Below are 144,179 nucleotides of genomic sequence, written 5' to 3' on the forward strand. Positions count from 1 at the left end.
GTGGCTCCCGTCAAGTATGGGTGTCTGCCGAGAGATTTTGTCTCAGTTCATTCATTTTCTTCTTCAAGACATTCTCGGCCGCCCACTGCAGGGTAATGAAGACGCTCCTCAAGTGTTTTCGATGGGAAGTCTTTGATCACCCACCATACAGCCCGGACGTGTCTCCCTCTACTTATAGTTTCTGCACCCGTCAACCGCTGGCTAAGAAGACAACATTTTGGCACAGACAAAGAGCAGCAGACTAGCGAAGAGAAATGGCGGAAAGCACACACGAGGGTACTGAAAAATTGATATAATGCTGCAAGAAATGTCTATGCCGCAGCGGCGACTATGTAGAGAAGTAACTGAAGATGTTGCTAACTGTTCCAAATAAAAATTTCTAATTTCCACTGTGGTTTACATGTTGCGATCGATCGGCTCGTACTTTCTGAACAACCCTCGTGTTTTAAGAATGCTTGAACATAGCCAGTCGAACGTAATCATAGGGTCATCGTGAAAAACTTTTCAACAGAAGAGGTGCAAAACTGGGTTCGTTGCTGAAAAGAATCTTTCAGATCTCCTGTTATAGACGATGCGCTTCAAAACAATCTTGAATATATGAAAGTATTAGTCACTTTTCCTTGTTTATTTTGCTGCCACCTTTGTACAATGCTGTCTTCATTATCACTGCAATTCGACTACGTTATTAGTTTTTCAACACTGTAAAGCTGTCTCTTACTGCTCAAGCGATAATCTATTAAGCAGTTGTTACCGTACACCGAAGAGCCAAAGAAACTGTTACACCTGCCTAATATCGTGTGGGTTCCCTTGACCACGCAGAAGTGCCGCAACACGACGTGGCGTCGACTCGGCTAATGACTGAAATAGTGCAGGAAGGAACTGACAACATGAATCCTGCAGGGCTGTCCATAAATCCGTAAGAGTACGAGGGCTGGAGATCTCTTCTGAATAGCACGTTGCAGGGGATCCTAGATATGCTCAATAATGTTCATGTCTGGGGGAATTTGGCAGCCAGCGGAAGTGTTTAAACTCAGAATAGTGTTCCTGGAGCCAATCTGTAGCAATTATAGGCATGTGGGATGTCGCATTGTCCTGGTGAAATTGCCCAAGACCGTCTGAATGCACAATGAACATAAATGTATGTAGGTGATCAGACAGGATGCTTATATACATGTCACCTGTCAGAGTCGTATCGAGACGTATCAGGGGTTCCATATCACTTCAACTACAAAAGCTTCACACCATTACAGAGCGTCCACCAACTTGAACAGTTCCCTGCTGACATACTGGGTCCATGGATTCATGAGGATGTCTCCATGCCCGTACAAGTCCATCCCCTCGATACAGTTTGGAACGAGACTCGTTCGACCAGGCAACTTGTTTCCAGTCATCAACAGTCCAATGTGGGTGTTGATGGGAACAGGCGAGGCGTAAATCTTTGTGTCGTGCAGTCGTCAAGGATATCCGAGTGGGCCTTCTGCTCTGAAAGCCCATATCGATGACGTTCGGTTAAATGGTTCGCACGCTGACACTTGCTGATGGCCCAGCATTGAAATCTGTAGCAATATGCGGAAGGGTTGCTCTTCTGTCACGTTGAACGATTCTCTTCAGTCGTCGTTGGCCCCGTTCTTGCAGGATCTTTTTCCGGCCGCAGTGACGTCGGGGATTTGATGTTTTACGGGGTTCCTGATATTCACGGTACATCCGTGAAATGGTCGTGCGGGAAAATCCCCACTTCATAGCTCCCTCGGAGATGCTGTTTCCCATCGCTCGTGCGCCGACTGTAACACCACATTCAAACTCACTTAAATGTTGATAACCTTGCCATTGTAGCAGCAGTAACCCGAAGTAACAGCTGCGCCAGACTCCTGTTGTCTTATATAGGCGTTGTCGAACGCAGCGCCATATTCTGTCTGTTTACATATCTCTGTATTTGAATACGCATGCCTCTATCAGTTTCTCTGCCACTTCAGTGCAGAAACTGGTCTATTTCCGTCTCATTTCCAAAGATACTGAGTAATAATTATCTATGGCATTGTTTACAGAGTTTTTAGTTCTGCGTGGATGACTGTCTTTGAAAGAATTGTTTTTATGGGCTGACTGATTCCAGTTATGACTCTTCGATATCGTGGTCATAGGATACTATGTTTACACGCTTTGTTAGTACTTAATTTAACATTTATGATCACTCGGAATGAGTAGCCCATCTTTGCACCACTTTGAAATCTTGCAAAGAACTGCGTGAATATTTGAGCAATTTTCATCAGATAGTACTTCTTCATAGATAATGGCATCATATGCAAAAATGCTGCGTGTTGTATAGTATTGTTTAACAGGTCCCTAACGTACAGTATAAACAAGAAGGTTCCCAATAACCTGAAGTTATTTCGAAACAAAGGAAAGCAGAGTAGGGTTTATCGGCCCTTCGACAAAGAGGTCATTGGTGATGGAGCAGAAAGCTGGATGGTGTCAGGAACGGGGAAGAGAATCGACAGTGCTCTTTGAAAGGGACCATCTAGGCATCTGCCTGGAACGATTTAGGGAAATCACGGAAAACGTAAATCTGGACGGCCGGGCGCGAATTTGATCCGTCATCGTGTCGAATGCGAGTCCAGTGTGCCAACTACTGCGCCACCTCACTCCGTAACTCTGGCGATGACTCTCCATCCAAGGTAACATGCTGCGTACACCCTATGAAGAAATCATCAGTCCAGTCACAAATTTCGTTTATTACCCTGTATGATCGATCGTACTTTTGTTATTAAACGTTAGGGTGATACTGTGTGAAGAATATGGAGTGTCCAACCAAGTTTGTGAGGGAGTTGAGGATTTCTTGGTAGGTAGAAAGCAGCGATTCATCTTGGAGAGAGATTCATCAAGAATAATATAAGTAACTTCAGGTGTGATCCAGCGAAGCGTGTCGCGACCCTTGTTGTTCATACTGTACATTAAGACCATGTAGATGATACTGGTAGTAACCTCAGACTTTTTACAGATGATGAAGTTATCTATAATGATGTACCATCTGAAAAAAATCTGCACAAGTTGACACTCAGATCTTGATATGACTTCCAGACTATTTATCGTCCATGTTTCACTTCCATACAAGATTGGTAGTTTATTTTAAATATCCAGAAATTCCCACAACGTAGTAAAGTACCATAGTACCCTATCACTGCATTGTCACTGACTCCAAAATAGAATCTCTCGGTTAGAGCAAGTAGATCAGTGTAACTATTTGTAGAGATATGAATTGGAATGATCAGATAGATCAGTCATAAGTAATGAAGGTAGTCGACTTCGGTTCTTTGGAAAAAGAAAATGCAGTCAATAAACAAAGGAGACTGTTTGCAAATATTTGTGCGTTTCACCTTAGGATATCGTTCAAGTGGCACCCATATCGAAGAGGACTGACAACGGATAGCGAACTTGTACAAAAAAGGACGGCACAAATGTCCACAGGTTAGTTTGACTCATCAGAGGGAGTCACGGAAATGTTGAAAAACCTGAGCCGGTAGAACCTTGAAAGAAGACGACATTTATTTTCTTATTTATTTAACCATATCTATAACGAAATAATAAGCAACCAGTTGCATATAAGAAATTTAATTTCTTGACCGGTTTCAGGCACCTAATGCCCTTCTTCAGAATGTTGTGCCTACCGAATTTTTCGCGAGTGTCAATAATGAAGTGCATACAGCACAATGACATGGTCATGTAGTTCACAGTGTTTTATGCAGACATTGTAACCGACTACAGTTGCTGAAGATGGTCGAAATACTAAACTTAACCATATCTGATAAGGGCTATGAGGCCCCCACTTACATCGGCCAGTGTTTTACACGTAGAGTACCTTTTTTTACATCGTAGTTAATTATCGCGAGAGAGGGTATTTACAGAGTTTCAGTAAGCTGAATTATCTGAAGAATATAGAACCGTTCTTCAGTCCCTCATGAGTCTCTTTCGTAGGTATCTTGGAGACAAAATGAGGTATTTTACAGCACGTAAACAGTAATTCTTCCCGAGCTCTATACACGACTGGGAAGGGTAGAAAGCCTAACATGTCAAGTGCCCTCTTCAGAGTACTTCATTCTGGTTTGCAAAGAATGTGTATGTGCTGTATTTTGACAGGATCAAGTAACTAATTTGCTAAAGCTATGTTTTATAAGTAGGTTGTTTCGTTGTTGTCATCCTCAGGGCGATGACTGGTTTGATGCACCTCCCCGTGTTACTCTATCCTCTGCAAATCTCTTCATCTCCGAATAACTAATGCACCTTAAATCTTTCTTAATCTGCTTACTATATTCATTTCTATGTCTGCTTCTGCGTTTTCCAACCCTCTCCCTTCCCCCTTACCTGACACTTCCCTCCAATACGAAACTGTCGAGCACTTGTCATCTCAGAATGTGTCCTATCAACCAATCCCTTCTTATAGTCAGGCTGTACCAACGATTGTTTTTGTCCCAGTTCAGTACCTCCTCTTTATTTACGTGATATACCTATCTAATCTTCAAATTTCTTCCGTAGCACCTCATTTCAGAGGCTTCTATTCTCTTCGTATCTAAACTGTTTATCGTCCATGTTTGTTTTCCAGACATGTTTACAATTCACAAAAATACTTTCAGAAGAGGCTTCCCAAAACTTATATCTATATTCGATGTTAACGAATCTCTCTTCCTTGAAAACGCTTTTCTTGCAGTTGTCAATTTACATTTTACATCCTCTCTACTTCGGCGATCATCAGTTATTTTGCTGCTCAAATAGCGAAATTTATCTATAACTTTAAGTGTCTCGTTACCTAATGTAATTCTCTCAGCGTCAACAGGTTTAATTCGACTAGATTCCATTATTATTGTTTTGCTTCTGTTGATGTTCATTTTGGATCCTTCTTTCAAGACACCACCCATCCATTCAACTGCTCTTCCTAATCCTCTCTTGTCCCTGACTGAATTACAATGTCATCGGCAAGCCTCAAAGGTTTTATTTCTTCTCCCTGGACTTTAATTGCCACTCAATTTTTTTTTGTTTCCTTGACTGCTTGCCCAATATACAGATTGAATAACAACGGGGATAGGCTACAACTCTGTCTTACCCCCTTTCAACCACTGCTCCTCTTTCATGCCCCTCGACTCTCGTAACTACCATCTGATGTCTGTATATGTTGTACGTATTTTGCCCTTGCTACCTTCAGAATCCCCCCCATGAACCATGGACCTTGCCGTTGGTGGGGAGACTTGCGTGCCTCAGCGATACAGATGGCCGTACCGTAGGTACAACCACAACGGAGGGGTATCTGTTGAGAGGCCAGACAAACATGTGGTTCCTGAAGAGGGGCAGCAGCCTTTTCAGTAGTTGCAGGGGCAACAGTCTGGATGATTGACTGATCTGGCCTTGTAACATTAACCAAAACGGCCTTGCTGTGCTGGTACTGCGAACGGCTGAAAGCAGGGGGAAACTGCGGCTGTAATTTTTCCCGAGGACATGCAGCTCTACTGTATGATTAAATGATGACGGCGTCCTCTTGGGTAAAATATTCCGGAGGTAAAATAGTCCCCCATTCGGATCTCCGGGCGGGGACTACTCAGGAGGACGTCGTTATCAGGAGAAAGAAAACTGGCGTTCTACGGATCGGAGCGTGGAATGTCAGATCCCTTAATCGGGCAGGTAGGTTAGAAAATTTAAAAAGGGAAATGGATAGGTTAAAGTTAGATATAGTGGGAATTAGTGAAGTTCGGTGGCAGGAGGAACAAGACTTTTGGTCAGGTGATTACAGGGTTATAAATACAAAATCAAATAGGGGTAATGCAGGAGTAGGTTTAATAATGAATAAAAAAATAGGAGTGCGGGTTAGCTACTACAAACAGCATAGTGAACGCATTATTGTGGCCAAGATAGACACAAAGCCCATGCCTACTACAGTAGTACAAGTTTATATGCCAACTACCTCTGCAGATGATGAAGAAATAGATGAAATGTATGACGAGATAAAAGAAATTATTCAGGTAGTGAAGGGAGACGAAAATTTAATAGTCATGGGTGACTGGAATTCGTCAGTAGGAAAAGGGAGAGAAGGAAACATAGTAGGTGAATATGGATTTGGGGGGAAGGAATGAAAGAGGAAGCCGCCTTGTAGAATTTTGCACAGAGCATAACTTAATCATAGCCAATACTTGGTTCAAGAATCATAAAAGAAGGTTGTATACCTGGAAGAATCCTGGAGATACTAAAAGGTATCAGATAGATTATATAATGGTAAGACAGAGATTTAGGAACCAGGTTTTAAATTGTAAGACATTTCCTGGGGCAGATGTGGATTCTGACCACAATCTATTGGTTATGAACTGCAGATTGAAACTGAAGAAACTGCAAAAAGGTGGGAATTTAAGGAGATGGGACCTGGATAAACTGAAAGAACCAGAGGTTGTAGATAGTTTCAATGAGAGCATAAGGGAACAATTGACAGGAATGGGGGAAAGAAATACAGTAGAAGAAGAATGGGTAGCTCTGAGGGATGAAGTAGTGAAGGCAGCAGAGGATCAAGTAGGTAAAAAGACGAGGGCTAATAGAAATCCTTGGGTAACAGAAGAAATATTGAATTTAACTGATGAAAGGAGAAAATATAAAAATGCAGTAAATGAAGCAGGCAAAAAGAAATACAAACGTCTCAAAAATGATATCGACAGGAAGTGCAAAATGGCTAAGCAGGGATGGCTAGAGGACAAATGTAAGGATGTAGAGGCTTGTCTCACTAGGGGTAAGATAGATACTGCCTACAGGAAAATTAAAGAGACCTTTGGAGAGAAGAGAACCACTTGTATGAATATCAAGAGCTCAGATGGCAACCCAGTTCTAAGCAAAGAAGGGAAGGCAGAAAGGTGGAAGGAGTATATAGAGGGTTTATACAAGGGCGATGTACTTGAGGACAATATTATGGAAATGGAAGAGGATGTAGATGAAGACGAAATGGGAGATAAGATACTGCGTGAAGAGTTTGACAGAGCACTGAAAGACCTGAGTCGAAACAAGGCCCCGGGAGTAGACAACATTCCATTTGAACTACTGACGGCCTCGGGAGAGCCAGTCATGACAAAACTCTACCATCTGGTGAGCACGATGTATGAGACAGGTGAAATACCCTCAGACTTCAAGAAGAATATAATAATTCCAATCCCACAGAAAGCAGGTGTTGACAGATGTGAAAATTACCGAACTATCAGTTTAATAAGTCACAGCTGCAAAATACTAACGCGAATTCTTTACAGACGAATGGAAAAACTGGTAGAAGCCGACCTCGGGGAAGATCAGTTTGGATTCCGTAGAAATGTTGGAACACGTGAGGCAATACTGACCTTACGACTTATCTTAGAAGAAAGATTAAGAAAAGGCAAACCTACATTTCTAGCATTTGTAGACTTAGAGAAAGCTTTTGACAATGTTAACTGGAATACTCTCTTTCAAATTCTGAAGGTGGCAGGGGTAAAATACAGGGAGCGAAAGGCTATTTACAGTTTGTACAGAAACCAGACGGCAGTTATAAGAGTCGAGGGGCATGAAAGGGAAGCAGTGGTTGGGAAAGGAGTAAGACAGGGTTGTAGCCTCTCCCCGATGTTATTCAATCTGTATATTGAGCAAGCAGTAAAGGAAACAAAAGAAAAATTCGGAGTAGGTATTAAAGTTCATGGAGAAGAAGTAAAAACTTTGAGGTTCGCCGATGACATTGTAATTCTGTCAGAGACAGCAAAGGACTTGGAAGAGCAGTTGAACGGAATGGACAGTGTCTGGACTGAAGACCACAACAACAACAACCTTCAGAATTTCAGAGAGAGTATTCCAGCCAGTAGGTTCATTTCACATTTACGTAGTCGCTGGGGCAGTGTAAAAAAATGTTGTCTTCTTTTATTAACAAATTCGTTACGAAGTATTCACATGTAGGTTCCTTGTATGATGGTAGTTCTTGTAACTGATTGCGTACTTACTTTAAAACTTTGTATTCTGATATTACCTAATCGTAATACATGTGCAGCATAAATTTTTGAATGTCTTGCATGTAAACTATGATGATAATATTGCACAAAATAAAACCCCGATGTGTGACACGATCCAATCTAGGTTTTGAGGCATCGTTCGGTACATGACATTAATTAACAAGAAGTTAAATGTCAATACTGGTAAGTCTCAAGCCTTTGCGGTAATGGAAGTTTTAATTAACATCGCCACTGCGTGATCAGTTAACGCTGAGCATTTGAAGGGTATCTTTTAACGCTGCAAGTCAGTCTAAACATTGCGGAACATGAATACCTGCTCTGAAAACTACATTTTCATTGTTTCTGACGGTGGGTCACCTTCAGCTATCCTTTTACTGACAGCTAAGTTGAGAAGCCATAAGATGCCTAAAGCTAAGGAAACCAGCTGGTCTAGGTGGAGTGTTTCCAGAATTTATCATCCACCTTGGCAAAAGCTGAAGGACATGGCTGCTGAGAGTCTTTACAAACTGTTTGTGCAAGAGTCAGGCACCGGCAGATTTTAAGATAGCAACAACCCTTGCAATCCTCAAACCAGGAAAATCGAAAGACCATCTCTCAAGCTATCGCCCAATTGCCCTTCTCATTGTCTGCTACAAACTACCGGAACGGCTAATCTACGGTAGGACCTACCAAACGGTTGACAGTAAAGTGCCTCCCTACCAAGCAGGCTTCAGGCAAAACCTCAGCTGCTGTGAGCAGGGCTGAAAACTTCCGTAGCATTTGTAGATCTAACTGCTGCTTACGACACTATATGGCTGGATGGACTAATGTTTAAGCTAAAGCGAAATGTTCCATGCTTAAGACTATAACCACTGCTGTCTAACATGCTGAAAAACCGATATTTCCAAGTCTGTCTTCATGACAAAACGAGTAAGTAATATAAACTTACGAACAGTCTACCACAAGGATCTGTCCTGGCCCCACTATTTTTTAACCTGTACATAACCGACATGCCAGAAACTATATCTAGGAAGTTCTGCTAGGCTGACGATACCGCTATTGCATATATAATCAAGCACCTAGAGGAGGGAGAAAATGTACTCACACAAGACCTTAGATTACTTGGTGACTATTAGAGAAACTGGAGATTGTGCCATAACCCCACAAAGAGTGAAGTGACAGCTTTCCACTGCAACAACCGATTATCACACCAGCCACTAAATGTCACCTTCTGCAACAAATCAGTTAAAAACAAGCACCGTCATAAGTATCTTGGAATCACACTGGACCGATCACTTACGTACAGGACTCACCTCACATCACATCACTAGCAGAAAAGTTGAAGACCAGGAACAACATTATCCGAAAACTAGCTGGAACTACCTGGGGAGCGCAAGCTGACACTCTCCGTACAGCGGCCTTATCTCACCTATATCCTATGGCTGATTGTTGCGCACCTGTCTGGTACTGGAATATGCATGCCAGTAAGGCTGACGTATAACCCTGGGTTTGGTATGAGGCAGCGGTGGGGTGAGTAAACTGCTGTAGCCTGTAGTGGTGTTGTGAACCACAGAGGGCTACGGGCCGGCCGTTGTGGCCGAGAGATTCTAGGCGCGTCAGTCCGTAACCGCGCTGCTGCTACGGTCACAGGTTCGAATCCTGCCTCGGTCATGGATGTTTGTGCTGTCCTTAGGTTAGTTAGGTTTAAGTAGTTCTAAGTCTAGGGGATTGATGACCTCAGATGTTAAGTCCAATAGTGTTCAGAGCCATTTGAAACATTTTTGAGGGCTACGGCGGGGACGAAGCCTCTCTGTCGTTTCTTGGTCCTCAGTTCCATAGAATAAAATACAATACAAAGGTTGGCGTTCAGCTGAATGATACAATGAGAATTGTAACGGGCACCCTGATATCAACCGCACTACCCTGACTTTCTGCTTTCAGTAGCGTCGCCCCACCACATTTGAGACGTCAAGAGGCAGCGACCCGCGAACGGGAAAAGATTAGTAACGTAAAGCTTTCCCAAAGACTACTCGCCCAGGAAATACTGCTCAATCCACTCTGCAAACGTCTCAAGTCAAGAAAACCATTCTGGACAGCTCGAGAACCCGAACCATTCAAGACTGAAGATGTGTGGGAGGTGACATGGAAAAACGACACCAGCATACTTCGCCGTAGACTCGAAGAGCGTACATGCATACCAGGCTTCCAACTACCTAGAGGAACCTGGCGTGTGCTCGACAGAATTCTGTGTGGGCATGGAAGAACTAAGTTCTTCAAGCACAAATTTGGACTCTCAGACTCCCCGTTGTGTGACTGTGTAGCAGCAGAACAGTCTGTTGAACACACTTTAGAGGAATGTCCCAATAGATGTTTTAATGGAGGCTGGAACGACATAATCGACGCCTAGCCAACAGCACTGGACTGGAGAGACTCTTTGGATGTCATTTTGGGGTATAATTAGTGACCATTAAACTTGAAAATTTCTTTTGTTATGCATAAATATTTCTTTTGTATTGTGTAAATATCGCTGTAAATAGCTTGTGTATTTCCATACAATAAATAAAAAATAAATAAAATTGTTCTTATTTTCACAAAATCATCTCGCGTGGCGTGAAAGACAGTGGCGTCGAAATAATCTTCTCTCATTCCACACATTATAAAGCTTTAGACGATAACATATTTCAGAAACTATAATTTTAATCGCTGGTAATGTGGAAAATATAACTCAATTACTCTTTTGAGCGCAATTTGCCACGAATGTCGTAGCGTCTGTCAGTACTGATATCGAGTATTTTCATTGAAGATTGCATTTGAGGTTTACCTACATGGATCTGCTCCTTTAATTTTGAATAGACATGCGTGCCTACTTGTATGCGCGTGCGTGGGCGCCCTTGTGTATGTGTATGTGTGTGTGTGTATGCGCTTGTGTTACTTTTTTGTTCAGTTGTACATGTCATACTTGCGCGATTAATTACGAAAACTGTCATCCTGCCGTTATATTGCCGGTGGAACTGTATTGCATGACTCGCCCCTCTGCCGTCTATCCTCCAAGGGATCGCCTCCCCCCCCCCCCCCCTATTCTTACCTTATCTGGCCATCAGATTTCGTGGAAGCCTGGACATATGCTGCATAATCAACCTCCTATGTAAAGAAACACTGGTATACCAGTCGATATTTACAGCAGCTCATTAAGGAAGTCATAAACTGATGTCACTTGTTAATAACAGGCAATAATAGGATGACGCTATCGCAGCTCCTCTTCTTTATAAGCTACTGGCTACCCGTGACACATATCAATTTCTGTCTGTGCAGTCACATGCTCAGTTGTGGAAACCTTATGACGTTTCCTCCATATATTCCCAGAAATTGTATTCACTTTCTCAATATTTCCTTTACACCAATCGCCCCGTATGGAAAACGTCAATGCAAATTGTTGCAGTCAGAATCCTGTATAGTTAATGGCTGTCGGTGGTTTACAGCAGTTGTACACTGAGAAAGCCGAACACAGGGGACCGTGTTGATAGGTCACGGCAGACTGCACATCACCGCTGGAACCACCAGGTGACAGCTGCTGGTCTCAATAACTGAAGCATTCTTCTTTCCCACTACGTCTGTCTGACTTCACAAAGCCTCTATATAGAACGGTGAATCCGACTCTGTCTATCTCAGAACTCGCAATTTCATAAAATCTCGTTTTTGTACACAAATAAGTTATTGTAATTTTGCATCTACTATTGTCACTATTGTTACCATTATCATTAGCAGCAATAACAGTACACCTCGTATTACTGCTCTTAGATCTAAGTTAGTATTGCTACTCCAGTTTTTATAAGATAAATTGATGTCATACATTTATAATTTTTAACTCTATTACTACTAACCCATTGCTATGTCTCCTGTTAAAATCATTGTCATTCTTTAACCGTGATGAAAACAGTATTGTATTTGTAAGCGTAGGCTTCCGCGGCCGTTGTCATCTTTAACAAATTCTTCAGGGTATCAGACCGCATCGTCATAATTTAAAATGCGCCAACGTTTCGGCCAGCGTTGCAGCTAGCCTTCATCAGGGCCTTACGTTAAACTGCTAAATGAAACACACTTGGTTCCTTAAATATCTGCACGAGAAAACCGTGTCGTTACTTGATTGGCTGTAAAAGGAGGAGGAGGAGGGGTGAAAGGTATGCTTTATTGGTGTTTCCTTTATTATCTGTCATTGGCTGAAATAGCTGTTTTCTATTGGTCTTTATATTAATCCACCCCATTGGAGGAGACGGACGAATAGCGAACAGGTGATGGCTGTGACGTCACACTGTTTACATGCTGTCCAGAAGCCGGCTGCGGCGTGCCATTGCTTTGTGTGCTCGCGACCACTACTGCGGCTCTCCGCGTGTCTGCATGGGCCGCCACGGCTCTGCCGCCGCTCCGTAGCCCTGCTATTGCAGGCAGCCAAGACCTCGGAAGCTTGTACCCGTCCTCTCTATTCATGTTGGCGGGTCTTTTGGCTATTTCTATCGCCTCTCTAATCTTTCTTTTGAAAGTGAGAGGCTGTTTCGCCAGGACGCGGGCTTCTTGAAAAAATATTGGTTTCCCGCACTCGTCTCGGTGTTCCGCCACTGCTGACTTAGTGTGTTGTTTCAGGCGGATATATCTTTCATGTTCCGAGAGCCTTGTGCTAATCGGACGTCCCGTCTCACCTATGTAGACTAATCCACACGCACAACCAATTTCATACACGCCAGCTGTGTGTACTTTGTCAACTGCATCCTTGGTAGAACCGAGCATGTCTGATGTTTTGTTTCTGCTTCGGAAAATTGGTTTGATGTCGGCTTTTCGTAGAATTTCGCCAATACGTTCGGTGACCCCTTGTACATATGGTAACACAGCAATGCTCTGTGCCTCCTTCTCCTCTTCCCTATTAGTCTTCTCCCTTGTCGACATGGTGCTGTCTATCGTCTGCTTCCCATAGCCATTAGTTCCGAAGATGGACCTGAGGCGTTCAAGCTTGATGTATATTTCTAAGGCCGTGTTGCTAGAAGAGAACACGAGAAGATGGGACAGAGCTGACTAACGTTTCAGGTGTTTACACTAAACAGCTAATTTTGCAGTGTTCATTGAATGTGACTTCTATTACGTCGTACTCAAATGGCATATCGGATTTTCCTGTGAAACGGCAGCCACTGCTTATTTGCCACCTGAAAAGCACCCGTATACCAGTTGCAGGTATGTAAATAGGGACCCACAGTAGCGCTGGTGAGGCACCTGCAATTCAAGTTAGAAATAATTGAGCTGTGTGATCATTCAGTTAACGTATACCAATAACAAGACTACACGATTTCCTAGCTCAAAGGAGGACATTCAAACAGTTCGACTCGCTTTGGGACTGAATAAATGGGATTATGATCTGTAATTGTTAAGGCACAACAGCACGTAGAAGGTTCTTTATACGTGAGAGAGCCAAAGGAATTGACTTGTGAATCAAGTCAACAAAACAGTTTTATAGGGATTGCACACTTTCGGTCGTTCTGAATACTCAATGATCCCATAATTTATCTGCTGTCAATGAGAAGACCACAAAGTTCGTTACAGCTTCAGCTTTGCTCCCGTCAAATCCATCACCACTTTGGTCTGCTAATTTTCTTCTTCCTTCCACCTGATAGTGCAGAGTTATTTTAACTGACATTTGGCTGGGCACCATCTCTACGTGGATTCACCACTTCTTTGAGAAAATCAGTATGCTTAGCTGTTCCCACATACACACGTCTCTCTTTCTCGCCCTTTCTCAGGTACATTACCTATGAAACCAAATTGCCGTAACATGGCTATCAGTTTAACAATTTTCATTTTTACATTATTTTTTTGGTATACTTCCACCCGCAACGTCAGTATTAATAACTCTTTGCAAGTACTAAATTAAGTGTTGCATTCGATGAATATTTCAGGACTTCCCTCTTGTAATTAATATTTAGCTGCAGGTATTGTGTTATGAGGGAAGATTCTACCTCACACTTGCCGTGTGTAGAATTTTCATTTATTTCAAAGTACAGACGTCGAGATACTGGGACAGCGTTGTTAGAGAGGCCATCGAAATTCGCACCAATGACGACCTCATAAACCGGGACTGTGGCTATAATCTTAGCATGGCTTGGGAACCAGCGATCGGGTTAATCAAGAGTAAATCGAGCAGACGTATAGTTGTGACGACCACGGCGGACAGAGCCATCACACCGACGTCATCTCAGACGCCGTCGCAATCTGTTCCACCGCGCGACCGTGGCGCTGGGCGCGGACGGCGGAGGGAGCGCGCCGCGGGCGGAGGGTATTTAAATCGGCCGCCGCCGCGACCGAACCCAGTTCCCTCTGAGCAGCCATAGCGTACGGATCTCCGTGCCGGTACATTCACAGGAGCTCAGTCCGTCAGTTCACCTGATGATGGCGACATGTTTGATCGCCGAAATATTGTGCCCGTTGGACACTATAGACCGGCAGCATACCCGTGGATATTTTGATTATTTCAAAGTACTTTATCATTCCCTCTGCCCCCATATTTACTAGAGGAATTGTTGGTTTTCTTTCTCCTGTGGCGCAATCGCTTTGTTGTTCATTATTTTGGTTAACGCCTCTTTATGAAAAACGCAGGAGTAAACAGCGCAGTGCAACTTTTTGCTGTGGTAATGCCGGCGCTACCTCCAGCGACTGACATCATGCTGGTACCTCCACTGCGTTGATTAACGGGATGGGGCAGCGTAGGGTGCATTAGTCACGTTTTTAGCGCTACCGTTCGAACGAGAAAACACATACGGCAGCGATTCTCTCATGTCGACGGGTAATTCGTTGAGAACACACAGCTGCCAAGTATGTGGCAGCGCGCAGACACGACATGCTCACTGGCTCTCTTATGACGTACAGAGCTTCTTTGCGGCGAATCACGAAGTCTTATTTGTTCTCATATTCTACCAACCTACTCATTATAGTCTGCAATTTCTGTTTCCGATTATACTGCGTAAAATGACTACGATTTGTTGACAGTATTAGTAAAGAATAACTCTGCCAAACAACGGATTGAATCAGTGAAGTAGGGATACTTTGAAATATATTTACTTTTTCTCATTTTGACGACATTTCATGAATTGATAATGTTTTACGGTAATACAATGTACAGATATGCAACATATAATGTCCTTGTGCATTTAAGAATATCCTATGGGAACTATGAGATGAAATTGAAGGTACTGTCGTGAGCGTTACATAAGGCACTGAAATTGAATAGTTTTATCCCAACAGTTAGTGAGAACTGTGCTCAAAACTGCTTTCTGGATTGTGACTCTAGCCGGGACACGTACCTTCACCGTGTGTGATTTTCTCATTGCGCTAATCGGACACGCGTCATATGAGATATTCATTTTTCCTTTGGTTCCTTTACAACTGTATCAAATCCCAAAGCACTATGGATGTAGAGATTGGCAGTACTTGAGACCCAATGGCAAGATGAGTTTGACAAAATGACGTGCTATTATGGTTCAGTTGGCAATCGATTAGCTGCAGACTGCAGCTGACGATTTTGTCACTGAAGTTTTAATGATTATTACGTATTCAGAGTTACGTATTCAAAGTTACAACTTTGAGGCAGTCTGATATTGTCTCTAAATAATAATTAACCGCGGAGCTAAATCGTCATTTCCTGATAACCACTTGTCTAACATTTAATTTTGTATATCAGTTTCAGTTAAGATATGAAATTACTTCTTTCATTCCTGCCTAGACTATAAGTAATGTCTAAAAGTGTTCATTTTGATATTGATCTCACTATCGACGAGGAAGTGCATCAGTGAATCTATTTCAGAGTGCACATACATTACAAGCAGAATCGTTTGTAATACACGCGGTGAGGCAAGCAGTTTTCGCTTTCCATATGTCTTATATATGTGCAGAAGAATGGAAAGAAAATCAAAGATCTATTAGATGACGATCAGTTTGCATTTTGGAACCGTAAGGCACCAGAGAGGCAGTTACGACCCTGCGCTTGATAATGGAAGAAAGACTGAAGACAAATCAAGACACATTGTTCGAAATTCTGAGAAAAATAGAGATAAGCTATAGAGAAATATGGGTAATAGAAAACATGCACGAGAAGCAAGAGGGAACAATAACAGCGAAAGCCGAAGAAAGAAGTGTTCGTATTAAAAACCGTCTGAATTAGGGACTGAGTCTTTCGCCCCTATTGTTCAATTTATACATCAAAAGGCAATGAAGGAGATAAACGAAAGTTTAAAGAGTGGGATTAAATTTCAGGTAGAAACGGTATTAACGCTGCGACTCGCTTATGCTATCCTGAAAGAAAAAATAATTACAGGATCTGTTGAGTGGAATGAACAGTGCAACGAGTATAGAATATTGATTGAAAGTAAATAAAGGAAAGGCGAATTTAATGAAAAGTAGCAGAAATGAGAATAGAAAGAAACTTATCATAGGAAGTGAGGATTACGAAGTAGACAAAGTTAAGGAATCCTGCTACCTAGACAGCAAAGTAATCCATGATGGACGAAGCAAGGAAGACATAGAAAGCAGACGAGCAGTTCAAAAATGGCATTCCTGGCCAAGAGAAGTCTCTTAATATAACAAGTAGGCCTTAATTTTAGGAAGAAATTTCTGAGAATGTACATTTAGAGAACAGCAAGATGTGGTTGTGAAACAAGGTCTGTGACGAAAGCGGAACAGAAGGGAAAAGAAACATCTGCGACGTGGTGCTACAAAAGAATGTTGAAAATTTGGTGGACTGATAAGATAAGGAATGAGAGGATTCTCCCCAGAATCGGCGAGGAAAGGAACTTCTGGAGAACACTGACAAAAAGAAGGAATGGAATGATAGAACATGTGTTAAGACATGAGGGAATAACTTCCATCATACTAGACGGAGCTGTACAGGGTAAATCCTGTGGAGGAAGACAGAAATAATTGCAGACATAAGATGAAGCTGTTACACTTAAGTGAAAAGATTGGCACGGGAGAAGAATTTGAGGCGGGCCGCATCAAAACAGCCAGAAGACTGATGATTCGAAATACATGTTTTACAATGTTCTTGTCTGTATTCGATTTCTGTAGTCACAGACGCTTTCAAGCTATAATAATGAAAGTGATTTTTAGGCTCAGAATAAATGGACATGTCTCCTCCTTAACACACGATACGGAAATTAGAGAGTAAAAAAAAAAAAAAATAATCGATATAAATAATTCATGGTTAAGACATTTTAGGGAAACTTAAATTATTTACTGATGACACTTTGTGAAACCAACAAGCAATAATGACAGTAAATGTGAGGTCGTGGTCCATACTTTAGACTAATGAATTTGTCGTTTGCCTTTTAGTGAAACGAGTACAAGTAACAGCACAAGTGCTAAAAAGCGTCTCGCAATGCAGTGTATAGAGCATCCCAACACCAGAACTTAACCATGACTAGTGATGTAATGATGTTGTGCCATGTGACATCATATGTCCACAAAGAGAGATGGTAAAGAACACTGGCAATAGTGTTTTTTTTTTTTCTTTTTCAAAGATTGTCGGCACAGACTAGCCTGTAGCGTAGCCAGAGCTCTAGGTTAAGCTGGAGGTAACGGTTAGATGGTGCAGTGGCGTTGACAACTAATGTCATATCACAAGGGTAATTTTACTTCTTGTTATTAGACTATTTTAAGCATTTTCAGTTTCGATAAGTAACGGATGGCTGTAATGAAAGTGCAGCTACTCCCGGACATCCATTATCGGTAGTAATTATCGTATGATAGATATGTTAATGCGTTAATGTAGAGCGGACTGACACTGGAAAAAAATTAGTTCCATTTTTCACCAACAGGTACGGATCTTGCGCTGGACAGCATCTAGTAAAAGTCTGTGATGCTCATATTGAATAAATAGTATAAGCGACAGATAATAGTAAAATCGATATTATGCCTTTCTCATTTGGTTGATCTTTTCTGCTACGTCCCTTTCCTAATCTATTACATATGGAAACATTTCTATACGCCTTTTTGCTTTCGCAGCGTCACATTTACACCTGGTGGAACAAATGTTTTTCCCAGCGTAAATCGATTTCGAATTAATGCGTTATTATATCTACCAACTTTCGCTGGCATACACTGGACCTTTGTGAGTAGCTGCACTTTAATTATAGCCACACAGTGCTTTATGCCTGGCATTGTAATGACGTCATGAGTCAGCGCAGATGACTGATGTCGATAGATTCAATACGTCCACTGACGTACGGCCTTACGCATGTAGTAGATACACGATGTTTTTAATCTACACATTTTCATGGGAACGTAATGTAGTTTTGTATCAGTGTTGATATAATTAAATTTGCACGAGGCAGGATAAATTATATTACACAATAATACGACAGATGAATTTACGGCGTCATTAACGTAATAAACCTTGACAGTGGGTAGGTATTTCACCCGGAACACATGAGCTCAAGACCAAGTCAGAAAGACGGAAACTGGTCTAAATAAAAGTTTCGCGATAACGGTATAGTAGATGAAGACTATGTTTTCTTAAAAGTTTAACACAGTGCTAAAGCCTTTGTTGTTAAAAGCTTCTCAAACAACAACGACAGCAAAAAAATTGGTGCCGACAGTATAGAGGTTCACTCAATGTGTCTCTTTATTTGTTCGGAAAGCCACATACACAGGTCTGTTCTATGAATGAAATTAGTTGTGACATCCGTAAGTCCTTAGCTTAAACGACAAATAACACAACTCATGGAACGAAGACATATCGATGACAGGACTGCGGGACTGTTGGAGATTGGGTATTGAGAACACACAGCCTAAGAGGCATGTACTACACCACCTCCACCTTCACATTTATAAACACTACGATTGGAGAAGTTTCGACGCTGCAGTTTATGGCTTGTTTGAATAGAAGAGGAGAAGGCTTTGCTAGCTGAAACATCAAGGCAGGAATAATATTTCACCGCCGTGTCTCACTGAGATCGAAGCGAAGGGCCAGATCAAAGGTCATTCTAAACAAAACCACACAACATATCGCCATGGTTCCCTATATTCAACGAACGGAAACGTCATCATTCATGACATTCACGGTATCTCTATTACATTCATTATCTTCTAATCCTGGAGGACGTAATGTCATCTGTGTTGTTTACTAGCAACCAGCACAAGTATTCTGATTTTCTAAGCGGACTGAAGTTGAACTCTTCGACAGACGTACGAAGGCATCATACAAAGTGCCTGGGTAAAACAAATGATCTCAATAAACACAACAGATCATTTCATATCTCAGTGGTAGGATGCTCTGTGCTTGGGAGGCTTTACCACTAAATGTTATATACACCAATGTTCAAATGTACCGAAAGACTATAATTCAAGGAACACGAATTTCTCAATGTACTCTTAATACTGTTTCACTCACAGAGGAGAGGAGCTCATTAACTACGGTGAATTACGGTCACGACTAAGGTGAGATGGAAGGCTGAGAACTTCATAAATCCATGGACGTACTCCGCCTTTATTATTTTATAGAGGAAAGAAGGTCAGGAGCTTAACACGCCTCTGGTTGACAATAGGGACGGAAATCGCATGCCTTTAATGACTTAAGAAAACCTCAGGAAACCGACTTGTCAATGAGGACCTAACAGTTTCCTTCACGAAAGCGGATTCAGGGACCTTATCACTGCGACACCTGGCTCAGTATTATGGGTTTTAAACTCTTAACAGAATTTCAGATATTAATTCTCATTGCATGAGCGTGTAAAATATATATCTCCAGTATTATAGAAGCAGAGTTTTGGTTGATAATTGTACGCAAATCAAATTTACTTAATTCATGAAATTCAATTGAAACCTTGATTAAAATGGTACTCTGTGTTGTTTGCAAAGTAAAAATACTGTATTTCACACACGATAATGGCTAAAGATTACCAGCAGAGAAAATCTCGTATCGGCGAACAAAGAATGCGAATATGTTCCTGTTTATTTAAAAGACACTGACTGAATAGTGGTGAACCACCTGCCTCATTCTACATTCCTCAGCACCTTTAAAAATTTTCCGAAAAATTTTGCCATGAGAACTTATTCGCGCTTTTATTAACATGCAGCTCACCTCAAACTTCCACAAGCTCCCCTAACTGTAACTCTCTCACACCCACTAGTCCATTGCTGCAAGTCGCTCAGCTGCCCTTTCTCACTCACTCATTCAGCCCAACTCATCGTCATTATGTCTTTGTGTTTCCCTGCCATTGTCTCCTACGTCGCAGCCACAGTCCCCTTCATTCTGTCCTACTGCTACTCTCCCCTCTCACTGTCACTGCCGCCCTCTTGCTCTCTCTTACTGCTGATATCTCATTCCTTCCTTCCTACTGCTGCTGTCTCTTCTCACTGTCACTCTCTCTCTCTCTTTCTCTCATCATTGTCATATATTCTGTCTCTCATTCTTTCTATTCCTCTTTCTTCCTTCCCCATTAGCACATTCTCCACAACACTTTTCCTGCCACTCTTCTGTCGCTATAAACTACACTCCTGGAAATGGAAAAAAGAACACATTGACACCGGTGTGTCAGACCCACCATACTTTCTCCGGACACTGCGAGAGGGCTGTAGAAGCAATGATCACACGCACGGCACAGCGGACACACCAGGAACCGCGGTGTTGGCCGTCGAATGGCGCTTAGCTGCGCAGCATTTGTGCACCGCCGCCGTCAGTGTCAGCCAGTTTGCCGTGGCATACGGAGCTCCATCGCAGTCTTTAACACTGGTAGCATGCCGCGACAGCGTGGACGTGAACCGTATGTGCAGTTGACGGACTTTGAGCGAGGGCGTATAGTGGGCATGCGGGAGGCCGGGTGGACGTACCGCCGAATTGCTCAACACGTGGGGCGTGAGGTCTCCACAGTACATCGATGTTGTCGCCAGTGGTCGGCGGAAGGTGCACGTGCCCGTCGACCTGGGACCGGACCGCAGCGACGCACGGATGCACGCCAAGACCGTAGGATCCTACGCAGTGCCGTAGGGGACCGCACCGCCACTTCCCAGCAAATTAGGGACACTGTTGCTCCTGGGGTATCGGCGAGGATCATTCGCAACCGTCTCCATGAAGCTGGGCTACGGTCCCGCACACCGTTAGGCCGTCTTCCGCTCACGCCCCAACATCGTGCAGCCCGCCTCCAGTGGTGTCGCGACAGGCGTGAATGGAGGGACGAATGGAGACGTGTCGTCTTCAGCGATGAGAGTCGCTTCTGCCTTGGTGCCAATGATGGTCGTATGCGTGTTTGGCGCCGTGCAGGTGAGCGCCACAATCAGGACTGCATACGACCGAGGCACACAGGGCCAACACCCGGCATCATGGTGTGGGGAGCGATCTCCTACACTGGCCGTACACCACTGGTGATCGTCGAGGGGACACTGAATAGTGCACGGTACATCCAAACCGTCATCGAACCCATCGTTCTACCATTCCTAGACCGGCAAGGGAACTTGCTGTTCCAAAAGGACAACGCACGTCCGCATGTATCCCGTGCCACCTAACGTGCTCTAGAAGGTGTAAGTCAACTACCCTGGCCAGCAAGATCTCCGGATCTGTCCCCCATTGAGCATGTTTGGGACTGGATGAAGCGTCGTCTCACGCGGTCTGCACGTCCAGCACGAACGCTGGTCCAACTGAGGCGCCAGGTGGAAATGGCATGGCAAGCCGTTCCACAGGACTACATCCAGCATCTCTACGATCGTCTCCATGGGAGAACAGCAGCCTGCATTGCTGCGAAAGGTGGATATACACTGTACTAGTGCCGACATTGTGCATGCTCTGTTGCCTGTGTCTATGTGCCTGTGGTTCTGTCAGTGTGATCATGTGATGTATCTGACCCCAGGAATGTGTCAATAAAGTTTCCCCTTCCTGGGACAATGAATTCACGGTGTTCTTATTTCAATTTCCAGGAGTGTATAATCAAGCACCTAGAGTAGGGAGAAAATGTACTCACACAAAACCTTAGATTACTTGGTGACTATTAGAGAAACTGGAGATTGTGCCCTAACCCCACAAAGAGTGAAGTGACAGCTTTCCACTGCAACAACCGATTATCACACCAGCCACTAAATGTCACCTTCTGCAACAAATCAGTTAAAAACAAGCATCATCATAAGTATCTTGGAATCACACTGGACCGATCACTTACGTACAGGACTCATCTCACATCACATCACTAGCAGAAAAGTTGAAGACCAGGAACAACATTATCCGAAAACTAACTGGAACTACCTGGGGAGCGCAAGCTGACACTCTCCGTACAGCGGCCTTATCTCACCTATATCCTATGGCTGATTGTTGCGCACCTGTCTGGTACTGGAATATGCATGCCAGTAAGGCTGACGTATAACCCTGGGTTCGGTATGGGGCAGCGTGTACGTTCCACTGTCACTGTGTCCCTCCCTTTGTCTCACACTGCCATTGTCTCCTTCGCTCTTTGTATAACACAACTACTATCTACTACCTTTCATATTTACTACTTTTTCGTCTCCTTGCTATTGCCGCTGTCCTCTCTCAGAATAAAAAATTTATATAGTTTACTTATATGAAACTGACATAACGCAAAACTAATCCCACATCTTAGACTGGATTTTACGCACAAAAAATATTTGCATGTTGTTCAGTACCAGAACGTGGACTTCCCAGATGATAACGGAGACACTTTACAGCATATTTCTCTGTGCTATGTCACTTTATAAACTACGGTACGCTTTCATCTCACACCGAATTTTCGGTTTTTATTTTGCCTGTATCTCGGAAATGGATGAAGATATGAAGAAAATTTTCAATGTTGTTCGATATCAGAATCTTAGGAATACGTCGTAACAATTACATGCATTTGCTTTGCGTAGCCGTCTTGGAATTTTCGCCTGGGTTTTGGTCCGCTGGTGACGGCGAAAATATATTAAAAAATCTCATTTTGTGGGGTTTTCCGAGGACCACCCAGTAACTAACGGTGCCTCCTTAAGTCCCATCTTGCTCGCCGTAGACTACGCCAAATGCAGAAAGAAACAACCGAATATCTCCATTTAACCTGTACTGTAGGACATAGACACTAAGACAATCCTTCTGTTGTGCTAGCAAATGGTCTCTAGCCTAAGGCCTATCCAAAATGCTTCACCCTACCTTTTTATCACAAACAGAGCCCGAGACATAAGCACTGGAAAGTACCTTTTCTAGACGAGGCGTTTTGGAACATATTAGGCATGCATGCAGCCACATGCATACCGGTGCAGGGTAGCGCAAAAGCCAGTTAACGTTTAGCAAAGTAAGAAGTTCGCGGATGTCTGTTTTGGAATTCTTATGGGATTTTTCACTTTTTTATATTCATTACATTTCTCTGTTAAGAGGCTGTCTCGAACATGGAGACAAATATGGACGGCTGTTTAATATTTTCGAGATTTTTTGCCACACATTTTAACTTTGACCACACCCCAGAATAAGAAGTCGAAAGTATGAGACATGTCTTATGCTAGAAGTAGGGACTTCGTCAGAATGTATCACAATTGCTAGCACCACTTCGTTACGCATATTCAAGAGAATCTATCATCAGTACAGAACATTCGAGCTAAAAACATTGTGTTATTGATACTCTTACATTTAGAATTCGTTTATTCAACACTTCCTATAAAACATGCTGATTTCCTGAGAAAAATTAAGAAAAACTATACCAGTTCGCACTTCTCCATAGCTTGAAGGCTTGTCGCCCCGGCTACAGTATTAACAACATGATACTGTCTCGGTTCTGATTAAGCGTTAGTTCACAAAATTGTTTTATTCTGCCCTTTTCACCTTTTAGCGAAACACGCAACTGAAGATGAATGTCTATGCTGTTTGCGTGAGATCCATTTGTTTTTTCAGCGCGAGATATTGGGATTTTATGCATGTATCCGTCTTTTAGATTTATTCGAATTTCGAATTCTAGGGAGAAACATAGACAATTGAACTTGCTTCACAACTGCTGGCCTTCCTCACTTAGTACACTATGTGCCTACGATATTCCTTGTTCTTTGACGTTTTCTTTAAAATACGAAGTCCAGGATGAAAGGCAGGTGACAGGAAACGACTTCCCAGTGCATCTCAAACAGCTGTTCACCTCGGTTAACGGAATGTGGGCATATGGAATGGAATGATTACGCGGACTGAGTTCAAGATAAATAAAATGACAGGATTTGATTTATTGGTGGAATTCTTGCAAAATACGTTTTGTAAAAGACGGGTTGCTTATGAAACCGCTGTACACTGCATTACGGTTTTTTTTCTAAAATCGCCAGCCTTTCGACTAGTTCACCATTTCCTGTCACTTCTTCCGATAGTCGTTTTGTCTCTTTGCAACTAATACATCAAAAACTTCTGTAACCTCTTTGTATATTCTAATATATCTACCACTATTTTTTCCCTATTGCTCCTGCCTGATTGAGCTTAACCTTTACTAATAGCGAATGTCTCAGCGGATACTCTATTAGTCTGTCCATTCTTCTGTTAATGATTTTCCATAAACTTCTTCCTGCCTCCAATATGCAGAACTTATTCATTTCATATTTTACCTGCACACTTAATTTTTGAACGTTCTTACACAGCAGCACACCTGAAATGCTTACAGTTTCCTATTCTCAGGATTTTCCGAAGATCCACTTTTCAGTTCTGTGAAATGTTACTGGGTGTTGTGTGCTGTCCTTAGGTTAGTTGGGTTTAGGTAGTTCTAAGTTCTAGGGGACTGATAACCATAAATGTTAAGTCCCATAGTGCTCAGAGCCATTTGAACCATTTTGTAAAATGTTGAGTTCGAGCATTCATAAATTTCTTCTTGAGTTTCATAACACTATACGGTACCAACAGTGTACCTTATTTTATTTCATTGTATTTCAGTTATTCATTTATTATTGAAGAAGGCCTTCTTTGCCTGTAAAATTTGCTTCTGTTATCTTTCTTACTTTGGCCATTCCTAGCAATTTTGCTTCCTACATAGGAGAATTGTTGCATTTCTTCCGCTACGTATCGTTCCCAATTTTGATGTTAAACAAGTAATTATTCTCCATTCTGATACTCTACAGCCTGCAAAATGTTGAGCTCGAGGCATTCATCAACTTCTTCTTGAGTTTCATATCAATAGTCGATACCAACCGTGATTTTTATTTTATTTTATTTATTATTTATTTTTATAATATTGAAGGCTTTCTTCACCTATGAAATTTGCTTCTGTTATCTTTCTTACTTTGGCCATTCCTCGTAATTCTGCTTCCTAGATAAGGAGAATTGATGCATTTCTTCCGATAATGTATCGCTTCCAATTCTGATGTAAAACAAGTAGTTATTCTCCATTCAGCAACGTTACATCACCCTCGTCTTTATCTTAACCCATTTACAGCGATAGATACATTGTCCACTTCACTCAACTGGTTTTCTAAGTCTCCTGCACATCCAATCAGAAGGGCTGTACAATTTACGATCCATAACATCGTTATTTGTCCCCACTGACCTTTTTCCCTTTTCCGAAATTATCTTTTGCACCATTTTTGGGTTCCCCATTGTACAAGTTGAACAACACTGGTCATGAACCCTGCCTTAAATCCTTCGTGGCACGGATTGTCTTATTTGGCTGCTAGCTTCACTACAACAACTTGTAAATTATTCAGCTTTCTCTGTCTCTGTCTGTCTCTCTCTCTCTCTCTCTCTCTCTCTCTCTCTCTCTCTCTCTCTCTCTCCCTCTGGACTTAAGTGCCAACCTTCTGAGGATTGTGTACATTTTCTTCAGTCTGCTTTCCATTACGAAGAACAACGTTAGATTTAGCACTGTGGTATCTTGGTTGGTGAAACAAAAACTTATCATCGTCTATACAGCGATTCTACATTTCTCATCTGCTCTGTATTATACACTAACAGCCCAACAATTTTCACGTTCATCCGGATGTCCTTCTTCGTTAAACAAACGACAATGCTTTTCTCAAAATATAATGGTATCTTACGCGTTTCGTAGATTTTTGACGCTGTCTCGAAAAGCCTTCTCTTTCCTCACCTCCTCCTAATTTAACTGACTCCTACGCTATGTAATCGACTACAGCTGCTTTGTTTGACCTTACGTTGTTCAGTATCCTGTAAAACTCTGACTGCTTTACTACGGTATGCAAACCATGTTATTGTTGTTGTGGTCTTCAGTCCTGAGAGTGATTTGATGCAGCTCTCCATGCTACTCTATCCTGTGCAAGCTTCTTCATCTCCCAGTACCTACTGCAACCTACATCCTTCTGAATCTGCTTGGTGTATTCATCTCTTGGTCTCCCTCTACGATTTTTACCCTCCACGCTGCCCTCCAATACTAAATTTGTGATCGCTTGATGCCTCAAAACATGTCCTACCAACCGATCCCTTCTTCTAGTCAAGTTGTGCCAGAATCTTCTCTTCTCCGCAATCCTATTGAACACCTCCTCATTAGTTATGTGATCTACCCATCTAATCTTCAGGTAGCACCACATTTCGAAAGCTTCTATTCTCTTCTTGTCTGCCGGCCGCGGTGGTCTCGTGGTTCTAGGCGCACAGTCCGGAACCGCGCGACTGCTACGGTCGCAGGTTCGAATCCTGCCTCGGGCATGGATGTGTGTGATGTCCTTAGGTTAGTTAGGTTTAAGTAGTTCTAAGTTCTAGGGGACTGATGACCACAGCTGTTAAGTCCCATAGTGCTCAGAGCCATTTGAACCATCTTCTTGTCTAAACTATTTATCGTCCATGTTTCACTTCCATACATGGCTACACTCCATACAAATACTTTCAGAAACGACTTCCTGACACTTAAATCTATACTAGATGTTAAAAAATTTCTCTTCTTCAGAAAGGCTTTCCTTGCCATTGCCAGTCTACATTTTATATCCTCTCTACTTCGACCATCATCAGTTATTTTGCTCCCCAAATAGCAAAACTCCTTTACTACTTTAAGTGTCTCATTTCCTAATCTAATACCCTCAGCATCACCCGACTTAATTCGAGTACATTCCATTATCCTCGTTTTGCTTTTGTTGATGTTCATCTTATATCTTCCTTTCAAGACACTATCCATTCCGTTCAACTGCTCTTCCAAGTCCTTTGCTGTCTCTGACAGAAGTACAATGTCATCGGCGAACCTCAATGCTTTTATTTGTTCTCGATGGACTTTAATTCCCACTCCGAATTTTTCTTTTGTTTCCTTCACTGCTTGCTCAATATACAGAATGAATAACATCGGGGAGAGGCTACAACCCTGTCTCACTCCCTTGCAAACCACTGCTTCCCTTTGCTGTCCCTCGACTCTTGTAACTGCCATTTGGTTTCTATACAAATTGTAAATAGCCTTTCGCTCCCTATATTTTACCCCTGCCACCTTCAGAATTTGAAAGAGAGTATTCCAGTCAACATTGTCAAAGGCTTTCTCTAAGTCTACAAATGCTAGAAACGTAGGTTTGCGTTTCCTTAATCTAGCTTCTAAGATAAGTCTTATGGTCAGTATTGCCTCACGTGTTCCAGTATTTCTACGGAATCCAAACTTATCTTCCCCAAGGTCGGCTTCTACTAGTTTTTCCATTCGTCTGTAAAGAATTGCAAACCATACAGGGCTTATATTCATCCATTTCGAGACGACTGGAATGCTAACGGTTTCCCTAAGGCGTAATAGGCATGGTAATATGTGTTTTGTGTTACCATATTGTTGTTGAGTCACAAGAGTCACAGGGCGCGCTCTGTTAGTGTGCTGAAAGGTGAGAGTAGCTGGAAAGGAAGGGTATTACGGTGGGCGAGCCGCGGTGTCCTTGGCAGAGGCCGTAAGTAGAGGCCGCGGCGGCGTGGCGCTTGGCGGCAGGGCAGGGGCTGCGCCCGCGGCGCGGCGCGGCGGGGCCCCTGCAGTCTCTACCTGGCTGCGCACGTGATGGGTCGCCCACGAGCGTCGCTGCTGCTGGCGGCTGCCCTCTGCGTCTGCGCCGCGCTCTGCTCGCAAGGTCAGTCACCCCAACATAGGCCAACCTGTGCGCATGTAACTGACAAGGCGGACACTACACTGAAACTGTGTTCTGTTGCCCAGCAACAGAAAGAGTCTATCGACTCGAACCATCTACATTTACATCTACATCTACATTTATATTCCGGCGGAGGGCTCTTTACGTGCCACTGTCATTACCTCCATTTCCTGTTCCACTCGCGTATGGTTCGCGGGAAGAACGACTGCCGGAAAGCTTCCGTGCGCGCTCGCTCGAATCTCTCTAATTTTACATTCGTGATCTCCTCGGGAGGTATAAGTTGGGGGAAGCAATATATTCGATACCTCATTCAGAAACGCACACACTCGAAACCTGGCCAGCAAGCTACACCGCGATGCAGAGCGCCTCTCTTGCAGAGTCTGACACTTGAGTTTGCCAAACATCTCCTTGACGCTATCACGCCTACTAAATAACCCTGTGACTAAACGCGCAGCTCTTCTTTGGATCTTCTCTATCTCCTCTGTCAACCCGACCTGGTACGAATCCCACACTGATGAGCAATACTCAAGTATAGGTCGAACGAGTGTTTTGTAAGGCACCTCCTTTGTTGATGGACTACATTTTCTAAGGACTCTCGCAATGAATCTCAACCTGGTACCCGCCTTACCAACAATTAATTTTATATGATCATTCCACTTCAAATCGTTCCGCAAGCACACTCCCAGATATTTTACAGAAGTAACTGCTACCAGTGTTTGTTCCGCTATCATATAATCATACAATAAAGGATCCTTCTTTCTATGTATTCGCAATAGATTACATTTGTCTATGTCAAGGGTCAGTTGCCACTCCCTGCACCAAGTGCCTTTCCGCTGCAGATTTTCCTGCATTTCGCTGCAATTTTCTAATGATGCAACTTCTCTGTATACTACAGCATCATCCGCGAAAAGCCGCATGGAACTCCGACACTATCTACAAGGTCATTTATATATATTGTGAAAAACAATGGTCCCACAACACTCCCCTGTGGCACGCCAGAGGTTACTTTAACGTTTGTAGACGTCTCTCCTTTGAGAGCTACATGCTGAGTTCTGTTTGCTAAAAACTCTTCAATGCAGCCACACAGCTGGTCTGATATTCCGTAGGCTCTTACTTTGTTGTCGACTTGTCTCCTTACACAGAGTGAATCACCTATAACTTGCACCATGAAATAGAAAATGATATTGATGTGCGGTTCTCACAGAATCGATTGGTAGTCATGGGCTCGTATTGTTAACCAGTCAACGAATTGTAATAACGCATTTTTTGTGCGAACATACACCTCTTTAAATGGAACGATGCCTATTAACGTTAACAAGCGAAAAGTTGGTTAAATTAGAGTGTCAGTGGTGTTTCTAGCAGGATTCTAGTGGGAGTCGTTTACGAGATATCGTATTTTAGAAAGCACCCACACCGTACGATAACTGTTGTAGCACATATTAAAGAACAACAGAAATGCATACACAAGCCGGCCGGAGTGGCCGTGCGGTTCTAAGCCCTTCAGTCTGGAACCGGGCGACCGCTACGGTCGCAGGTTCGAATCCTGCCTCGGGCATGGATGTGTGTGATGTCCTTAGGTAAGTTAGGTTTAAGTAGTTCTAAGTTCTAGGGGACTGATGACCTCAGCAGTTAATTCCCACAGTGCTCGGAGCCATTTGAACCATTTTTTGCATACACAAGTTAGGTGAAATCTCGCCCGTAACGAGACAATTGACGATCACAGGTTGTGTTCAAAATGACCATCGGCAGCTACTTACAGTCTGGTATGGAGCGACTGCTGGACACGTGCTAGCATTTCAGCGGAGATGTCTGAGCACGCTGCAGTAATACGTCATTGAATATCATCAGGTGTAATTGGCACGTCCTTGTAGACAGCATCTTTCGGCTTCCCATAGAGAAAAAAAATTACAGGCGGCAAATCCGAGTAACGGACCGGCCCAGGTAAATGTCCTCTGTGCACAGTCAAAAAAATGGTTCAAATGTCTCTGAGCACTATGGGACTTAACTTCTGTGGTCATCAGTCCCCTAGAACTTAGAACTACTTAAACCTAACTTACCTAAGGACATCACACACATCCATGCCCGAGGCAGGATTCGAACCTGCGACCGTAGCGGTCGCGCGTTTCCAGACTGTAGCGCCTAGAACCGCTCGGTCACTCTGGCCGGCTGCGTGCAGTCCAACGCTTTGAAAACAATTCTTGAAAACATGATGTAGTCTTTCTTTATTCGTATCAGAGATACACTTAAATGAACACATATACAATACATACAAAGAAAACTATACAGTATTCACACTGAATTGGGCAACTGTGATAGCACTGGGTGCTGCAGACGTTAAGTCCTTCGTGGTACAGCTGGCTGGGCATGAGTTACATTTGAAGAGATGCCGGGTTGTCTGCAATTCACCGCAGTTGGAAATTCCATTTGAGGAGATTGTTCCTCGATCTTCCGACTTCGGTCCGTAGACTATTCAAGGACTTCCAGATGACCCACTTCTCCATGCGTCCAGGCGGCAGGGATTCTTGTGGTGCTGGCATCTTTCTTTCCACTTGGTGAGTCGGTTAACCGCAGCTGATTCTTCTAAGGGCAGTGAAGTTGTTAGGAAACTCTTCCTGGACTTCAGTATTCGCTTGCAAGCTTGATGTCCAAAGAGTGGATGAGAGGTCACAGTATTTGATTTATACCTCTCGATGTTAGCGGCGACCTCTCTTCTGATGTCATATGGAGCAATCCCAGCGAGACACTGAACTTTGTCCATAGGGATTGGCCTTAGGCAGCCTGTAGCAATCCCACAGCTGTCATTTAAGGCTACATCAACCTGCTTTGCATGTACTGAATTGTACCACACTGGGCTAGCGGTTATCTCCTGCAGAATAGGATAAAGCAAGAGCTGTTGTTCCTAATGTTTGTGGATGTGTACCCCAGTTCGATCCCGCCACTTTCCGAAGAAGGCAGTTTCTGGAGGATACTTTCTGCTCCAGCTTCAGACAATGTTCCTTGTCGGTCAGTACATGATGTAGTACTTAGTATGGGGTGCACAGCCATCATATTGATAACACACGTTCCTCGCAGTCTGTAAAGAAACTTCTTGTAGCATTCGTGGAAGATGGTCTGTTATGGGGCTGAGATACTTCTGTGCGTTTAGTGTTCTACCTCTGAAACACGGAACTATGGGCTGATGATTCACTGTCCCACACCACACGTTTACACTCCATCGACGCTCATTTCCTCCTGACGGAGCCAATGGAGAAGCATGTGATATCGATGGAACCTGTGTCGACGGGGAATGCGTGGGACACTTACCTGACTCATGCCACATTCTCATGCGATTTGATTCGAACTAATGTGCGGATTAACTACAACAGCAGCAAGAACATTAATATCCTCTTTCTGTCGTCACTTGGTTGAAGAAGCTGATAAATAATTACCATAATGGTTGAGGTCTATTGGGATATCTCACTGCATACACCGTACAATAGCGAAATGCACTATTCTTATGTCGGCTGTTTCGGCATTGCTAAATACCATCATCCACTCACGACCTACGCTTGTTCTGTCACACACTAACTGCCTAGCAAGTCGCAATGCGCTCAAGGAACACGCAAGCACACTGTAAGCAAATGTAACAATATCATACTAACAACATCATACCTAGCAACTACACAGGTGAATGGAACAACGAAGTGTCTTGTGGGAACTTTGCGCAATACGATATCTCGCAAACGGCTCGCACTAGACTCCTTCAACAAACACCACTGACATTCTATTGTAATTTACCCTATATTTAATTTCCTAGTGTCAATGGGCATTATTCCATTAAAAAGTGTATGTCTGTAAAAAAAAATACATTGTCTAAGTGTTATTACGATATGTGTATTGGGTAAAAATATGAACCTCTGACTGCCAATCCATTGTGTGAAAGCTGCACATCAAGAGCACTTTCCATTTTCACAATATTCGCGTTGCAAGTTTGAGGTGATTCACCCCGTACACCGACAGTCTTTTTATCTCTACGTAACTACTACACAGACATCACCTATAACCCTGTTTTGCATACTCCAGTTTTTTTCCGCTCTACAGTTCCTTCCAGCGCCGAATTATCTACTCCAGCGTGGAGCAGCAGATCTCCGTCTGAGCTGCACGTTGGTCTCGTAAGGGCTTCCGACGAATGTCTTGCCCCGTCTGTTACTTATAACAGATATATCCGTTGCTCACCAATTGTTATTACAGTGAGAAAGCACATTTTTTGGGTCGACTGTCTGATTTGCCAGTATGTGATAACGAAACTACAACCTCTATTGGTAGCTGCTGACCGTTAGCGGCCACCTCCAAGACTTTGTAATATTTTTTTTCCGCCTATTATGGCTTTGTAATTCCCGCTGCAGCTTATAAACACCGTGTGCTCTGCTGTCTATAATATGTTTCTTGTTTGATGACTACAATGTTCAAAGAACATCTGGGTTTATTTATGTCAGGTGTTGTTGCCCCTTAAGAACTACGTGTTTTGCGCCGAAAGTCACTACTGCGCTTCAGCCTTCGTACTAAACAAGAGAATCAACAGTGTTTTCAGTCTGTAAGGACTGGCATATAAAGGTCCAGTTATCTCCTCTAATGAGTTACGGAATCATGGTATCTGCTGGTCGTTGAAGTGACTAGAGACGTGCAATATAAGCGACTGGATGAATTATGAAGTGATCAGAAGTCAGTAACAACCAACAGCGTTAATGAAATGAATCTGTAATCAATAAGTCTGTAATCAATGGCAGTAAACTATTTAGTGAAATTAATGCAAGGAATTTAGAATTTCTGTCATTGCAGAACTTACGGGGACAGCAACGTGTGCAGAGCATCAGTTGCCGTAATTCCTACGTTCCACGAGTAAATGAAGTTTCAGGTACTAACTACAGTATCGAATGAATGAGCGAGACATTTCATATTGAACTCTGCACGGTGGCTGATAAGATGTGTTTCCCAGGGTACCAGTAAAGGTGAATAATCTCAGGTTCACCAGTGATTTCATTCTGAAACCACATATAACAAAAATGCTATATAACACATTTTATGGAAATACTTGTACATATGTTAATTTGACAAGTATACGAAGGTACCTACACTATCTGATCAAAACCATCGGAACACCTATCAGTGGACCCTCTTACGGGGTGTGTCCTCTCCTTCGCCTTCATGACAGTTTTAACTCTACTGGGGACACTTTCTGTGACGTGTCTGAATGCCTGTGAAGGAATGGCAGCCTACTCTTCGTCAGGAACCGAGCCAGAGAAGGCGGTGGTTGCACGCTGGTGTCTGGAGCGAAGTCGACGTTACGACCGATCCCATATGTGTTCCATTGGGTTCGGGTCGCGACCCTGAACAAGGAAGCCCATTTCAGGAATATGACTGTCCATAAACTATTGCCTTACAGGTGCTACTTGATAAGAGGGTGCGTTGTCGTTCTGATACAATGTCAACGTCTCCAGAATGTTGTTCTACTGTACGTAGTATGCAATGTTGTAAAATGATTTCATGTCCTTCGGCCTTTAGCGTTTACTTAAGCGCAGTAAGGTGACTACACCCTAATACGGGAAACATCACCATCCCACAACACACCTCCTACACACATTATTGTTGGTATTACACGAGGTGGCGGGTAAGATTCTCTATGCAATCGTCAAACTTGAACGCTTATATCCGATTTCCACGGGTTACAGCGTGATTCATCACTCCAAATCACTTTTTTCCAGTCATCCACTGTCCAGTGGCATAGCTCTTCACACCACGCTTAGTGTTGACTACAGAAATGTGTGTCTTATGAGGAGCTGTTCCATCACAGTAACCTATCTTTTTTAACTTCCTACGCACAGTCGCTGGTAGTAATTTGAAACTCACAAGTGATTCCTTCTGCAGATTTCATCTTATTTCCTACAACAAGCCTCCGCAAAGTTCGACGGTCACTGACCGTCAGTTCATGAGATCTATGCTTTTTTTTGTTTTGTTTTTGTTTATATGTAGCTGTTCCTTCGCGTTTCTACTGCACAATCACCCACGATGGATCTGACACTCAGTTGTCATCCAATGACTACTCCACGTTCGAATTTACTGGCCGGTCTGAGTGACCGAGCGGTTCTAGGCGCTACAGCCAGGAACCACGCGACCGCTACGGTCGCAGGTTCGAATCCTGCCACGGGCATGGATGTGTGTGATGTCCTTAGGTTAGTTAGGTATAAGTAGTTATAAGTTATAGGGGACTGATTGATGACCTGAGAAGTTAAGTCCCGTAGAGCTCAGAGCCATTTGAACCATTTTGAAGTTACTAACCTCTCCTGACCAACCTCTTCCGGTGTTATTGTTTGGAAATTTGTGGTAAGGTCTTGTGGGACCAAACTGCTGAGGTCATCAGTCCCTAAGCTTACACGCTACTTAATCTAACTTAAACTAACTTACGCTAAGGACAACACACACGCCCATGCCCGAGGGAGGACTCGAACCTCCGACGGGGGGAGCCGCGCGGACCGTGACAAGGCGCCCTAGGCCGCTCGGCTACCACTGTTATTCTTTCTCTAAAAAATACTGCACGACTGGCAGGTACTCCTGTTGTGAAATACAGTGGTCGACTCTAGAAACGCAAGATGTCACGCAAGAAGGGATACAGGTGATTGGCAATAACTATCACACAGGTCCCACGGACGCAGAGGTTAAAGTCACCTAGAACGTAATATTGCCTCCATCGACCTGCTTCCATGGTGCGGTGCGTGTGTCGAATAGCCGTTCTCTTGGATGACAGCATATCCGAACACGAACGTCGAACTAATGTAACGTGAAATATCATTCATCCGACCAGGCAACACTTACCACTGGTACGCAGTTCAATCTCGATAATTCCATGCTCACATATTGACACTGCCGTTGGGCCAATATCGGAATACGTGCAAGTCGTCAGCTGCGAAGACACATGTTCATCAATGTACACTGAAGGGTAAGCTTCGAAACACTTGTGCCCGAACCGACACTGTACTCTGCCGTCGGTTCAATTTCAGATATCCGCTGCTTTGCAGAACGGCCTACCTCAACATTCTATGATAAGTCGTTGACGTCCAACATCCTGTCAGCTACGTGTTATTATCTCAGCTTTCTGTAGTTGCTCACGTCAGTAGTCGTTGAACAGCCGACCAGCTTCGCCGTGTCCGAGGGGTTCGCTCCTAGGCGCTGGGCCACATAAATCTCCTTTTCATGAGAGTCGCTCTTGTCACTTGATGCCCCCATTTGCTGTCTGTATCGTCGCTAGAATAATTCCATATTCATCTCTGCGCCGCTTATATATTTATATATCACTACGTCAATTCACTGCAACGTCATGAGGCGTTATTCAATCCTACTGTGGGCGTTGATCACTAACCCTTGGCCCATCGGTGTATTGTGGATGCTACATGCCACTGTGCGGAGTTTAGCGGAGGGTGCACTGTGCACTAGTATCATTTCATCACTTTCTTATTTCCTCCACAAGTAGTGCACTACGAGATTTACTTTCGGGAAACCCTGAATTAAGCTCGAATATTCCTTTCCATCATCAGTTTGATCAAAAATGAGTCGCCGGTTGACAGGACTACCCTGAGGTCTCAAGGAATCGTCAATTTTCTGTTGGAAGGAAATGACAGAGGTGAACGTTGTAGCATGACACCAATGCTTGACTACAGTAAGCCGGTTCAGATGCATACAAGTTGTAGTAGTTATGCATAAAGGAGGAGGCTTGCACGGGATAGACTTGCACGGAGGGCTGCATCAAGTCAAACTAAAGGCAAAACCACAAAACATGATCATTACGTGCTTTATCTCAGAGAAAATAATATGGAGGGCTGCATCAAGCCAATCTTCAAACTGAAGGCAAAACCACAACACATGGTTATTACGTGTTTTGTCTCAGAGAAAGTAACATATCGTTTTATTCGTTCTCTAATGTATGTTCCAGGGAATTTAGTCATAAGGCTTTGTGTTTTTTTTTCTATCACATTATATCTTCTATTTCAGAGTCCGCCCCGATAGCGGTATACAGCTGCCACGGTAGCTCAGCGTGTTCGGTCAGAGGGTTATATGCCCTCTGTAGTAAAAGAAACTGAGTGAATGGACCAACGCTGAACTTCAATGGGTTTCATGGCATGTCCGCCCCGAACAAACGCAACGAACAAAATCGAATAAAATGGGGGTTTAAAAAAATGGTCAGCGTGACGGACTGCCGTTCTAGGAGGCCCGGGTTCGTTTTCCGGCTGGGTCGGTGATTTTATCCACCAAGGGACAGGGTGTTGTGTTATATTCATCATTATTTCATCTCAATCTGGCACGCAGGTCGACCAGTGTGGCGTCGAATGTAATAAGACCTGCACCAAGGCGGCCGTACCTGCCCCGTAGGGGACCTCCCGGTCAATGACGCCAACCGCTCATTTCCACTTTTTTTTCTACTGCAGATTGTTAAAAACTCCTGCAACACTTGTCATGACCGAACAAACACTCACGAATCACATCGCTGAATTCTGTTTATTTTTTCCGTTAGTCCATCTTGGTGGACGTCGTATGGTGATAAAATAATGAAACCGTTAAGAGCATGTGTTTCGTAGGCGACCTCATTCATTAATTATTCACACCTGGTCTCGGCAGCTGATGGTAGATGCAAATAAAGTAAAGTATTTTCACATATTAAAGGACATGAGTACGTAACATTACACTGAAGTAGTTGTCCGGCATTATGTTTTCCGTATCTTTGCTTATTTCCTGAAATAGACCACGACTGTTTCCCTCGCCATTGTTTCTACAAACTGTGCGCCGTCTCAAACGACTACGCTCTCGACGATAGGTTAACGTCTAACTTTCCTTCCCTGCCTTCCCTGCAAGTAGTCCGTTTCTAGAGATCACATTCCGGTATATCTGCCAAATTCCTAAATTACACCAACGCCTGTACTTGTTAAAACTTTTTATAAACAATTTTTCATTGTCACGGGATCCTTCTGTGACCACGAGCCTTTAATATTTTGTTTGAAAAAAAAAAGATATATCTTTAATCAAGATGAGTGAGAATTCTCTATGTCTCTGTGAAATGTGGTTCTGCATTCTGCACTCGCTGTTCTCGTTGTTTCCGTGTTCTAGGGGGGTTCAGCGAACATTCTCCACAATACTTTACGAAAAGATTTGAATTTTCATTACGTAGTATTAATAATAGTGACTAGTTTTAATTTCTTCTATTATCAATAAAAAGACAATAACCTCCTTATACGTCTCAATTTTAAGTGGGAAATCTTATTTTAAATTTCATATAATACTTACACACAATGCCGAGCTCATTTTCAAATAATACAAAACTCCAAATAAAACTTATTGTTAAAATGTGCTCACTAAAAATAATAATTGATAGCTAATTGGGGTATGCGTGCGATCTAATTTCGCAGGGAATGTTAGTTTTCCAATAAAGGACACATAAAATACTTGTGAGTAACATATTATGTATGCGTTGCAAATGAAGCTATTGATAGTTTTCGTTAGTCAGTTATCGGATTCAAGCAAAACATGTGAAAGCACCCACAAATGGCACAAACATATAAATATAGCTGCATTAGGAATGACCTGCTATTACTTCTATCAAAAATCTCTAGCCAGATCCTGTAAGACAAAATAAATGCAGGTAACGTCCAATTTCATTACAACTTACAGGTAACTTTAATGAATAGTTTTTTTTTTCATTCCATCGTGAGACTACGATGGCGTCTTTCCCATAGGAGACATATTTTGGACTAGATGTCTGAATCTGTCAGACGTTAGATATAAAACGTTCACACAAATTCTGTTTTATAATATTGCCATGGAACAGTAATTTTGTGTTTAGTTTCTGGGCTGTAATTACATGACAGAAGATGACCTCAGTGATGTGCCAACACGACAAACTGACATGCATTTATGTATTAAGCAAGTTTTTAGAGTTGGTGGCATCGATTCTTTTTAAATAGTCGAGTTTTTTATAAACGAATTTGCACATAAAACACGTAAATACGTTTGAGTAAAATAATTTTTGCTATTGTATCTAGGGGACGAACATCACCACAGTCCAGAAGTTAGTCGCCTTGAAGAGATCCGCAGCAAAGATGGTCGAAACCTCGGTACTTTTGTTGTTTTTAGTAGTTTCAAAATTAGACCGATTAATCTGCAGAGCAATTTTATTTAAATTTACACTTACCGTGGAAGCCTACGAACTTATGGAAATACGTTATCCGTATTTTCCATAGACTCAATGCTAATATCCAAGACGGTAAACTAAACTAGTACAGTTTATACGCAAACTAGCTACACAGGTGATTAAGAGATTGAAAGAATCTATGATGAGATGAATATCGAGAGCTCCGATGGCAAACTGACGAGACAAGGCTTAAGGTGGAAGGGATATATAGAGTGTCTATAGACAGGAGTTATGCTTGAAGACAGTGATATTGAAAGATTGGAGGAAACTGATGACGATGAGATGTGAGATATAATATTGCGCTAAATGTTTGACAGAGTGCTAAAAGATCTAACTGGAAACGAAGTACTGCACTGGACGACTGACCCAAAAAATTGAGATTCTTGGTGCAACTACCCAGAACAAAACTGTTCCACCTGTTGTGTATGATACATGAAACAGCCTGCTTCCAAGAAGACTGTAATAATTCTAATTCCAAAGGAGGCAATTGCTGGCAGGTGTGAAGATTACCGGACCATATGTTTAATAACTCGTGGTAGCAAAATATTGACTCGAATTTTTTTACAGACGAGTGGGAAAACTGCAAGACGTCGATCTCGGGGAATATCAGTTTGGGTTCTGGAAAGATGTAGGCAAACATGAGACAAGCCCGACACTATGACCACCCTAAAAGATAGGTTGGAGGAAGGCAAACATATATTTATAGTACGTGTAAATTTAGAAAAAGCCGTTGACAGTGTTGACTGTAATGCAATCTTTGAAATTCTGAAGGCAGTAGAGAGAGCGAACGCAAAGCTATCTACAATTTGTACAGAAACCACACTGCAGTTATGAGAGCCGAATGTTGAGGAGTGAGAGACGTTGTAGCCTATCTCTGATGTTATTCAGTCCGTACAATGAGCAAGCTGAGAAAGAAGGGGAGTTAATGTCCAGAGAGAATAGACAAAATGTTTTAAGTTACCCGATTACACTGTAATTCTGTAAGTGACAGTAGAGGGATTGGAAGAGCAGCTGGACGGAATGGGTAGTGTCTTGAAGACACGTTGTGGGATGAACATAAAATAAAAGTAAGACAAGGGTATCGGAATTTGTCAAATTAAATCAGGAATAGCTGAGGGAGTTACATTAGGAAATGAGACACTAGAATTAGAAGATGAGTTTTGCTACCTGGACAGCAAGATACCTGATGATGGCCGAAGTAGAGAGAACGAAAATGCTTAATGGGCACAGCAAGGATATCATTTCTAAAATAGAGAAATTTATTAACATCAAATTTAAATTTAAGTTTTAGGAATTCTATTCTAAAAGCATTTTCTTGGACCATAGCCTTGTACAGAAATCAAACGTGGACGAAAGCAGTTCAGACAGAAAGGTAGCTGAAGCTTTGGAAATGCAGTGCTATAGAAGACTACAGAAAATTAGATGGATAGCCCGACTAACAAATGAGGAGATATTGAATCGAACTTAGAGAGAGAAAAAAAATAGAAAGAAACAGCCGTCATAGCTCTGTGTCTTGCAGAGATGAACGGGCTTACACAGGTTGGACTAGCAGGGAAAGGTGCATAAAACCAGCCTTCGGACAGGAGAACACAAAAATAACAAAATCATTTTCGATTGACATACGAAGTATGTTTTTTCTGTTAGAGGACACAGCTCAGAATTTCAGTACCTCCTACAAACCTAAAGATTCTTGTTTAGTTACTCAGGGAGTTAATGAGTAGAGGGTTCAAATGGTTCAAATGGCTCTGAGCACTATGGGACTCAACTGCTGTGGTCATAGGTCCCCTAGAACTTAGAACTACTTAAACCTAACTAACCTAAAGACATCACACACAGGATTCGAACCTGCGACCGTAGCGGTCTTGCGGTTCCAGACTGTAGCGCCTTTAACCGCTCGGCCACTCCGGCCGGCTTGAGTAGAGGGAAGCTGTCCTTTGCTACAGTTATTGTCCGCACTATCACGATATGTATAACTTAGTAACATCTTGATTAACATGAAGTTGGCACACTTATTATTAAATACACGTCACGGCTTCTCATTTCTATGGTCATATCAGTCAGGTAATGATAAGAACGCTGTGTAACCCGTGCCCAAATCTAGAGGATTTACTGACTTCAGTATCAAGCTCCGAAAATATTACTAACTTTATAACTTGCACATAGACCGTTGACTACGCATTCCGATGTGAACACGTACATGCTAAAATTTCTGTGTATCTGCTCATAGGACTTACATAAACTGTGAATATACTCCATGTAAAGTGCCGGCGAAGAAGCAGAAAAGGCTGTGGAAAGAAAAAGATTCGGTGAAATGTACGTTGATTTACTTAACGTAATTTCGCTATGCTAAATCTAGTTGCGTTGTTGCATTTAAATAAGCGATGCACTGCGTCTCTGACTTGCTAACTGTCGAAGTACATTTGCGGACTGCAGAGATATCGTTAATTAATATCTCATCTGTGTGCACTATAGCGGAATTTACTCAAGCCGTTAGCTTACGTGTTAACATCTGTTAGGATGTTTAGTGGACCAAGTGCACACTATGCGTAGGTCATGCGAAATGTCCGCCCTATTCAAGGCTATTGGCAACGTATTGAGTGTGGAAACGTAACGCTCATTTCACCTCTTGTATATGATAGGTCTGGTGGGTTCCCAACGCAAGCAGATACGTTGCGTAACAGATATTTAATACGTTCTCTAACTCAGGAAGTACCTTACAGTCATGGAACAAGTTACAGTAATCGAGTAGAGCAAACAAAGTCACGAGTGCTGCCTCAGAATCTGTTCCAGCGTGTGACCAACTTTTAGCTATTTTTCCGTTAGTAATTTTTTTTTTCATCTCTATTTATCTGTCGCAGCAAATGTCGTCCAAACTTATTTTAAATGTTCCGATTTATCTGTTCTGTTCCAACTTCAACTATCACGTTTTCTCTTCTCGGGTGGCTTAGCAGATTCCCAGCTTAACCTTTCCCATCTTCTAGTGAGGAGATCCGTAGACTTATCTTACCCTCTATTATGGTCTAAAACGCTAAGCCACAAACGTACAATGTTAGTAACGTCTTCTACAACCCCATACCAATATTTAATACCTGCAAGACCCTTTTGAGCACAGAATATACCTATCACCTTATCACATGTTTTACGTGCTGTTGCAAGTCGGAGAAATACACGAATCATAGATTCTGTTGTAAAGGGCTGTCAGACATTTCCGCAGAATATCTCTATTTTTAAAATTCTTACTTATGGGAAATATTGCAGCCGCCGTCCTTGGTGGGATACAAATCAGTGGGATTAAGCCGTTTTTTTTCTCTTTCAATCACCTCATAATTATGAAGTCGTGCTTAAAAGTTATACCTCAGATTTTTTATGTGAAAATACTTAACACGTTCTAAATAAAACGAAAGTTATCAACTTTCTAAATCTTCATTCTTCGTGTCTACACATTTATAGCCCTCTGCAGCTAGAGGGCTACGATGTAGCGTATGAAGTGGAGATATATAACGTAACTATGTCGATGCGTGAGAAACAGCGTGCTGTAATCGAATTCCGAATTCGAAAAGTTCGTCCAGACATGGAGCACCCCCTCTCATTCCGGCCACACACGAGCGCTGCGACATCTGCAACAGTCCGACGTCTTCGATCATCCTCCGTACAGTCTCGACTTGGTCCCATCCGATTTCCACCCGTTTCCAAATCTTAAAGAACAGCTTCGAGAACTTCACTTTTATAGTGATGAAGCAGTGCAAGCAGAGATCTGATTGTGGCTCCATTAACAAAATCAAACATTATACAGTGACGGTGGCAACACACTGGACTCTCATTGGCAGAAATGTGTTCGTCGCCGGGGTGACTATGATGAGAAATAAATATCTAGACATGAAGAATGAAGATGTTCAATATTAATGACGTATGTTTTATTTAAAAAACCTTTTTTTGAGGTCATCTGTCTTCTGACTGGTTTAATGCGGCCCTCCACGAATTCCTTCCCTGTGCCAAACTCTTCAATTCAGAGTAACACTTGCAGCCTACGTCTCAATTATTTGCTGGATGTATTCCAATCTCCGTCTTCCTCTACAGTTTTTGCCCTCTATAGCTCACTGTAATACCATGGAAGTCATTCCCTCATTTCTTAACAGATGTTCTATCATCCTGTCACTTCTCCTTACCAGTGTTTTCCACATGTTCCTTTCCTATCCGATTATGCGCGGAACCTCCTTACTCCTTACCTTATCAGTCCACCTATTATTCAACATTCTTCTATAGCACCACATCTCAAATGCTTCAATTCTCTTCTGTTCTGGTTTTCCCACAATCCGTATTTCACTACCACACAATGCTGTGCTCCAGACGTACATTCTCAGAAATTTCTTCCTCAAATTAAGGCTTATCTTTGATACTAGTAGACTTCTCTTGGTCTCCGTCCGTCATTGGTTATTTTACTGCATTGGTAGCAGGATTCCTTAACTTCTACTACTTCGTGACCATCAATCCTGATGTTAAGTTTCTCACTGTTCTCATTTCTGCTACTTCTCATTACTTTCGTCTTTCCTCCATTTACTCTCACTCCATATTCTGTACTCATTAGATTGTTCATTACATTCAACAAACCACGTAATTCTTCTTCACTTTCACTCAGGATTGTAATCTCATCAGCGTATCGTATCACTGATATACTTTCACCTTGAGTTTTAGCTCCACTCCTAAACCTTCTTTTATTTCCAACATTGCTTCTTCGATGTACAGATTGAACAGTAGAGTGAAAGAATACATCCCTGTTTTACACCCTTTTTAATACGAGCACTTCGTTCTTGGTCGTCCACTCTGATTATTCCCTCTTGGCTCTTGTACATACTGTATCATACCCGTCTCTCCCTATAGCGTGACCCTATTTTCTCAGAATGTCGAACATCTTGCACGATTTTATATTGTCGAACGCTTTTTCCGGGTTGACAGATCCTATGAACACGTCTTGATTATTCTTTAGTCTTGCTTCCATTATCAACCGCAACTTCAGAATTGCCTCTCTGATGCCTTTACCTTTTCTAAAGCCAAACTGATCGTCATCTAGCACATCCTCAATTTTCTTTTCCATTCTTCTCTGTATTAGTCTTGCCAGCAACTTGGATTAATGAGCTGTTAAGCTGACTGTGCAATAATTCTCGCAGTCTTCGGAATTGTATGGATGAGGTTTTTCCGAAAGTCAGATGCTTTTAAGCCGGACTCATAAATTTTGCACACCAATGTGAGTTGTCGTTTTGCTGCCATTTCTCCCAATGATTTCAAAAATTCTGATGGAATGTTATCTATCCCTCCTGCCTTATTTGACCTTAAGTCCTCCAAAGCTCTCTTAAATTCTGAGTCTAATACTGGATCCCAATCTCTTCTAAATCGACTCCAGTTTCTTCTTCTATCACATAAGACAAATCTTCCGCCTTATAGAGGCTCTCAACGTATTCTTTCCACCTTTCTGCTTTCTCGTCTGCATTTAACAGTGGAATTCCCGTTGCACCCTTAATGTTGACACCCTTGCTTTTAATTTCACTGAAGGTTGTTTTGACTTTGCTGTATGTTGAGTCTGTCCTTCCGATAATCATTTCTTTTTCCATTTCTTTATATTTTTCATGCAGCCATTTCGTCTTAGCTTCCCTGCACTTCCTATTTATTTCATTCCTCAGCGACTTGCACTTCTGAATTTCTGAGTTTCTCGGAACACTTTTGTACTTCCTCCTTTCATCGATCAACAAAAGTATTTCTTCTACATCCCATGGTTTCTTCGTAATTATCTTCTTTGTACCTATGTTTTTCTTTCCAAATTCTGTGATGACCCTTTTTAGAGGTGGTCATTCCTCTTCAATTGTACTGCCTACTGAGTTATTCCTTATTTCTGAATCTATAGCCTTAAAAAAATTCAAGCGTATCTCATCATTCCTTAGTACTTCCGTATCTCACTTCTTTGCGTATTGGTTTTTCCTGACTAATCTCTTAAACTTCAGCCTACTCTCCATCACTACTGTAGTGTGATCTGAGTCTGTATCTGCTCCTGGGTATGCCGTACAATTCAGTATCTGATTTCGTGATCTCTTTTTGACCATGATGTAATCTAGCTGAAATCTTCCCGTATCACCCAGCCTTTTCCAAGTATACCTCCTCCTTTTGTGATTCGTGAACAGAGTGTTCGCTTTTACTAGCTGAATTTTTTTAAAGAACTCTATTAGTCTTTCTCCTGTCTCATTCCTTGTTCCAGGCCCATATTCTCCTGTAACATTTTCTTCTACTCCTTCCCCTATAACTGAATTCCCGTCCCCTATGACATCTACCTTTGCGTATTGTATTACCCTTTCAATATCCTCATATACTAGCTCTGTTTCTTCATCTTGAGCTTGCGATGTCGACATGTATACCTGAACTATCGCTGTCGGTGTTGGTTTGGTGCTGAATCTGATAAGAGTAACCCGATCACTGAACTGTTCCCAAAAAAATGGTTCAAATGGCTCTGAGCACTATGGGACTCAACTGCTGAGGTCATTAGTCCCCTAGAACTTAGAACTAGTTAAACCTAACTAACCTAAGGACATCACAAACATCCATGCCCGAGGCAGGATTCGAACCTGCGACCGGAGCGGTCTTGCGGTTCCAGACTGCAGCGCCTTTAACCGCACGGCCACTTCGGCCGGCAACTGTTCCCAGGAACACATTCTTTGTCCCACCTTCCTATTCATAGCGAATCCTACTAGCGTTATAGCATTTTCTACTGCTGTTGATATTACCCTATACTCATCTGACCAGAAATCCTTGTCTTCTTTCACTGAGGTTTACTGTATCTAGATAGAGCCTTTGCTTTCCCCTTTTCAGATTTTCTAGTTTCTGTACCTCGTTCAAGTTTCTGACATTCCACGCCCCGACCCGTCGAACATTATACTTTAGCTGATTATTCAGACTTTTCTTAATGCTCACCTCCCTCTTGGCAGTCCCATCCCGGAGGTCCGAATTGCGGAATATTCCGGAATCTTTTGCCAATGGAGAGATCAACATGACACTTTTTCAATTACAGGCCAAATGTCCTGTGGATACCCGTTACGTGTCCTTAATGCAGTGGTTTTCATTGCCTTCTGCATCCTCATGCCGTTGATCATTGCTGATTCTTTCGCCTTTAGGGGCGGTTTCCAACCCCAAGGACAAGAGATTGCCCTGTCCGCTCCTCCACCCTCTTTGGCAAGGCCGTTGGCAGAATGGGGTGACTTCTTATGCCGGAAGTCTTCGGCCGTCAATGCTGATTATTAATCAAAATTTAAGCAGTGGCGAGATTCGAACCCGGGAGCGAGGGTGTTTTGATTACTATCCAAAGACGCTGTCTCTTGAAAATTCTTACGAGTTTTAAAATAAAAAAGTTCTGAAGCATAACATTTCAGCACGCCCTTGTACAAGTAAACAAGATATCGCTGATAGATCTCAGTAACCAGATAGTGATTGAAAAATTGTTCAAATGGCTCTGAGCACTATGGAACTTAACTTCTGAGGTCATCAGTCCCCTAGAACTTAGAACTACTTAAACCTAACTAACCTAAGGACAACACGCACATCCATGCCCGAGGCAGGATTCGAACCTGCGACCGTAGGGGTTGCGCGTTTCCAGACTGTAGCGCCTAGAACCGCTTGGCCACTCCGGCCGGCGATAGTGATTGAACCAGAAGAAAATATTTCCCATACGGTCGTGAAATTATCAGATCTTTCTGTGTTTAATTATGATTTACTATAATTAAAGTGAACTGAGATGTTTAAGCTTTCTTCAAAACAGTGTGAAGGCACCCTACGGAGGACGATGATTGTGTGCACTGTTTGCAAAGCCTGATGAGAGTGATAGAAGTGTTAGAAAGATGTTAGTTAGAATTTTACTGCATCGCCAATGTTGTTTGAACTGGTAGTCTGAAAATAATTAATAAACTGAAAGTGGCCGAGCGGTTCTAGGCGCTACAGTCTGGAGCCGCGCGACCGCTACGGTCGCAGGTTCGAATCCTGCCTCGGGTTTGGATGTGTGTGATGTCCTTAGGTTAGTTAGGTTTAAGTAGTTCTAAGTCCTAGGGGACTGATGACCTTAGCAGTTAAGTCCCATAGTGCTCAGAGCCAATAAATTGAAAGAAAATTTTGAAAATCTTCTAAAAGTGTAATGGAGAACAAAATAAAAAAAACTGATAAAAGAAGCTGGAAAACTGTAGAATATCGATCTGGTACACATCGTAACTGTTTAGTTCTGTAAGAAGTGAATTACAAATTATGTGTTTAAACGTAATACGAGATGGACAGGTGCTGGGAAAGAAAGTGATATAGATAAAGAGATATCAGCTAAATCTCTCAGGATTAATTAGTTTGACTCTAGAAGGCGCAATAGAGTGGCGAAACTAAAAAGATACAGACTGGGTTATGTAAAACATATATCGATAATGTCGGATGCAATGCTGAAATGATTAGTTCGAAACAGGAATAAATGGGCGATGGTGTCAAGGGTACAGAAGTAAGGGTGGCTACGAAGAAAGTAAGTTGTATGTTGTTCTTATAAAGGGGTCAGTCCACAAATGAACAGTCTGTTGAAGGGGGGGGGGGGATAACTCTATTCTAGCATTTTTGTTTCAGGAGAGACATAAAACATATTAACGTATTTGATATGGCTTGAATAGTTCGGAGAGATATATTCTCGGAGCGCCTACTTTAAGACGGTAATGGGTGGGTACAATATGAAAGTTCAGACCGATTTGTATTATTAACATTAATATATATTGAAACGGGGTTACGTCTGTCATTCACTAAAATTAAAAAAAAACTTAATATTTGAGAATTTTTCTTTATTTAAATCATTAGCGTGGAAGATGACAAAGCCAATACAGAATAAAGAGTTGTGCTCTATGAATCGAAATATACAAAGAAAATAAAAGAAAAATATTCACTACAGCAAGTGGAATGGTTGATGTTTAAGCGTTGTCTTCGTCTTCTGTATGAGAGTCAGCACAGCTTTCACTTCCCTCACGTAAGGTACACTTCAGTGCTTCGTAGTGCCACATGTCATTATGTGGTGCGTACCGCTCTGCGAATGCCGTTGTGTCTTTTACTTTCGTGAGTTTTAATGGCAGCTTTCCTTGGTATGCACATGGAGCAGTGAGGATAATACTCTGCGATTGCTTCAGCAGCCTGAAGTTGCAGAAGACAAGCACACTTGCTGATCACTACATTCTACCACATCGCTATTGTGAATGTAATGAAATACTCGATAAACAGACATTAGAAAACTATCTTTGGTATCAATTGTAAAGGTTTTTAGGAAGTAAGTTTTGGATGACTCACAAAGTCTCTTATCACAGCAGTGTTCACACTGATTACATTAAACTTCGATGGTGACGTCTATTTCACTGTTTTCTCACATTTCTGTGGCAATAAAATCCCCTCTTCGCTACGCGTGTTCTTCTCGATTAGACCGAAACACCTATCGCGGTGCATAAAACTATAGCGCTGGGCCTGGTTTCATGTTTTCCTTTCTTGTCCTATGGAGGTGTAATGTTTGCTACTGTGTAATTTACAGTGTGCTCTACACGCTTAGCCTGCCTCTGTCGCCGAGCGGTTCTAGACACTTCAGTCAGGAACCGCGTTGCTGCTACAGTCGCAGGTTCGAATCCTGCCTCGGGCATGGATGTGTGTGATTTCCTTAGATTAGATAGGTTGAAGTAGTTCTAAGACAAGGTGACTGATGACCTCAGATGTTAAGTCCCATAGTGCTTAGAGCCATCTGAACCATCTACACGCTTATCGCTGATCCCATACATTAGACTTAATCCTCTCTTGAATAGCTTAAATTCATTTGGTCCATCGTAACGTGAAAAGAAACACTGTAGTATGGACCTCCACTATTGTACGTAGCAACATACTTGCATAAACAGAAATGTATTTCTGAAAGTTTTGCATTTCACATGCACCTTATTCTAGAAACTTCAATTTCGACAAGTCCTTGTCCACGCTGCTGCTCTGCGTCTCACGACGCTACGAACTATTTTTAAACCACTTAAGTATGAACCTTGTTGTTCTCGATTTTCTATTTCAAAGAAATATGTCAAGATATCACATTTCTCATCATCTGTATCAACAAGCAGTTTCCCTTGCATTTGCAGTCTTTAGCAGGCTTTCTGCTTGGTACAACTTTTCCAGTAACAACTGTATATCTTTGCCCCTAACACGTTTCAACTTCCTCAGATTCTTTTTCCACTTAACTGGATATCTAAATCGCTTTCGACTACTTTGACGACTTACATTTATACCCACATTCCCGTGAAGATTCACTTCCTGTATCATTACTGATGTTAACATACACTGCCTGAATCTGCATCGTTCGCCATCTCTCCGACTAATAGCTGGAGAAAGCAAAAAAAAAAATGTGTGTAAAATCTTATGGGACTTAACTGCTAAGGTCATCAGTCCCTAAGCGTACACACTACTTAACCTAAATTATCCTAAGGACATACACACACACCCATACCCGAGGGAGGACTGGAACCTCCATCTGGACCAGCCGCCCAGTCAACGCAAGAGAGAGATATATCCTGGTCATGCCTCTCTCTTTCCCCAGATGCAGGAGGAACCATATGTATTACCGTCAGTTTCCAGCGGATCTACCTCATTCTTGCATCAAAGATGAAACTAATTTTACATGATGGAAGGATGAGGTTGATCCACTGGAAACTGACGGTAATACATATGGTTAAGATTTAACTCCCTCCTGCATCTGGAGAAAGAGAGAGGCATCACCAGAATATATCTCTCTCTTGCGCCAAAATGTTTCATCAGTAGCTCGGTAGGGAGATGAACAATTTTTCGTGAATTTTGGAGTTACCCCCTGTTGCGCCAAACCCTCCAGTTGTAGGGTAAGGTTTATGGAAAAATAAGTCACCCAGAATTAAATGCACCAATACCAGGGGACGAAAAATAGTATAAATGGTTAAAATTGCCCAGACAAAACGTAGACGGAGGTCTAGCTCTCCTTTCTTCCGAGAAAGATCAGTGTTACGTAAAGATAATTCTGAAAAATAACTTTCAATCTTAATGTAAGTATACAGTACCGTCATCAAGAGGTACAATATTAAAACATGAGGTCAAACAGGATAAAATCATTGTTCTCCATCCATTGCTTGTCTTCTGTGTTCCAATGAGATTTCATCTGTGCTATAATATTAAAACATGAGATCAAACAGGATAAAATAATTGTTCTCCATCCATTGCTTGTCTTCTGTGTTCCAATGAGATTTCATCTGTGCTATAGCTTTGTATCTAATACTTCCACCCTGAAGTCATGCCACTGCATCTAACTGCATCAAGCGACATCCATGAGAACATTTTTATTGCAATATCAAACACAGTGACTGAAGACGTTCGACCAATATCACTATGGGCACAAGTCTGTGCGGATAAGAGAAATGCCGTTGGCATCTGCAAGCTTCTTATGCGCATACACGTCCAAGTCTCTTTTATCCACATCCGTGGATAATAATCTTTTTGTACAGGTAAAACCTATTATATGCACCGAAGCTATGACAGGTTTGCACTTGCCGTGAATTTTTGTTGTCAACGTTTACAATGCTTTCCTCATACCGGTCTATTTCTGTTTACTTTTCTTCTTGTTGCCTGTTAACCTTCCCTTATTATCTCTTGCTCCTCTCTGGACGTAAACTTTTTGCAACAGATTCGATTCCATCTATACTGTTACCATAAATTTCTGTTACAAATTACATTCAACAAAAACGCAATGAAGAAAAGAGGGCCATGTACAGCGGCAAACGAGTGACGGATGGCGCAATGTCATCATAGCAGTGTGGCCATCCACATTGTCTCCTCAGTTGTATCGAACTGTACCGCGTCGTACGCACCGTTGGTTCAACAATGGAATACTGCAAAGGGTGTTATGCCGTCTGCAGTGACAGAATACTGTCCGTTAGTACATGTTGGCCTGGCAGCACACGTGCTGAGTTGGCTATCATTGTGGCGAAACCATAAAGTTTCACACTGTAATCGACGTATGAATACTGCAGCTGGCATTCTTTAGTGGGAAGGATGTAATGTTTTCCAGTGCAAAGTGGGTCAGTGGGTCAGTGCTTGAGGTGGCACCAGATGCAACATGCGATTTCAAATGCGATGTATTGATCCTAATGCGTGTAACAACCACCACATGTGAGAAGATTCCAAGGCCAAGGAACTGGGCGTTTTCCAGGTATCTCCATACTCTATATTTCAGGAGGACAATGTCAGGCAGCAAATAGCGATTAATGTACAATACCTCTTCACAGAATGATGGGTAGCTCTGAGCAGTGTAACTACAATGGCTACAATGGTGCCACCCCACTGACATCATCCAAAATGGAGGCTGTGACATCAGCTGATGATGCGAGTACCATTATCCAAGATGGCGGCCATGGCGTCAGCTGATGACACGAGTATCGCTATCCAAGATGGCGGCCGTGATGTCAGCTGATGACGCGAGTACCATTATCCAAGATGGTGGCCGTGACGTCAGCTGATGATGCGAGTACTGTTATCCGAGTTGGCAGCTTTTGGTGGGAAAGTGCCACACCCCCTCTGCTACTCTTTGCTGGCGGGAAGTTTGAATTTTGGCGGTAAATTGAATTATGTGCTTCTATGAGTCACCCACCCCAACTTTTCGACTTTTTTGCGATATGGTGCGTCATCCTGTTGGAAAATGGGAGGGAATTACGAATTTTCGAGGGAAGTCTGCTCTAAGAGCTTACTCCTGCAGCTGTGGTGAGTCAGTATGGCGGGAATTTCGAATTTTGGAGGGAATTTTGCTGCAGGAGCTTACTCCTGCAGCTGACAGGAGTTAGTATGGTAGGAATTTCGAACTTTGAAGACCTTACTCCTGCATCTGAGGGGAGTTAATACGGTGTTGCCGCCACTAGAGACTGTTCATTATGTCATTCAATTCGAATATAATTTGTTTAAATTTGTATAAATTTCTGTAAATTTATTATCTAGCTACAGTATTACTGGCTTAGTTTGTCGTTACCACCACAAGAGGCTGAGATATCAGTGCTTGTTGAGCTGTCGGCGTGGAAGGAGCATGAGGAAATGCTGATGGCAGATAGAGCGAGTTTTAATAGCTGTATTACATGCACTTATTCAGCTGAGGAGTGCATCCAGAATGGAAGACTGGAATCGAACATTAATGCTAGAACATATGAAGAGGAAGAGTACAGTCCTGCAAATAAATGCTTTGAATTAAAGATGCAATTCACAACGCATAGAAAAATCTGCCCCTGCTGGAATTGTCCACCATTTCTTAAACCTATGTATAAGCACCCCCCACACGAGAGACAACTGCCTCCGATTCACCTGACTAAAGAACTGACCTAGTTACCGAGTTCACCACTAGAGGGCGCCACGATAGGACACATGATTGTGCAGTTCAGTCCATAGGAACACAGCATTATGATGCAGTCTGGAGAGGGAAATTGGTGGAAAAAGGAATCAGCCTGTTCTGGGCTTCTGGAGACAGGAAGTGGTGTACTTTATATATTTTTGCAACAATTTATTTAGGGACGGATTTCACGAAGTTTATTTATTACGCTGATACAAAACCCTCACCCTGACGTGCTTGAGATCACAACATACAGTTTACAGACCTGGAAACTACTCGTAAATAATGCAGTACACTTATGTACAGAGACGGAGACGACTCATAAATTACCAGAATAATGCAGTACACAGCATACAGACGTGCAAACTACCCTTAGATCACCGAAATAATGCATGCAAACACGTTCACCAGGCTTAAACACCCGAAAATAATGCAGTGCACAAACTCTCAAGCAAGTACACCTAAATAAAGAACGCAACTTATCAGCGACTCGAACCCTGATTCTACTGGATGGAAAGCCTAAGTGCACCCACTAATACATGGAAACCGTCCAGATGCAGGATAGGAATTTTAACTTAGTGTACACTATTTCTTTTTGTCGGGAAACTGACTCAAATAGCGATCCTAATTATGTAATTAATCACAAAGATCAGTCCTTATTATACAATTATACATAGCGCTGCACAAGGACGGCTTAAAGTCGCAGAAACTAACAATACCATACAATTGGTCCTACCCTGCTTGGAAACTATTTCCCAATACCACTCGAAACTGACGCAAATACCGATCCTAATTACTTAATTAATCACAAAGATCAGTCCTAATTACACAGCTACCCAAGGACGGCTAAAAATCGCAATATAGCGCAAAAACTGACCATACCATACAACTGGTCTTAACCTCCTGCGAAAAAATTTCGCAATATCACTCAAAACCAGTAACAGAAGCACTCAAACTCTACCCCACACCTATAAGTTATGGGGGAAAAGGTCTGGGGCGTAAGGTGCAATCTTTATTCTTTTTGGTGGGAAATACATTCAACTGACTAGATGCTGGTGTTGGACAGAGAGGAGTTTAAAAAGTATATTACCTGCAAGCATACAGCATCTATCGCTGTTTTACGTCAGAGTTCACTACACACCCCCACTAAAAAATCACCCTACAGCCCAGCTAACATAAGCCAAGACATGCTGTCACAGCTGATCGAAAGAATACGTCACAGTTCTAATTACACCTCGAAATTGTTGTGAAAATGGAAAAAAAACCTGACATTGTATTGAATGGGTCATAATAAAATACATGTGTTGGGGAAAATCGCCGTCCTAAAAGACTGCAGTAGAACTTGCGTTCTCCTTAATGTACAGTCACAAACTGCCGAAAATTCACCTACGGGATGGAAGACCGAGGGAGCTACTGCACCAGTAGCCTTGTGGGACGTGCCAGGGGGTGGGTGACCTGTAGAAGCGCGTAATTCAATTTCCCGCAAAAATTCGAACTTCCCGGCAGGTGGGCATGGCAAGGGCGTGGCACTTTCCCTCCAATTGCCGCCGTCTTAGATAACGGTACTCGCGTCATCAGGTGACGTCACGGCCGCCATCTTGGATGATGCTAGTGGGGTGGTACCATTGTAGTTACACTACTGTTCTGCTTCTATGACCTGTACATTTTGCACATATGTCGCCGTCAGTCACATTTGGGATATGGCTGATAGGCAACATCTTCGTCACGGTCTTCTACCCTCCATTGTTGATGTTTTGTGGTTTTATACACAGACTGTGCGGATGGGAGATCCCAAGCAACATACCTAGGTTTTCTTCTTTCTATGCTATGGATTTCGGTTCTCTGAATGAGGCACGTGAGGCATGATACTTAACTGAGTCCTTAGAGTATGTGCGGCTGTACAGTTATATAACCCTAACTATTGTCGGATACTCCCTAATCTCTGACGTAGGGTCAGTCGTTTTAAGTTTCAGCACAGTGTTTGTTAGATCAGATTGCTTTCACTTCACACCTGTTCTTTCGTTTTCCACCTATTGCACTGTAGACCCTTATGACGCCACATAATGTAATTGTGGCAGTAAAATGGTGCTCAGGGAATAGCAGCACGGTTTTCTCAAAGTCCATCGACGCTTTTGCACTGATATGAATATGCTGCATGACTCCCTCCACTCCCCCTCCTTTCCTCCCCCCCCCCCCCGGGCTAAGGGCCAATACCATGTCATGAAACTGTCCGTACGTGCAGAGATGATCCCGGGTTTGCTGCCGATGGCTATGGGGCTACGGTCGCACGCTACTATATGACAGCTTCAGTGCTGTCATCCATTACCGAAATGGTGCCTCACGACCCTCGTGTCCTTTGTCTCTTATCGCTGAGAAGTTGTGGTGGAGCGACGAGCTCAGGGGCCCCAGTGCTTTACTTCCTAAACCTGTCCTCTCGAGATCTGAAAAACAGTATTTCTGCCGAGAAAAAGTCAACCCATTTACAAAATAAATACATTGAACAAAGACTGCTTCTGCTCAATTATGCTTTTGGTTTGTGCAAATTTGGAAACAGAAATTAAGGTAAATGCTGGTAATACTTCCGAGAAGCGCCAAGTAGCTATAATTCCATAGTCCTACAAACTGAAGGGATGATAGTAAAGTCGTCCTTAACGGAATTCTATTACTGCATTATATTATGTTAAATTTTTCGCCTGTAAACTAATATTGTTGTAATATCGAATGCTATTATTTATGCTCTATGCGGGTTCATTCAGAGGAGTTTCTCTATGTATGTGGACTTTATTACAGTAATGATCGCTGGACGTAAACTGAGGGGAAGGTCAGTGGACTTTGGAGTATCGAAACGCATAATATTTCAAGAACTGATTTGATCTTAGTATGTATATGATTAATAACATAGAGAACGCTCCAAATTAAAATGAAGATCTTGAATTATGTATACTCATGACAGAACGAAAATTTTACATGGTGCAGAATTACCAGTTAAGGAAACATAATTAAGTGTATTATTAGATCCATGAACCTGTGAAAGATGGTTACTGACCTGTAATTTGCGCGATTTAAAATGATTTTTCTTGTATCGTCGGGGAAGGTACAAGAACAAATTTCCTTTTGAATGAACTTCATGTAATGCAGGAATAAAGAATCTCGCCTTTTCGTGTTATTAATTGCTGATTTGGGTAGAAATCCATAGTACTAAATTATATTTTAGTGGAGAAAGATGTAAATGTAAATACAAATTACAACAGTAAGTCAATATCATATTCTGTATGAAAATACAAAACTGTAGTTGCCAACCAAGACATAGTTTGCGTGTCAATTTCCTTTAAATCATATAGACAATATCACTGTAGTACCACCATACGCATCAGTAACTTTTGCCAGAGTGAAACCTATATCTCTTACAAAGGCAGATAACGCTACATTTTAGCATTATCGAGAAGTATGTGAAAACACGGATTCTAGCAACTGGTATGGATGGTTTTATACGGAATGTTTAATTTATTAGAATACTTAATGGTTCCTGAATCTAAAGAATGACAAGTTACCTAAAGTTCATTATCGACAGCAATAATTTGAGTACAAAGCAATAGGTACGCAATTTCAGTGACATCAAATATTAAAACATTCTTGTAGTTGAACAATAACTCCTACATTTTACTGAAAATGTTGATTTTTTCCCCACCAGAAGCAAACATAGTGAAAAGCAGTTTTAATGAAGACCTTACCCATCACTTTATTTTCTGTGTTGGGCACCTGTTCCATGTTCTCAGGAAACATTAGCATTTTCTCTGGATACTGAAAACTGTAACATTCACATTGTTTTGTAGAGGTACCTAACGAAAAATCCTCTTTCTCACTTATCGACTTGTAACTCAGTTCAGACTTTTACAGACCAAGCTACTACAAAGATTGTTACGGTACACTGCCGCTACTGACAAAGGAACTTCACAAATGGTACCCAACACTTCTAACAGCTGTTGGTATGCCTCTGCCGCATGCAACCTATTCTAGCCTCGCACGCGTGACTCCTCAGGTGTCTGCACGGCAGCTGGCGAGCAGCTGTCGCTAACTTTCAGACCGCGGCCTAAATCTCTTCCCGTAGGAAAACAGCGTCTCTCAACGGTGTTTCTTTTTTTCCTCGAAGACGATTAGGTCTCTCATGTGAAACGGGCAGAGAAGACAAGGCAGGATAACTATTCACTTTAAAGCTCCTAAAAATCCTAACGGTCACCACTGTCATCAGAATCATGAACTTGCTTATGTGATTCACTTTTACATGTTACTCTATCTTTTTCTTGGTCTGCTACGTTTCTTATCGTATTGGTTGGATCACTTTAGGCAGTCTCTTTTTCTCTAAATTTTTGCGCACATTAAAGTCAACAAGGCTCGAATCGTCAGACATAGTTAAGCACTGACTTAATTTTTGATCCCTCCTTACATTGTTGTTTGAGATATAATGGGACAGAACATTATAGGTTTTTAGGTACTAGGATTTTTGTTCTCTTTAACTTTCGGAATGCTTTTGGGAAGCAACTTGTAATGTCCCCTCACATTCCGGTCAAATCACTTCAACGTGTGACCGTGTACTAGCGGATTTCGGAAGCATGGCTATCTGCTCTGAATAATGCCGAATCGAAATGAAAAACGCATACAGCTCACTGCCGAGAATAGCTTAACTACAATATTTTGAATACGGATTTACTAACCAATAAAAGGATTGAAGTTGGTGCTGATCTTTTTCGGAAATAAATGTTTACACAGGGTGAATAATTCAGTTGCCTGAACATCGATAATTCTGAAATAAAACGATTGTCAGTCGAACTGGACAAAGCTCACAGCTAAATGAATTGGTTAAGCAGTAGGATATGTAATCATGTAATATACGATTACATGTACAACGCTATTACTTCATTTAGTATCATGTCTGCTGATGCAAATATTCCCTGTGGTTACTGTTTGTCATCTTGAGAGAACATTCTTCATACGGTAAAACGTACTGAGATCACCGTAACTTTGAAATGACTGTGAAGACGACTACACAGAAACGTCGCACAACACTAGCACTTACCTTCACAAATTTATTTTTAGATGAATTCATCAGATCATAAAATTAAATCTATCAAAATCCTGTAACTCATTAAGAAATAGCGACAATCGATACAACTCTGGAATAATGGGCACAAGCAATCAACACCGTAATGATACGGAAATAGAAGCAAATTTCTTTCAATATTTCCTTAGTGACATCTTTCAAGTTAAATAGAATAAAATAATTACTTTAAAATAAATGAATACTAGGCTGAAGGCCTGTTATTATGAAAACTGGCAGTTACTTATTTTAAATTAGGTCGACAATTTTTTTGAAGCTACAGAGTTTGATATGACTATTAAACTCTGTTATAAGCTTATGATACTCGGGCATGCAAATCGGAATCTTGGAATGAGGAACATATCCCAAGTAATAATGACGTAGGCCAATAATGCCACACATAATCTATACTGATAACAAATACTATAACAGTTTTTAAAAGGGTCACTGAGATTTACAGTTTAAGTCACTGTTACAGTCTCGTGATGCTGACGTCGTCGAACGTCATCTGTTGGTTGGCAGCGAAATTGGAGGAGAACAGATCCACATCCGAAGTCTGCAACAACTCATTAATATTGCCCAATAACATAAATTATCGAAGCTCTCTTCCCTGCCCACTGTAATCCACAGACCAATGGGCAACCAATACCAGAATCCAAACCTAACTTGACAGGATGCAAGAGCAGAACAATAATCTCATCCAACAGGTGAATAAGTTCCTGTCAGAACACAGCTTTAAACAAAAATGCAAATATGAGACTCTGTCTAACTATAAATTTCAATTAGAACAACTCGCTAGTTAAGAGAACAGTATCGTCACTTATTGGCAGCAAAATTTCAGCAACATAGAAAAAAAAAAACACTAAGAAAAAGGCTAAACATATTTGGCATAAAATTTCCTACACATAATTCAGTCTCACTTGCACTACTCATCAATCGGTTAAAACGCTCACTTATGATCTAAAAGTTCCAGAACCATGAAAGCGAAAGTCATCATCCTGTATCATCTCACTACACTACAGTGTTCAAATAACTCAGTAGTACTGCAATAATAATATTAGTCAAAAAATGTAGCAGATAATCCAGCCTCATATATTCAACATCTATCTAGAGAAGAATCATACAAAACCATGAATATTTTTTCACCAAGGTAAAAGAAATGTCATTATACATAAAATATGTATAAATCTTTCATGTGAAATATGCAATACGCGTAGAAGGAAAATTACATAAAACTTATGTAAAATGTCCCGTCAACAAAGTAAATCCTGACACAAGGGCAATTATCCCAAAGACAATATACAGTAACTGCCAGGCTACACAAGACATGTCAACTAATCCACAGACAAGAACAATAAACACTACACACTGAATACAGCAAGAGGGCGGTACCACATTTTCTCCTACTGAGATATTCGCTTACCTCATAAATGAAACATATACAGCCCTCTTCCAATTAGGCTCTACGTTTTGGAACTGAAACATCCTATCAAGTTAATCAAAACGCATTGTCTGTAAAATAACACACTTACAACTCGACAACATCCAAATGTATTGCAACATCACTCTGAATCTGGGCCGGCCCTAGAAAACCGGTATTTGTCCCTTCAACCAAGCTTTTTCTTTGAAACTTTTATTTCTTGGGTAACGTCAGAAAAGTATAGTAAAGAAAATGAAACAGCACCATTTTTTAAAGATTTTCTTAAATTCTTGCAGTTTACATGAATTGCATCTTTTTATTACACTTTCATTCTAGCACTTTTAGAGACAAACTTTTATAAACCTCGTATAAAGTAATGAGCGGGCCAACTGTGACTTATTGCAGTCATAAGTAATCTAACAAGCCGCTCTTGTCACATTGTAGTTCTCAAACATTACTTAACTTTTGGAAGAAGGCTGGATGACGGCTCTGCTTTTGAGACCAAAGTGCAGAAAAAGCTATAGAACTGCCATCATATTTGGAAATATGTTATTAAAATTGCACTTATGAAGAGCATTGATAATATACGGAGGAAGGCAGTGGCTCAGACCATTAATTAGATGCAAGGATCTTTTTAATTGCAAAATTTCTTCCATGTTTTGTACGCGTTCTGATAGTGTAGAATCGTATACGCTCATGTAGTTTCCTAAGAAATCAAATGTGTCTGTGTTATCTATGGCACCACAAATTATATACTAATGAAAAAAAAAACGCATCGTCACCAAGAATGTGATGTGCGTGATAAGCGGAAGATGGTAGACGTCTATCTGTATCTAAAGCTAATGTGTATTCAGATATTTCGGGCCAGTCGCATAAGAGAGATAGGCGCTAGTATCGTCGCTATGAGGATGCAAATCAGGTTTGCTTTAGATACACTCTGTAACGGTCGTGATCCTTAGTTACCTTTGAGATTGGACATGGTGAATTCATGTTAGTCAACAATGCCTTTAAGGCAACAATGACGACATTATCTACACCTCACTGGGTTTGAACGAGGTCGTTTAATGTGGCTACAAGAAGCTGGATGTTCCTTCTGCAATACCGGAGCCACTGTAAATGATTGCTGGAGGCTGTGGTCACGAGAATATGCAGTTGCGAAAAGACCGTACTCTGAATGATCACGTGACACTACCGAGAGAGAAGATCACTGAATTATGGTCCTGGCGCAACTTACTGCATCTGCAGCAGCAACCTGAGCAGCAGTTTGGGCCATAGTGACGACAAACTGTTGCGAACTGGTTACTTCGAGGACAGTCCCGCGACAGATGTCCTGTAGCGAGCATTCCACTGAGGCCGGTATTACACTATCAAATTTCTTTGTCAAAGATTTGATCAAAGATGTGATCCAATATTCCGTCCAATATATTTGACAAAGATCTTTGGCGTAGCACTAGAAGGGGTATTACACTGTCATCAAATTTTTCGTCAAAGTTCAAGATGGCTGACAACAACTTGTTATTAACCGCAGCAGTTGTACGTACCCCAATTGCATTGTGTGCACATGCGGAAAAGAAGTGGGGGAAAAATGGAACCATACATACGAGGTTGACAGTCTTAAAGTCCCGGGATTACAACTTGATAATAAATTCAGTTGGGAGGAGCACACCACAGAACTGCAGAAAGGCCTTAACAAATCTGTATTTGCAATTCGAGTGTTAGCAGACATAGGCAACATAAAAATGAAAAAGCTTGCATACTTTTCCTATTTTGATTCCATAATGTCATATGGGATATTATTTTGGGGTAAATCTTGAAGTCAAACAAAAGTTTTCAGAGTCCAAAAGCGTGTAATACGTATTATTTGTAGAGTAAATTCACGGACGTCCTACAGAAACCTCTTCAAAGAACTGGATATACTAACTACTGCCTCTCAGTATATTTACTTCTTAATGAAATTTGTCGTAAATAATATATCTCTTTTTCCAACAAACAACTCAGTTCAAACATGATCTGTACAAGGACTTAAAAGCACTTACTATAGTTCAAAAAGGGGTCCACTACTCAGGAACACTCATCTTCAATAATTTGCCAGGAAACATAAAAAATTTAGTTAGAAATAAAGATCAGTTTAAAAGGAGCCTGAAAAACTTACTACTAGCCAACTCCTTCTACTCCATTGGCGAAATTTTTAATAGAAACAAATGGTGTATTGTATTTATTCATACTATTAGTATTGTTATTTCAGCTAAAAAAATATCGACATGTTCCACATCCACGAGGATCTCCTCAGCACGGATCTATGGAACGAAAAACTAATCTAATCTGGGTGAAGCCGTGGGTTTTACGACGACACGATAAAAGCATTCAACAAAACTTGTTACGTGAGCTTACAGTGGAAGACGTCAAGTCGTACATCAATTACTTAAGAATGGATGAGCATACATTTCTGTATGTGCTCAATAAAGTGTATCCTCATATCACAAAGCACAATATTCACTTAAGAACTGCTACATCTTCAGAACACAGGCACGCTGTAACACTCCGATTCCTTGCTACAGGAGAGGGTTATGTTATGTTATGTTAGGTTAGGTTAGGTTAGGTCAGGTCAGGTCTCCAATCTTCTTAATCTATTTTTGTATTCAGGGTGTCTCACGTTGTAAAGCGCCTCATCAGCTTCAGACATCTTTATTAATTTTGTAGTTGTCAGCACACACCAATTGTATTTACCGGCAATGGTTATAAAAAACACTACAGACGACAGAACGCTGCAGCGATGCTAGTGCTCAATATGGTAACATGTCACATTCCAGTGAACAGAAGACAAGCGGTTTCTTTGATCAAATATACAGCGAGGCCCTAGATTTGATCAAATATTGGACGACATTTGACAAAGTCCCTATTACACTATCAAATATCTTTGACAAAGATATTGGACAAAGATATTGGACAAAGAAATTTGATAGTGTAATACCGGCCTGACCACAGACACCGCCATTTGTGATTTCAGTGGCGTCAAGCGAGAGCTCGTTAGAAGGGAGGATGGATGCTTATTACGTTTTATGAAGAAAGCTGGCTCTGCTTCGGTGCCAATGATGTCCGTGTGTTGGTTAGAAGGAGGACAGTTGAGGTCTTGCAACTAACGTCTCTGTGTGGTAGATACACTGACCTACACCTGGAGTTATGGTCTGGGGCTCTATTTTCCACGACGACAGGTCACGCTCGTGACTACAAATTAAATGTATCTAAATTTGTTTCAATTTTAATCTCATAATTATATATATATTTCTAGAATTGGTGTTCTCAGTTTGGCACACAGGAAAGACGAAAGCGGTCGAAGACGTCCGTCTTCTGGTCGGCTCCTGATCGTTGTCAGAAGGAGGCTAGTTTTTGACTACGCAAAGGATTCTATTATTGGGAAAAGAACAACTCGGATTCCTTTACGTAATCAGTCTGAATTTTATAATTACCTAAGGGAACTTTAACAATGAACAATAAAAATTGCATTTGCAGATGAAATCATTAATAAATGGGGCAGTTTTGAGTTGTACAGAAGACGAGGAGCGACCTTCTGTCTACGACCAGGCTGCCGCAGTATTCTCTGCTGTAGTAAAGGCTGTTTGACATTTATGAAAATAATATGACATGGAGGTAAAAAATAAAGGGAAAGAAATATAATAAGAAATCTGGTAAACACTACATTTATTCAAATAATTCACACAAGCAATTAGGGCTTATTTATAAACAGTATAACTTACATAAGTAATTTTCTGACTGTATGGTGCGGCCAGATTTCAGCCTGTCCTTCTTGGTTCACGTTTTTGTCACAAATTACTGTCATCACTTTTCTCCTGTCTTCGAGACAATTATTGCACTGTTCAACACCTTCATCACAATAACTTGCCGATTTACAGTATCGAACATAAATTACTTGAATTTTAGTATTTTAAACATAGCTGCACAACAGCAACGGTTCCACGTAATAAAATTATAAACAGCCGACCAGTTGCAATGGATAAAGAAATCTTTACCTAGGTTTCAACAAATTTAAATTTGTCTTCTTCAGAAGGTGGCAATTTTACATTAGTATGGACTGATGTATCATCGTCATTTTTACAAATATCTGCATAGATCCATTTGTCCAAATTAAAATATAGCCCTGAAAATAGGGTTTGTCATGTAAATGTAAATTAGTACATGGATGTTGCAGAGCTCACAAGTCGTCGGCTGTTTATAATTTTATTAATTGAATTTTATTAATTAATAACTGTTGTCTGCACGCTGGCAAGACCGCTCACTTTTATGGCTTAAGGACGACCTTCTTTACGCTTTAACATTACAAGCAGAAGTACGGTAAAATCTGAAGATTTACAAAGGTGTTTTTTTATATAGATCGAATCGGTACAGTTCAGCTTCTATTAAAATGTTTCTTTGACTGCGCAATCGATGTATTAGCGTTCGCGCTAGATTCGCGTCTTTACAGTAAGGTAAATTATGTAACACAAATCTCTTTCAAAGAATAGGTCTCTCATCTCATATGTTGATCATTTAAAACACAGCTAGGTGAATGCCTTTCCAAGGGTACTCGCAGCTTTCATACGACGGAAAGCCCAATAATCTTGCAACTAACGTGTCTGCGTGGTAGATGCACTGATGTACGCCTGGAGTTGTGGTTTGGGGTTCCATTTTGCACGACGGCAGGGGCACTCTCGCGATTATTCCACGCAACCCGAGTGCAAATTTGTACCTCAATCTGGTGTTTCGACCTGTTGCACTACCTTTCATGAACAGCTTTCAAGGGGGTGTTTTCCGACAGGATAATGCTCGCCCACATAACGCTGTTGGAATCCAACGTGCTCTACAGAGTGTCGACATGTTGCCTTCCTATGCTTGGTCACGAGTCTGTCTCCAGTTGAGCACATATGGGACATTATCGGACGACAGTTCCAGAGTCATCCACGAACAGCATTAACCGTCCCTGTATTGACCAACGAAGTGCAACTGGCATGGAATTCCATCCTACAAACTGACATCCGGCACTTGTACGACAAAATGCATGCACGTTTTCATGCTTGCATGCAACATTCTGTCAGTCACACCAGGTATCAATGAACCAGCATTTCACATTTGCAATAGCTTATCTCACGCCTACATAAATCTGTGATCTTACAATGTAATCACTTAAATATGTTACCTAAGAAAAAGTATTCACGAAATTTCATTGCTCTACAACACTTGTTTTTTGGTGTTCCAATTCCTTTCCGTCAGTGCAGTTGAGTTTTATACAACTGTATCTAGGCTCACATTGAGAACATTTAGTTTCAAACTGTCCTTTGCGTGCAGGGTCAAATCTTCTGTTGCAAAACGTTTTCTTTTGTCTTTCGGTTCGCCTGTGCCGCCAATCGTTACCTTCAAGTGAGGTGTTATTCCAATATTTTCTGTTGGTTCGCAACTGTTTGCCTAAGTAGTATCCGAACCATTTCTCAATTTATTTAGTTCTTCCAGTGGAATCTTAATATTGGCATTTTAAACTTTTACTGTGGCTTTCCTCGCTTGAAGCCCAATGTAATGTGTGTTTATTGCAGCTAATACGTACGGTAAATTGAAGACATAAAGACACAATGAAATGATTTCAAATACCTCTGAATGTCCATTAGTTGAATAGAAGCCTCCGCAGTCAAAGCCAAAAGCCTTTTGTAATACAGGCAAATACTTAAAAATGGACGTCAGCATCTGTCCACGCAGACTATCCCTTTTTCCGATAGCCCTTCAAGGCACGATCCACTATTTTGTTTTCGAACATCTCTCTTTGGGGTCTAGAATTAAAACAAATTGAACAATAGCAATAATTTTTGAACAAGCGGGTCGTTATTAAGTACCTACACCACAACAGCCTTAATCAGTTAACGACGTATCTCGTCTCTGTGACTCCTGATCCTTCTATCAATTAGGGATCCTCAGCGTCATCTCCAAGTCCATCTGAGAACCCCGACACTACTGGTTTCGCGAGTAACGCAGAGGGAACAATATACACTCCTGGAAATTGAAATAAGAACACCGTGAATTCATTGTCCCAGGAAGGGGAAACTTTATTGACACATTCCTGGGGTCAGATACATCACATGATCACACTGACAGAACCACAGGCACATAGACACAGGCAACAGAGCATGCACAATGTCGGCACTAGTACAGTGTATATCCACCTTTCGCAGCAATGCAGGCTGCTATTCTTCCATGGAGACGATCGTAGAGATGCTGGATGTAGTCCTGTGGAACGGCTTGCCATGCCATTTCCACCTGGCGCCTCAGTTGGACCAGCGTCCGTGCTGGACGTGCAGACCGCGTGAGACGACGCTTCATCCAGTCCCAAACATGCTCAATGGGGGACAGATCCGGAGATCTTGCTGGCCAGGGTAGTTGACTTACACCTTCTAGAGCACGTTGGGTGGCACGGGATACATGCGGACGTGCATTGTTCTGTTGGAACAGCAAGTTCTCTTGCCGGTCTAGGAATGGTAGAACGAGGGGTTCGATGACGGTTTGGATGTACCGTGCACTATTCAGTGTCCCCTCGACGATCAGCAGTGGTGTACGGCCAGTGTAGAAGATCGCTCCCCACACCATGATGCCGGGTGTTGGCCCTGTGTGCCTCGGTCGTATGCAGTCCTGATTGTGGCGCTCACCTGCACGGCGCCAAACACGCATACGACCATCATTGGCACCAAGGCAGAAGCGACTCTCATCGCTGAAGACGACACGTCTCCATTCGTCCCTCCATTCACGCCTGTCGCGACACCACTGGAGGCGGGCTGCACGATGTTGGGGCGTGAGCGGAAGACGGCCTAACGGTGTGCGGGACCGTAGCCCAGCTTCATGGAGACGGTTGCGAATGGTCCTCGCCGATACCCCAGGAGCAACAGTGTCCCTAATTTGCTGGGAAGTGGCGGTGCGGTCCCCTACGGCACTGCGTAGGATCCTACGGTCTTGGCGTGCATCCGTGCGTCGCTGCGGTCCGGTCCCAGGTCGACGGGCACGTGCACCTTCCGCCGACCACTGGCGACAACATCGATGTACTGTGGAGACCTCACGCCCCACGTGTTGAGCAATTCGGCGGTACGTCCACCCGGCCTCCCGCATGCCCACTATACGCCCTCGCTCAAAGTCCGTCAACTGCACATACGGTTCACGTCCACGCTGTCGCGGCATGCTACCAGCGTTAAAGACTGCGATGGAGCCCCGTATGCCACGGCAAACTGGCTGACACTGACGGCGGCGGTGCACAAATGCTGCGCAGCTAGCGCCATTCGACGGCCAACACCGCGGTTCCTGGTGTGTCCGCTGTGCCGTGCGTGTGATCATTGCTTGTACAGCCCTCTCGCAGTGTCCGGAGCAAGTATGGTGGGTCAGACACACCAGTGTCAATGTGTTCTTTTTTCCATTTCCAGGAGTGTATGTCCCTTTTTCGCAGTACTGACTTTTTCGGTCGTATCTTATCGTTTTTGATAACCTGATGAAGCAGTGTAACGCTTTTTTTCCATACGGGTAATTTGTTTCCCTTATAAGAAACTCTTAAAACTGTGTGATGCAGCGATATAAAGACGTAATGTGCTACACAACCACAGAATAACGGAGAGCGTGCAGCAGGCTGTTCAGCTCCACTGACTTCTGAGTACTTCTTATGACTAACGAGTAATGATAAACCGCAATACAAAAGAAAATAGAAAAATAAGTTTTGCATGTAAACTTTTCCACGAAGACGGCAAATTCATTGCTGTAATCTCAGCTTCACAAAACTTGTGGCTCATAACAGACGCCGACCGAAAGTAGCTCAAGTGGCCGACCACCTTTTCAAGTAAATGAACGTGAGTGCATAAACCGTTTTAAAATGAACGAAAACTAAATATTTTTGTCTACGATGTGGTCCTAATTCAGTAAAAGGCGAACACCGTTTTGAAATTAAAAGAAGAAGATATGAAATAGAAAAACTGTAGATGTCAATTAATTAAATTTTTATACGTTTAACACTTTTACCCGGAAGTAAACCGAAAGCTAAAACGAACCTAAATTCCGTCGGAACAGGCCCTGAAGACCCAACGACACCGACCGACCACTCATTCCACAGGCGCCACCGGATGCGCTGCTTCCTCATCTAGTAGCTCCTCAATTGGCCTCACAAAGGTTGAGTGCACCCCGCTTGCCAGGAGCGCTCGGCTGCCCGGACGGTCAATCGTGCAAGTGCTAGCCAAGCCCGACAGCCCTTAACACCGGTGATTTGACGGGAACCGCTGTTACCATTGCGGAGAGTACCCGACTCAAAATTCGGTTTAAGACACTTAACTGTTTCACTAATGAATCTGCTTTAATACTTACATTATTCTAATATGAAAGTAGTCAAAAAAGTTTTAGACTTTTCAAAACAAGCACCTTAGATAAGTCACTATGCGAAACCAGAACTTGGCGAGGGGCGTGGTTTTTAAGATCCGTAAATGAATACTTGAAAATATTATATAACACACATGTTCGATACGGCTAGAAATAAACTTCTTTGATAATTATAACATTTTACTTACTTTGAATTTAAAAAACTCTTATAATCCGACTAAAATCTGATATCAGTTACGGAAATTAAAATTCGATCATAAATATTACAACACTTGCGTATATTTAAATATAATATTTTTTGCTCTAGGGTGTCTGATCGATTGGTCGTGACATACATGCATAGCCGTAGTATTTTGCATTAATTTAATCGCTAGTTACATATCCCGTGGATTCAGAGTGGGACTGCAACGCTCACGCCTTTTGTTCAAAATCATACGTGCAGAGTTTGAAACTTGCTTTTGATTTCTATTTACACTGAAGAGCCACAGAAACTGGCACACCTGTATAACATGGTGTAGGACTCCGTGAGCACGCAGAAGTGCCACAACACGACGTTGTATGGACTCGCCTAACGTCTGAAGTAGTGCTGAAGGGAATTGACACCATGAATCCTTCAGGTCTGTCCATAAATCCATAAGAGTACGAGGGGTGGAGATCTCTTCTAAACAGCACGTTGCAAGCCATCCCAGATATGCTCGTTAATATTCATGTCTCGGGAATTTCTGTAGGTAGTGGAAGTGTTTAAACTCATAAGAGTGTACCTGGAGGGACACTGTGGCAATTCTACACGTATAGGGTGTCGCATTGTCCTGCTGGAATTGCCCAGGTCCGTCGGGAAGCACAATGGAGATGAATGGATTCAGGTGATCAGCCAGGACCCTTACGTACGTGTCACCTGTCAGAGTCGTATCTAGACGTATCAGGGGTTCCCATATCACTCCAACTGCACACGCCCCACACATTTAAAGAGCCTCCACCAGCTTGAACAGTCCCCTGCTGACATGAAGGGTCCATGGATTCATGAGGTTGTCTCCATACCCGTGAGCGTCCATCCGCTCTACTGAATTTGAAACGAGACTCCTCCGACCAGGCAACATGTTTCCAGTCGTCAACAGTCCAATGGTGATGACGGGTCCAGGCAAGGCGTAAAGCTTCGTGTTGTGCAGCCGGCAAGGGTACACTAGTCGGCCTTAGGCCCCGAAAGCCCATATCGATTATGTTTCGTTGAATGGATCGCACCCTGACAGTTTTTGATGGCTCAGCACTGAAATCTGTAGCAATTTGCGGAAGGGTTGCACTTCTGTCAAGTTGTAAGATTGTTGTCAGTCGTCGTTGGTCCCGTTCTTGCAGGATCTTTTTCCAGCTGCTGCGATGTAGGATATTTGATATTTTACCGGATTCGTGATATTCATGGTACAGTCGTGAAACCATTGTGCAGGAAAATACCCACTTCTTCGCTCCTTCGTAGATTCTGTGTCCCATCGCCGATTATAACACCACATTCAAACTCACTTAAATCTTGAAAACCTGCCATTACAGCAGCAGTAACCGACGTAACAACTGTGCCAGACACTTGTTGTCTTATATAGGCGCCGGCAGCGGTGGCCATGCGGTTCTAGGCGCTTCAGTCCGGAACCGCGCGACTGCTACGGTCGCAGGTTCGAATCCAGCCTCGGGCATGGATGTGTGTGATGTCCTTAGGTTAGTTAGGTTTAAGTAGTTCTACGCTCTAGGGGACTGATGACTGAGATGTTGAGTCCCATAGTGCTCAGAGCCATTTGAACCATTCTTATATAGGCGTTGTCGACCGCAGCGCCATATTCTGCATGTTTACGTATCTCTGTGTTTGAATAAGCATACCTATACCAGTTTCCTTGGCGCTTCAGTGTAGTAGGCACGCTCCAGCCCAGCGCACTTGCACCCGGCTTAGCCACCACTAACGCCAGCCCTGCACTAAAACTTAACATTCATTGAGAAAGACACATGGACAGCTGAACTGTTGCAAATCTTCCTCGAACACCGGCTCTCGAGATTTAGTCAATAATGTTTCGTAAGAAAAATGTCATCTGTTTTTCATTATAATGTCAAGACAGGAATTTAGTGGTTAGTTTCGGCTGTTGCCATCAGCAGATCAATCTTTATGTACGTTTCTTCGAACACTTTGTATTGTTTAAATTTACGTATGGTGTACCAGGGTGTTCCTATGAGTAAAATCCGATTGGTCGCGAAATGGAAACCAGAAATGCTTTGTTTGCAACAGATAGGTACACTTTCCAGAAACCACTCGACATAGTCGCCACTCCAGTTTACGCATTCGTCATAGCGTTCTACCAGAGCTCCAATACCCTCGGCATACCAAGCGAGATGGCGCAATGGTTAGCACACTGGACTCACATTCGGGAGGAGGACGGTTCAAAGCCGCTTCCGGCCATCCTGAAGTAGGTTTTCCATGATTTCCGTAAATCGCTTCAGGCAAATTCCGGGATGGTGCCTTTGAAATGGTACAGCCTACTTCCTTTCCCATCCTTCCCTAATGCAACGGGACCAATGATCTCGCTGTTTCGTCAACTCCCCCGAATTAACCTATCAGTCCTCGGCTTAAAAGGCTGCGGCTTGTGCTTTCTTCCAATTCTCTACGCTGACCTGCATCTCGCTGACTGGGCAGTCTTCATAGCCAGCGGTTCATGTGATGAAAGAGGAAAATCAAAGGGAGCCACGTCCGGAATGTATGGAGGGTGATAAAACGGTTCCCATTGGAAACGCTGCAGGAGCATTTTTATTGCCGCTTCAGAGTGCGGCCAAGAATTGTCACGAGGCAGTAAATGCATGCCGTTTACTCGTAAGTTATGTGGGCTGCATTAAATAGGTGAAACGACTCAGCAGGCACTCGTAGTTGGTGGGAGACAATTCTTTCTAGGCATCCTTACGTCCTTGCTGTGGGCTCAGAACTGAAAAGAGCGAGATGAAGCGGTCGATGGACGTAGTAGAGACACTGTCGAACACAAATGTGCAAAGCGTCATCGAATTTTCACCGCGGTTTCCAATTAGCGACCGATCGGACCTTAATAAACGAATAGCCTTCGTACTTCGGTCGCAAGGTACTACGGCCGCAAATAGAGCTTTAATAAGATGATGATTTAATTACACAAATACGCTAACACACAGAAAAAAATTCACGATTTATAGACAGATGGCGCACTGAACTTACCTCCGTTATGTTAGCTGATGACCGTGGCTGCCTCAATGACACTAATCCCACAGTAGGTGGAAGAGCCTACATGGAATTTGGAAGCGATAAAAAGGAAATAATGGCAAGCTGAAGGTAAAATAGGAAGTAACGTGATGAAAATGTAAAACGTGTATAGACTTAATCAGATTAGAGAAGAACTATGTTTTAGTTCTCTTTATTTTAAAATTCTTACGCCTAGACCATCGCAAAAATGAAACCAGTTCTTACTGGTTCGTAGAAATACAAAATAAATAGCTATCTGTTTAATAAGACCTAACGAAGCTTCACAATATCAGGTTATTACCTGCAGAATAAATGATTGTTGTATTGTCTGTCGTAGTCTGCCTCCGTAGCTGCATGCACACACAGATGGCTAATTCGCAAGCTCGATTCCAGCATCTGACAAGAATTTTTACTTGTATCTGTGGATGGTACGAAGTGCAGTCTACCTTGTGAGGTCAAATGAGGGACTGCTTCGTAGATCAGTAGCAGCTCCATGGTCTGGAAAGTCGGGAAAACGGCCGGAAGTGCGGTGTGCTGACCACATCCGCAAGGCGGAAGTAGAAGTGAAGTAGAGAACGACACAGAAGCCGGTCGACATCCCATGGCCTTAACAGCCTGGAAGAGGAACTCTTTTAATACTGTAGATTGTCTGACGTGATCAACTTCGTCTGCCGGTCGTAAATGGGTCGCCACAGAGTTCTCAGGCCGTAGCAAATGAATCAGCCTCTTGGGGCGAAAATTTGCAAATTGCCAGGAATTTAATGGAGATATAACTCAGTCCCGACCATGGAACGCAACCTACATCATTACAGGTTTCAGGGGACCCCAGTTAATAAGGAGACTGGGATAACTGGACAGGGTAAACAACTATAATTAAAACAGATTAATGTTTAGTGTGATATATCATACGAGCTCTCTCCCAGAATTTGCAATCATACAGGCGAGACCAGACTTCACTGGAAAGGTAAGCTACAGACATACACACCCAGTAATCAGTGAATGCACAAGTCAGCACATAAAATTATCCAAAGACCTTAAACAAACCATTGATTTTAAAGTGCTGCAGAGTGCTGAATTATTGTGAGGAGAAGCATAACACATTACAGCGAGAGCTGAACCCATGAGACAGGGGCTTAGGCAACAAAACGGGGTGGTTTCGATGAAGGCTTACCACAGGGGGAACGCTGTCATCTCACTGCAAACAGCAGAGGCGTTCGCCGTTTCCAAGCGGTGATGCCTATGATCGACCGATATTTCTGTCTCAAATTTCTGTCTCTTACTCAAAATAATAAACAGACGAACTTTCACCTGACAGAAGTGGTAAATGCGGAGAGAATATAGCGTGCTCGTCGGAGTCGTCTTGCTATAACCTTTGGTCCCAAAAGCAACTGACAAACTGAGGCTGGAGTGGCTGTACTCTGAATTCTTATGAGTAGTACTCCACGCGTAAACCAAGTTGACACTCGGCACGGTCGCTGTTGGGAGCGACTGTGAATGGTAAATATATTTACGGTCGCTCCCAGCAGCCACCGCGCCGAGTGGCAACTTAGTTTGCGAGTATAGTGCCATCTTTAGTGGGGGACTGAAAGAGGTGGCAATAGTCAAGGTTTTCTTGGCGGGATTTTCAGCGCATACAACATATTTCGTCCACAGAAGTTCCTCATTCTGCCTTACCTCCAACGGTGTTTGTAGCAGAGGTAAACCCGTTTGATTTTCTTACTTAATTTAACAGTCGTTGCCGTCTTAAGCAAACAGTCACTGTTTCAGGAGTCTGTTACGGCCCCTGCTATCTGAGTTTTTAATCAGTGGCAAATTTACATTTGATGTTTGGAGAACTTGAAATAAACTTGGTAACGCAGTAAGAAGTTCTCCAATCATTACAATTTTTTAACTGTCTAGTGTCTTTTTTTTTTTTTTTTTTTTTTTTTTTTTTTGTGACCTCTCGCGAACAAACATACACTCCTGGAAATTGAAATAAGAACACCGTGAATTCATTGTCCCAGGAAGGGGAAACTTTATTGACACATTCCTGGGGTCAGATACATCACATGATCACACTGACAGAACCACAGGCACATAGACACAGGCAACAAAGCATGCACAATGTCGGCACTAGTACAGTGTATATCCACCTTTCGCAGCAATGCAGGCTGCTATTCTCCCATGGAGACGATCGTAGAGATGCTGGATGTAGTCCTGTGGAACGGCTTGCCACGCCATTTCCACCTGGCGCCTCAGTTGGACCAGCGTTCGTGCTGGACGTGCAGACCGCGTGAGACGACGCTTCATCCAGTCTCAAACATGCTCAATGGGGGACAGATCCGGAGATCTTGCTGGCCAGGGTAGTTGACTTACACCTTCTAGAGCACGTTGGGTGGCACGGGATACATGCGGACGTGCATTGTCCTGTTGGAACAGCAAGTTCCCTTGCCGGTCTAGGAATGGTAGAACGATGGGTTCGATGACGGTTTGGATGTACCGTGCACTATTCAGTGTCCCCTCGACGATCACCAGTGGTGTACGGCCAGTGTAGGAGATCGCTCCCCACACCATGATGCCGGGTGTTGGCCCTGTGTGCCTCGGTCGTATGCAGTCCTGATTGTGGCGCTCACCTGCACGGCGCCAAACACGCATACGACCATCATTGGCACCAAGGCAGAAGCGACTCTCATCGCTGAAGACGACACGTCTCCATTCGTCCCTCCATTCACGCCTGTCGCGACACCACTGGAGGCGGGCTGCACGATGTTGGGGCGTGAGCGGAAGACGGCCTAACGGTGCGCGGGACCGTAGCCCAGCTTCATGGAGACGGTTGCGAATGGTCCTCGCCGATACCCCAGGAGCAACAGTGTCCCTAATTTGCTGGGAAGTGGCGGTGCGGTCCCCTACGGCACTGCGTAGGATCCTACGGTCTTGGCGTGCATCCGTGCGTCGCTGCGGTCCGGTCCCAGGTAGACGGGCACGTGCACCTTCCGCCGACCACTGGCGACAACATCGATGTACTGTGGAGACCTCACGCCCCACGTGTTGAGCAATTCGGCGGTACGTCCACCCGGCCTCCCGCATGCCCACTATACGCCCTCGCTCAAAGTCCGTCAACTGCACATACGGTTCACGTCCACGCTGTCGCGGCATGCTACCAGTGTTAAAGACTGCGATGGAGCTCCGTATGCCACGGCAAACTGGCTGACACTGACGGCGGCGGTGCACAAATGCTGCGCAGCTAGCGCCATTCGACGGCCAACACCGCGGTTCCTGGTGTGTCCGCTGTGCCGTGCGTGTGATCATTGCTTGTACAGCCCTCTCGCAGTGTCCGGAGCAAGTATGGTGGGACTGACACACCGGTGTCAATGTGTTCTTTTTTCCATTTCCAGGAGTGTATGTGCATTTCGATGCGTGACTAGTCTTGCTAAGATTGTGGCGATACAAGACGCATTACAGCACTACCTTACAAATCCTGCAGTGCCAGGATATTCATTTTGCCAGTTTTCAATTAGAAACGAAAACAAAAACTGAACTTTGCTTGTAGTGAAGACTTGAAAAAATTTCATTCCAATGTGTTTGTGGGAACACCTTTTGAAGTTACGAAACATTTGTGGAAAGAAATATGCATAATGTACAACTGTCTAAGCACAGTGTCCCAATTAAGATACATGACTTCAGGCAGTGTCTGTACGCTGGGTGAAGCGATTTTGTAAACGTCACTAAGGCAAGGCCTCTCCATAGTTCTATAGACGGCTACTGCTTTCGCCTACAGCTGTTTGCACTTGGCAGTTCTAAGCTGTCAAAAGCACTACAAAGTGTCAGTGATTTTCTTAATTTGACTCGTCTGTACGAGTTTCTTAGGAGAAAAGAGTAGATAAATTAATACGGCATGCAATTTTTGACGCATCATGGTGTTTATGACGTTACATCTCATTAATTATGTGTTGTACAGTGATCTATTGGAGTAGGTATATTCAGCGGTATATGTGGATATTACCTGCGAAATGCGTTGAAAACAGAATTGGTAGAAAAGAAGTAATAAATTTAAGCATAAAATATGATGCGTCAGTTTTTACGTCAAATATCTTGATCCGTGCGGCAGTTTTTCACGCCTCTGAGCGTTTAGGACGTAATATCTCCTGAAGTAAGTTAGTTAGGCGATTCTTACCCCAACAATGGTTGAATCGCTCCAGTGGTTTAGGAGGAGATGTGGAACACACACAGACACACACACACACACACACACACACACACACACATCTATATTAATAGCACGTATGGATTACTGGGGCTAGAGGGAAGGCACTGAAGATGAGTGCCTATTGCTGTAGCCATTTTAATTGAAATTGCTGGTTGCGAGCTGCTTTAAAACGTGTCAAACTGAGTGTCCGGTGGTTGTTAGCCACAAGCTGTCGTTGCGGTGTTGCAGGATGGGCGCTGCGCTGCTACTACTGCAACTCCAAGGGTAACGCCAGCTGCGGGGACCCGTTCTCTCATGAGCTGGCCTATCTCGTCAACTGCTCTCGGCCTGAACAGCTCTGCGGCAAGATCACACACGTCGGTGAGTCTACATGCCAGCTTTTCAGCTTACACGTATCTTTACGCCAAAATTCAATGTTAGAGTTAATGTAGGAGTGTTGCTCCACCTTCTCCACGTGCTCCTTCGTTGATGTCAGGATTGTTGAAAGCTAATTTCAAGCAATTCCGTTAATGATAGACTCATATGAGCACATCGGCCAAAAGGATTAATAACGGCTGTAACTCGACGAGACAGTCCACAAATTACTTCAGGTATGCCACATCCTTCTGACGCCACACACTGATGATTGTTCCCTGTAGAGATACCAAATTGCGGAGATGTCGACTGATACGCTTCACCGATGTTCCTAACAGCTCCAGCCTTTTCTTATGTGGTAAAGATTGGATAATGTAGCGGTCCAGTTGGGGTGCGACACAGTCTTCGCCTCGCTACCAACGAATACGTGTAGCCTTGTGGACATGGCTGTTTCCATCTTAAAAGGCAGGACTGTCCAAATCGTATTCTCCATGAATATGATGGAAACAGCGTCACTTGGTCACCGAGAATGTTGAAATAAATATCCTGCCTGATGTTCGTAGTAATCTGAATGACCGGACGCAAGTCATATTAAGAAAAACCTACTCAAAAACATCAGAAAACCATCCCCGGCCTGTTCACGCTGCAGTTCAAACGTCTAATTACGGTGTAGGTGAAATGGAGGCCTTTGCAGCAACTGAAAAGATGTAAGATCGCAGTTCTTCGGTCTCACTGCATGCCTCCAGTGTACTACTGTGCGGTTTGTGTGTTGGTTACCGCAATGGAGATGTGAAGCTTAATACGCTGCTGTGAACAGTGGCCTTTTGCTTGGTCCCCGACCCCAAATGTTCCTTGCATGCGGTTCCCTTTTCTCGGAAACTGTTTGATATGGGCATGTATTCAAAGACAACAGCAATTTCTGTCGCTTTTGAAACCGATTGTCATTGACAAGGAGCGATACTTGTCTCTGGTCCCTATCGGTTAGGGTTTTTGTACGATCACTGCTCTTACACGGCTGCGGGTGGTGCACCATTCCTTGCAGACACGATGGACAGACCGAGCTGGTGAGTACATGGGGAAACTTCTTTACCGCTGATGTCATACGCCCGTCATTACACGATAGCGCCACTCTCTCACGCCTCTTTGTCGGCGCTGCTTCCACAGAACCGACTCGCACAATAACAACACGACCCTTCCATGAAATACGTCAGAGGTGGAAGGGCACAGGACAGTCTGGTTGAAATTCTACACCACCTACAGCGCTTAAAACCGAGCAGTATGTTCTTGAAGGTTCCAGTGAGTATTCATCTGCCGGCCGAAGTGGCCGCGCGGTTCTGGCGCTGCAGTCTGGAACCGCGAGACCGCTACGGTCGCAGGTTCAAATCCTGCCTCGGGCATGGATGTTTGTGATGTCCTTAGGTTAGTTAGGTTTAACTAGTTCTAAGTTCTAGGCGACTAATGACCTCAGCAGTTGAGTCCCATAGTGCTCAGAGCCATTTGAACCATTTTTTGAGTATTCATCTACGGAAGACTCATATTTTCAGGTGAAACAAATCTTATACCATCATTAATTGATGAATGGAAATGCTTCGATCACTAGTAATTTTTCATGGCAAAGTACTCCTCCTTCTGTTCAGAAACATACTAGTTGCTACAAGAATTCCAATTTACTTACGAATGAACGCACTTTTTTTCTGCAATTGAAAATGACGAAGACAACTGAAACGCATCCTGTAGGAAATACATGGGATAATACACAGCTTGATTGTCCAATTCCACTTTTTCTGTCACAACTCGTTTAATAACAGAAGTCTTACGTTTACAAGTTTTAGGGGATTGGTTTGTTTGCAAAGATATATTTGCTATTCATTATAAGTCAGTAGGTCTTCTTCTAAATTCTCTCACTCCGAACTGTACAGTGAATAGAAGTAAGGGAAATGATCTGTCCAGCAGACCACGAGAAATCGTACGATATCCAGAGTTCCTGTCGGGGCTTGCTCTAGTGTCACAGTTTGGTAGTGGTGCGGAAGTTTTTTTTTATTCTACTCCACTGTATGTTGTTTTCACGATGCATCCGCTACTACCACACGTGTGTGTTACTCTGGACTCTGATTCGGACTGTACTTTGGATTACGATACTGATTGCCTATCTCGTCACGGTTACACATATGGATTCGGCTGCATACATTTCTAGCACTGTGTGCAGTGCTTAAACAGCATAACTCTGCTGCCATTGTGGACTGAACTCTGGGACGGAGCATTGGTGGGATCACTACGGATCTCCACTACGACGCCATAGTCTTAACATTGAGAACTGTCGTCGGAGATACGAAAGTCCGTGATTTTGTCCTTCAAGTAAAAGGGGTTTTTGGATACGTAAAACACATAAAAGGCTACATTAGTTGAGGATACTGTAAAATTAGGTCTCTCGTTAACAAAGTCCAAATGAACGCCGACGATGTAGAATGTGTGCATGACAAGTATGCCTATAATACGTAAACTGTTGTGTCATGCTCTTTATTTGTAGCATCTTTCTAAAATGGCTGAGACTGATAGTTTTCGTAGATGCATGAGATGGTGTGGCAGGATTTTAGTTCCCTAGTCACACAGCGTGTCGTTATCATAAACTCGTTTTTGCAGTCCAGTACATTCGTCAGATTTCATTCTTTATTAATTTTCCTTACTTTTGTGTTTGGTGTGACATTTGTCCATATAAACCTATGACAATACCGTTTAGAGGGAAAATTCGTATAAGATTTACATTCAGCAGGAGAGGTACTGGTAACCTGTTTCGCGAAGAATAGACTGACAATCAGAATATCAGAATGTCAGAAATGACACTCTTTCATAATATGTTGTTTTATGAGATGTTCTTCCAGCCTCATTACTTTAGTGTGGAATTGCGTTTTTTTTACTATTATTGCTATATTTGTGTAGTACAAGTCTCTGATACTTCTCGTTTCATTTGTATACGATGATATTATTTATGTTTTCTTAATTAATTTTTTTATACTCCTCTGCTTAATATGTATTTGTTGTTTTCTTAGAAAATACTGTAATAGAACGTTTTCTAAAGTGTCCTTGGAGCTGTAAATTAGAGTGGCCTTCAATAGAGGATACCGGGAAGCAGACGATACACCACTTGGTTTCCGTCTTGGGACTTTTCACTGACGTCTGTTCAAAGATTTTCATGTTGTTTTCATGTTTTCATGATGTTTACTAGTATTGTTAAAGATTCATCCTTCAGTGCTGTTGACGAAAAATATGTGACAATGCCAGCAACTAATGTTGAAGAAATGTCAAAAATTATTAAAAAAACGTCCGCTGAAGACCCGCAAGTGATACGACAACAAGTGGTCACGAAAGTCTAAATAATTTTGTGGTAGACGTTGTCTTTTCATCTTCTCACCAATAGCGCTCATTAAATATATGAACTATTCCTTACAAAAGAAACACCACAATTATTCTAAGTTGCTGTGTAAAATTTTCAACTGTATCATCTGTGAATTTACATAGATCACATTAATTCCCACGTTTCCGTGAGTTCGCCAATTACATACCATCTTGAATTCCGAGCTACTTGATGTTTCCACATACATATTTTCTTCCAGCTTGGCGGCTCTTCTGTACTGTTCCACAGCGATCAATACTGTTCTGCTATATAAAAGATATTTCACTGCAGCTAAATGTATTGTAGATTTCCTTTTCTTTAATTAAGGGGTCCTCACGAAATAAACGATTGTTTCATAGTCTTTTTGTATTTCACACAGTCAGGAGAAGCTTGGAAGATATCAAGGACTGTGTTTTGAGACTGAGAACGCTGTAATTTTTTGTGTAGGGTCAGGAAGAAGCCAGAAACTTCTCGGAAACGATTGCTTCATTGCTTATTTCTATAATCTGCAGATAGACGATGTCCTGACCTATCAACTAATATTTTGTGTGTGGTAGAGCCTTTGGTAGACAGTGACGAAGTGGATGTATTGCACTGTTCTATACACAAAAGTCTGGCACGTTTGTTGGAAGTGAATGGAGAAAATATGGTGCTGGTTCATGAGGGTAATTTCAGCACCAGTGAGGCGGTTTTGGCAAAAGGGTTATTAATTGCGAATTTGGAATTTCTCAACACAAACAAATTTGAAAGGGGTGAAGTGTTTTGAGGTGACGGGCGAATTGTGGCGCCCTGAAAATATTCTAAGTTCAGAGTTGGCGTGGCCACACGGGCCGCTTGGCAGGTGCGGGCCACTCGGCAGGCCGACCACGTGGTGCCGGACATTGGCCAAAGCAAGAAGGGTACAGCTGCAGCCAAGCGGCTGCGAATTCGATGGTGACGCTGAGTCGATGAGGGAGACACGCCGGGAGTGCTAAAGATGGCGGACTTTGTGAAACCTTAATGGCAGACATTTCACAGTTCATATAGAAATTAATAGTAGCCAGATGAATCATGATACCTCAAAAAGAAACATCTATATTACCATTATTTACACGATGGTTCTGATGGTGTAATCAGATTTTCAATATCTTTATTAGTTTAAAGTTTAGTATCTGACGGTAAATTATGCAAGTAACACCCAGCAACTAATTTTCATAATCTAAACGTTTCATCCGATTTTGTAGATCGTCATGTCTTTAGAAAGGTATTAGTGCAAAATTTAATTGATATAAATTACAGGCATGTAATGTATACGAGTTATTGGAGATCAAAGTGGCCTATTACTATCGATCGCTGCAGGCCATAAGTACTCCACAGTTACACGAAAAAACGGTAGCAGCGTACTTAGAAATATATTTCTTCATCTATGTCTTTGTTTATATCCGATATATACCGTTCATGAAGAAATTGGTTAAATATTTACTGTGTTTTAGAAAGCACAGATACATTAGGCTACTGGCCTACCTTTTGTTGCTATTCCTTTGATAAATGTTTATTTAATTTGTTTATGTATTTAATCACGTGTGTTAGAGCGTGTTTATGGTCCAGCCATAGGAATATTTATTTAATTTCAAGTTATTTAAATGTAAACCCAGTATTTCGAATGTGTTTCATTATGTTTGTGTGGGTGCGTTGGCTTGAAGACATGGTGCGAGTGATCTAGCCCATCACAGCGCTCATGAATAGGAGTTCTGAGCAGTGCAGCGCAGGGGGTAGGATGGCACAGGACATGGAGAGTGCTAGACGTGACGGCAGCCGGTCGTGAGAGTCGCGACAGAAACTTGGGGCCTGTGGAGCGGTTCGTGAGTGGTCGTGGCAAATAGAAATACTTTGGGGTGCCGACTACTGCACTTTTAAGATTTCTGTGGCTTCTACAGTGAAGACGTGTGCGTTTAGAAGTGAATATCTTGTGAGCTATGTTGTTGTTCATAGCTAATTACATGCAGTAGGAATTTATTGTTTCCCTGTTATTCAACTTATATTTTATTTAATTGCTGGATCATCGACACCAATAAGTGTTTTGCAGAAATATACTGCATTCTCAAAAGTACTTCTACTATCATATTCTCCATTTAAAGTCGTTAAGATTGTACCTGCAGATTTTATTTAATTACAATCTTTCATTTATAAATTTCTACGTTACATGCGCAATTGCCGAGTGATAGGAACTTTGACCATTCGATTCATGTGTCTATTTATATTGTATACTGTTGATTCAGCAGTATTTGGCTTATTATGCGGCAACTACGTATCCCAGCCCCTAGACAACGAAACCACCCAAAACTTTTAATATTACAACTCGGAGTTGTATGGTACGTAGTTCAGGGCCATATCACCATCACATTTCATTTGTTATTTGAAAGCCCGCGGTGTGGAACCCTACTATATACAAAATGGCAGTACATCTGCATTATGTGAGAAATAACTGCATTTCAAGCGAGAAGATAGAGTAGTTGTGGAGAAGCTACTCACAAGTGTCAAATATTTGTTCAATGCTAGTAGATTATTGCCAGTGACATCCAAAACATGACACAGAATCATTATGTGGGACAAGTCTGTTTTTTATAGGAAACAATACACAATAGTTCACCATTCAGAGTCAATAATGGACGAATTGTTCATTCAGCAGTTGAATGATGGCATTATTGAAGAGAGTAATAATCGTTGGGGAGTAGTAGTTGTCTTTTTACTCAAAATATCGTCAGATGGGACGAAAAAATACGGTCCGTGTTGCAGTTACCGTTATTTAAATGCTAGAACGGTTTTGGATGCATATACTATTCTTAATATGGCAGAAACAATAGCTTGGGTCAATGCAAATGTATTTTCACACTGCATTTGAAATGTGGTTACCGGAATTTGGAAATAGTATTGGAGGGCTGAAGGAAGACTGCATTTACCATTCTCTGTGGACACTAAAAATATCAACAGATTTCACATGTACTTAAGAATGTGCTGGCAACATTTCAAAAATTGTTCCATAGAGTACTGAAAGTGTTGAAGGTATAGAAGTGTATGGTCAGCTTAGATAACTTGATTTTTTTTCCAAACATCTGGAAGAGATTGTGCAATGGGTATATGAAGTGTTTAACATGCAGCCTATGATAGACGTTACGTTGATTATCAGGTAGTGTCTTTTTCCCAATATGGATACGTGCACTGTGTGATCTTCGGCCACTGTAGACTATAAAACGATTACAGGCAGCCTTACGATTATTGAATTATTATTGAAACTTGGTGAGGCATTTGTTGACTTCCCAGACCATTGACGCATTAAGGAAATGTGTAAAATTCCAGTAGACAGCTGCCTGTCGACCCACATTCGAGAAGTAGGTGACACTGACCCCTAGTCCTTTAATATTCCCAAATTACAATGAAGAATTTATTCTGTCCTGTGGCATGAGAAACCAGATTATAAGCTGCATTTAGACCAGGAAGTAGATGAGAAGGAATTCCCAATAGCTTATTCATCTTGACAGTTAAGTAAGCTGACTGAAGTTACTCGACCACAGGGAATAAAATGTTGAGTGTAATATATGGTGTTCCTTACTTTCATTCTTACATGTATTACAGAAACTTCAGAGTTGTAAATGATCATGTGGCATTAAAATGCATATTAGAGTTGAAGGATCCTTTGAGTAGGTTCTCTTGACAGGCAATGAAATTAAGCAGATTCGATTTTGGGGTAATTTGCAAACCAGGCAAGAAGTATGACAATGCAGATGGTTTAAGCAGGAAGAGTGGTGCTATACAAGCACTGAGATGATGCTTTACAGATCAAGCTGCTGACAGGGACTGACAGCTATTCAAAACACAGCCGTAGTTAATTATGTATAATGGGCAACTATGTGAGAATCTTGATGTAAGGACGTTGAGTTGTAGTACCTGCAGTACTAAAAGCAGAATCATTAGGAGAAGCACACAATCTGGTCTTTTAGGAGACAGAAGATGAAGGATAACAGATCATAGGATAACTGAATGATGGAAGTGCAAGGTGCGGAAATGAGATGATGACTCATATGTGAAGAACTGAATGCCATGTGCACCATGTGCCAATTCGAGCCATCAACGAATACCACTTCAGACATTACCAGAGGCAGCCAAGACATCTGAAATGGTGGGGATGGACCTCTTGGGTCTATTGGACCAAGCACTGGTGGATAACCATTACATGTTAAATATCATAGACCATTCCTTTTTGTGACATAATGATAATTGCCATAAATAAGCAAGGAAGAACAGTACTGCAAGCGATGGTGAATACCTGGTTGCTGTAGTTTGGTGTCCTCTGTGCACTAATTATGGATCAAGGTACCAACTTTATGTCCAGGTCAATGGAGGACCCTGTTGCAGATTTGGAAGCAGAGAACTAGTTATCAGCACCCACAAGCGAATGGGACAACTACGTACATTCACATTACCATTGGTAAACTGTTAAGACGTTATATAATTAGTACCCATAACGACTGAGACATTTATCTGCCCAGTTTCGTGGTTGCATATAATTCAGAACTATATGACAGCAGTGGGCTATTACCATACAAGGTTGTGTATGGAAGGAACATGCTGTCACTGTCCACAGTTATAGTACGTAAAATGGGAGAAAGAGAGAGCCAAATAAAACTTTGTGAAAACTTTAAGAGATGTACGAGAAATTTCTTATGCATTTTCAGGTGCCATACCAAGGAGTAGAGACGAAATGAGCACTGTTCTCCAGGCAGGAGCGCGTCGTACTAAACAGTCAGCAATAAACGCTGAAGTTGATTCACAGTGGATGGGAAGTAAGGAATGAGGTACTAAAGCTCGAGCAGATGTTCACTGGGTTGCATATGGAGGGTACAAGGAAGGAAATGAAGTTCGAGCTCCGAGGTAGCGGTTTAATTGTTAGTTGTACAGTCTGTGATATAGCAGTAACTACTTCCTGTCTTGCAGCTACTATCACCGGGATCGCAATAATGGGTCTGACACAGCCCTCATTGTACTGAACATAAAAACCACTGGACATATTGCCAATCTAGAACCTAACCTATACAAAGAACACCTTCAAACCTTCTCGATTCACTGGATGAACCTATAGCCATGCAGAATGGCCATATTAGCGCTGCGCACATGCTTCAACATGTGAGGCAGTACCATGATAATCGGCGTAGTAAAATTATAGCCATGAGTGTTTCATTTTTGGTACCACTGTGATTCTGCCTCTACTTAATGTAACCCGTATCTGCTTTAAACGTAGAACTACTCGACCTACGGGGTTTCCAGCACACCAGCTGCCAACGGAATGGGTTAACCTTAGAATTTACGTTAATAGACAGCCAATGAACCATGTGTTTTACGCTAAATTACAATAAGCAGACGTGGTGAATGTTGTATTTTGTATGTCAAACGATGAAACTTGTGATGAGACCTCTTTTGTCCAGAACTCTAAAAAACCTCTATAATGTCTAGTTAGTTTACCTCACAATCAGAATCTGGGTAAAGGTAAGCATCAAAGGTTGGCCAAACATGGTAACCAGACGCTTTTATAAACTATCTGTATGGAGAGCCATTGTGGCAGAGCGCTTCAGAGAAGGAAAACAGAGCGAGTTATTTTCCCAACCATGTCACTGTAATAGGGGAAGACTGCAATTTGCGGGAAAACGGCAGTGTTATGTGATTAGAACTTGTACTTGAGAGAGAGATTTGTGTGAGTTTGTTTTGTACGTTTTATCTGAGAAGTACTTCGAGCAGACAGAGAACCGTTTCGTGAAACTAATGCCTAGGACCTTCTAGTAACAGACTTGAGATTTCCGAACCAGCTTATGTAGAGGCGGGCATTGGTAATGGTGAGGCTGCTACAGCATAATTGTCTGCAGGAGTTACAAGGAATATGAAGAAAGGTAGGAAGATAGTTTTACTTAACAAGGAAAAGAACGGCAAAGTATTTTAGAAGGTAACACCAAAAGGACGAACATGAGGAGCAAAAACGGACGAAATGCAGAAGCATTTTACAATACACGTTAGCCGAGCAAGGTTGTGAGGTTTTACACTCGCCGTGGTAAAATAGCCTTGTTAGAAAGCTGCTAGGAAAACAAAGAGAGCTTCATCGAAGATTGAAGGGAATAAGTTCAGGCTAGGTCACAAAGTCGAAAGAAGAGAAAGTGAGCGTAAGAAAAGCAATATGTGATGTGTTCAATGAATCTGGAAGTAAAATTTTGTCAACGAAGCTGCTCATAAATCAAAAGACACTTTGGCCTTACTTGAAGTAAGCGGATCTAAATATATTCAGTCGCTCAGTGATCATAATGCCACCGAAACGGAAGACGATAGAGAGAACCGAAGTACTGAGTACAGCATTCTGAAATCGTTCAAAAAAATTGTTCAAATGGCTCTGAGCACTATGGGACTTAACATCTATGGTCATCAGTCCCCTAGAACTTAGAACTACTTAAACCTAACTAACCTATGGACATCACACAACACCCAGTCATCACGAGGCAGAGAAAATCCCGGATCCCGCCGGGACTCGAACCCGGGAACCCGGGCGTGGGAAGCGAGAACGCCACCGCACGACCACGAGCTGCGGACTCTGAAATCGTTCGACCATGTAAAATCGTGACATGGTTCTTTCTTTCAACTATCGCTCGAATAGCAAAACGGCTAATATTGAGATTGATTATCATGGAATAGCAAATCGACTGAAAACGGCCAATACTGAAATCTGCACCGGATGAGGCCCCTTGCCATGGACATTTTGCAAAAGAACTTTCCGCCCATCTGTCAGCAGCATTATGTAGGTAGCTGGAACAAAGAAGCGTGTTTCAGTCAGTCAATGAACTGACATCACTTAGTTCTAGTAAGATGGACGTAGAGGAATTACGGCCAAAGTTCAAGCAGATTGCAAATCATGGTCTGCGAAACTATGTGCCCAGTAAATAGACTAAGGTCAGAAAAGACCCACCATCGTTTAACAAAGAAAATCGGAAAATGCTGAGGAAGCATAGACTGTTCCACTATCGGTTCAAAAGAGAACGCGCAAATAATGACAAGCAAAGATTAACAGAGATTCGTGCGTCTCTGGAAAGATCTGCGCGCAAAGCACACAACAACTAGCACCGTCATACCTTAGATAAGGCAGACAACCCGAGGAAATTATGGTGCTAGTAATATCGCTAAGCGGGTCTTAGGCTTCCATCCAGAGACACATTGACCAGTCTGATGTGGCAGTCAAAGACAGCAAAAAGAAAGCCCAAGTTGTTAATTTCACGGTTAACTAATCATTCACGCAGAAAGATAGTAAAAACGTGCCATCCTTTGACCATCGAATACACTTCCGTATGGACGACATAGTAATTGGCATCCCTAGCATAGAAAAACAACTGAATGAGCTGAAAAATTAGTGATCAGCTCGGGATGGGTTCCCAAGTTGGTTTTACAGAGAGGCACTGGCCACTTACCTAGCTTGAATTTATCGCGAATCTCTCGCCCAGGGCAAAGTTCCAAGCAAGTGGAGAAAAGCGCAGGTGATTCCTGCATATTAAAATGGCAAATGAACGGATCGACTAAATTACTGACCAATGTCCCTAGCATGGGTCTGCTGCAATATCCTTGAACGTATTCTCAGTTCGAATACAATAAATTTCCTTGGGATCGTCGAGCTCAAGGCCCCGAAACAGCATACTTTTAGAAGGCTTCTCTCTTGTGAAACTCGGCTTGTCCTTTTCTAACGTGATATACTGCGACCTATGGATGTAGGGCAACAGGCAGATTCCATATTTCTAGATTTCCGGATAGCATTTGACACGGTGCCCCATTGCAGACTATTAATGAAGGTACAACCATATGAAAGAGGTTCCTAGGCTCCAAGACTTCTTCAATAATAGAAACCTGTGTGTTATCATCTAAGGCGAGCGTTCATTAGACAGGGTCATCATCAGGAAGGAGTACCCCTTAGAGGTGTGACAAGACCACTTTTATTTACTGCATACATAAATTATCTGGAGGACACGGTGGGCTGCAACGTTCTAGTGCAACCTACTCTAGGGTACTTCTCGAGTGTTTGGTATCCGTATCAGGTGGGATTAAAGAAAGATATAGAAGTAATTCAGAGGTGGGCTGCAAGATTCGTTACTGGTAGATTTGAACAATACGCAAGTATTACGGAGATCCTTCGGAAACTCAAGTGGCAATTCCTAGAGAGGAACACTACTGAGAAGATTTAGAGTATCGGCGTTTGAAGCTGATTGCCGTACGATTCTACTGCTGCCAACAAGCATTTTGCACAAGTACCGCAGACATAAGATACCAGAAATTAGGGCTAATACGAAGGTACGTAGATAGTCGTTTTCTCTCGCTCTTTTTGTGAGTGGAACAGGAAAGGAAATTATTAGTTGTGGTACGTAACGTGCCACGTAAAGTATGTTGCCTTGAGGAATATACACTCCTGGAAATGGAAAAAAGAACACATTGACACCGGTGTGTCAGACCCACCATACTTGCTCCGGACACTGCGAGAGGGCTGTACAAGCAATGATCACACGCACGGCACAGCGGACACACCAGGAACCGCGGTGTTGGCCGTCGAATGGCGCTAGCTGCGCAGCATTTGTGCACCGCCGCCGTCAGTGTCAGCCAGTTTGCCGTGGCATACGGAGCTCCATCGCAGTCTTTAACACTGGTAGCATGCCGCGACAGCGTGGACGTGAACCGTATGTGCAGTTGACGGACTTTGAGCGAGGGCGTATAGTGGGCATGCGGGAGGCCGGGTGGACGTACCGCCGAATTGCTCAACACGTGGGGCGTGAGGTCTCCACAGTACATCGATGTTGTCGCCAGTGGTCGGCGGAAGGTGCACGTGCCCGTCGACCTGGGACCGGACCGCAGCGACGCACGGATGCACGCCAAGACCGTAGGATCCTACGCGGTGCCGTAGGGGACCGCACCACCACTTCCCAGCAAATTATGGACACTGTTGCTCCTGGGGTATCGGCGAGGACCATTCGCAACCGTCTCCATGAAGCTGGGCTACGGTCCCGCACACCGTTAGGCCGTCTTCCGCTCACGCCCCAACATCGTGCAGCCCGCCTCCAGTGGTGTCGCGACAGGCGTGATTGGAGGGACGAATGGAGACGTGTCGTCTTCAGCGATGAGAGTCGCTTCTGCCTTGGTGCCAATGATGGTCGTATGCGTGTTTTTCGCGCCGTGCAGGTGAGCGCCACAATCAGGACTGCATACGACCGAGGCACACATGGCCAACACCCGGCATCATGGTGTGGGGAGCGATCTCCTACACTGGCCGTACACCACTGGTGATCGTCGAGGGGACACTGAATAGTGCACGGTACATCCAAACCGTCATCGAACCCATCGTTCTACCATTCCTAGACCGGCAAGGGAACTTGCTGTTCCAACAGGACAATGCACGTCCGCATGTATCCCGTGCCACCCAACGTGCTCTAGAAGGTGTAAGTCAACTACCCTGGCCTGCAAGATCTCCGGATCTGTCCCCCATTGAGCATGTTTGGGACTGGATGAAGCGTTGTCTCACGCGGTCTGCACGTCCAGCACGAACGCTGGTCCAACTGAGGCGCCAGGTGGAAATGGCATGGCAAGCCGTTCCACAGGACTACATCCAGCATCTCTACGATCGTCTCCACGGGAGAATAGCAGCCTGCATTGCTGCGAAAGGTGGATATACACTGTACTAGTGCCGACATTGTGCATACTCTGTTGCCTGTGTCTATGTGCCTGTGGTTCTGTCAGTGTGATCATGTGATGTATCTGACCCCAGGAAGGTGTCAATAAAGTTTCCCCTTCCTGGGACAATGAATTCACGGTGTTCTTATTTCAATTTCCAGGAGTGTATATGCAGATGAAGATGTACCAAGCAATTGGAAAAAAAAAAGAATACAAAAGAACACTGGCCATCACCGCTTTAGAAAAGTCGTCGAACTCATGCACGTAATTATGCAAGGTGCGCCTGAAGAGTTCGGTGATTGGTCTATGAAAATAAAGGAAACAACAGTTACAAACAAAATATCCTTACTGGAGCATCAGATACAACAAACTTCTGACATCAGTCGTTCAGCTGTTGGAAAACGCTCACTGTGGGACTGCTGGAAGCATCGTTGTCACCAGCAGTGTCTGCGAAGCGTGAGCATTTCAGACGGGAAGACAGGAAGTAGTCTGCCGGCGATAAATCGTGAGAGTAAGGAGCGTGCTAAGCGTCAGTCAACTTGTGCTGAACGAGGAAGCCGAGCACACAGACCTTGCGGATACCGAATAAGGGGTGCGTGACCACTGTTATTCTAGCGATTCAGCAATCAATTTTTCCAACAGTTTTACCAGTGTCAGAAGTGTGTTCTAGCTAATGGGAATACTTTGAAGGCTAGTAATGGTATTGTAATTCTTATTTCCTTTATTTTATGGGACTACTGACCAAGCATTACAGACGCACCTTGAAAGTCAATATCGCTGTTGTAGAATTACGGAGCATGTTCCATGCTCACGCATCATGACGTTCCTGGAGAACGAAACCTACTCCATAACAACCAAAATAGATTCCCTAACGAGAAATATCAGTGTGGGATCATTACCAAGTAGGATTAGCAGGAGAGAGAGAAAAGAACCCCCGAAGAGCGGCACATATTCGGCAGCGGTCTGTACAGCAAACATTTCAGAGTTATGGGAGACTCAAGATACTCCAATTGTAGTCGCTACAAAGGAGGCGATGCGCATCGCGGAATGGTTACTGTCGAAATTCCGGGAGGATGTGTTTTAAAAAGACTTGGAATGTCTATTATTTCATCCCACGTATGTCTCCCAAAATTACCACTGTGAAAAAGAATTAGAGAAATCGGAGCTCATAAGGAATTTTAGCGCCATTCGTTCTTCCTGCACATCACTGACAAGGGGGGAGAGAATGGTGAAAGTAATAAAGCTAATAGAAGTGCCCTCCACCATACACCATACTGGGGCTTCCGCAGATTAAATACATACTGAAGCGCCAAAGAAACTGGTATAGGCATGCGTATTCAAATACAGCGTTATGTAAACCGGCAGAATACGGCGTAGCCGTTGGCAGCGCTTACTTTAGACAACAAGTGTCTGGCACAGTTGTTAGATCGGTTACTGCTGCTACAAAGGCAGATTATCAAGATTTAAGCGGGTTTGAACGTGGTGTTATAGTCGGCGCACGTGCGATGGAACACAGCATCTCCAGGGCAGCAACGAAATGGGGATTTTCCCGTACGACCCCTTCACGGGTGTACCGTGAATATCAGGAATCCGGTAAAACATGAAATCTCACATATCGCTGCGGCCGGACAAACATCCTGCAAGAACGGGACCAACGACGACTGAAGAGAATTGTTCAACGTGACAAAAGTGCAACCCTTCCCCAAATTACTGCAGATTTCAGAGCTCGGGGATCTCTAAGCGTGAGCGTGCGAACCAATAAACGAAACATCATCGATATGGGCTTCCGGAGACGAAGGTCCAAACGTGTACCATTTATCATTCACGACAAAAAGTTTTACGCCTCGTCTGGGCCCGTTAGCACCGACATTTGACTGTTGATGACTGGAAACATGTTGCCTGGTCGGAGGAGTCTCGTTTGAGCGGATGGGCGAGTAAGGGTATGAAGACAACCTCATGAATCCATGGACCCTGCAGGCTAGCAGGGGACTGTTCAAGTTTTTGGAGGCTCTATAATGGTGTGGAGCGTGTGCAGTTTAATTATATGGGATCCATGATACGTACAGATACGACTTTGGCATCCATTCATATCCACTGGGCATTCTGACGGACTTGGACAATTCCAGCAGGACAATGCGACACCACACACGTAGTCCAGGAACACTCTTCTGGGTTTAAACACTTCCGCTAGCCACCAAACTCCCCAGACGTGAGCATTATTGAGAACATCTGGGATGCCTTGCAACGTGCTGTTCAGAAGAGATCTCCACCCCGTCGTACTCTTACGTATTTATGGACAGCCCTGCAGGATTCATCGTGTCAATTGCCTCCAGCACTACTTCAGACATTAGTCGAGTCTATGCCACGACGTGTTGCGGCACTCTGCGTGCTCGTGAGGGCCATACACGATATTAGGCAGGTGTTACAGTTTTTTTTTGCTCTTCAGTTCAGAGCTGCCCACTAATCTGTCTGACGTCTCCTATTTGTGTGTTACTGACTAAACAAGATATGGTGCATAGGACATCCGCAACTGAAAGGCATGAGAATTAATTTAAGGAGAGCCTCTTCAACTGTACTAATATTAATTCAAACCTCGACAGGTTTCGAGATATTAAAATACCGTTTTAGTAGGTGTATGAAATTATTGTATTTGGTAACACATAACAGGCGGTCGGTTCACTCACTGCAAGAGCTCCAGTCCGCCGCCGGGCAGCCGCATGTTAGGAACGCCAGCCACTACCACATACAATCATTTCATACACCTGAAGATGGGATTTGAATATCCCGAAACTGGCCATGGTTTGAATAAATATTAGTACAAACTGTGGTGTCACCGCCAGACACCACACTTGCTAGGTGGTAGCTTTAAATCGGCCGCGGTCCATTAGTACATGTCGGACCCGCGTGTCGCCACTGTCAGTAATTGCAGACAGAGCGCCACCACACGGCAGGTCTAGAGAGACGTACTAGCACTCGCCCCAGTTGTACGACGACTTTGCTAGCGACTACACTGACGAAGCCTTTCTCTCATTAGCCGAGAGACAGTTAGAATAACCTTCAGCTAAGTCCATGGCTACGACCTAGCAAGGCGCCATTAACCATATCTTAAAGACTCTCACTTGTATTATCAAGAGCGATGTACCACAAGGATGAATTAAAGTTAAGTATTCTAGCAGCTACGTACTTTTCTTTATAGCATTCATTCCGTATCCTGTTTCAGACTTAAGCAAGCCTGCGTGAATTAAACGCGTGCCTTTCGGTTACCCGTCACTGTGGACTGGCTGTCTTATCAGTCCACAACACAAACTGAAGCGGATCTCTGTAAATTAATTGACTGGCTAGAACAGTTTTTTTAAAAAGTAAAAGAAATAAGACTAGGAGAAACAGAATAACAATAACATTGATTTTGGTTGGATAAATGTACAGTAGGAACAACGCTGGCCTTAGTGCTGGAGGGAACAACTTAGGAAAATTTGAATACCAATGTAGCATTTGTTGACCTAGATGAATCTTTCGACAGCGTAGCGCAAAACGTCTGGTAGGGATAAAGAACGAGGATGAACTATTAAATTAGGTAATGAAGAGCAGTGTCTAAGGGAGATATGGGAGAAATTTTAGGTTTTAACGTCCTGTCGACGACAACCTCATTAGACATGGAACAGAAACTCAGATAGAACAACTATGTGGAACATAACAGATTTCAGTGTTCCTCAACTGATAAGGAAAACCTAAACCACGGTACCTGTATGTGTATGTGAGTGCCCTCATTCCGAATACCAGTCCGATGTCTATTTCTTTTAAGAGGCAGAGAGAGAGAGAGAGAGAGAGAGAGAGAGAGAGAGAGAAAGAGAATAAGATGAAAGAGTAATAAGAAAGAACGAAGGAGGCTTAGGATTTAATGTGCCGTCGACGCCGAGGCATTAAAGATGGAGCACAAGCTCAGATTCTTTAAAGAGTGGGGACGGTCGGCCGTATCCTTTCATAGAAATCATGTCGACATTTCCATGGAGCAATTTAAGAGACTCAGAGGAAACATGAACCTGGAAACACAGACGTGGATTTGAATTGTTGTACTCTCGAATGCGAGTCCATTGCACTAACCATTGCGCCACCTCGATCGAAAGTAATAATAATAATTATAATTTAAAAGAGAGAGAGAGAGAGAGAGAGAGAGAGAGAGAGAGAGAGAGAGAGAGAAACAAGTTAAGAGACGTGTAAAGTAGCGGTGTAGGTTATGGACGACGTTATTTGTTTTTCACTCTGAAGAAGCACAATAGGAGGTCAAAACAACATCGGAACGGGAATAAAAATGTGAGTGTAGGAGAACATACTACTAAATTTTTCAGACGAAGTACTCTTTATCAGTAAAAGTTAGGAAGACATAGAGAATTTGTTGAATAACTGGGAAGTATTTTGGGAAAAAGAATAACCAACGAATATACGAAAGTGACGAGAAGCAACAAGGAGAAAAAAATTTACTTTCTAGTAACCAATACAGATGAAGTTAAGATCTTCTGGATTATTAGGCCGCGTCATGTTTCTTCTAAAATGTTCGACGTTTCGACCCCTCTGCTGGGATTTTCGTCAGGGTCTTTTGGTGTCCACTACTGCTAGAACACTGTCAGAGACGAGTGTCACGTCCACTTATAAAGCGATCCGACGAACAGAATCGTTCGGAAAGTGAAAAACCTGATACCAGACTCCAGACTGGACAGCTCTATTACAAAGAGTCTAACACCTCGAATATCTGTCTCACCCAGAATGCACGGACTACCAAAAAAACATAAAGAATCGGTTCCTTTGAGGCCTATAGTCAGTGGAATTAACTCGTCGACGTATTTTTTAGCACGTCATTTATCTGGCAAACAAATATGTAGTTGGTAAAACAAATACTTTCATACAGAATTCAAAACATTTCTTAGAATTTGTACGCACACTGAGGATATCTGCAGGTGACATTCTTGTGTGACATTCTTGTTAGCTTCGATGTGACATAGTTATTTACTAACGTCCCGGTATCAGATACAATGGAGATCATAAGAGAGAATGTTGCTCCAGATGTTTGTGACTTAATTGAACTATGTCTTCGTTCGAGCTATTTTAAATACAATGGTGAATTCTATGAACAGGCTAACGGCCTTGCTAAGGAGTCACCCATTTCGCCAGTTGCAGCTGACGTTTTTATGGAACATTTTGAGCAACAGGAGTTAAGTAGTGCTCTTTTGAAGCCTTCTTGCTGGTTCCGCTATGTGGACGATACATTTGTTATATGGCCACACGGCGAAGAACTTCATGCGTTCCACAATTTCTTAAATGGAATTCACCCCAAAATAAAATTCACCTTGGAGATTGAGAGTGAGGTCGGTCTCCCGTTCCTAGATGTGTTGGTATACAGAAGATCTGATAACATTCTAGGTCACAGAGTGTACAGAAAGCCGACTAACACAAACAGGTATTTAGATGCCGACAGGGCTTTTAGGCGGAATATTTATACCGCTAATAAGAATAACGAGGAACTGCCTCTCACTCCGTCAGGTTACCGTCGTTTCTGGGGTCACTGACCACATAAGCAGAATTTTAAAGAAAAATGGTATTCAGAAATCTTTCTTTAGTCAAAATAATAAAAGAATTTTTCCGACGGAAACCGGATGCACCTCATTACCTACACAATGCAGGCGTTTATCAAGTGTCATGTGGCTGCGGCAGAGTGTATATAGGTGAAACGGGAAGAACTGTTAAAGAACGTATTAAGGAACACGAATGACACATGCGGCTAAAACAAAGTGAAAAATCGGTAGTAGCGGAACATCACGAGAACTGTGGCTCTGACATCGATTTTAATAACGTACGTGCACTGGTTAAAGAAACAAACATCTGTAGAAGAAAGGTCCGAGAAGTGGTTGAAATTTCTAAGAATGCATCTAATTTCAATAGAGAGGACGGCTATAGGCTTCCGGCATCGTGGCTCCCCGCCATGAAGGAAGTAAATACGCGGTCGCGGTGTATACAACGAGCTGCAAGTTACCTCGGCGGACAATAATATTTTGGATAAACATTCCTCCTCTCTTGCTCTGTCCGTTTCAAATCTAGCCACTGATGACGACCAGCCAATAGCGGTAGCAGGCATTCCAACCAATAACTCTTCTCCAGCATAAGTGTGGAATAGTGCCTTTCTGTCCACTGACGATGACCGCCAATGGTATCCACAGAAGACGAGCTACCAACGCCCCTTCTTCTGCATTAGCCAATGACTATGCCCCACCAATGGTAGCCATATGAATTTTAGCCAATACTATCTCTACTCCAGCACGAACGCCAGAAAACTTCCCTTTATAAGTGGACACGACACTCGTCTCTGACAGTGTTCTAGCAGTAGTGGACACCCTGACGAAAATCCCAGCTGAGGGGTCGAAACGTCGAACATTTTAGAAGATTTTACCTTCAGTGTCAACGGCCTCGAAAGACTGGAGACTTACATAACCAATACAGATAATAAACACAGGAAGGAGGATTGCGCGGGATAGTTTAGGAAAGAAACATATGGGAGCATACTGTTGAGGCTGCGAATAGCTTTAGTGAATCATCCTACTTGTATTAGTATTGGCATGGAACGTAGGAGGAAGTTTCTGAAATTTTGCCTTTAGAGGATAGCATTCTGCCGAAATGAAAGATGATCTAGTGGAAAACTAGCGAAAAATGAACTTGAAACATTTGAAATGCGGTGAGAAACAATGATGTAGTTCATAACATTTATGTGGAGATATAATATATCGTTTAGAAGTATGGAGATACTGAGAATATTAGTTTAAGAGAGCGGAAAGAGATTTCCAGACTAAGGCATTGATTAGCTGGGTGAAGAGCACAGCATCAGTGTTCAGTTAATGTGCTTACCGAAAGTGGGAGATGACGAACGGAATGTATAAAACAGGTTTTGAGGTCACTGAGTGTAGTAGACGTAGTTGAGAAGCATTAACACATAAGAAAATAAGATCAAAGCAGGTGATCGACTCATTAATACCCGCATAACAAAGATGGATTCATTAAAAAAAGATCATGCCAGTACACAAGGCTCCAAGATACACATTGTGGATAAAGTCTGTCTTTGTTGCAACTACGCATTGTAACATCGCACAATCCGAATTCTGACCACGGAGATGAGCCTCTGTCTTTGCAGTGCTGTAGGTTTGCTCTGCTTTCCGTGTGATTGACGTCTGTTTGCCGAGCGGAATGGATACTGCGTAGGCGGCTGTCTATGGAGACATCTGCCGGTGCCCGAGAGAACAACATGGCGAATAGGAACACGCTGTCGGTGTGACGTCAGCATGGCCTTCTCGCACCACTTAGCGCCTCACAGCCGACGCTCCACGGCAGCGTCGTAAACACTGCAGACGTCCAGCTGGGGATCTGTTTTGCACAGCACGAAAACTTCGTTGGACGCTGGTGTTTTTGCACCCACTGAATTCTGCGTTACTTGTAGTTCGATAGTAAAGTTCAACACCAAGGCCGCTGTTTGTTCACAGTATTCTCGCTGCTATAGGGGTGCGTACGGCATGATAGCATCAGGTCAGGCGACGAAATTCGCTTATCGTAGCCACAGAATGCATCGTCGACTATTAGCTATTGGATGATGCAAGGACGTGGCCACCGTCACAGTTCTTAGAATTCGTTTTAATACCCTCTTTTGAGAATCACTTGTGGCATAGAGATTGAGAAACGGCATTCGCTTTTCAACAGAGCGGAAAATACTCCATTTGGTTGTTCTGTTTTACTGCGCTTTTCCTAACTAGTAAAGGTGAATTGTGGGACAGTATGATTCAAATTTCTTTCCCACCGTCTCAAATTATTTTGACGACGTTAAGTAGTAATGTGTCTTCCGTCATCGCTTGATTTACCTGTCACCTGCACTTTTTTTGTTTTTTTTTGTATTTTTTTTTGTACTACAGACTTATAGCAACGTTTTTCGGTGTTCATGTAATTCTTTCTCTATATGTTGATTTTTGTGTCATTGGAATGTATCTACGATACTGGCCCAAATTTTTGACCCATGTTCTGAATAATAACGATGATGGCAACGGCTACGACTATAGTATTGATGGTGTTTGTGTTGTTATTGGTGGTTGTGGTGGTGGTGGTCGTGGTGACATATTCTGCCTATTAGGTAGGTCCATCACCGCAAGTTACCCATCCTCCAACACACTTAGTTTTCGGCGATTCCTTTCCTAGCTGCAGATGATACTTTCTACATCTACATGATTACTCTGCAATTCACATTAAAGTGCTTGGCAGAGGGTTCATCTAACCACAATCATACTATCTCTCTACCATTCCACTCCCGAACAGCGCGCGGGCAAAACGAACACCTAAACCTTTCTGTTCGAGCTCTGATTTCATTTTATTTTGATGATCATTCCTATCTATGTAGGTTGGGCTCAACAAAATATTTTCGCATTCGGAAGAGAAAGTTGGTGACTGAAATTTCGTAAATAGATCTCGCCGCGACGAAAAACTTCTTTGCTTTAATGACTTCCATCCCAGCTCGCGTATCATATCTGCCACACTCTCTCCCCTATTACGTGATAATACAAAACGAGCTGCCCTTTTTTGCACCCTTTCGATGTCCTCCGTCAATCCCACCTGGTAAGGATCCCACACCGCGCAGCAATATTCTAACAGAGGACGAACGAGTGTAGTGTAAGCTGTCTCTTTAGTGGACTTGTTGCATCTTCCAAGTGTCCTGCCAATGAAATGCAACCTTTGGCTCGCCTTCCCCACAATATTATCTATGTGGTCTTTCCAACTGAAGTTGTTCGTAATTTTAACACCCAGGTACTTAGTTGAATTGACGGCCTTGAGAATTGTACTATTTATCGAGTAATCGAATTCCAACGGATTTCTTTTGGAACTCATGTGGATCACCTCACACTTTTCGTTATTTAGCGTCAACTGCCACCTGCCACACTATACACCAATCTTTTCTAAATCGCTTTGCAACTGATACTGGTCTTTGGATGACCTTACTAGATGGTAAATTACAGCATCATCTGCGAACAACCTAAGAGAACTGCTCAGATTGTCACCCAGGTAATTTATATAGATCAGGAACAGCAGAGGTCCCAGGACGCTTCCCTGGGAAACACCTGATATCTCTTCAATTTTACTCGATGATTTGCCGTCTATTACTACGAACTGCGACCTTCCTGACAGGAAATCACGAATCCAGTCGCAAAACTGAGACGATACCCCATAGGCCCGCAGCTTGATTAGAAGTCGCTTGCGAGGAACGGTGTCAAAAGCTTTCCGGAAATCTAGAAATACGGAATCAACTTGAGATCCCCTGTCGATAGCGGCCATTACTTCGTGCGAATAAAGAGCTAGCTGCGTTGCACAAGAACGATGTTTTCTGAAGCCATGCTGATAACGTATCAATAGATCGTTCCATTCGAGGTGATTCATAATGTTTGAATACAGTATATGCTCCAAAACCCTCCTGCAAACCGACGTCAATGATATAGGTCTGTAGTTCGATGGATTACTCCTACTACCCTTCTTAAACACTGGTGCGACCTGCGCAATTTTCCAATCTGTAGGTACAGATCTATCGGTGAGCGAGTGGATGTATATGATAGCTCAGTAGGGAGCTATTGTATCAGCGTAATCTGAAAGGAACCTAATCGGTATACAATCTGGACCTGAAGACTTGCCCGTATCAAGCGATTTGATTTGCTTCGCAACCCCTAAGGTGTCTACTTCTAAGAAACTCATGCTAGCAGCTGTTTGTGTTTCAAATTCTGGAATATTCCATTCGTCTTCCCTGGTGAAGGTATTTCGGAAAACTGCGTTCAATAACTCCGCTTTAGCGGCACAGTCGCCGGTAACAGTGCCATCGGCACTGCGCAGCGAAGGTATTGACTGCGTCTTGCCGCTTGTGTACTTTACATACGACCAGAATTTCTTCGGATTTTCTACCAAATTTCGAGACAATGTTTCGTTGTGGAACCTATTAAAGGTATCTCGCATTGAAGTCCGTGCCAAATTTCGCGCGTCTCTAAATTTTAGCCAATCTTCGGGATTTTCCGTCCTTCTGAACTTCGCCTGCTTTTTCCGTTGCCTCTGCAACAACGTTCGGATCTGTTTTGTGTACCATGGGGGATCAATTCCATCTCTTACCAGTTTATGATGTATGGATCTCTCAATTGCTGTTGCTACTATATCTTTGAATTTGAGCCACATCTCGTCTATATTTGCATAGTCAGTTCTGAAGGAATGGAGATTGTCTCTTAGGAAGGCTTCTAGTGACACTTTATCCGCTTTTTTAAATAAAATTATTTTGCGTTTGTGTCTGGTGGATTTGGAAGAAACGGTATTGAGCCTAGCTACAACGACCTTGTGATCACTAATCCCTGTATCAGTCATGATGCTCTTTATTAGCTCTGGATTTTTTGTGGCTAAGAGGTCAAGTGTGTTTTCGCAACCATTTACAATTCGTGTGGGTTCGTGGACTAACTGCTCGAAATAATTTTCGGAGAAAGCATTTAGGACAATCTCGGAAGATGTATTCTGCCTACCACCGGTTTTGAACAAGTATTTTTGCCAGCATATCGATGGAAGGTTGATATCCCCACCAACTATAACCGTATGAGTGGGGTATTTATTTGTTACGAGACTCAAATTTTCTCTGAACTGTTCAGCAACTGTATCATCGGAGTCTAGGGGTCGACAGAAGGAGCCAATTATTAACTTAGTTCGGCTGTTAAGTATAACCTCCACCCATACCAATTCGCACGGAGTATCTACTTCGACTTCAATACAAGATAAACCACTACTGACAGACACAAACACTCCACCATCAATTCTGCCTAATCTATCTTTCCTGAACACCGTGTGAGACTTCGTAAAAATTTCTGCAGAACTTATTTCAGGCTTTAGCCAGCTTTCTGTACCTATAACGATTTCAGCTTCTGTGCTTTCTATTAGCGCTTGAAGCTCAGGGACTTTCCCAGCACAACTACAACAATTTACAACTACAGTTCCGACTGTTCCTTGATCCAAGCACGTCCTGTATTTGCCATGCACCCTTTGAGATTGCAGCCCACCCCGTACTTCCCCGAGGACTTCTAACATAAAAAACCACCCAGTCCACGCCACACAGCCTCCGCTACCCGTGTAGCTGCCAGCTGAGTGTAGTGAACTCCTGACCTATTCAGCGGAACCCGAAACCCCACCACCCTATGGCGCAAGTCAAGGAATCTGCAGCCAACACGGTCTGAGCCTCTGATTCAGACCCTCCACCCGGCTCTGCGCCAAAGGTCCGCAGTCGGTTGTGTCAACGATGCTGCAGATGGTGAGCTCTGCCTTCATGTCGTAAGCAAGACCGGCAGCCTTCACCAAATCAGATAGCTGCTGGAATCCAGAGAGAATTTCCTCAAATCCAAAGCGACACACTTCATTAGTGCCGACATGTGCCACCACCTGCAGCTGACTGCACCCTGTGCTCTTCATGGCATCCAGAAGGACCCTTTACACATCAGGAATGGCTCCACCCGGAATGCACACGGAGTGCACACTGGATTTCTTCCCGTCCTTAGCCGCCATATCCCTAAGGGGCCCCATTACACACCTAACATTGGAGCTCCCAACTACCAATAAGCCCACCCTCTGTGATTTCCCTGACCTTGAAGGCTGTGAATCATCCTCTGAAACAGGACAGGCAGCTGCATGTGGCTCAGCCAGAGACTGTACCTGAAATCTGTTTGTCAGACGCACTGGGGAAGCTTTCTGATCAGCCTCTGGAGACGCCTTTCGCTGCCTGCCACGCCTTGGAACGACTTCCCAATCAACTACAGGCGAAGGCTCAGCCGCACTGCAGGGAGCAACCGGGGCAACCACAGCGGCAGACCGATCTGGGGACAGACGGGACGAGGTTGACATCCCCGTGATACCCAAGTCCGGCTCCCCACAGTGGTACCCATTAGCAACAGCCTCAAGCTGCGCGACCGAAGTCAGCGCCGTCTGCAGCTGTGAGCGAAGGGATGCCAACTCGCCCTCTTCCAAACACAGCAGTCACAGTCCCTGTCCATTCTAATCGATGTTGAACAACAGTTACTGAAAGATGAGTGCCTAGATAAGGCAAGGGAAACACGCAAACAATGTATGAACTAACCTGTACAAATGCCTAACGACTGCGCTACAATCTACCTGAATTTAAGATTACAGTAACTAAAACTCGAAATTACATCTCCTATACGAAACTCACACGCAATTTAAGTAAGAATCGACGAAGTAAACGCAGAAAACAAGCTATATACGTATCTTTCTGCGCTGTCGATGTGCACCAACTGGGAGCTCAGGTGGCAGGGAGCACACCGGCTGTGACCAACCGACACTGGCCGTTCAAAACAAAAACAGAAGACAGACGACTACGCGAATTTACACTATTCAGGTACTAAAGCGCGATGCTACAACTCTCAAATACTATAATACGCCCGAAATTTATGAATTAAACAATGCAAGTACCCAAAAACACGCAAAGAAAATAAGAATTAAACTATGTAACAAAGAAGTAAGCTAGGAGTATACGACTTGCTGCTGGCAGCTGCTTATCCAGCGGCGGCAGGGAGCACACATAGTGTCGTGTTGATCCCGTTAATTAGTTGGTACCTTCTTTTCCTCTGGGCCTGTTCCCAGTGGCCAGTCCTTCTAGTGCATCCTCTTCTCAGAGAGTATTCTAGCTAATTCCCTTTCCTCATCTTGTCTCTAGTATTTATTCTTTCCGATTCACCTTGTGTAACGCAACCTAATTACTTATTATATATGTCCATTTACGTCTTACACTCTCTCTCTAACCATACTTTGTAAGTAGGCTGTTTAGATTTTTATATTGGTAATGCCACGTAGCGCTCTGTATGAAAATCACTGGCTGTGCTGTGTGCAGTATGTGGCTAGTTTGCATTGTTGTCTGCCATTGTAGTGTTGGGCAGCGGCAGCTGGATGTGAACAGCGCGTAGCGTTGCGCAGTTGGAGGTGAGCCGCCAGCAGTGGTGGTTGTGGGGAGAGAGATGGCGGAAGTTTTGAAATTGAACTGCTATATATATTATGATTATTAAGGTAAATACAGTGTTTGTTCTCTATTAAAATCTTTCATTTGCTAACTATCCCTATCAGTAGTTAGTGCCTTCCGTAGTTTGAATCTTTTATTTAGCTGGCAGTAGTGGCGCTCGCTATATTGCAGTAGTTCGAGTAATGAAGATTTTTGTGAGGTAAGTTATTTGTGAAAGGTATAGTTTAATGTTACTCAGGGCCATTCTTTTGCAGGGATCTTTGATAGTCAGATTGAGTTGCGCTAAAAAATATTGTGTCAGTTTAACCACAGTCATATACAATTGTTCTAAGGGGACGTTTCAACTTCCTCTCTCTATCACGGTTCCCATGTTACACCGCCATATAGGACAGCACTCCATCCCAAGCACTACATTGATTTGCTCATAAATTGTTTATTTTATGGGCCACAGAAGAAACTCCTCGTTTTGTAAAATATTTTTCAGTAGCTTTCCTTGCACTGTCTTCGTATCGGAACTGCTTGTGTCTTCTGCAATCCTTATAGGTCATCTATGGGTGAAGACCAGAATACTTTTTTTTTTTTTGAGCGAAACTCAGCTGTTCTGTTACAGTTACTTCTGCACTCTTCGTAAGTTAATGCAATAACCTAATTTCTCTTGGATGTTTTCTTTCTTAGTAACCTACAGTCGATGAATGAATGACAAACACAGAATTAAAGCTGCACTTCTACTTTTCCATTTTCTATACAAACACCATGATGGTGTGTGTGTGCGAAATATTACGGGACTTAACTGCTAAGGTCATCAGTCCCTAAGCTTACACACTACTTAACCTAAATTATCCTAAGGACAAACTCACACACACCCATGCCCAAGGCAGGACTCGAACCTCCGCCCGGAACCAGCACCACAGTTTATGACCTCAGCGTCTGAGACCGCTCGGCTAATCCCGCGCGGCTCACCATGGTGGTGCATCATATACTTTCCTCCTTGTCTATCGTGGAGTATTTCTTATTTGAATATGAAATCATAAATTTTATCAGAAGATGGCTACTGGTTTGGTGTTCAAAACAGATAAACCCTGACTTTTAAATAATGTAATTTTACTCGAATCTGCTTTCGGTTTTTGGTGTGTGGAACCTACTTCAGTTCCTGACTTTCAGATACACTATTGATACCACTTACGGCGACATCGATTCTAACGACGTATTGCCTCTAATTGCGAAATCTTACGGTCCCGTCTAAATCCCACATAACGCTGTATTTTAAAAAAGAAATCGCGTAGCACGACATCGCATATAGCGACTTACCATATGAAACGACTTTTTTTATGTTTTCGGAGAAATATGTGGGCTATACTCCCAATGTTGATTACACATTTGGGTATTACTAACAACAATCTTACGCTTATTTTCAAGCTCTTGTTTTCTTCGGATTGTTGGTTTCAAATCAGGCGTTAAAACGAATATGTCGTCAAATGCAAGATGCGTACGCATATCTTAGATGCTAAAAACAGACAAATGTAACTGATTATCGTAAATGGGACAGAACTACTGTGTGTTACAGCATTGAATTTTAAAGTTAAAGAACAGTTTAGAAAGTAAACAACAGTGTCTTTGCTGAGACTGTAGGAAAGTAGAAAATTAAATGCCAATATGTTGTTTTTTGAAATAACGGAAGTGGAATGACAGAGCATTCGTTCCTGATGTTTTGTGGTTATGTGTGTTGGATATCATCAATGTGTTAGGTACAGTACATCACGTTTGTACAACATTTTAAAGAGAGGTATAAGAGAAAGTGTAAACTTTCCTATGATTTACGCATAGAAAACTGTGTTCTCATTTGCTGCTGTTGATTAATTTTTGTAATACATAACTGGAACGAAGTTGTATCATTGATGACTATTATGCTGCACAGCACTTACAGTAAGTTTTACACAGGCTCAACATTTCATCTGGTTCATTATCCAAAAGAGTGTTTGAAATTACTGAACAATTTACGTGGTTGCTACTTCTTTCTTCACTTATTAAAGGTTTGTACATCCTGCTGGCATTTTATTGCTGAACATACTACATAAACAAACAAAATTTCCCTTCATTCCTTCTCCACAAACACTATATTGCAGGAGTAGGAGTACTGTATTTCTACTACTTTTGAAGAGCTAACTTCATGGCAGCCTAAAATTTACAGATACAAAATTTTTATCAAAAGTGAAAGGAAAAATTCGCAAAATTTTTATCAAAAACTGATGGAAAAATTCAGTTTGTGCGACTATTGGCAATAACGGCCGTACACCGTCGGTCCCTCTGACATCACTATACCCGATTTCGACTGCTTATTGATACAACAGAAATCACTATACTTATATTTGATAAAGCTAAATTGTTACCCGTATCACTGTAATTAATGTAGCTCTGAAAAGACACACTATGCCCATCAGTGGATAGTTGTTTGCCGAAATTTACGATATGTTTGTGTGGCAATAACTGAAGAGTTTATCTCAATCACCCTGTGGACCAGCCAGCGTTGTTCTCCACAGTTCGACAACAGGCTGCAGGGCGAACCGCCCAAGCGGTGTTTGGCAAGATTAACTGCACTGTGGGGTGAGCCGCCTGATACTCCTGGCTTCGGGGTACTGGGAAGGTTAATTGCGCAACAAGTCCGCCTGTTACGGGTATGCGTTTTCATTTTTTATTCGTGAACTTAAAACTTCATAAAGTCGGGATTGAGCATGATATTTCTACATCACTGTTGTGAAAACTATAATAAAACATGAGTAACACCTGGCGCAGTACTACTGTTTACGCTCTGTCATAACATTGTCTCCAAGACATGTTGCCAGCTGATGATGAATGAAAGATACATATGACGTTTAAAGTTCATTGGCATTTCTTCCCGCCGCAAATATATAAGTGTGGACTGTCCATGTTATACTGCTCTGATCGGCCACCGAACTCTGGCACAGAATTTAGCCTCATGCAGCAAAGATATGGTGGACACAGTTAATGCCAGCTACCGAACTGGGGAAACATTCCTTTACTTCCCGTGTGTGGACAATATTTAATGACACACATAAAATATGGGAGGCGTTCATTCATTTGCCGGCCGTTGGTGGCCGAGCGGTTCTAGGCGCTTCAGTCTGTAACCGCGCGACCGCTACGGTCGCAGGTTCGAATCCTGCCTCGGGCATGGATGTGTGTGATGTCCTTAGGTTAGTTAGGTTTAAGTAGTTCTAAGTTCTAGGGGACTGATGACCTGAGATATTAAGTCCCATAGTGCTCAGAGTCATTTGAACCATTTCGTTCATTCATTTAAGAGTGAAAGACTCGGTGATGACAGATAACGAAGATGTGTTTTGTTTTGATAACGGCTGAACAGAACGGTGTAGAATTTGAACGTCTACCACGTACAGACGAGCTACTGTATATTGCATGGCGGCACGACCTCGCAGGTAAGAGTCTGCACGCGAGTGGGAGGGGGGGGAGGGGGCAGAAAGAATGGGGCATAGTGTTCAGACAAATAGATAACGAACAACGAAGATAATACGAGGTGTAATTGCTGACATTTATTTTTGATCATAAGGCCGTGATCCAATTCATAATTCTTTGCCGTACGTTTCGTCTTCCGATGTTGAAGTCACCATCAGATGCTTAAACGACTCGGAAAGTAGTTCAGGCTCTAACAAGTTCAGCAAGTCGAACGTTTGACAGCTGCCTATGATAGCGGTGTTACGCCGGTATATGCTATGGACCTCAAGCAACGGTCTGATGACGTCGCGAACTGACTTGCGCGGTTACTTGTAAACAGTTCGACTTGCTGAACTTGTTCGAGTCTGCTACTGCCTTCTGAGTCGCCGAAACCTCTGATTATGTCTCCAGCGTTGGAGGACGAAACGTTTGGCAGAGAATTTTTGTTTTGCACCACACCCTTACACACATAAAATTATAGAATGACACAGTTATCGGCTCTTTTGCAAATACCGTTCGTGAAAGCCTGCATTCTACGGTTAACACGAAGTGTGTTAGGAAACTAATCGGACCGGCTACACGAGTGATGAAAGCGTTTGAAATGAGTTGTGTTAGGCAAATGCGTCTGATGCTTGGCGAGTTTACTACTCTGACTTACAAAACGTTACACAGGATTTATGGAGAACACTTGTAACACGCCCGGGAGTACGAATGAGTGAGGTGGTACCTTTAAACTGATTGTCTCTTCTGCTTTTCTTGACGGTGCGCCCTGTCCGCACCACGTACCTGGTAATCCCGCGGCGGTCGTACTGTTCTGCTCCACACTGCTGCTGGCTTGACTGAAATTATCTATCTAAATACGCAAGCGGGTTTAGGGGAGCCACTCAACATCAAACACAACACTCTCCTACGTCTGGTATGAACATCTATATTCTGAGACGATATGGAAATCACGGGTTGCACTGTTTACACTATAAGTCGTAAATGTTTATCTCAACTGACAGTCTCGATGACTATATGTCAACTTGGACGAGTGTACGCATACCGAACACGGCGCGGATGATTGTTGATGCGGAAGCCGAATGGTCGCACGAAAGATCTTACGCTCGTCACGCATACACAGATATTTGGTACCAGTCCTCCTTGACACTAGTAATAAATTTTATCACTGTTCACAAGGTTAAATTTACAGTTCACAGTTCTTCAGTTGTATGAGCGTGCGCGTAACCGTCGCGGCGCGGCTGATTGTTGATGCGGAACGCGATGATCGAACGCATGTTCTCATGCTTGCTACAAGACATTGGCACTTAAATGCTCTTTGTTGTAAAAAATAGTATTACTGATTCACATTAGTTCACTCTGGGAGACCGAACATGGCGCAGATGATTGACACTGTACGTTACGACACGCAACGAGAGGATACACAAATACGTTATCAGCAGCACTGCTCATTTTTAGCCGGCCGCGGTGGTCTAGCGGTTCTAGGCGCTCAGTCCGGAGCCGCGCGACTGCTTCGGTCGCAGGTTCGAATCCTGCCTCGGGCATTGATGTGTGTGATGTCCTTAGGTTAGTTAGGTTTAAGTAGTTCTAAGTTCTCGGGGACTGATGACCATAGATGTTAAGTCCCATAGTGCTCAGAGCCATTTTTTTTTTTTTTTTTGCTCATTTTTAAATTACTTCTTGACGCACTTTCCTCTGAATAATTTACTTAGTTTATCAATTTACTGTAATAACACTTGTAGCAAAACTTCAACTTCAATGCTAACAATGCCCCTCACATGCAGAGATACACACTACACAACGTAACAGTTCCGTGTCCCGCGCTCGACTCTTTCCAGACGCGGCTGCCCGCAAAGATACCCCACAGCTAATCCAGCGATATGACAATACGCTTACACATTCCCTAAACAAGGCACGTGTGGTCGGAAAGTACAAGATATTTTTTAGCAGTGCGAGACGAAACGAAAAGCGAAGCTTGTGAGAAAATATCTTCTACCACAAGGGGGGTGACAATGTGGAAAATGTTAAATGTGTCACGGGGTCAAATCGACGATTAACGGTGAAGATTATCAGTTGCGTGCTAAATTTCAACATCTTTAGAGTGCCTCACATTTTAACAAAGCGTTTGGACAAGCGACAAGAGTGCACATAGGCGGTTCGAAAGAACCTCAAGACCGAGCAGTACAACAATCGGAAGTATGACGCTGCGTAGTATTCCGTGGCCAGAATCAGTTGGCATTAACGTTTTCTAGCTGTGGTACTACGTCACACTGTAAAAAAAAAAACTGTTACTTGTGAAACCAATGTTTCGGCAACGGTTACACTGACCTGCATCTGGATCTGCTGGTATATTCTCAAGTTCAGAGTATTTTGTCATAACTGCTCTGCTGAGCATGACGTTACATCATAATCTTAACAGATGCCGAAACGTTGGTTTTATCATTAACAGTTATTTACAATATGACGCAGTACCATACCCAAAAATATTTCATATTAATCGGAAGAACATTTGTCTGATTTCTAGACCACCTTCAGAGGGAACCAGAATTGGAGGTGAAGAATCATGGACATTCGCAAATGACCCCGAAAAAAAAAAATATTAAAGTCGTGAGTGGCATAATGCAAACTCTCGTCGCTCCAAGAAAGCGAGCATGAGCAAACCCAATATTAATCTTTTTCGCTAATCGGGAGAATCATCCACTTAGTATGTGTGCTTCCAAAGCAGAATGTCAGTCAAAGGTCCCTTGACTCACAAGAAAGGATGCCTGCACCACGAGAAAGCGTATTGCCACACGAGCGTATTGCCACACGGCAATCCGCATCAATGAATTTTTGGCAAGAAATGGCATTCCTGGGGCTTTGCAGATCCCGTTTTCAGCGGATCGCAGTCCATGTAAATCCTGTATGTTCGCGCGGCTCTGAAACCATTTGAAAGGCTTTAACTTCGGTACTTTGTGTAAGTGGACATCAAATAGAAACGAGACAGTTGGAAGAAAATAAGTAACCTGGTTATTTCAAAAGTAACTGTCATAGCTGGCCGGCCGGAGTAGCCGAGCGGTTCTAGGCGCTACAGTCTGGAACCGCGCGACCGCTACGGTCTCAGGTTCGGATCCTGCCTCGGGCATGGATGTGTGTGATGTCATTAGGTTAGTTAGGTTTAAGAAGTTCTAAGTTCTAGGGGACTGATGACCTAAGCTGTTAAGTCCTATAGTGCTCAGAGCCACTGGAACCACTTGTCATAGTTGTTAATATATTCATGTCATTGTGACGGTCAATGCCTTCATAAAAAAATGTTTTATGTTGCCTAAGGAACCATGAATACACCCAGGCGTGGATCTCTTCGTCCAGAGTAAACCGACGGCCACGAATGTCTTCAGAACTACACAAATGTGGAAATCGCATGAGGAAGGGGTATGTGTAAGAGCTTCCCAGAGTAATTTCTGTAGCGAATCTATCTTGGCAACATGTGGGCGAGCCCACAGACCCGATCTCTCACCTTACGATTTCCATATTTTAGGCACCCTAAAGCAAGACATTCGTGGCTGTCGAGTTGCTTTGGATGGAGACGTGCACGCCTGGGTACATCATGTTTGCTTAGACAACGGCAAATATTTTTCATGAAGGCATTGACCGTCTTGCCTCGCAGTGGGATATGTATTAACAGTTACACCGATTAGTTTCGAAAAGATAAATAGTTTACTTACTTTTCCCCCATCTGTCTCGTTTCCATTTCACTGTCTCTTATACATAATATATCTGTAAGAGCGTAACCGAGCACGTAACAGACATTCCAGCCTTCCTGAACTTCTACGAAGACACCTTTTTTGGTGTGTATCTGTCAATTATGAAGAAGATAACTTTGATCTCTAAAAAGAATGAAATTCTTCGTTACGAAAATAAAAAAAAAGTCAGTCTCATTACCTTTGGAAGACATTCTCTATAGCGATACAGAAAAGTGATTCATTCGTGACGAAACCGTAATGAGAGTTCATTCCATTGCCCATAACGTTTCTTGAACTTCAAATACAGTATTGTGTCATTTAGGTTTAATTAATTAGCGAATTCCAAACAACAGACATGTTGCTCGTTATCTGTGTATGAGCGTGACATGTGTGACAGACGTTCGTGGTTTGTACAGACAGAAAAGCCGTCTAGAAGGAAATAATCCACGGGTGTCAGCACATCGGACATAGTCGCAAATGACATTACACGAATAGTGATACTGCGTAAGGGAGTTGAATGGGAAAGATATCCGAATGAAGGTCACCAGTGTAATATTGACGTTGAAAAGAGGACGATGAACAAATTACTAAAATGAAACCACGTAATACAAATAAATAAAGGACGTAAAGAACTTAGTACTTTCCTGAAGAAAAATTATAAGAAATTGCTTGGCACAACGATTGTGTTGGTAAGAGATTTTGGGAGCAGTATAAATGCAACAGTACTGTTTAATAAAAATATATACGTAGCCTTTTTCTATACGGAAACGTGCGGCGAACGGTCTTGTGAGGCAATGGTGTGAGCAAGACCCGGAGTAAATTCGTGCTCCAGATTTACGACCGCGCCGGCCGGTGTGGCCGAGCGGTTCTAGGCGCTTCAGTGCGGAACCGCATGACTGCTACGGTCGCAGGTTCGAATCCTGCCTCGAACATGGATGTGTGTCATGTCCCTAGGTTAGTTATCATCCTCAGCTGAGGACGCGGATAGGAGGGGCGTGTGGTCAGCACATCGCTCTCCTGGTTGTTATGATGGTTTTCTTTGACCGGAGTCTCTACTAATCGGTCGAGTAGCTTCTCAATTGGCATCACGAGGATGGGTGCACGCCGAAAGATGGCAACAGCGCATGGCAGCCCGGGGGTCACCCATCTAAGTACCGGCCACGCCCGACAGCGCTTAACTTCGGTAATCAGACGGAAACCGGTGTATCCGCTACGGCAAGGCCGTTGCCTGATTATTATTGAAACAACACACAAATTAACTGGTCCATGCCAATGCACATTATGTAACTGAATGAATGAAGTCTGTGAAGCAGTGGCGAAGATTAGTGGCAGACGAAATGACGGATAACTGTACTCACGGCTCTTGATATGTGAATGCTCTATAAAATATCTTCTTGGCATCGGATTTTCAACATATTAGAGCCATTCCATTATTCCTTGAATACCAAATAATATCCAGATCCACATCCGAGGCAAATCCCTTCTAATGCAGCTTGGAGTTGCCTCTCTTAGCACCGTCGAGGTGTACTGTGCTAAGGCTAGCCACAGACTGCGTGCCATTCACATAAAGGAGCCGCTCAGTCCGACCGCCAAACCCACATTTTACATCGCTCCACGCCACTTTCGTTGCGAAGGGACTTACCTACAGCGTTTACATGTTACGAATACAAGAGCCCTAAGCATGAACCATCTTTTAACAAACATAACAAGAAAAAGTGACCAGTAAACATTTGCTCTAAATTGCATATCTTAAAAGTTATGAGCAATTGTTCATCAGAAGAGTTGTGTTTCCAAATGGCGAAGATGAGCATATATTATGAGCATATTCATATTATAATAATTTAGAATTTCGGATAATTTAGAATATTCTTTTGCTGTTTTGATATGTATATTGTTGTTGTTGTTGTTGTGGTCCTCAGTCTTGAGACTGGTTTGATGCAGCTCTCCATGCTACTCTATCCTGTGCAAGCTCCTTCATCTCCCAGTACCTACTGCAACCTATATCCTTCTGAATCTGCTTAGTGTTTTCGTCTCTTGGTCTCCCTCTACGATTTTTACCCTCCACACTGCCCTCCAACACTAAACTGGTGACCCCTTGATGCCTCAGAACATGTCCTACCAACCGATCCCTTCTTCTAGTCAGGTTGTGCCACAAACTTCTCTTCTCCCCAATCCTATTCAACACTTCCTCATTAGTTATGTGATCTATCCATCTAATCTTCAGCATTCTTCTGTAGCACCACATTTCGAAAGATTCTATTCTCTTCTTGTCCAAAATATTTATCGTCCATGTTTCACTTCCATACATGGCTACACTCCATACAAATACTTTCAGAAACGACTTCCTGATACTTAAATCTATACTCGATGTTAACAAATTTCTCTTCTTCAGAAATGCTTTCCTTGCCATTTCCAGTCTACATTTTATATCCCCCTACTTCGACCATCATCAGTTATTTTGCTCCCCAAATAGCAAAACTCCTTTACTACTTTAAGTGTCTCATTTCCTAATTTAATTCCCTCAGCATCACCTGACTTAATTAGACTACATTCCATTATCCTGGATTTGCCTTTGTTGATGTTCACCTTATATCCTCTTCTGCTTCTCTTTGATGTCCCTCGACGCTTATAACTGCCATCTGGTTTCTGTACAAATTGTGAATAGCTTTTCGCTCCCTGTATTTTACCCCTGCCACCTTCAGAATTTGAAAGAGAGTATTCCAGTCAACATTGTCAAAACCTTTCTCTAAGTCTACAAATGCTAGAAACTTAGGTTTGCCTTTCCTTAATTTGGCTTCTAAGATAAGTAGTAGGGTCAGTATTGCCTCACGTGTTCCGATATTTCTACGCATTCCAAACTGATCTTCCCCGAGGTCGGCTTCTACTAGTTTTTCCATTCGTCTGTAAAGAATTCGTGTTAGTATTTTGCAGCTGTGGCTTATTAAACTGATAGTTCGGTAATTTTCACATCTGTCAACACCTGCTTTCTTTGGGATTGGAATTACTATATTCTTCTTTAAGTCTGAGGGTATTTCGCCTGTCTCATACATTTTGCTCACCAGATGGTAGAGATTTGTCAGGGCCGGTTCTCCCATGGCTGTCAGTAGTTCTAATGGGATGTTGTCTACTCCCTGGGCTTTGTTTCGACTCAGGTCTTTCAGTGCTCTGTCGAACTCTTCACGCAGTATCATATCTCCCATTTCATCTTCATCTACATCCTCTTCCATTCCCAAACATCGCCCTTGTATAACCCTCTATATACTCCTTCCACCTTTCTGCTTTCCCTTCTTTGCTTAGAACTGGGTTTCCATCTGAGCTCTTGATATTCATACAAGTGGTTCTCATTTCTCCAAAGGTCTCTTTAATTTTCCTGTAGGCAGTATCTGTCTGACCCCTAGTGAGATAAGCCTCTACATCCTTACATTTGTCCTTTAGCCTTCCCTGCTTAGCCATTTTGCACTTCCTATCGAACTCATTTTTGAGACGTTTGTATTCCTTTTTGCCTGCTTCATTTACTGCATTTTTATATTTTCTCCTTTCATCAATTAAATTCAATATTTCTTCTGTTACCCAAGGATTTCTACTAGTTCTCGTCTTTTTTCCTACTTGATCCTCTGCTGCCTTCACTATCCCTCAAAGCTACCCATTCTTCTTCTACTGTATTTCTTTCCCCCATTCCTGTCAATTGTTCCCTTATGCTCTCCCTGAAACTCTGTACAACCTCTGGCTCTTTAAGTTTATCCAGGTCCCATCTCCTTAAATTCCCAGCTTTTTGCAGTTTCTTCAGTTTTAATCTACAGGTCATAACCAATAGATTGTGGTCAGAGTCCATATCTGCCCCTGGAAATGTCTTACAATTTGAAACCTGGTTCCTAAATCTCTGTCTTACCGTTATACACTCCTGGAAATGGAAAAAAGAACACATTGACACCGGTGTGTCAGACCCACCATACTTGCTCCGGACACTGCGAGAGGGCTGTACAAGCAATGATCACACGCACGGCACAGCGGACACACCAGGAACCGCGGTGTTGGCCGTCGAATGGCGCTAGCTGCGCAGCATTTGTGCACCGCCGCCGTCAGTGTCAGCCAGTTTGCCGTGGCATACGGAGCTCCATCGCACTCTTTAACACTGGTAGCATGCCGCGACAGCGTGGACGTGAACCGTATGTGCACTTGACGGACTTTGAGCGAGGGCGTATAGTGGGCATGCGGGAGGCCGGGTGGACGTACCGCCGAATTGCTCAACACGTGGGGCGTGAGGTCTCCATAGTACATCGATGTTGTCGCCAGTGGTCGGCGGAAGGTGCACGTGCCCGTCGACCTGGGACCGGACCGCAGCGACGCACGGATGCACGCCAACACCGTAGGATCCTACGCAGTGCCGTAGGGGACCGCACCGCCACTTCCCAGCAAATTAGGGACACTGTTGCTCCTGGGGTATCGGCGAGGACCATTCGCAACCGTCTCCATGAAGCTGGGCTACGGTCCCGCACACCGTTAGGCCGTCTTCCGCTCACGCCCCAACATCGTGCAGCCCGCCTCCAGTGGTGTCGCGACAGGCGTGAATGGAGGGACAAATGGAGACGTGTCGTCTTCAGCGATGAGAGTCGCTTCTGCCTTGGTGCCAATGATGGTCGTATGCGTGTTTGGCGCCGTGCAGGTGAGCGCCACAATCAGGACTGCGTACGACCGAGGCACACAGGGCCAACACCCGGCATCATGGTGTGGGGAGCGATCTCCTACACTGGCCGTACACCACTGGTGATCGTCGAGGGGACACTGAATATTGCACGGTACATCCAAACCGTCATCGAACCCATCGTTCTACCATTCCTAGACCGGCAAGGGAACTTGCTGTTCCAACAGGACAATGCACGTCCGCATGTATCCCGTGCCACCCAACGTGCTCTAGAAGGTGTAAGTCAACTACCCTGGCCAGCAAGATCTCCGGATCTGTCCCCCATTGAGCATGTTTGGGACTGGATGAAGCGTCGTCTCACGCGGTCTGCACGTCCAGCACGAACGCTGGTCCAGCTGAGACGCCAGGTGGAAATGGCATGGCAAGCCGTTCCACAGGACTACATCCAGCATCTCTACGATCGTCTCCATGGGAGAATAGCAGCCTGCATTGCTGCGAAAGGTGGATATACACTGTACTAGTGCCGACATTGTGCATGCTCTGTTGCCTGTGTCTATGTGCCTGTGGTTCTGTCAGTGTGATCATGTGATGTATCTGACCCCAGGAATGTGTCAATAAAGTTTCCCCTTCCTGGGACAATGAATTCACGGTGTTCTTATTTCAATTTCCAGGAGTGTATAATATATCTGATACCTTTTAGTATCTCCAGGGTTCTTCCATGTATACAACCTTCTATCATGATTCTTAAACCAAGTGTTAGCTATGATTAAGTTGTGCTCTGTGCAAAATTCTACCAGGCGGCTTCCTCTTTCATTTCTTAGCCCCAATCCATATTCACCTACTACGTTTCCTTCTCTCCCTTTTCCTACACTCGAATTCCAGTCACCCATGACTATTAAATTTTCATCTCCCTTCACTATCTGAATAATTTCTTTTATTTCATCATACATTTCTTCAATTTCTTCATCATCTGCAGAGCTAGTCGGCATACATACTTGTATTACTGTGGTAGGCGTGGGCTTCGTATCTATCTTGGCCACAATAATGCGTTCACTATGCTGTTTGTAGTAGCTTACCCGCATTCCTATTTTCCTATTCATTATTAAACCTACTCCTGCATTACCCCTATTTGACTTTGTGTTTATAACCCTGTAGTCACCTGACCAGAAGTCTTGTTCCTCCTGCCACCGAACTTTACTAATTCCCACTATATCTAACTTTAACCTAGCCATTTCCCTTTTTAAATTTTCTAACCTACCTGCCCGATTAAGGGATCTGACATTCCGCGCTCTGATTCGTAGAACGCCAGTTTTCTTTCTCCTGATAACGGCATCCTCTTGAGTAGTCCCCGCCCTGAGATCCGAATGGGGGACTATTTTACCTCCAGAATATTTTACCCAAGAGGACGCCATCATCATTTAACCATACAGTAAAGCTGCATGCACTCGGGAAAAATTACGGCTGTAGTTTCCCCTTGCTTTCAGCCGTTCGCAGTACCAGCACAGCAAGGCCATTTTGGTTAGTGTTGCAAGGCCAGATCAGTCAATCATCCAGATTGCTGCCCCTGCAATTACTGAAAAGGCTGCTGGCCCTCTTCAGGAACCACACGTTTGTCTGGCCTCTCAACAGATACCCCTCCGTTGTGGTTGCACCTACGGTACGGCTATCTGTATCGCTGAGGCACGCAAGCCTCCCCACCAACGGCAAGGTCAATGGTTAATGGGGTGGGGGGGGGGCATATGTACATTACAAAACTCCAATTTTCTTGCCATACATCAAGGAGTTCAAACAACATAGAATGCGCACTTTATAAATTGCAGATACACAGTTACTTAAAATAAACCTACTCCTATTGGATATACGGGGTTCCAAAATGATAAAAAACAGTGTACTGTCTTGTTTTCTTCGTCACAGTCAGTTTTGTCAGAGAGTAGGAATGTTGTATTTTGGCTTATGGGCCTATGATTAAAGCGCTACTACGGAATCTGAATCGTCCGAAACTTTTAAAGCTTCACGTTCGCAGATTAAAATTATGCGAAATACTGTTGCTGAAGGTTCTGTTGTCACAGATCCAGAAGTTGGAGAGGTCTCTCTCAAAATCTGTATACCAATGATCCTAGAACATGTATCCATTAATTTTCAGCGATTTCAAATCAATCTTTCGTTTGCAATACCTATAAATAATGTTCAAGTTTAGAGAGAGGAGGGAAGAGGGATGGGCAGACGGAAGATGAAGGGAATGGAAATAGAGAGGGTGAATGACGAGATGGACACACAGAGGGGTACGAGGAGATGGAGAGAGAGAGAGGGGGTGTCACGAGGTGATGGGCAGAGAAAGGTGGTAGGGGGAGATGGACAGAGGGGCGAGAAGGAGATTAGGATACACAGGGTGTATTATAATTGATGACGTGAAAGCATACAGTTGAAAGTACACGAACCAGAAGCACAAAAGTCTCAGTAAACATAGGGGCGAAAATGTATACCTTAAGAGCTATGAGCAATTTTTCATCTTCGGTAATGTGAAGCAAATCTCTTGTACTGCAAGCTCTTTGCTTTCCACATTTTGGGAAGTAGTAGTATGGACCAAAACAAGAAAAAATTTCCAGTAAACATGTACTCAAATGGATACCTTAAGAACTATGAGCACGTGCTCATCTTCGCTACTTGGGAACACAACTCTTCTGATGAACAACTGCTCATAACTTTTAAGATATGCATTTTAAAGCAAATGTTTACGGGACATTTTTTCTTGTTTTGGTCTATACTATTACTTTCCAAAATATGGAAAGTAAAGAGCTTCCAGTAGAACAGATTTGCTTCGCAGTATCGAAGATGAAAAATTGCTCGTAGCTCTTCAGGTATGCATTTTCGTCCCTATGCTTACTGATACATTTTTGCTTCTAGTATCGTGTACCTTCAACTGTAGGTGTTAACGTCATTAATTATGATACACCCTGTACATCCAATTCGCAAACATATTTAGTAATTGCAAATCATTGCCTGGTGCACTAGTCTTTTTTAAAAGCCATAATGTGATAAAAGTACTACAGTACCCTGTCAAATGTCAAATATTCTACAAAACGTCTTTCATAAAAAGCCTTTGACAAATGTTATTTTAGTGTATAATACGGGCGTAACAGAGATAAACGTGTTTCTGGTGCCAAAACGTTTCCTACTTGAGGAATAATTGTACTGGCACGGTATCTTTGCTTCAGCAGATACTTCCAATGCTGAAGACAGACGAAGCACTAGAAGTGTTATGAAAGTTAGAATCTTTTTAATATACATACTGGCAACAAGAGCAACCATGAGAGCTATTTACTAATTTTCAGGAAAAAGCTTTGAGGAATCTAGAAATACGCTGCTACCACTCTACCCAGCCCGTCTGTTTAGCCGTACACGGCTTTCCGGAGTGGGAAGGAGCGCCTGGTCCCAGGCAAGAACCCGCCCGGCGGACTTCTGTCGATGTCCGATGAGCCGGCCAGTCTGTGGATGGCTTTTAGGCGATTTTCCATCAGCCTCGGCGAATGCGGGCTGCTTCCCCTTATTCCGCCTCAGCTACACTATGTCGGCGATCCCTGCGCAAACAAGTTTTCCACGTACGCGTACACCACCATTACTCTACCACGCAAACATTGGGGTTACACTCGTCTGGAGTGAGACGTTCCCTGGGGTGTCCACCGGGAGCCTAACCCCACAATAACCCTGACAGAGTGGGTGGGTGTTGGGCGGCGGAGGGGTGAAGTAGACTGCGGTAGTCGTCGTGGGGTTGTGAACCACTGCCGCTGCGGCGGGGTCGGAGCCTCTGCGTCGTTTCTAGGCCCCCGGTTAACATACGATACAATTCCCCTCAACCTAAGGCTTCTACTGCGATTGCGATGACAAGATAAAACGAACTACAGGCCGCACAGAGGCGTTTAAGCAGTCATTCTTCCCGCGCCCCACACTCGATTGGAACCGGAAGGAAGCGTAACACTTGGTAACACGCTATTTAGCCTCTGCCACGCACTTGCAGAGTTTGCATGTAATTTTAGGTCTAGCTGTAGAAGTAACACATTTATTAATCTGAGTCTCTTAGTGTATAGTGAGTGGATCTGACAGCTAACTAAATTTCAGTGAGTGGGTGACTAGGTGTAGGGATGTACGTCGTGACAACTTGTACATCTGTTTCACAATTTGTACATGTTGCTCTTGCATTGGCCGTACTCTTAGATACAATTATAGTTCACATGTTATGAAAAACATATACAGCGTGTCCCAGAAATGTTGTGACGAACTACGAGGGGTCGTAGACGATGTTTTAAAGGGACAAATCGAAAATAGGAATCTGTGTCCGGAAACTTCATCTAACGACGCTCAGAGCCGCAAATTTATATGCGCCGGCCCCTACCACTACGATACCCTTTTGGCAGCGAACGAGAATTTGCACGCTGATTCACGGAAAGCGGAACGTCTCGAAATGTGGTTTATTATCCAGTGATAGCTGCTGATTGCCAGAGTCAGCAGCGGAGAAGCCTGAGGTACCTGCTGCGTACAAAGGCCTTGTCTCCCATGAACGTGACGCTCTGTTGCCTCGGTGGATGACGCTTTCGGACATGGGTTTTCATCTGTACTTTATTTTTCTCCTGGAACTCTCTCAAAACTCCGATGTTCTCTAGTATACAGGAGAAAAATGAACTGCAGATGGAAACCCGTGCCCGAAACCGTCATCCATCGAGGCAAAAGAGCATTGCACTGATAGGAGACAAGGCCGGTCTACGCAGCAGCTAGTTCTAGTTTCTCCGCTGGCGATCGTGGCAAGAGTCGCGATCACTGAATAACGAGAGACATGACTAGACGTTCCGTTAGCATGCAAAGTCACGTTTGCTGCCGAAGGGGCAGCCTAGCGGCAAGCGCCAACGAATGTAAATTCTAGCATCTGTTGCGTCGTTGGATGATGTGTCCAAACACGAGGTCTTATCCTTGATTTGTTCGTCAAGACACCCTCCACAACGTCTAGAGGCTCGTCCCAACTTCTCTGAGACATACTTTATAGGTCTGAATGTGTTTCGGCTGCCTCCGAGGATGGTACAAAGACGTTTAAACATACCGGGTGATCAAAAAGTCAGTATAAATTTGAATACTTAATAAACCAAGGAATAATGTAGATAGAGAGGCAAAAATTGACACACATGCTTGGAATGACACGGGGTTTTATTAGAGCAAAAAAAAATTACAATATGCCCGACAGACAAAATGTCAGTGACTGCGCATGACATTCGTGTATAAAAGGAGCTGTAATAGAGAGAGATACGATCTCATTCCGTTCCCCCACCTCCTCCTTTTCCTTGAAAGGATACGGATCCTGTACACCTCCGGTAAACTCGATCCTCCTCACCCGCTTGTCTCGCCCATCCTCTCCCACCCCCACCCGCTGCCGCGCCTGTATTCCCACGTCCCACCCGGTCTCCATCTCTCCACCCTCCTTACCCTCTCCCAAGGTGGCTTCCGCCATCTCCCCCTGCCTGATGATGCCCTCCTCCCCTCCATCTACCGCTCCTATCAACTTTGATCCTCCCCCCCCCACTTCCTGTGTCTTTTCCTTTAGGCACCCTCCCTCCTTTCTCTCTCATTTTCCCCCCATCCCCCTTCCTCCACCCCTCTTCCCCCGGGCTTCCCCTCCCCCTTCCTCCCTTCCTTCTATATCCCCTGCCCGTGGTATCTCTGATCTCCCTTCTCCCTCTCCCCCCCCCTCCTCCTCTCTTGACAGGTCCCCGGACTAGCACACGCACAGTGAACATTGGCGCGCTGGAGATCATCGCCATCAGTGTCTCGTGTGTGTGCTTTCGTTTTGTGTTTAGTGTTCTTTCGCCGTCATGCCACCACTGTTCACGTGTGCCGTCGCAGTCATCCGTGTTATGTGCGCCGTGTCAACAAGTGTTAGTGTTTTTCCTCGTCCAGCGTGAACGGCTTCATGTTTATTGTTTTTCGTATCTTCAGTTTTTTGCCCTCCGTTTTTATTGTATTATCTGTGCCACCTGTATGTCATGTTATTGTACCACTCACAGCTGAAGAGCAGCGTAATATGATGCTGACAGCCCGCCTTGTATAAGGTGCTTAAAATAACAATAAAGAAAAAAAGAGAGAGAGAGAGAGAATCAGATGCGCCAGCAGTCGCACCATGCTGACGTTACCTGAAAATGGTCAAATGGCTCTGAGCACTATGGGACTTAACATCTGAGGTCATCAGTCCGCTAGAGCTTAGAACTAATTAAACCTAACTAACCTAAGGACATTACACACATCCATGCCCGAGTCAGCATTCGAACCTGCGACCGTAGCGGTCGCGCGGTTCCAGACTGAACCGCTCGACCACCACGGCCAGCGACGTTACCTGAAAAGGCGCTTTTAGTGAAGCTGGATTATCAGATTGGGGAATGTGCTAGTTCATCATTACGATCCTGTCGCCATAGGAAGGGGATTCGAACGGGTAAAGGTCCGTTGACAAATGCAGCTGTGGCGAGAATGATTTCGAAGTTCAATGCCACGGGTTTTTTAGGCGATAGACCCCGTAGTGGCCGACAGAGCACAAGGCGTAATGCTGATGAGACAGTTCAGGAACAAATGAAGACTGTAGCGGGTTCGTCTATGCACGGGGAAGTCAGCGCTCGTGCAGTCGCACGTCACACCGGCATTCCATACACTACTGTTTGGTTGGCACTGAGGTGTACCCTCCGATGCTATCCGTACAAAATCCATCAGTATCATGAACTGTTACCTTGCGATTTAGTGAAGCGGAGGGTATTTGCGGTGTGGGCGTGTCAAAAGATGGCGATTGGTTGAGTAACGTGCTGTGGACCGACGAAGCTCATTTCACGCTCCGAGGCTCTGTCAACGCCCACAACTGCAGAATTTGGGCTACCGAAAGTCCTAGAACTGTCGTGGAAACTCCATTGTACGACGTGAAAGTCACGGTATGGGTTGGACTTGCCACATCTACCGTTATCCGGACTTTTTTCTTCGAGGAAATGCGTGATTCTGGTTTTGTAATTGCTACCGTGACGGGTGAGAGGTACGCCGATATGTTACAGAATCGTATCATCCCCAGCCTGGCTGATAAACACCTGTTGGAACGTACGATGTTTATGCAGGATGGCGCTCCACCCCATATTGCTAGACGCGTAAAAGATCTCTTGCGCACGTCGTTTGGTGATGATCGTGTGCTCAGCCGCCACTTTCGTCATGCTTGGCCTTCCAGGTATCCAGACCTCAGTCCGTGAGATTATTGGCTTTGGGGTTACCTGAAGTCGCAAGAGTATCGTGATCGACTGCCATCTGTGGGAATGCTGAAAGACAACATCCGACGCCAATGCCGCACCATAACTCCGGACATGCTTCACAGTGCTGTTTACAACATTATTCCTCGAATACAGCTATTGTTGAGGAATGATCGTGGACATATTGAGTATTTCCTGTAAAGAACGTCGTCTTTACTTTGTCTTACTTTGTTATGCTTATTATTGCTATTCTGATCAGATAAAGCGCCATCTGTCGGACGTTTTTTGAACTTTTGTATTTTTTTGGTTCTAATAAAACCCCATGTCATTCCAAGCACGTGTGTCAATTTTTACCTCTCTATCTACATTATTCGGTGATTTATTAAGTTTTAAAATTTATACTGACTTTTTGATCACCCGGTATTTGGGTCTGTATGGAAAAACAGTATTCTGCGTAAAATGTGGCCCTCATGTCTACTAATAACAGGCCTATATTTTTTGTTTGGGCGTAATGAAGAGCAGTGCATGGACCACGTGTGGGTTTCAGCTGACCTCGGGGCCGACGTGGAGCGGCGCTGCGTTTCCGGAGGCGGCTCTGCATCGTGGGCCAGCGGCCACGTGTACACGTGCGGGCACGACGCCTGCAACGGGGCGGGCCGCCTCCGCCTCCGCCCGGCTGCTGCGGGCGCCCACGCCGTGCTGTCGCTGGCTGCCTGCGCCGCCGTGGGCCGCGCCTTGTGACTGCTCCGCGCCCGCCAGCCGGCTGCTGATAGGCAGTGGAAACCGCCGTAGTGGGCAGCAGCCAGCCAAACTGATGGCGGTTCAGTTTCGGGTTGCAGTGCTACACATCTGGCAGGAGTGCCACTGAAGTCTCAGCCTAGACAGTTATCTCGGACATAGGCCTAAAAAGCGCCATCGAAATGATTTCCACAATATGCCTACTTACTTTAGAAACGACGAATTGGAAGGTTGAGTTACGAATCAGTCATAAGTAAGCTAAATACCTACACGAGGTGCATCACAAATGAGACAATGCAGATGCACAATCTCGTTTCAGTAAGTACGCCCACCCGCAGTTTAAATAGGAGAGAGTACTTACAAAACTATCCGATGTACGAGGATGAACTAGACAAGATAGACTGCGGGATTGTCAAAAGAAGGAAAAGGGACGTTTTGACATAAACAGTTAAAAATGACGAAACAATACAATTCACGTCCTACTCTCCGGCCTGGTGGTGTTTACAGCTTCGTTTCTGTCCGTAACCAGTCTGCCCTCCATTTGCCCAGTTACACACTTACTAATGCTGACGTGGCAGCACATACTGTTCTAATGACATCCGAAGAATATTGGGAGAAACAGCATCCCCATACGACTTCGTACAGTTCGCTCGTTCCTTGTGTCTTGCATGAAAGTTGCAACTTCTCTGTGGGGCTGCTCTCTAATGAAAGTTCATTAACAGGAAGGAAAAACCACTTTTTTCAATATTGTTAATACACTGTTGTAGATAAATTGGATATAATCTGAGAACGTTTCTCTCATTCGCGACTGCCAAGTCCTTTATAAGCACGGCACCTGTCTCAGAATTCGATTGTTTCACCGTTTACATAACACTGAAAGTTGCCTTGTAAACTGCCATCGGTCGAGTTCAATCATTATTCCTTGTCCTAAAGTGGTCTTTCGTCTTATGTCACAATAATCTAACCCAGTATTTCACATGTAAATAGCTCCACTTTTCATGCAGTATCCAAAAGGGACGGTATTACGAAAAACGGTTAATTTGCACGACTGTTACTAAATCATTCTGAAAGTGCAATCCAGTACTGATCAGAATGAAATTTTAAGAAACGCTTACCCACCAAAGGCCGCGGAGAGATGTCGAGACTCTCTCTTGCCATACACCCGTCTTCCTCATTAGTGGTTCACAGGAGTATATTTCGTTCAGGAGCGCGCACGGCATGGGGAAGCTCTGGACGCACAGTGCTTGCATCTGCATGTAATAACCATACTCATTATCAAACCGATAACTGCTTTCCTTTTGCGTACTTTGCAGTAACCCAACAGTTTTCAACTGAAAAGGAGAACTTACTGTGAGTAAAACACAGCAAAAATTATCACCCTATCTCGCAATGAAGGTTGAACAGAAAATTTTAAAGACGTAACCCCACCGCCTGAGAGTCGTGAAAGGATTCTTCAACTGTTTATTGCCCCTGAAATATTTGCGATAGAATAATCAAAAGTACACCACATCTCCTATGCCCTAGAATTTATTAATATCTTAAAATAATGTGACAAAACCTGAAGTAGAAAAAGTACACGCTTTCTACATAATTTTCAGTAGCATTAGTTTTTACGGAAACTGTTCATAAGTATTGTAGATATAGAATAACGAATCTATTGAAGACATATCGTGTGTACGATTACGGGTTTATGTCAAATTGGAACTTCCTGTCTCTGCTTCTTGCCATTCATAAAAAAAATATCGGTAAACGTGCAATAGCTTGAAAAATATTTTACTTCACCTTTTCGAAAATTTATCAAATGTCATTGTTCTTCATATAATATAAAGTAATGATAGTGAAGTTATTATATAAACAATTATTATTCCTTTCGAATGACTGAGCAGTGACTGTGACGTCGTGTGGCTGTGCTGGGTACGGTCAGTACGAGGGAGTGCTGGCTCTCACAATGAGCATCACCTAATGATTTATTGCCAACTATTTGTAATATGTCCTCGGAAGACAGCTTTCGGAAGGTATTAGGAAGAACGTATTTTAAACATACCTGTGCCTTTTCCAATTCAAATAAAAGTTAAATTAATTGTATAACTCCATCACTTCCGTTTGACTTAAAGTATATATCAAAACTGTACCCTGATAATGATGCAACACAGATTACAACGGACACTTTGTTAATTCGGTAGAACTATTTTGAGCAGGTTCTCGTCGATGTGGAATATATCAGATAAATATTTCAAACAAGATTAGGCACACTTAAATTTAATGTTAACTGCATAAACTATAAGATAGATAACCCTCAACAATATGAAACAATTTTAACATTAATTAATATATTCAGTCATGGACATTCAAATGTGTATGTAATATAGATGATACCAGGAAAGCGTAATGAAAAGGAGGGTTTACAAAGGTTAATTATGTTGATAATGTTACTATAAGTCCGTAAGAATACGAATATTACTTACAACTTATTTTGTCTGATGTTTTGAATATTACATTCTATAAATACTTCAGGTTCGTCTTAACCTCAATTTCACTAATGCTTGAACTTTTCACACTTCTAGCAAATGAGTACCTCTTTGCGTCATTGCGTGTTACATGAATTATTCTTACTCTCAGTATTCATTCTGTCAGCTCAGCAGAAAATGGGTAGAAAAACTGTTATATAATTTATAATAAATTTGGTTATAGCATAAATATACTGTCAAGCACACAGTACCCCATTATTTGTAACAAGCACATGCAAATACTCTTGTATTCACATATGAAATCAGTCGCGCGCACGCTTCTGGTCTCGAAAACATTACGGTGACGTCCAGCGCTACCCCAAAATAAAAGGTGTTATCGTATGACATATTTGAATCCAAGCGTTCCACAGTTTTTTGGCATGTAGTAATTCCATGGAAACGTCTTGATAGCTAAAAAATTTATTTATGACGCGTTTCGAGTAGTCGTCATCATAACAGTGGAAACATTTACACAAAATACAAAGTAGGAAATCTGATATACATAAATACTACAGACTGAAGGCAGCAGACTCGAGGACCAGACTTGGCACCAGATGCTCCAAGACAGAAACAAATTGTAATATACAAAACGACGTAAACATTCCTTACTAAATTACTTCTTTTTATGTTTTTTTTTTATCTTATCACACCCCCCCAATGAACCATGGACCTTGCCGTTGGTGGGGAGGCTTGCGTGCCTCAGCGATACAGATGGCCGTACCGTAGGTGCAACCACAACGGAGGGGTATCTGTTGAGAGGCCAGACAAACATGTGGTTCCTGAAGAGGGGCAGCAGCCTTTTCAGTAGTTGCAGGGGCAACAGTCTGGATGATTGACTGATCTGGCCTCGTAACATTAACCAAAACGGCCTTGCTGTGCTGGTACTGCGAACGGCTGAAAGCAAGGGGAAACTACAGCCGTAATTTTTCCCGAGGACATGCAGCTCTACTGTATGATTAAATGATGATGGCGTCCTCTTGGGTAAAATATTCCGGAGGTAAAATAGTCCCCCATTCGGATCTCCGGGCGGGGACTACTCAGGAGGACGTCGTTATCAGGAGAAAGAAAACTGGCGTTCTACGGATCGGAGCGTGGAATGTCAGATCCCTTAATCGGGCAGGTAGGTTAGAAAATTTAAAAAGGGAAATGGATAGGTTAATGTTAGATATTGTGGGAATTAGTGAAGTTCGGTGGCAGGAGGAACAAGACTTTTGGTCAGGTGATTACAGGGTTATAAATACAAAATCAAATAGGGGTAATGCAGGAGTAGGTTTAATAATGAATAATAAATTGGAGTGCGGGTTAGCTACTACAAACAGCATAGTGAACGCATTATTGTGGCCAAGATAGACACAAAGCCCATGCCTACTACAGTAGTACAAGTTTATATGCCAACTACCTCTGCAGATGATGAAGAAATAGATGAAATGTATGACGAGATAAAAGAAATTATTCAGGTACTGAAGGGAGACGAAAATTTAATAGTCATGGGTGACTGGAATTCGTCAGTAGGAAAAGGGAGAGAAGGAAACATAGTAGGTGAATATGGATTGGGGGGAAGGAATGAAAGAGGAAGCCGCCTAGTAGAATTTTGCACAGAGCAGACCTTAATCATAGCCAACACTTGGTTCAAGAATCATAAAAAAAGGTTGTATACCTGGAAGAATCCTGGAGATACTAAAAGGTATCAGATAGATTATATAATGGTAAGACAGAGATTTAGGAACCAGGTTTTAAATTGTAAGACATTTCCTGGGGCAGATGTGGATTCTGACCACAATCTATTGGTTATGAACTGCAGATTGAAACTGAAGAAACTGCAAAAAGGTGGGAATTTAAGGAGATGGGACCTGGATAAACCGAAAGAACCAGAGGTTGTAGAAAGTTTCAGGGAGAGCATCAGGGAAAAATTGACAGGAATGGGGGAAAGAAATACAGTAGAAGAAGAATGGGTAGCTCTGAGGGATGAAGTAGTGAAGGCAGCAGAGGATCAAGTAGGTAAAAAGACGAGGGCTAATAGAAATCCTTGGGTAACAGAAGAAATATTGAATTTAATTGATGAAAGGAGAAAATATAAAAATGCAGTAAATGAAGCAGGCAAAAAGGAATACAAACGTCTCAAAAATGAAATCGACAGGAAGTGCAAAATGGCTAAGCAGGGATGGCTAGAGGACAAATGTAAGGATGTAGAGGCTTGTCTCACAAGGGGTAAGATAGATACTGCCTACAGGAAAATTAAAGAGACCTTTGGAGAGAAGAGAACCACTTGTATGAATATCAAGAGCTCAGATGGCAACCCAGTTCTAAGCAAAGAAGGGAAGGCAGAAAGGTGGAAGGAGTATATAGAGGGTTTATACAAGGGCGATGTACTTGAGGACAATATTATGGAAATGGAAGAGGATGTAGATGAAGACGAAATGGGAGATAAGTTACTGCGTGAAGAGTTTGACAGAGCACTGAAAGACCTGAGTCGAAACAAGGCCCCGGGAGTAGACAACATTCCATTTGAACTACTGATGGCCTCGGGAGAGCCAGTCATGACAAAACGCTACCATCTGGTGAGCACGATGTATGAGACAGGCGAAATACCCTCAGACTTCAAGAAGAATATAATAATTCCAATCCCAAAGAAAGCAGGTGTTGACAGATGTGAAAATTACCGAACTATCAGTTTAATAAGTCACAGCTGCAAAATACTAACGCGAATTCTTTACAGACGAATGGAAAAACTGGTAGAAGCCGACCTCGGGGAAGATCAGTTTGGATTCCGTAGAAATGTTGGAACACGTGAGGCAATACTGACCTTACGACTTATCTTAGAAGAAAGATTAAGAAAAGTCAAACCTACGTTTCTAGCATTTGTAGACTTAGAGAAAGCTTTTGACAATGTTAACTGGAATACTCTCTTTCAAATTCTGAAGGTGGCAGGGGTAAAATACAGGGAGCGAAAGGCTATTTACAGTTTGTACAGAAACCAGATGGCAGTTATAAGAGTCGAGGGGCATGAAAGGGAAGCAGTGGTTGGGAAAGGAGTAAGACAGGGTTGTAGCCTCTCCCCGATGTTATTCAATCTGTATATTGAGCAAGCAGTAAAGGAAACAAAAGAAAAATTCGGAGTAGGTATTAAAATTCATGGAGAAGAAGTAAAAACTTTGAGGTTCGCCGATGACATTGTAATTCTGTCAGAGACAGCAAAGGACTTGGAAGAGCAGTTGAACGGAATGGACAGTGTCTTGAAAGGAGGATATAAGATGAACATCAACAAAAGCAAAACGAGGATAATGGAATGTAGTCAGATTAAGTCGGGTGATGCTGAGGGAATTAGATTAGGAAATGAGACACTTAAAGTAGTAAAGGAGTTTTGCTATTTAGGGAGTAAAATAACCGATGATGGTCGAAGTAGAGAGGATATAAAATGTAGACTGGCAATGGCAAGGAAAGCGTTTCTCAAGAAGAGGAATTTGTTAACATCGAGTATAGATTTAAGTGTCAGGAAGTCGTTTCTGAAAGTATTTGTATGGAGTGTAGCCATGTATGGAAGTGAAACATGGACGATAACTAGTTTGGACAAGAAGAGAATAGAAGCTTTCGAAATGTGGTGCTACAGAAGAATGCTGAAGATAAGGTGGGTAGATCACGTAACTAATGAGGAGGTATTGAATAGGATTGGGGAGAAGAGAAGTTTGTGGCACAACTTGACTAGAAGAAGGGATCGGATGGTAGGACATGTTTTGAGGCATCAAGGGATCACAAATTTAGCATTGGAGGGCAGTGTGGAGGGTAAAAATCGTAGAGGGAGACCAAGAGATGAATACACTAAGCAGATTCAGAAGGATGTAGGTTGCAGTAGATACTGGGAGATGAAGAAGCTTGCATAGGATAGAGTAGCATGGAGAGCTGCATCAAACCAGTCTCAGGACTGAAGACCACAACAACAACAACCTTATCACATCTGCAATGAAAAAATAAAACATAGAATACGCTATGAGTCAAAACGTGTACGAGAATCGTACAGCATGTTAGGTACAATGTCCAAATACTCCATCAAGAGAGAGAGAGAGAGAGAGAGAGAGAGAGAGAGAGAGAGAGAGAGCAATGTAAAGGCCATAACTATAAAGGAAGATACTACAATTTTTAATTGCTGTTTTCCAAACAAAGCAAGCAAACTTTGACGTATTGAGACCACAGACGTGTCATCTCAAAAAACAAAACTTTATCAGAAAACAGTAAATTATCCAACCGTGCCAGGGTGGAAGGGTGGACTGGGGATAGACAGGAATATTGGATGACGGGGGGGAGGGGTAGTTTCATGGGGAGACAACCGTGCCAGGGTGGAAGGGTGGACTGGGGATAGACAGGAATATTGGATGACGGGGGGGAGGGGTAGTTTCATGGGGAGACAACAAGGGCAGGAGAAGGGGGCGGATTTGACAGATGATGGATTAGTTGGGGGGGGGGGGAGACAGTGCAAGGAGAGTGGGAAAATGGGAAAATAGGCAAAGGATGGCAGGAGGGGGGCGGGGGTTTGGGGTGAAGAACTGAGGAACTGGAAGAAAGGTTAGCGTGACGGAATGGGGAGACAAAGAAGGAAGAGGGGGGGGGGGGGAGGGAATGTTACTCCTATGGTTCATTTTCACTAAATTGTATGTAACAAACACAATGATATTGAAAATTACAAAAAATGGCTCTGAGCACTATAGGACTTAACATCTGTGGTCATCAGTCCCCCAGAACTTAGAACTACTTAAACCTAACTAACCTAAGGACATCACACACATCCATGCCCGAGGCAGGATTCGAACCTGCGGCCGTAGCAGTCGCGCGGTTCCGGACTGCGCGCCTAGAACCGCTAGACCACCGCGGCTGGCTGAAAATTATATTGTGATAGATATAACCATGTTTTTTCAGCACGTTATTCTCTTTAAATGTAGACCATTGAGCTGAAAACTCAGAAATATGTTTACAAGTATAACAGAGTGATTAGAGCATGTTACTGAGAGCTGAATGTGGACTGGAGGGAAGAGCGGAAGAGGAGGAGTGGGGAATGAAACGTGGAATATACAAATACATAACATTATTCAAATGTGCAACTACCATAATATTGTTGAAATACATGTTATTAATAAGCATAAACATTGTGTGCATAACCCACATATAATTGAAAAGATACATATATGCTACCTCTTTTAGTTGGGAATAAAATTTAAAATGGATTACTAATCTGAAAGCTACTCAGACTACAGATGGGTCATGTCTAAAACACAGAACATCATAAATTACAAATTTTCCATTTGTGTTAGTGAGGACCGGGGATATGGGGGGGCGGGGGGAGGGAGCAGGGGTCAGATGAGACGGATGTTGAATTATTTGCGTTAAACGGGGGGGGGGGGGGAGGGAGGGACAAGCGACAGTATTAAAATAAACAAAGGGAGGGGGTTGGAGGTCTTAGGAACTGGAGAGAAGGGTGGTATAATGGGATGGAAAGGAACAAAAAGGGAAGGGGTGGGATGTTATTACAATAATAAATATAATAAAACTAATGATATGCAAAATTATATTAATACATAGTGACGATTTTTTCCAGTACAATATACTTTTTTAAAATGCACCATTAAGCCGATACCACATGAATATATCTACAAGTATAGCGGTGTAAGAGTGTATTATGGGGGAGTGGAAGGGGGAGGGATTGGGGAAGAGGAGGAAGGGGAATGAAAAGTTAAATGAGGAATATGCAAGCACAAGACATTATTCAAATACAATGTTATTGTTTTTGTTGTTGTTGTCTTCAGTTCAGAGACTAGTTTAATGCAGCTCTCTATGCTACTCTATCCTGTGCAAGCTTCTTCATCTCCAAGTATCTACTGCACCCTACAGCCTTCTGAATGCGCTTAGTGTATTCATCTCTTGGTCTCCCTCTGCGATTTTTTCCCTCAACGCTGCCCTCTAGTACTAAATTGGTGATCCCTTGATGCCTCAGAACATGTCCTACCAACTGATCACTCCTTCTAGTCAAGTTGTGCCACAAATTCCCCTTCTCCCCAATTGTATTCAGTACCTCATTATTAGTTACGTGACCAATCCATCTAATCTTCACCATTCTCCTGTAGCACTACATTTCGAAAGCTTCTATTCTCTTCTTGTCTATTAATTGTTCATGTTTCACTTCCATACATGGCTACACTCCATACAAATACTTTCAGAAAAACTTCCTGACACTTAAATCTATGCTCGATATTAACAAATTTTTCTTCTTCAGAAACTCTTTCCTTGCCATAGCCAGTCTACATTTTATATTCTCTCTACTTCGACCGTCATCAATTATTTTGCTCCCCAAATACCAAAACTCATCTACTACTTTGGCTTATTTCCTAATCGAAATCCCTCAGCATCACCTGACTTAATTCGACTACATTCCATTATTGTCATTTTGCTTTTGTTGATGGTCATCTTATATCCTCCTTTCAAGACACTGTCCACTCCATTCAGCAGCTCTTCCAGGTCTTTTGCTGTCTCTTACAATGTCATCGGCATCCTCAAAGTTTTTATTTCTTCTCCATGGATTTTAATTTCTATTCTAAATTTTCCTTTTGTTTCGTTTACTGCTTGCTCAATATACAGTTTGAATAACGTCTCAATCCCTTCCAAACCACTGCTTACCTTTCATACCCCTCGACTCTTATAACTGCCATCTGGTTTCTGTACAAATTGTAAATAGCCTTCCGTTCTTTGTATTTGACCCTTGCCACCGTCAGAATTTTAAAGAGAGTATTCCAGTCAACATTCTCAAAGGTTTCTCTAAGTCTACAAATGCTAGAAACGTAGGTTTGTTTTCCTTCATCTAGATTCCAAGATAATTCGTAGGATGCTTCACGTGTTCCATTTCTACAGAACCCAAACTGATCTTCCCCAAGGTCTGCTTCTACCAGTTTTTCCATTCGCCTGTCAAAAATTCGTGTTTGTATTTTGCAGCTGTGACTTATGAAACTGATAGTTCGGTAATTTTCACACCTGTCAACACCTGCTTTCTTTGAGATTGGAATTATTATATTCTTCTTGAAGTCTGAGGGTATTTTGCCTGTCTCATACATCTTGCTCACCAGATGGTAGAGTTTTGTCAGGACTGGCTCTCCCAAGGCCGTCAGTAGTTCCAATGGAATGTTGTCTACTCCGGGGCCCTGTTTCGGCTCAGATCTTTCAGGCTCTGTCACACTCTTCACTCAGTATCATATCTCCCATTTCATCTTCATCTTCATCTACATCTACATACACACTCCGCAATCCACCATACGGTGCGTGGCGGAGGGTACCTCGTACCACAACTAGCATCTTCTCTCCCTGTTCTACTCCCAAACAGAGCCCTAATCTCTATTATCTTTGTGGTCTTTCCGCGAAATGTAAGTTGGCAGTAGTAAAATTGTACTGCAGTCAGCCTCAAATGCTGGTTGTCTAAATTTCGTCAGTAGCGATTCACGAAAAGAACGCCTTCTTTCCTCTAGAGACTCCCACCAGAGTTCCTGAAGCATTTCCGTAACACTTGCGTGATGATCAAACCTACCAGTAACAAATCTAGCAGCCGGCCTCTGAATTGCTTCTATGTCCTCCCTCAATCCGACTTGATAGGGATCCCAAACGCTCGAGCAGTACTCAAGAGTAGGTCGTATTAGTGTTTCATAAGTGGTCTCCTTTACAGATGAACCACATCTTCCCAAAATTCTACCAATGAACCGAAGACGACTATCCGCCTTCCCCACAACTGCTATTACATGCTTGTCCCACTTCATATCGCTCTGCAATGTTACGCCCAAATATTTTATCGACGTGACGACTATCCGCCTTCCCAACAACTGCTATTACATGCTTGTCCCACTTCATATCGCTCTGCAATGTTACGCCCAAATATTTTATCGACGTGACTGTGTCAAGCGCTGCACTACTAATGGAGTATTCAAACATTACGGGATTCTTTTTCCTATTCTTCTGCATTAATTTACATTTATCTATATTTAGAGTTAGCTGCCATTCTTTTCACCAATCACAAATCCTGTCCAAGACATCTTGTATCCTCTTACAGTCATTCAACGACGACACCTTCCCTTACACCGCAGCATCATCAGCAAAGAGCCGCAAATCGCTATCCACCCTATCCAAAAGGTCATTTATATAGATAGAAAACAACAGCGGACCTACCACACTTCCCTGGGGCACTCCAGATGATACCCTCACCTCCGATGAACACTCACCATCGAGGACAACGTACTGGGTTCTATTACTTAAGAAGTCTTCGAGCCACTCATATATTTGGGAACCAATCCCATATGCTCGTACCTTAGTTAGGAGACTGCATTGGGGCACCGAGTCAAGCGCTTTCCGGAAGTCAAGGAATATGGCATCCGTCTGATACCCTTCATCCATGGTTCGCAAGATATTATGTGAAAAAAGTGTGAGTTGCGTTTCGCAGGAGCGATGCTTTGTAAAGCCGTGCTGATCCATGGACAGCAACTACTCTGTCTCGAGGAAATTCATTATATTCGAACTGAGAATATGTTCGAGAATTCCGTAACAAACCGATGTTAAGGATATTGGTCTGTAATTTTGAGGATCCGTCCTTCTACCCTTCTTATATACAGGCGTCACCTACGTTTTTTTCTAGTCGCTCGGGACTTTACGTTGGGCAAGAGATTCGCGATAAATGCAAGCTAAGTAAGGAGCCAATGCAGTAGAGTACTCCCTGTAAAACCAAATTGTAATCCCATCAGGACCTGGCGATTTATTTATTTTCAACCCATTCAGCTGCTTCACAACCCTAGGGATGTCTATCACTATGTCCTCCATACGGAAACTGTACGAGACTCAAACGGTGGTATGTTTATACGATCCTCCTGCGTGAAAGATTTCTCAAATGCTAAATATAAAATTTCCGCTTTCGTTTTGCTGTCTTCCGTTGCCAGGCAGGACTGATCAGTGAGTGACTGGATGGAAGCCTTCGACCCGCGTACCGATTTTACGTAAGACCAAAATTTCCTTGGGTTTTCTTTTGCTAAGGTATGACGGTGGTAGTGGTTGAATGCTTCGCGCATCGCTCTTTTTACAGCAGCACGAATCTCTACTAACTTTTGCCTGTCCTCATTCTCCCGATCTTTCTTGTACCGCGAGTGCAACTGTCTTTGCTTCCTGAGCATTCTCCGAATTGCGCTGTTAAACCACGGTGGGTCTTTTCCGTCCGCAACCCACTTTTTCGGTACATACTTGTCCAATGCGTGATTTACAATGTGATTGAAATTTGCCCATAATTCTTCCACGTCCACCGTACCGGAAGTAAATGAAATCGATTCATTTACTAAGTGGGATGCTAACAACTGCTTATCTGCTCTTTCTGGTAAGTATATTCTCCTAGCCTTCTTGACCAACTTTTTAACTTTTGTAACCATAGTCGTAATGACAACATCATGATCACTGATCACTGTCTCAACACTGACACCGTCGATGAGGTCTGGTCTGTTCATGGCTACCAGTTCTAAAATATTTCCATTACGCGTTGCCTGTCGATTTAGCTGCTCAAGACAGTTTTCGGATAATTTGTTCAAAAGTAATTCACACTACGGCTTGTCTGTACCACCTGTAATGAATCCATAGACATCCCAGTTTATAATAGGTAGGTTGAAGTCGCCTCCGACTAATATAGCATGATCCGGGTACTTCTGCGATACAGAATGTGGACTCCCTTTGAACGATTCTAGAACTGTCACGGTGGAACCTGGTGGCCGGTAAAAACACCCAACAATTAACTTTATTTCCCCTAGCCCTGTTAAACGTGTGTTTCACAATCACACTCTACTTCGACCTCAGTAGACACAATATTTTTGTCAACTGCAATGAAGACACCACTTCCTACGGTGTCTAATCTGTCTTTCCGATACACGTTCCAACCCTTCCTAAATATTTCAGAACTTCCTATCTCAGGGTTCAGCCAGGTCTCAGTCCCGAGAATAATTAGCGTGCCACACGCTTCCTGGAGGGCAGTAAATTCAGGGACTTTATTCCGAACACTCTGAAAATTTACTGCTAATATCTTGATAGCTGAAGTGTCTTTACACTGACCACGTCCTGATTTCCCTGTCTGCACGTCGTCTGGTGAGTGTTCATCAGGACCCCTCGCACTACTGCCTAGCCTAAAAAGCCCCCATGTGCACACCACAAGTACTCTGCTACCCGAGTAGCCACTTCCTTTGTGTAGTGCACCACTGACCTATCTAGGGGCGTCCTACAATTCCCCATCCAATAGCGCAAGTCTAGAAATCTGCAGCCAAGAGCGTCACAGAGTCGACGAAGCCTCTGGTTGAGACCCCCCACTCGGCTCCAAACCAAAGGACCCCGATCCACTCTGGGAACGATGCTGCAAATAGAGAGCTCTGCTTGCACCCCGCGTGCGAGGCCAGCGGTCTTCACCAAATCCGCCAGCCGCCTGTACGATCTGAGGATCGCCTCAGAACCCAAGCGACAGGCATCATTGGTGCCGATGTGAGCAACTACTTGCAGACGACTGCATCCCGTACGCTCGATAGCCGCAGGCAAGGCCGCCTCCACATCTTGGATGAGGCCCCTGGCAGACAAACCGAGTGCATGTTGGAATTCTTTCCGGCCCTGTACGCTATTCCCCTAAGGGGCTCCATCACCCGCCTAACGTTGGAGCTCCCAATAACAAGCAAGCCTTTGCCCCCGTGTGCCTGCTCGGGCCCTGCTGAAAGAGCAGCCACCTGCCTACTGACAGGACGAACGGGCGAGGCCAGCCAGACAGCCTCCACATTGAACCTCCACCTCGAGTGACGCGAACGCGTTGCAGTCCGCCACTCATCCTGAGGTGAGGGCGACCCCAACGCACCGGGTACACTAGGAGGTGCCTCGGCGGCTGAGTTAGCGGACGCAGCAAGCGACACCTGGTGTGTCTCAAGCGACGCGCCAGACCCTCCGCCGTCACTGCACCTCGAGGCAGCAGCCTCAAGGCGGCTGACCGTGGCCAACAGCACGCTCAGCTGCTCGCGAACCGCAGCCAGTTCCTCCTGCGCCCGCACACAGCACGCACACACCATATCCACCGTACTGCTAATATCTAACGACTCCGCGAATTTATACTCTACGGCTATCAACAAGCAATATTACTCCCCTCAAATACGAGCATACGCAAGGATTTCATGTAATTAAATATGCAAGCGCACAAACACTCGGAAAGAAGTTAAGAATCAAACTACAAAACAAACATGAAAGCTAAATAAGCGACTCGCTACTGCATTGCTGCTGCACTGATACTTCACCAGCGGCTGCACAAGGCTCACTCACATCTAGGTCCTGTTCCATTTCCATAATATTGCCCTCCAGTACATCGCCACTGCGTAGACCCCCTGAAATACTCCTTCCATCTTTCTGCCTTTCCTTCTTTGCTTAGAACTGGTTTTACAGCTTTGCTCTTGAGATTCATACAAGTTGTTCTGATTTCTCCAAAGGTCTCTTTAATTTTCCTATAGACAGTATCTATCTTACCCCTAGTGATATATGCCTCTACATCCTCACATTTTTTCTCTAGCTATCCCTGCTTAGCGGTTTTGCACTTCCTGTCGATCTCATTTTTGAGAAGTTTGTGCCGCGCGGTATTAGTTGAGCGGTCTCAGGCGCAGCAGTCCTGGACTGTGCGGCTGGTCCCGGCGGAGGTTCGAGTCCTCCCTCGTGCATGGGTGTGTGTGTTTGTCCTTAGGATAATTTAGGTTAAGCAGTGTGTAAGCTTAGGGACTGATGACCTTATCAGCTAAGTCCCATAAGATTTCACACACACATTTGAGAAGTTGGTATTCCTTTCCACCTGCTTAATTTACTGCATTTTCAATTTCTTTTATCAGTTACCTTAAATATCTCTTTACCTGAGGATTTCTACTAGCCCTCGTCCTTTTTACATACTTTATCTTCTGCTGCCGTCACTGTTTCATCTCTGAAAGCTACCAGTTCTTCTTCTACTGTATTCTTTTCCCCATGCCGGCCGTGGTGGCCAAGCGGTTAAAGGCGCTACAGTCTGGAACCGCGTGACCGCTACGGTCGCAGGTTCGAATCCTGCCTCGGGCATGGATGTGTGTGATGTCCTTAGGTTAGTTAGGTTTCATTAGTTCTAAGTTCTAGCCGACTGATGACCTTAGAAGTTAAGTCGCATAGTGCTCAGAGCCTTTTCCCCATTCTTGTCAATTATTCCATAATGCTCGCTCTGAAACTCTCTATAACCTCTGGTTCTTTCAGTTATTCCAGGTCCCATCTCCTTAAATTTCTACCTTTTTGAAGTTTCATCACTTTTTGTCTACGGTCCATAAGAAATAAATTGTAGTCAGAGAGGACATCTGCACCTGAAAATGTCTTACAATGTAAAGCATGATTTCTAAATCTCTGTCTTATGATTATATAATATGTCTGAAGCCTTCCAGCATCTCTAGGCCTCTTTCACGTATACAGCCTTCTTTCATGATTCTTAGACCAAGCGTTAAGCGTTAGCTGTGAGTAAGTTACGCTCTGCGCAAAATTCTATCAGGTGGCTTCCTCTTTCATTCCTGACCCCCATTCCATATTCACCTGCAAATTTCCCCCATGACTAATAAATTTTCGTCTTCCCTTATCATCTGAATAACTTTTTTTATCTCATCATACATTTCTTCAATCTCTTAATCATCTGCGGAACTAGTTGGCATATAAACTTGTAATACTGTGGTAGGCATGGGCTTCGTGTCTATCGTGGCTACAATAATGCGTTTACTATGCTGTTTGTAGTAGCCTACCCGTGCTACTATTTTTTTATTCATTATTTACTCCCGCATTACGCCTATTTTATTTTGTATTTGTAACACTGTAACCGCCTGACGAGAAGTCTTGTTCCTCCTGCCACCGAACTCCACTAATTTCTACAATATCTAACTTCAACCTATCCGTTTCACTTTTTACATTTTCTAATCGACCTGTCCGATTATGGTTTCTGACATTCCACGCTCTGATCCGTACTCCGGCAGTTTTGTTTCTACGGTTAACGACGTCCTCCTGAAGAGTCCCTGCCCGGAGATCCGAGTGGCGGAGAATACCTGCAGAATATTTTACACAAAGGACGCCATCATCATTAACCATACAGTAAAGCTGCATGCCCTCGGGAAAAATTACGGCTGTAGTTTCCCCTTGCTTTCAGCCGTTCGCAAGAAGGCCGTTTGGGTTAATGTCACAATGCCAGATCAGGCAATCATACATACTGTTGGCCCTGCAACCACTGAAAAGGCTGCTGCCCCTCTTTAGGAACCACACGTTTGTCTAGCATCTCAACAGATACCTCTCCGTTGTGCTTGCACCTACGATACAGCTATCTCTGTCACTGAGACACGCTAGCCTCCTCACCAACGGCAAGGTCCATGGTTTATGTGGGGGGGGGGGGGAAGTTGTCATTTATTATTCAAGGTTGGTTTTAATATTTTGCTTGTACGGGGGAGGATGGGTGGCCACTAAAATAGCTTTGATTCTAGAAAAATACAACATGAAATAAACATCGTCAAACAGAGTGCAGATACCAATGATTATACTGCGACATGGTTGACACAGGCCTGGACACAGTGAAGAAAGATCGAAACACGAAGTGCACCACAGAAAAAATTAAAAAAAATACATGTCATATATCGGCAATAAATCACAGAAGAAAGAAAATATTTTTAAAAAATAAGAAAGTGAAAGTCTACATGTAACAAACTGCAACAAAAACTAATTCATTATTTGAAGTTTGATCATGACCCATACTCATACAGCGAGGTGCATTCAAGTTCTAAGGCCTCCGATTTGTTTTCTCTAGACTGGAAAGAGATAGAAACATGCGCATTGTTTTAAAATGAGACCGCGTTCATTGTCAATACGTCCCAGAGATGGCAGCACCGTACAGAAGATGAAATTTTACCGCTAGCGGCGAGAATGAGAACTGTTTTAAATACTTAAAATGGTGACGTTTTCCTTACTTGAACAGTGCTGTTTCACCAAGACAACGCACCCGCACATCGAGCTAACGTTACGCAACTGTTTCTTCGTGCTAACAACTTTGAAGTGATTCCTCATGCTCCCTACTCATCTGACCTGGCTCCTAGTGACTTTCGGCTTTTTCCAACAATGAAAGACACTCTCCGTGGCCGCACATTCACCAGCCGTGCTGCTATTGTCTCAGCGATTTTCCAGTGGTCAAAACAGACTCCTAAAGAAGCCTTCGCCGCTGCCATGGAATCATGGCGTCAGCGTTGTGAAAAATGTGTACGTCTGCAGGGCGATTACGTCGAGCGTCGAGAAGTAACGCCAGTTTCATCGATTTCGGGTGAGTAGTTAATTAGAAAAAAAAAAAAAATCGGAGGCCTTAGAACATGAATGCACCTCGCAGAAAGTAACATGCTAGCAATGCTATATGTTCTACCTATGAAAAACACACAGACAAAAAGGACACACAACATCACCAATAGCCAAACACCTACGTCATACAGGACATCTATTTGGAAAAGTAAAGCAAAATGAAGTGTTCTACCAACTAAATAATGAACATGAAATGGATTTGTTAGAAGACCTGGAGGTATATTCACGCTACAGAAAATACGAGGACACAATGTTAAACACAGAACTTCAAAATGAATCGCTGAATTTCTTCAGATGCTTCGACAATATGCCTAAATAAAAGTAGCAACACATATAAATAAGTACCACTGTAAAATAGATGTAAGCAAATTATAATCCATATTGTTAAGATAAATATCTTCCATACAAAAGAATATCTGTGGAAGACCTGCAACATTATCTCCGTTAACTACATCTAAAAAAAATCTTTGTAATTGTTTGTTTATGTAAGTTATTCTCGATGTATACTATGCACTGAAAATTGTGTGTGATGTTAATATGTGTGAGACGGTGCACGGTTGGACCATAAGAAAACTAAGTACAAGTTTTTTTCCAAATTTCGGCAGTAGCTGTGTATGAAAATCGATAACTAAACAAAAATTGAGCGTTTTTCGTAGATCGCAGTAAAGCCAACAATACAAAGCAGAATCTCACACGTAGAAAACGTTATGTAAAAGTGTCATAGTAGACAGAGAAAACACACTTGAAAATGGGAATCACTTTCCGAAAGGTTTCGTGTAAAACATGAACAAAAGAAAATCGTGAGTGGTTGCAGAAGAATTACTTATAAACTAACCCTATGTTTTCACAGTCGCAGACTTTCGTAATTCCAGATTTTTTAACAAACTCCCTTTATTTCCAATATCTCCATAGTCAGAATTGTAAAGGGAACATTAATAAAATATGATATATCCACTTTCATTGTATAGTGATTACACAAATAAAAATGAGACTGGGCATAGTTCCCAACATTAAAAAATTTTCTCCCCACGGAGATTGATAGAGGAACACATATTATTGATGATGTATAGTCAAATGTATACCAACAGCACAAATGAAAAAAAAAAAACATTGGAAACATTGGCCTACAAATAAACGTTTTCTGCACATGAAGATTGACAAAGATAACAGAATTAATGCATGGTTTATGAGGTGATACAAAACGGTACAACTTCGAGAGGTGCCTTGAGGAACAAATTGAGTGTAGGAACCCGTGTCCGAAAACGTCATGCAACGACGCTACAGAGTGTCGAAGTTACATGCTCAGGAGCTTGCCGCTGGTCATCCTTTCGCCGCCAATGTGAGCAATTACACGAACAGACCGCAGGCGGAACACTTGCAATAGACCTGACAGCAATCTTGGCGTTACATGGCACCGAATGCGTCCACGACTGTCACAACAGCACTGTGTAAACAGCTAGCAGCAGAAGCGGCAGATTGGAAATTAAGTACACGTGTCGGGAACACAGCACTGATTTGTAACTGAAGAAATGCCCAGAAAAACGGGATAACCGTAAAGTAAAAACTTAGAGATAAGTGCTGCCATCTGTTTCTGGGCCTAGAAACTATCAAAATTGACTATGACATCACCCTAAACATAATATTAGAGTGTAATACAGTGCGTATAATTTCTTGCGTTTCGCTAGGTACGATTTCCGTGATGTCAAAAATGGGCTAACCTTCTGCTACAACTTTGGCTTCCCTCCAGCGGAGAGAAACTGAACAGCTGAGTAGCAGGATAGCCAGTTCTGTGCCTTATGATAAACTGACAGCAGATAATTAACTGTAATTTGACAAGATTTGAGCAAGACGATGTGGCCGAGCGGTTCTAGGCGCTTCAGTCTGGAACCTTGCGACCGCTGCGGTTCGAATCCTGCCTCGGGCATGTATGTGTGTGATGTCCTTACGTTAGTTAGGTTTAAGTAGTTCTAAGTTCTAGGGAACTAATGACCTCATATGTTAAGTCCCATTTGAACCATTTTTTGAAAAGGTTTGTAGCTGATGTTGATTATATAGAAATTAATAAAAGGGTAACCACGAAATATAATCCGCATGTAATATTAATCACTTTATGAATCTAGTTCAGAGTGTTTGAAGTATTCAGTTGGCACTTTCTGTACTGAATACAAACAAACAGTGAAAATTGTGGATCCTGAAACGGCAAATGTTGATGAATGTCTGAAAAATCGGTGGAAATTATCGATAAGGAAGGGTAATCCATAGAATTGGCTCAAAGAAGTTCAGAAGGAGAAGCTAAACAGTGGTAAAGAGTACAGTAATTATAAGGTTGCCGTGAAAAAGGGGAAATCACAAGGTTCAGATTAAGTTTAGGCGAGAAACTGCTTCGATACTGTGCCTTCAGATACACGGGGAAAGTTGTTTCATGATTTCCGAGATCTAAGTAACTACGAGTTTCAAAATTCTTATATAATTGAATGTGTGCATATGAGTCCTGTCAAGCGGAGGTATGCTTATGTTCGACAGAGGAGTGGGCGGCAGACAGCCAACATCTTTAAGGTTACTGTAGTTGAAGTAGACGTTCAGATTTGTAATAAAGCTTTTCTAGTAGTCTTCAGTATAAGCAATGGAAAACATCTGGAACTCATGAAGTTAGTTTCTGTGTTTCATTAGGCAACAAAACACTAGACGTACATTCACAATAATAGATTTATGTGAAACATGTCATTGAAAGCTAAATATTTTATTTAAAACGCATAAGCGGGAAAGACGTAACAGTCGCCCAAATAAATGTAGCAAGAAGGACCGGGTATTTTCATGAGCTCCTGTACGAGTAAATACTTTTCCTACGCAGTGAAGTTACTAATCCATGAAAAGGAACCCCAAAATGCCGTATCTGTGAGCAGATTTAACATTGGCAAGATGTACAGTCTTTATCAAGATAAGTGCAAAGACAACAACAAGGAGCCTCTTACCCTTGGCATGTATTGTAAAATATTTTATCAGTTTTTCAAAATTGGCACTGCAGACCACGTAGTGTCACCTGTCAAGTTTGTTATCACCTTATGATGCAAATTTCGTGCGAGGAAAAAGGTCAGAAAAAGAAAGAACTAGAGGCAAAACTGAACTTCCCTAGTAAACAGGCTGGTACTGCCTATGAAAATCTGAAAACTGTCTCCGAATATTCAAAAACCTGTAATTCTGTTATGGTAATTGCTTTCATCAAGGAATGTATTGTTTTGCAATATCAGACTATGGTGGTGGTCATTGGCTCGACCTACTTGAGCCATTTGTGATGTGTTATCACTAATTTTCCCTTTTAAAACACTTTTTACTACAGTCAGTCGTAATTGTGGTCGTGCGTGTTTGATAGTGTACAAAACAAATCTTCAGATATTATTGTTCTTTAGTAATTGTTATTTTTCATGTTGCGTTCCAATGTAAAGGATATGACATAACAGAAACAATAACTGGTGCATACTGTATGGATTTCTGTTAAAAAATAAGAATAAAATAGATATATTTTTTCCAACCGCATTTACACAGCCCTATTTTTCTCCATTTATAAATGCTGTGGGTTAGTCCATTTTTTTCGCGCGTGTCTTCAGTTCCTCTCGTCGGGTTGGGCCGCATCACGGAGAAATTCACTCGATCCTAGCGGGCACATGTATTTCTGTTATATTGAGTGAAGAGAAAATGGGCACACAGCTTTACATATCTACAGACAAAGATCTCCTAATAGGGGTAGGCCACACTATTCTACGTTCCTGGTTATTTACTGGTGTTTAGGTGAAATAGGTCGTTTCAAATGGCAAAACGGCGTATGTCGCGTGTGAAGCATACGCATTTTACGATTTGAAGAGGATGTATTAGAGAGATTCGATGCAGTCCCATCCACAAGCATTCGCACTGTGACACATGTATTCCAAAGCATCCACATAGAATTAGGTGTATGAAACCCCAGTAGAGTCAGTGGAAACTTAGTTGCAAGGGTACACAGGCTACAACACATAAAGATTTTGACATCATGTCCGGTATAGTTGAACGAGTGCCTCAGTCAATGGTATGCAGCTGTAAGGTATACTGAAATCAAACAGGGGTAACCCTGGAGTAGGTTTAGTAATGAATAAGAAAATAGGAATGCGACTAAACTACTATGAACAGCATAGTGAACGCGTTATAGTAGCAAAGATGAAGGCAGGCATTTTGAACACTTCGCTAATTTTATTCAATTTCTTGTAAGAACAGAATAAATACACTCCTGGAAATGGAAAAAAGAACACATTGACACCGGTGTGTCAGACCCACCATACTTGCTCCGGACACTGCGAGAGGGCTGTACAAGCAATGATCACACGCACGGCACAGCGGACACACCAGGAACCGCGGTGTTGGCCGTCGAATGGCGCTGGCTGCGCAGCATTTGTGCACCGCCGCCGTCAGTGTCAGCCAGTTTGCCGTGGCATACGAAGCTCCATCGCAGTCTTTAACACTGGTAGCATGCCGCGACAGCGTGGACGTGAACCGTATGTGCAGTTGACGGACTTTGAGCGAGGGCGTATAGTGGGCATGCGGGAGGCCGGGTGGACGTACCGCCGAATTGCTCAACACGTGGGGCGTGAGGTCTCCACAGTACATCGATGTTGTCGCCAGTGGTCGGCGGAAGGTGCACGTGCCCGTCGACCTGGGACCGGACCGCAGCGACGCACGGATGCACGCCAAGACCGTAGGATCCTACGCAGTGCCGTAGGGGACCGCACCACCACTTCCCAGCAAATTAGGGACACTGTTGCTCCTGGGGTATCGGCGAGGACCATTCGCAACCGTCTCCATGAAGCTGGGCTACGGTCCCGCACACCGTTAGGCCGTCTTCCGCTCACGCCCCAACATCGTGCAGCCCGCCTCCAGTGGTGTCGCGACAGGCGTGAATGGAGGGACGAATGGAGACGTGTCGTCTTCAGCGATGAGAGTCGCTTCTGCCTTGGTGCCAATGATGGTCGTATGCGTGTTTGGCGCCGTGCAGGTGAGCGCCACAATCAGGACTGCATACGACCGAGGCACACAGGGCCAACACCCGGCATCATGGTGTGGGGAGCGATCTCCTACACTGGCCGTACACCACTGGTGATCGTCGAGGGGACACTGAATAGTGCACGGTACATCCAAACCGTCATCGAACCCATCGTTCTACCATTCCTAGACCGGCAAGGGAACTTGCTGTTCCAACAGGACAATGCACGTCCGCATGTATCCCGTGCCACCCAACGTGCTCTAGAAGGTGTAAGTCAACTACCCTGGCCAGCAAGATCTCCGGATCTGTCCCCCATTGAGCATGTTTGGGAATGGATGAAGCGTCGTCTCACGCGGTCTGCACGTCCAGCACGAACGCTGGTCCAACTGAGGCGCCAGGTGGAAATGGCATGGCAAGCCGTTCCACAGGACTACATCCAGCATCTCTACGATCGTCTCCATGGGAGAATAGCAGCCTGCATTGCTGCGAAAGGTGGATATACACTGTACTAGTGCCGACATTGTGCATGCTCTGTTGCCTGTGTCTATGTGCCTGTGGTTCTGTCAGTGTGATCATGTGATGTATCTGACCCCAGGAATGTGTCAATAAAGTTTCCCCTTCCTGGGACAATGAATTCACGGTGTTCTTATTTCAATTTCCAGGAGTGTAGTAATGTTTACTCCTTGAAACATGTTCTCTGTCGCCTGCCACAGTGAATACTCTATACCTCTACGGATATGGTGTCTGTTCTTTCAGACATGTATGAAAGAAGACACCATTGATGCCTGCAGCCGTCTAGAACGAAATTAGAATTGTATATTAATACCTTCAGCTGCTGAAAGGCGTTGATATATATCAATGGGGACAGGTGAAAATGTGTGCCCCGACCAGGACTCGAACCCGGGAACTCCTGCTTACATTGCAGACACTATTCATCTGAGCCACCGAGGGCACAGAGAACAGTGCGACTGCAGGAACTCTGTTGCACGCCTCCCGCAAGACCCACATTCTCACATTGTATGTCCACACACTACATTCGTAATGTCCCTCTCCAACACACTCGTTACTCGTGGAAGATATTCTTCACAAGTTCAGTAAGCGTTAGGAGAAAATGTGTGCATCCTCACAGAAGAAGGTCATGGCGGGAACTGCCAGAACTATATTCTTATATGGATATGGTGACTGTTCTTTTGGACAGGAGGAACCATCTACTGGCAAACCCACCCTCTGTGAATGCCCAGACCTTGCAGGCTGAGAACCTTCCTCTGGAACAGGGTGGACGACTTCATCCAGCTCAGAGACATCGTCAGCCACAGATAACACCTGAAACCTGTTCGTCAAACGAACCAGGGAGGCCTTATGATCGGCCCATCAGAAAGTTTTTCGGTGCCTGCAAAACTTTGGAAGGATCTCCCACTCGACCACGGATGAGGGGTCAACCTCAGTGCAGGCACTACCCGGGGCAGTCACAGCAGTGAACCGATCGGGGGACACATGGAAAGTGCTAAATATCACTTGCATCCCCACGTTTGATCCCCCACAGTGATGCCCCTTGGCAGCAGCCTCTAGCTGTGTGATGGAAGACAATGCAGCCTGGAGCTGTGATTATGGGGTGATCAACTCAGCTCGCATCTGTACACAACAATCACAGTTCCTATCCATTACTGCAGTCACTCCTGTTTGAAGCTAGTAAAAATAGGCAGCAAACGAATGGTATACTCGCCTTATTAGCAATGGGAAATCAAAGTGCTCTCTCATTGACAGTCTAACCGACACTTAGCTGTTCTAACCAAACAAACAAAAGCCGGTACGATACGAGGGTTGATACAATGGTCGATAACAATGGCGGTACTGTACACCACACTGTTATTGAAAGTAAAGGTTGTGACTTGTACGCACTCAAACACGCAAGAAATTACAAAAATAAACTAGTAACTACACAGCTAACTGAAAATAAATCGTTCCTTTTTGAAGCTCGCAATAATATGTAACAAGCAAATGGTGTACTCGCCTTATTAGTAGCAGGA

At 43.1% G+C, this 144,179-nt stretch overlaps 1 protein-coding gene and 1 pseudogene across 1 annotated transcript; one reads left to right on the forward strand and one right to left on the reverse strand.

Moving 5' to 3' along the window:
- Positions 1-27,875: 27,875 nt before the first annotated feature.
- Positions 27,876-120,246, forward strand: LOC126154837 (uncharacterized). The gene is made up of 3 exons (XM_049916190.1): positions 27,876-27,956; positions 74,133-74,264; positions 120,053-120,246. Exons 1-3 carry the CDS (start codon positions 27,887-27,889, stop codon positions 120,244-120,246), a joined length of 396 nt encoding a protein of 131 aa, XP_049772147.1. The 5' UTR covers positions 27,876-27,886.
- Positions 108,720-108,836, reverse strand: LOC126163617 (5S ribosomal RNA; annotated as a pseudogene).
- Positions 120,247-144,179: the final 23,933 nt, after the last annotated feature.

Source organism: Schistocerca cancellata, chromosome 2 (assembly GCF_023864275.1).
Source record: "Schistocerca cancellata isolate TAMUIC-IGC-003103 chromosome 2, iqSchCanc2.1, whole genome shotgun sequence".
Classification (NCBI taxonomy): Eukaryota; Metazoa; Arthropoda; class Insecta; order Orthoptera; family Acrididae; genus Schistocerca; species Schistocerca cancellata.

Bases quoted from the DNA above. Each gene is read 5' to 3' on its own strand.
- LOC126154837 (XM_049916190.1), top strand. From the start codon at position 27,887: ATGGGTCGCCCACGAGCGTCGCTGCTGCTGGCGGCTGCCCTCTGCGTC. The intron at 27,957-74,132 runs GTCAGTCACCCC...GCGGTGTTGCAG, and splicing joins CGCCGCGCTCTGCTCGCAAG to GATGGGCGCTGCGCTGCTAC. The intron at 74,265-120,052 runs GTGAGTCTACAT...TGTGGGTTTCAG, and splicing joins CGGCAAGATCACACACGTCG to CTGACCTCGGGGCCGACGTG.